At 41.1% G+C, this 144,179-nt stretch overlaps 2 protein-coding genes and 1 pseudogene across 3 annotated transcripts in view; 2 read left to right on the top strand and 1 right to left on the bottom strand.

Moving 5' to 3' along the window:
* YAE1 (YAE1 maturation factor of ABCE1) overlaps positions 1–2,512 on the top strand; it is a 4,502-nt gene extending 1,990 nt beyond the window's left edge. The window contains exons 2-3 of the mRNA XM_014856821.3: positions 1–24; positions 1,636–2,512. The exon at positions 1–24 is cut by the window's left edge and continues 98 nt beyond it. Coding sequence (XP_014712307.3) covers positions 1–24; positions 1,636–2,065 — 454 coding nt within the window. The 3' untranslated portion in view covers positions 2,066–2,512. The remainder of the gene's footprint in view (positions 25–1,635) is intronic.
* A 43,221-nt stretch (positions 2,513–45,733) lies between these two features.
* Positions 45,734–118,326, top strand: RALA (RAS like proto-oncogene A). Of its 2 annotated transcripts, XM_044770718.2 has the most exons (6): positions 46,525–46,769; positions 80,684–80,764; positions 100,331–100,483; positions 102,658–102,866; positions 108,398–108,572; positions 116,365–118,326. In XM_044770718.2, exons 3-6 carry the CDS (start codon positions 100,370–100,372, stop codon positions 116,485–116,487), a joined length of 621 nt encoding a protein of 206 aa, XP_044626653.1. In that variant the 5' UTR covers positions 46,525–46,769; positions 80,684–80,764; positions 100,331–100,369; the 3' UTR covers positions 116,488–118,326. The 2 variants fall into 2 exon arrangements, with proteins under 2 accessions (XP_044626649.1, XP_044626653.1); XM_044770714.2 differs by lacking the exon at positions 80,684–80,764 and having other exon boundaries at positions 45,734–46,769.
* Positions 78,160–80,714, bottom strand: LOC106841051 (cell division control protein 42 homolog; annotated as a pseudogene).
* Positions 118,327–144,179: the final 25,853 nt, after the last annotated feature.

Here is a 144,179-nt window from a genome sequence, read left to right as displayed (position 1 = left end):
TGGACAACTCAGAGGAACATTGAGGTAATTTTTGAAACTTAAATGCTGAATCGTTTTCACCTCAATACTACTGAAGGATTTTTATAAAAGTAACATGTAAAAATAAAGTGTTTAAACTGAAGTGCTTTTCCTAGTGTTAAATCCACAAAAGAGTGCCACAGAGTATAGAATAATATTGCCTTCAAAAAGTCAAAGTCATCAGGTCATCACTTTACCATGTGTGGCAGGTGTTGTCCTTAATTGCAAAGAAATGAGGAGGGTGTATATTTTTTGCTTCCTGCACTACCACCAACCTGTATCTCAAAGTAACTGAGATCTTCAGGGTTTGAACAAAACTTTTAGTCTAGCACATGTGGCAGATAGAATATGACAGACTTCCAGACTAGCAGTACGTGGTGAAAGTTACAGCTGATAATAGAAAAAGGATTCCATTTACCTTAGTCTTGAACGTGCAATACCCATCAAGATTCCATAGTGACAATAGCATGTATCAGAGCCACGTTGTAAATGACACATGGAGCAAGGAGCCCAACAGGCTTGTCCTCTTTGATGCTTTAATACCTTTTTTAAACTGCCCTCTATGGAGAAAAACATAAAATGCTTCAAAAAAATCACTGATTTTAAAAAGGTAGAAAATATGTTATCAAAACAAAAGAAAGTTTTACTGGTTTTAGAAAGTTCACCTGTCAAGCATCAGAATTTGTAGTCTGCCACAGTAGGAAAATGATCGTGTCCATCTTCACATCAAATTCAATTAAATCTTTTATAAACTTAGAAACCTTATTGCTTAATCTTTTATATCAGTTGATTCCACTTTTAAAACATCATTATTTTTCACAACAACCATTGTCTTACGAAACGATAATCTGAAATGTCAAAAAACAGAAGTACTGTCTATACTGGAAAAGTAAAGAAAAATATTTATTAGGACTGGAAGAATTCTTACCTTCAGGAAAATTGTTAGTTAGCTTAGCAAACGGTGTCTACTGTAGAACAAAGCTGGAAAAGTGAAGTTGCCTCAAAACTTTTTTTCTCTAACTTTCAGTTTTGATGGCAAGCAGCCATGTGGTTAGGAAGATGGTTTTCAACCTTGGCAGTACCTTGATGTCAGCTGGGAAGCTTTAAAAGATAAGACTTTCAGAGATTCCGAGTTCGTTGGTCTGGGATGTGACCTGGCCTTGTTAGTTTTCAACGCTCCCCGGGGGATTCTAATGTCCATCCGAGATTGAGCATGACTAGTTTAGAAGCTGTTTGATGTCTTTAAAAGAGAGACTAATTTTTCTGATCTCTCTTTCTTTGAGTTATATCCCTCTTCAGCAGAAGCTACGCGGTCATAAGGGGACAATCTAAAATCAGGAAAAGTGGATGTGGAGCTGTGAAGAAGGAGTTATGAATTATAAATAGTTTATATGATTAAATCCAGTTGTTTAATTCCTGTTGAAAGATAGTATCCGTCTATATTTTTAAATCCTATTTACCATCATTACTTTCCTGATTTTGACTTGCATTATTATTATTAATCCAGTTTTGCATGGTGTTACCTGGAAGAGAAATATGTAGGACTTAGCATCAAAAATTCTAAAAGCGTTTGATGAAGTTTTTTCCTCTTTGACTCTTGTTTGTATTTTTATTTAGTGCTTTGCTCTCCTGGTGTCACCTTCATGATAATAGTTCGGCTTTGATCAGTAAAATAAATAATCTTCTGGATGCAGTTGGCCAGTGTGAAGAGTATGTGCTCAAACATCTGAAATCAATCACTCCGCAGCCCCACGTTGTAGATTTATTGGACTCCCTTCAGGATATGGACCTTTGTCATGTAGTTCCAGCGGAGAAAAAGACTGATGAAGCTACAGATGAAAGACTCTGTGAAAATAATGCTGAGTTTAACAAAAACTGTGGCAGGAGTGTTAATGGGGTAGATGGTTCGTCTTTAGAATGTTGTAGAACACAGGAGCATGCACATTCTGAACAGCCAAGCCTCACTTGGATTCTAGAACAGACAGCCAGTTTAGTAGAGCAGCTGGGAGTGTCCATAGATGTATTACAGCACCTCAAACAGCTATAGAAATTAGCTTCACTTTTCTAATGAAAATAATGTTCAGGGCATTTCTTAGAGCGTTTCGTTTCTGAACAAGCTCACCAAAATCTCTACTGGTTTCGACATTGCACACTTCACTTGGAGGGTTATCCTTCATGAAAGTTTGAAAGGCCTTCAAAAGTAACACTATTAAATGTAATGTAAGCCTTTTTCCTTTGTCACTTGTAATTTTTATGTAGTTTAATATATGCTCAGAAATTCCAGTTGTCATTGTCATTTTCAAATTTCTCATCAGAATCAAGCATTTTCAGACTCATTAGCAAAAGTGAACAAGAATCAAACATATTTTGTAAGGACCTAACCCTGCTTTCTGTTCTTGTCACCATCAGGTAATTAGGACCTCGTCACCAGCTAATCAGACCAAAGTTACCAGAAATAACCTAATGACTAACACTGTAAATAGATAGGCACACATACATATAGACATGTAGATAAACGTATTGCAATTAAAAGGCTGTAATGTAAGAAACTGAAGAAATGTTTGTACTACTGATGATTAAAAACAAAATGCTAAAATCCATTTTAGTTTCATGTTAATTAAAAATACATACGATTCCGTGAAGAATACAGAAAATATATTTCATGCTCAAGTGCCTACTCAGTTTTTCCAAGAGTTAGTAGTGTTGCCTAACAAGGTGCCAGATTTTTTCTAAACTGCAGTTTTGTTTCATATTCACATAGAAATAAAACACTGAAACCCCTGACTTCTATCTTGCCTTGTAACAATATTCTTAGTCTAGCATAGACCAAATTAGATTCAAACTTTTGCTCCAGGACATAAGATCAGGAAAGGATTTTTCATCACTTTTTGCCGGAAACGCAGTGCCTGACTTTAGAGATGGCCAAATAATTGCCCCATATCGACAGCCTTAATTGCTTTGTCATTAGTATTTATATTTACTATCTATTCTAAAAGACAGATATACTGAGATTCTAAGAGAATCTGATAAAATGGCTCTTTCAGGAGATTAAGAAAATGTACTACTGTGATCTTAGAACCTCCTCAAAGTTTACAGAACATTAAGAAATTGAAGCCACAGATTTGAAATCAGAAGACCATATAGGGTTTCAGCATTTACTAAAACATGCTAAAAATATCAAGTTAAATTTGACAGCTGGTTAAAAAAAGTACTTGCTTCTATGTCTGTAGATGTAAACACTATTTCAGAGATTTACTAATTTGTGTGTGTGTGTATATATATATAGTCCATATTTATGGATGCAGCAAAATTCTCAAATCCACATGGCATATTATAAGCAATCTCTAAAATCTTCGTGTTGCTCTGCCTTGCATATTAGATATCAAATACCTGTCTCTAATGATGCATCTCAAGAAAGTCACCCTGAGTAAAAACTTCATAAGTGCAGCAAATCTTAAGATTTTATCTAGACACCCTGATAAGATTCCCTGAAGGTAGCACCCTTGCCACCCTTGATAATTGGGTGGTTTTGTGCAGGTGTTCATAGAAAAGGAAGTCAAGAGAATTAGCTGAGTCGATGAGACTGCTGGGTTGAAAACAACACTTAAACTTATCTTGCCTTTTAAAAAATACAGATAGAAGTTTCTGGACTGCAGAGGAATATTAATGGTATAAGCTCATTGTACCTGTGTTCCATGAACATGAGCTTCTGTACTAGAACCAGCAGAAGTAAAGGGAAGAAACCTTGCTCACCTGTGTCTTTTACCTCGCCTCCTATGTTGTAGGCCTGCCAAGTCTAGCCATGCACACACCCTAGGGGAACACAGACATAAGGCGGGATTGCCCCAGAGCAGGCACAGCCAGAGCTTCAAGGCCCGGCACCCAGACATTAGGCCGGGGTGATGTGGCTTCCTTAAAAACAGAATTTTCACCTTAAATAAGTTATTTCTAGATGCTGACATACCTGGAGGTTTCTTTTTTTAAGGGAGAGGGTGAAGCCCACAATACTATGCTTTTGTGACATTTTGGTTGCTAGAGCTACTAAGCCTACTAAGTTTTTGTGATACACAAACAAACAGGAAATGGACAGCTGAATTCACCTACTTGCATTCTTATCTCGTTTATATCCTTAGTGCTGCTTATTAACTGCTTTCGTGGTAAACCACAATAAAAGCCTTGAGCCAAGTCCAAGTTGTGATTCTTACCCGTCTTCAAACTAAAGTTCAAGCTTTGTGTTCCAGTTTAAGATACAGAAAAAAAAAAGAGAGAGAGAGAGAGGTATATAGATATATATAGGAGTCATCTTTAGCTTATTTTTAAAATCTGATTCTAATTTCAGACCAATGGATGAAGTAAATACCAGATGCTAAGTTAATAAACTACCAGTGAGACTTCTTGCTCTACAGAAATTCTCAAATCTCCATCGTGAAGATACTTCAGCACCGTAGTTGCCTTTCTTGCTTCTGCCCTCCCTTACCACCTTTTCCCAACAAACGTACTGGAAGAGGAATCTGCTGTCACTTTCTCAGATGACTCGCTCCCCATTCATTCCTCAGCTTCAAACTGCTTTTTGCCAAGGTCACTGATGGCTGAAGTCACACAGCTGCCCCTAACTGACTTATTTTCAGTCCTGTCACTTGTCTCCTCCACCACTGGACATGATGAACCATCCTCCACGTTTTCAGTCCCTCTGCTTGCCTTTGGAAGCAGCACTTTTTCTTCTTGTCCTGCTTATTACTGTTTTCTCACTATGTCCCATCTTTTTGCTAACTCTCCCCTCCTCTGCCTACTCCTTAAATATGGGGATTCCCAAGAGTTTTCCTTCTTGGACCTCTTTTTGTTTTTATACCCTAACCAGATAATCTCACTTACTCCTGTGGTTTCAGTTATCCTGAATATCCTAAAGCTAATGTGCTGACCCCCAGCCCTCTCCCCAGCTCTAGACCTTTATTTTCAACTGCAGTTTCTCATGCCTGCGTCAGTGGCTTAGACATGAGGCATACACCACAGCATGTCTAAAGCTTACCTCATATTTCATCTTCTCCCCTCTTCTTCCTATCCCAAACTGCTTTGCCTTTTGTATTTTCAATCCCTTAATGTCATCTCTGTTCAGTCAAAACTAGAAACCTTTAAGGTTTCCTTTGCCATCATACCCTACTTCCAATTGAGTACTTTTACATCTTACTTTAAAATATATCTTGAATCTGACTCCCTTTGGTTCTAATCATCAGATTTTAATTAACTTTTGCCCCAGCCTCATAACTAATGTCATTACCTCCAATCTAGAATTCTTCTTGTCCATGCTCTGCTGCCACCATTAGCTGCTTCTATAGTTTAAAACCTGTATTTATTCCCTGTTTTCTACTGGATAAATTATAGTCTTGGATTTCATTTCTGGGCCCAAGCAGCATCATCAGTCTGATTTCCCCTCCTGCCTCCTGCTCCACCATGCACCCTGCACATTATGGACAATACTACAGTGCTTTCTGGACAATTCCCAAGTTCTAATTTTACTCATCGCTGACTCCTGCCCAGAATACTTTATTCTACATCCTTCCTTCCCAGGAAATTCCTGTTTATCTTTCAATACCAACTCAAATTTCAGCTTTCTCAGGCAGAGTTAGCTACTCTTCCCAATGCTCCCTCTGCATCATTTTGAGTATCTCAAACATCAGGTATATTCAGGAAAGAACCTCGTTCATTGTTACACCCCCAGCACTTAGCATCATACCCAGTACATAAATGCATAGGTGCTGCTTGATGAAAGAAAAAATAAGTAAATGAATCTAGTGGCCAAAATGAAAATAAAACGAGAAATTTAGGATTCCAAAATACGTCATGTTATATTCTTTTGTTTTCAGAGGGGAAAACAAACCTTTATGTTTGTCTTTTTAAAAAATGTTGTTCCTCTTCATTTTCCATGTTAATAAAAATCCACATATCCAAATCATGTCATCATCTTATACCAGGCTAAACAGTAACATTAAGACAATAGGGACCAGCCCTGATGGTCTAGTGCTTAAAGTTCAGCACTCACCATTTTGGTGGCCTAGGTTTGTTTCCCAGTCACAGAGCCACACCTCCCATCTGTCAGTTGCCATGCTTTGGTGGCGGTCCACAGAGAAGAACTGGAAGGACTTACAACTAAGATATACAACCATGCGCTCAGGGGCTTTGAGGAGGAAAAAAAAGAAGAGGAAGATGAGCAACAGATGTTAGCTCAGGGTGAATCCTTCCTTGCCAAAAAAAAAAGACAATACTATTTACCAATCATTAAAAATATTAAAAATGGCACTAATGAATAAATGATATAATATTGTATAAAGATACAAAATTATATTTGTAGTACAGTTTCAGCTATTAAGAAAGGACAGAAAGAAACTACAAAAGAAAAAACTGGAAGGAAACAAAAGAATATGAGTTTCTAGCAGGACACCTGGTGCATAGTATCTAACAAATACTAAGGAGCTGGAGGAAAGAGAGGAGTGGGGAAGCAGTAGCTAATACATGCAATGTTTACAATATACATACAGGCACTATTCTGAGAACTTTACATAGATTAATTTGTTTAATCCTCATAACAAGCCCATGTAACACAACTGTTAATTACCCCCATCCTAGAGATGAGGAAATCGGGGCACCAAGAAGATGAGTAACTTGTCCAATTCACAGCTGCCAGACGGCCCCTTTGAGATTTAAAGCAAGGCAAATGTAGCTGCAGAGTTTGTGCTGAGGGAAGAAGTGTACTGAGTAACACAGTAGGAATGATTGTGTTTAAGAGAGCGACTGTGACCATATTTTCCCCTTGCTGTTAATTTCTACTTTTCTGCATTCTTCAAATCTTCCCCAGTCAGTATTATTTTTATTTTAAAATGTGTATAATAATCAGCAGCTACAAGGGAAGAAAAATTTACCAGAAATTTGCTATGCATCTGGAAAAAGAGCAATACCATTCCCACTAGGAGGAGAGAATCTTCATCATCTAAGTCGTGTAGAAAGGTGTGTTTAGAATTTACATAGAAACTAAATTAAAATTTTGTTTACATAGAAACTAAATTCTGCTTGGACTCCTTAAACTTTCTACACTCCTCATGGAGAGGATAATTTGTGTCACCCATTTTGTGATAGTTTCTTTAGCTTTCATAAATTCATCCTTAACTTTCAAAAATAGAGTGTTAGCTCACTGCTAGCAAATATACGTATTGCTACAGATCTGCCAAAAAGAGCTGAGTCCTCAACGTACGCCAAACTATTTTCTTGCCCTATAAATAGTCTGATCTCTTTAGAAAGAAGGTTAACAAAGTACAATCAGAACTACCTACAACCGATTCAATTCTGCGAAATTGAATCCTGGTGCTTTCGTGCATGCGTATGCAATTCACGGTGGAGAGTCAGGCCCTGTACTGCTGGCTCCTGTCTATTTCCAAGGAGCTGTTGAATTAGTTCAAGGCCACTGGGTGGCGCTGGTGCATCCTGACAGGTAATGTGCTCTCTGCTTCGTCTTCCTGGTCACAGGGACAAGAAACCAATGATTATTCCTAAAGCTATGCCAAACAGATTGAGTCATTTGTAAGACTGAGTGGGTGGGGAAAGTTTTCTGGGGTATGTCAAAAAGGTCAAGAAGTTAGAGTGCCCCTCCCCTTTTTTCTAGGGACGCTTAAAAATAAACACCGAGAACCCAAAGCATACAGCCTTCAATCAAAAGTGATACAAAATTATAATTTCACATCTCTACTTTGTCAGGCAGGACTGTGCCTGAACTGTTTCAAACACCAGTCTTAACCTCTCTCTTGCTCTCTCTATTCTGTCCCTCTTGCACACACACACAAACACAACTTTTCAAGATTTAAAAATAGAGAAAGACACAACTTCTCAATATCTAAAGATAGGGAGAGACAACAGCTTACTTTGTTAACCTATCAAATATGTCACAATCCTTTTATTTTTAGTCAAATCTACAACCAAATAGGTCTTCCTCACATCAAATAGTATTCATTCCAGCTAATATTTAAGCCTGTTTCCTTGTGAATTGCATAGTCACCATTATGTAATATTGCTTTGTTTTTATAAAATAAATATATGGTTTTGATGCGGGGTCGGTGAGCCAAGGAGTCGAAAGAAAGATTTCTTGGACTCTCAAGGTCTGGCACTAGTGCTCTTTTATTTAGAGAATAGCGTGGAATAGCATGGGGACAGGACCCATGGGCAGGCAGAGCTGCTGCCGGCATGTTGCTGCTGCTGCTTCTGCTGCGCACATGGGTGGAGAGTAAGGCTAAATTTAAGGCATAGGTATGTGTTATCTCTTTACAAGATAAAAAAAGTTAAAATGGTACCAGTGCCGGTGGGGTCTGGTCATTGGGCGGTCCCACAACTTTTAGATAAGAATCAAACCGGATTGAGTAAAGGGCAGAAGCCACCGCTTAAATATTATCCTCAGCCAAAGACAAAGGAGGATTTGGGGGGGGCGGGGCGGGGGAGGTCAGTTACATGAGGTTGCCAGACAGTAAACAACTTAAGTTCTTGCCTTCCCCATTAAGAGTTTCCAGAGATAAGGCCATCCCCCCTTCCGTCACAAATGCAAATATCCCTCATCAAAGAGCAAGCAAATTCCAGTCCTCGGAGCCTGCTTGTCCTCTGCAGTTTTAAAATTAACTAGCCTAAAATCCTCATCAGTTTATTAAAGAATTTTTACCATAAAATATAAGTGATTTATCAAATCCTTTATAATAATAAAATAAGAGTGATTTGACAATAGTACCCACAAGCTTAGCCAATAAAGCGAAACTGGACTGAAATGAGGGTAGAATGTAAGCAATCTGAAAATAAAATGTCTTTCTTTTCCTTATTTGGGTACATTGCAAAGTACCTTTCTTCCAAAATCAGATCCTAAAATAACCAGGGACTCTAATTTATGAAACATCAAATCATACTTTGGGAACCTTCAATGATGAAGTCATTTGCTTGTTAAAAACTAACGATAAATTTTTAATCTGTCGGCTGCACTAGAAATTGCTGCCATGGAGTTGACTATGAAAAGAAAACTCATTTAATGTATTTCGATATTTAAATCCCAGAGGAGAGCCAATTAAACTATTTTCAAATGAAATCGCTTTGTTTTGCTATTTAAGATGCCAAATAATATATTATTAGTGTATGTTTTAATCTTCTTATGGGCCCGTATGAGGTTCATGCGATGTCTGGAATCTGGCAGTGTTTGTCATGACCCCATGTGTCAGCTCAGAGACCATTTTTATTTCTGTCAGTGTTCCAAAACAAAGGACTCCTTCATGAAGGTGGCAGCAGTGCTGGGATCAGAGATATGACCCACGTTCACATGCCTGCTCACGGGCTCCGCCTCTTTATTGTAAACATGAGACTTCTGACCTCATCACAGTTTACTGTTGTCTCCAAGGAAGTAACCAAAGGACATCTTGAAAAAGTCAGGCAGAGTAAGTGGCCGTTGACAGTTGTTGTTTAGTCAATGGAAAGAATGAGTGGAGAGGCTGACCGAGTAGCATGCTGAAGATCAGTATAGCTTTTGGTTTGATATAGGGGAGTATGTAGCAAATCAAAGATGCCCCACTCCTGGGAATTTGATCTAAGGAAAGAATTAGGCAGGTGATTAAAACTTTCAGCACAAAGTTATTTGTTGTCACATTCCATCTAGAGTAGAGAATGATTAGAAACCACCTAAATGGCCAAGAATAAAAGAATAGCTAGGTAAGTTACGATACATCTACTCAAAGAAATATTACACACCCATCACAGATTATCATTATGAGAACTACAGAAACAGGGAAAATAATTATGATATATTTTTAAATAAAAGTCACTGTAAAATGCTATGTACATATGTGGACAAATTGTATAAAAAAATGTGTATTTTGCAGATAGAACCTGAAAGACTATTCTCAGACACAGTAATGCATTAACTTGGTAGGATTAGAAGGGGTTTTTCTTTTCAGAATTTTCTTTTATGTGGTGCTGTTTTACAATAAGAAAAGAAAAATATTTGGAAAAGTATTAGTTTTTAGGAAAAGGAGCTATGTCTGCTTTATCCTGAAAATCAAAATCTGGAAAAAAATCAAATACACTTAATTCCAATCTGGAAAAAAATCAAATACACTTAATTCCAAACAGTGGCTCAGAAGAAGATCCCCAGACTACTGTCAATGAAAATAATCCATGACCAATCTACAAATGAAAATTTGGGTGAGTTTATTCTGAGCCAAAATGTGAGGACCATGGCCTGGAGCCTATCTTCAGGAAGGAGGAAAGGGCACCAAAGAAGTGTGGTGTACAGAGTGGTTGCATATCCCCAAAGAAGATGTTTCACATATGATTGAAATGTCCCTTTTACAATAGTCTCGAGACTGCTCTGTGGGCACAGCGATTGATGGACACAGCAGGCAGGTCTGCTGTCTCAGTGGACTCAGCAGGGTGGCAGGTCTGTTTTCTCAAGCTCGGTGGTCACAGGTGAGCACAGGAATCAGTACCTAGCCTAAGGAAAGATGTTTATCCTTGAGGAAATGCCAATATGGGGGGAAGTTGTACCTTTATCTTAAGGGTCTTTGTTGTTGTCTTTGGGACATAGCAAATGTTTAAAGCGGATATACAGTGCATGCTCCATGGCCCTGTCAGGCCCTTTTGGAAAAACGAAGTCAGGCCGAATTAGGTTTACACCAAATGGCTTCCTCATATACTCCAATATATCCCATTGCTTGCCATTTCTATTTGTCCTACTATCTGGTGAGGGAGAATGCAACAAGAAATCAGAAAAAGTTTAAGTTTATAATTTTTTGCAATTCTGTCAATAAAGCCATTCCTATTTGCCTTTAGTGCATTTTCTGACGGGCTTTGTAAAGTTTGGCTTCAGCTGACACTAACAATCACACCAGCTGGCTGGTGCCCCAAGAATGCACGGACGGTTCCTGTAGCATGAAGAAACCGGCTTTCTTAAAAATCTCTGGGACTGCCTTCTTTTAACAAAATCAAAACAAATGAACGATAAATAAATCAATAAAAATAAAGCCCTTTATTGGATTTGTCACAATATTGCCTCTGTTTTAAAAGAGAAAGATCAGTTCACAAAATTGGGACTACTATGAGCCTAACTGAGTTATTTTTCATTAACTCCTGGGGAAAACCGATATCATGCATATAAATCACTTCTACACAGTACATCTTATCCAGTAAGATACTCAGAAAATCAGAAAATTCAATGAAAGTTGACTGAGAGCTAACTTAAGCAGATTTAGAAGAGAGTGCATATTCATATAATTTCTTTGGTTCTTCACGTTGAATTTGATTGTGGCAATAACTTTGGTTAAGTTGGCCATTATTTTTGGTGTTAATAAACTACATGCGTATAAGCTCTCTAGTTCCCAAAAGAGATTTGGGCCTTTTAGTTTCCAAAGCAGTAAAATGGGGGTACTGGTAACAGTGGCATTGTCTCTGTGAGGATCACGTGCCACACGGTATGTCAGTGAAGTGCTTACTCAGGGTGGGGACCCAGTAAACACTCAGTAAGGGAGAGCTAGTTGCCTGTCGTATAAGCTTGGCAGCCCGGAAGCCAGATTGTCTGCTTTGAAGTGCAGGGCTCCCACTTGCAAGTCATTTTCACCTTCCTGTGCCTGCTGCTTCATCTACCAACTAGTAGGGCCTACCTCCTTAGGGTTGCTGAAAACAGTAAATGACATTTGTGTATGTGGAGCACTTCCGACAGTGCCTGGCACATCTTCAGAGCTCACCACACATTAGCTGTTACATTTTCTCTTGAGCTGTTCTTCCTGCAATTGGATAAATTGCAGCAAAAGATTTAACTGTCTTTGGATAACTCTAGCTATCAAGATAAAGATAATTAGCATAATTTCTTCCTCTGTTATTTTAAAAGAAAAGGGAGGATGGAGAGAAAAGAAGAAATTGCTTTAAACACTTGCAAATATTTGCATAAAATTATTCTTTAAAGTGATGATGATCAAAGGGGGAGTTTTTGGAAATTGGGGGGGCTTTTTGTGGTTGCCAGAGTGATGGAGGAGGTGTGCCTCTGGCAATAGTTGTGAGGAGGGGATCCTGTACATCTTGCAATGCGCAGGTTGATCCTTCACAACAAAGACTTGTCCTGCATTCCTGAGGCCCTTCAAATGCCCCAGGAGACATTTACATAAATGAAAAATCTGTGTATAATTATCTAAGCCTAGAATATAGCTATATTTTATTTATTTTTGTTTTTTCTTTTTGCTGAGGAAGATTCACCCTGAGCTAACATGTGTGCCAGTCTCCCTCTCTTTTGTGTGTGGGGCATTACCACAGCATGGTTGCCACCAAGTGGTGTAGGTCTGAGCCCAGGAACCAAACCTGCCACCCAAGTGGAGCACACCAAACTTAACCACTAGGCCACGGGTCTGGCCCCTAACTATATTTTAAATATAAACACAAAGTATTTTTTTGTTTTGTTCTAACATTATTGCTTTTCCAAATTATAAAATAATTAGGCTCCTTGTAAAATACTTAAACATTACAGAAACATTGTAGAAACACTATTTAAGAAAAGTAAGTCTTACATATTGCCACCCGTTATGGATTCAGTTGTGTCCCCCCAAAATTCATATTGAAACCTTAGCCCCCCAGTATCTCAGAATGTGACTGTTTTTGGAGACAGGACCTTTAAAGAGGTGATTAAGTTAAAATGAGGCTGTTGGGGTGGGCCCTGATCCAGTCTGACCAGTATCCTCATAAGGAGAGGAAATTTGAACACACAAGGACACACCAGGCAGGTGCGTGCGCAGAGGAAAGACTGCGTAAGGACGCAGAGAGAAGGCAAGGCAAGGCAAGGAGAGAGGCCTCGGAAAGAACCAAGCCTGCTGACATCTTGACCTTGAGCCGGAACTACGAGAAAGTAGATTTCTGCTGTTTAAGCCATGCAGTGTATGGTATCTCGTCATGGCAGCCCTAGCAAACTGATAAACCACCCCTCCAGATTCTTCCAGAACCTTTCTATGTTCTTAGTAGCAAAGGGCACAATTTTATTTTATGGGAATTTATTACACCAACAGATATTTATCGGATGCTTACTATATTCAGAGAGTTGTGCAAAACAAAATCCTTACTGAAGTGAGATCATCCCAAATATACAAAAAGCAGCTTTATCTTCTCACTTAAAAATCTATCCTAGGGATGGTTTTATGTCAGTAACGATAACTGTCATTTACTGAGGGCTTTGTATGTTCCAGGCACTGGACAAACACTTTGCTTACAGTGTCTTAGAGTATCTCCTGTGCCTCCAAACCAGATGAAGTGATGGACTTGAAAGCCTTGTAGAAACTAAAGCTCAAGCTACACGTAAAGGATGCTCCCCCAACGGCAGCCTTCATAGATTCACTGACTATTGGCCATCCAGCCTGGAAGGAGACTTTGTTCATCATGCATGTGAGGAAACTGAGGCCCAGAGAAAATGGGACCTGTCAGAGTTCTTGGCTGTGATCAATAAATTGAGTCTGGTGAACGGAAGCTTAAAAAGTAATTTCTTGGGGGGTCTTGGGGGATGAAAGGAGAATCAAGCTCAGAAAGTCAGGGAGGGGGAAGCAGCTCACCAGGCCCCTGCCAGTCCCCGGAGCAACCTGACTCTCACATCTGCCATTTGACTCTCAGCAACACCCCTGCAGCCACAGGTAAAAGACAACTACTCCAGGGGGGTTTGTCTACTCCCTTCACATTCTAAGTCCCAACGAGAGTGGCCAGTTAATGGTCCTGCCAGGGATAGGGAGAGCGAAAATCTGGTACCCGACATGGGGAAGAAGTGCCAAGTCTCCAGCAAGCCTCACACTAGGGGGGAACCCCAAATCAAGGAGGAAGGCTCAGATGCTGGGCAACCAAAAGGGCCAATATCCACTACAAGGGGGACAATTCAGGACTCAGTCAGCTGTCCTGACTTTCTGTTCAGTCTTTCTTCTACAACCCCTTTCTTTACCATCCTGGTACCCTGGTTTCTTTAAAAACAGGAAATATCTGGTTTTTGTGGGAGGTTTTTGGTACAGTTTAATACACACTGAATTTTCTGGGGAAACAACTACTAACTGAAGAGAGGGATCATTGTTCTATGTCATGCTAGGAACTTTGCTGACTGACAACAAACCGCCCCGGGACTGGGTCACCTATTGGACTGCCCTTCCCTGCATCAGACGCCTCTGTGATGCTTGGCAGAGTTGTGCCCAAGCATTTACATATCGCCGTACAGATTCTTTTTTTTTTTCTTTTTTGAGGAAGATCAGCCCTGAGCTAACATCTGCTGCCAATCCTCCTCTTCTTGCTGAGGAAGTCTGGCCCTGAGGTAACATCCCTGCCCATCTTCCTCTACTTTATATGTGGGACGCCTACCACAGCGTGGCTTGACAAGTGGTGGCATGTCCTCACCTGGGATCTGAACCAGGGAACCCCGGGCTGCCGAAGCAGAACATGCACACTTGATGGCTGCGCCATTGAGCCAGTCCCCGTACAGACTCTTTAGCTGTTAATTTTCTTCCTTTTATTTCTCCTTTATATCATAATTAGGGCCCTATCATAATTTTTTAAATTGTGTGTGTCAGTAAGTTATATGATCTACGAATTTTATTTAAGGTAGTAAAGAGAGCACTGCAACATATTAGTTACGGAAAAGGGTATTGGGTCTAAAAACCACTGCTTTAAAGAGAACAACTTAGAAAATAATTTAGAAAACAAACACTTTCGTATGTGTCTTGCTCACTATTTTTTCAATCACTAGTTAGTTTCATTATTTCGTTTTCTTGGCTAACTGGCTCCAATTTATTCATAGTCTTTGCTGGTTTCCAGGACTTTTAAAAGCTCCAAACTGCTATACTGGTCTCTCAGAGATGTTAAAATTTCTCCAATCTTTCTTTTGCTCCAGCCTAGATTTAATTAACGTGTTACTGTGGACTTTTTGGTTTTGAAAAGCTAGCGTTACTTAGTCCTTTATACGTGTAGGGAGCTTGTAAGCTCGGCAACGCTTGGAAGAAGGAAAAATTATAGCTACCACACATACTGTACAGCAGCAGCAAGATTTCCAGTGTTTCTTTTCTAATAATAACACCCTCCTCTCAAAGAAGAAGGCTTTCCCACTTCTATCAAGTATGTGGCGATTGCGTAGAAGCGGTTCACTGATTACATCCACTTACTTGGTCTTATTAACAGATTAAACAAGGCTTCCTGTTTATGCCCTTGCCTGCTTCTGATTTTTAAAGACATCACACTCTGCTTTTAGAATTTACTTTGAAAATGTAACAATTATACATTTTTGGTTTTAGTTTAATTTAGTTTAAAATAAAAGACTTTTATTATGAAATAAGTAAGTAATTTTAGAAGCAATAGAAACTAACTTATAAATCGATGAATTTTGAAAAGTGATAGCAGTAGATAAAAATTCCTATCATGTAGCTTCCTATACAGCTAGTTCAGTGGCCTCGAGAGCACATATATTTTAGCATCTGAAATCTAAAATAAAGCTATTTGTTGACTGTTTAGGAAGAACATTCTTAAACATGTACAAAGGAATGCTGCTGTTCCAGCTCTGACATGTGTCCTCCTGGTGGGACATCACTTTTGCAGTTTCTGGGTTGCTTAATTAGAATCAGCCATGTTCAAATTTGTTGATGTGTGTAAAAATACTTACAGATAAATTATCTTTCTTATATAATCGGGGACCCATTTCCTCTGGAGTCTTCATAAAAATCCCCACCCACCCCCCATTTTTTTTTTTTTTTGGTGAGGAACATTGTCCCTGAGCTAACATCTGTTGCCAATCCTCCTCTTTTTGCTTGAGGAACATTGTCCCTGAGCTAGCATCTGTTGCCAATCCTCCTCTTTTTACTTGAGGGAGATTGTCACTGAGCTAACATCTGTGCCAGTCTTCTTCTATTTTATGTGGGACGCCCCCACAGTGTGGCTTGACAAGTGGTGCTAGGTCGGCACCCAGGATCCGAACCTGCAAACCCCAAGCTGCCAAAGCAGAGCACGCAAACCCAATCACTACGCCACCGGGCTGGCCCCAAAATTCCCATATTTTTTTTGACAAAGGGTGTATAGCTCAAACCCGGCTCTTAGCTGTGCAAGAAACCCTGTTTTCTTTTCTATAGCATTTAACCAGAGTGATCAAAATCCCCCTCCCCTCCCCAAGGTAGCAATCCCCTAGGACTCCCAAACTGAGGGATCCTGGTGTAACAAAGGCCTTCCCGTCCAGTAAGGCAGGTTAGACTTCAATACCTGATAGGTAGGATTAGTATTGCTGCAGCCGACTCACTCTTAAATCTTCTCCGTGGTTTAGGTTATCTCCTGAACTCCATGGGGAGACAGAAATCTAATGTCTAACAGGAGATAAACATGTTGAGTTAATTGTTTGCTGATAGTTTGGATAGATTTGAGAAAATGGAAATCAGTACAGCTACATTTGTTGGTTTGGATCCAACACCGTCCTAGAAAAAAATTCTTTAGCTGAGCACTCAATCATGCCCAGGGATGGCTGGAAAGTCCATTCTACCGCCTTACCATTTTTGCCTGGGCTATTGGAATACCCTCTTTACTTGTCTCCTTACTTCCTGGAGCCCCCCTGTCCTCCACAACATTGCCAGAAGGATCTTTCTAAAACACAAGCTTGGGGCCACCCTGTGGCCTAGTGGTTAATTTCAGTGACCTCTGCTCCACTTCAGCAGCCCAGGTTTGGTTCTCAGGCTCAGCCCTACACCACTTGTCTGCGGCCATGCTGTGGTGGTGACCCATATACAAAATAGAGGAAGACTGGCACAGATGTTAGCTCAGGGCCAATCTTCCTCAGCAAAAATAAATCAATAAGTATAACAATAAAATAAAAGTTTGATCAGATTCTCTTCCAAGTCTCTTCCTGACTGATCAACTGGTCCCAGTCTTCCTTTCCAATGTGTCTCCCGTCAGTACAACCAAAGAGCCTCACATGTCAGCGATGGTAAGATGTGCTGTTTCCTAAATTTGCCGTGTCCTTGGAAGTATTTGTTGCTGTGCCTAGAATGAATTTCTTCTGCTATCTTCCCCTTTAAATTCAACTAAAGTATCACCTCATCTAGAAAGCCATTACTCATTCTCCGAGGGCTAAAGCAATAACTTTCTGCTCTGTAATTCCCAATATATCCCACACATCACACAGTGTTACAGTCATTCCTCAGCGTCGCCCCATTAGATTGTTGGCTGTTTGAGGATTGGGTGGATTTTATTAAAATCTGGATCCTCAGCATTTGGTACAGTGCCAGACACATAATAAATGCTCAACATGCTTGCACGGAATGAACAGCATTCCACAGGATAGTTCTTTGAGCTCTCTCACAGTCTGGAGGAGACTTCCTCAAATTCATCCAGGTTCCTTTTTTAGGAGGGAGGGTGTCTTGAATGTCTAGGAGGATTTCTGTCCACTGTAAAGGTATTAACAAATAAAGGGACATAATCAGTCTGGCTTGTTTAGGTCTCCTGAACTTAGTTTATCCTACTCAACTTGGCAGAACTTGATTGCTCTGGTTTAACAGAAGAAATAGAATTCCTGAACACAGTCAGCTGTCAGGCATCCAAAGGAACCCACCAAGACGCAGACCTGTGGGAACACAGATGACTGTTACCTTCTTTCTCATCTTAACTTTTATTTTAAACTGTCCTTGGAATCTTATCTCATTGGATCTGATGGATTTATAGATCCATTTGGGACTGCTTGTTGGTGCATGGGTGTGAAAGTTTTTAAATGGCTATTCTTTGATATTCTGTTCAGTTACTGCCTTAGCCATTTTCATGGTTTTCTTAGTTATATGTAATGTGTGATTGTTTCTATTTTTATCTTTGGTTTGATTATGGTAAAGCACATTCCAAATTGGAAATAATTTGGCTATCCCTGACTTATCACCTGGGGTTTAAATGACTATTTCTTTGACATTTGCTGAACATAAGGAATTGGTTTTGGTTATTAGTCTTTCATAATTTTTTCTGGATATTTTGTTTATTGAAATATTTTAAATGTGAGAGTATTATTATTATTTTTTTTTAGTGTATTTTATTCCCACCTGTGAGTATAGCATCTGGACTAGTGCTTGGTAATACTTGGTGCTTAATAAATAACTGTTAAATGAATGACTGACCTTTTTTTTTTTTTTGAGGAAGATTAGCCCTGAGCTAACATCTGCCGCCAATCCTCCTCATTTTGCTGAGGAAGACTGGCCCTAAGGTAACATCCCTGCCCATCTTCCTCTACTTTATATGTGGGACGCCTGCCCCAGCGTGGCTTGCCAAGCGGTGCCATGTCCGCACCCGTGATCCGAACTGTCGAACACTGGGCTGCCGAAGCGGAACATACGCGCTTAACCGCTGTGCCACCGGGCCAGCCCCATGACTGAACATTTTAAATCAAATCTTTTTTTTTTAATCTCCCAATTCCTAGTACTGGTTATAATACACAAATTGATTTTTCTCTTCTATTGAAATCAATAAAGTGCTAATCATGCTTTTAATAGAAATAAAACTATTAAAATGTGTTTTCAACATTCTCTTAAAGAATAAACTTTTTAAAAAGTAAATTGGCTCTTTCAGTTATATGATTGGAAAATTTTTTTAATGTGAAGACAGAGCTTCTGTATTGAAATTTTTCTTCCTCTTCACTACTGCTAATAAAGGACACAGTATTCCATTTGGATCAGTAATTCTGTTATGAGTCTCTGTGTTTTCCATAATTAAAGGTAGCTTACTTCAGTTCCTGACGTCTCTGCTGTTTGCCAGGAGGCCCCGTGAGGCCCATCAAGGGCAATTCCAGGAAGGCGGCTGCAGCATCTACGGCAGGAACACAGCCACTGCAGCCAGCCAGCATTCAGGGAACTGCAGCCTTATTTCAGAAAGCCATTCAGGCGCGGAGGCAGTAGGCAGACGATAAGGTCACGCGTCACCACAAGACACCAAGATGTTGACTCACCAAAAGTCCCTCTCTGAACCTTGGGACTTAGAGGAACAAGACACCTGACATGTGCCACTAATAGAATATGTATGTATTATGCTTTGCAGTATGTGATCATGGGAGCAGGAAATTCAGAACACGATTATAATTTCAGTACAGCCCAGCCCCATCAACATGAAGATCATACATGTATATAGGTGAATTATTATTGAATATATACTATATATTTAAGTATTTAGTATATTACATGTTTACTAAGACAGTAAACTGAACACTACAAACCACAATAATACCTTTATGATTCCCAACATAACTTAAATTTTAATCATTTTAATTACTGGAGACTTTTTTTTTTTTTGAGGAAGATTAACCCTGAGCTAACTACTGCCAATCCTCCTCTTTTTGCTGAGGAAGACTGGCCCTGAGTTAACATCCGTGCCCATCTTCCTCTACTTTACACGTGAGACGCCTACCACAGCATGGCTTTTGTCAAGCGGTGCCACGTCCGCACCCGGGATCTGAAACAGCAAACCCCGGGCCACCGAGAAGCGGAACGTGCGAACTTAACTGCTGCGCCACCGGGCTGGCCCAGAGATTTTAAAAGAAGTGATCATGGGGCTGGCCCCGTGGCGGAGTGGTTAAGTTCGCGCGCTCCGCTGCAGGCAGCCCAGAGTTTCGTCAGTTCGGATCCTGGGCGCGGACATGGCACTGCTCATCAAGCCACGCTGAGGCAGCGTCCCACATGCCACAACTAGAAGGACACACAATTAAGAATATATAACTGTGTACCGGGGGGCGTTGGGGAGAAAAAGGAAAAATAAAATCTTTAAAAAAATAAAAATAAATTTTAAAAAAAGTGATCATTATTGCCACTAATGTCACAGAGTTGTCATGAAATTAAATGATAAAATAATGATGCTTATTGAGCACTTAAAATATGCCAAATACTGGCCAAGGGTTTTACATGGACCGTGTTATTTTATTCTCGTTAAGTGGGTAATATTTATCCTTGTTTTACAGAAAGATAAAGCACTAGTAAGATTGAACCCATATCTGGCGGACTCCAAAGCTTGTCCTCTTAATTACTATGATCTTTAGCAACATCCCCTCAGGCCTTTACACTGGAATGCCCACATTGGTTGTTGGCCACAGAACTTAATGACCCACCTTTTATTGACTGCTTTTCTTTGCGTTTCTTCCTTCCCCGCTTCTCTACCATGTTTCCTGGGATCACCGAATGGATTAGCTTGCTAGAGCTGCCATAATGAAATACAGCAGTCTGGATGGCTCAAACAACAGAAATTTATTTTCTCACCGTTCTGGAGACTAGAAATCTGAGATCAAGGCGTCAACAGGTTAGGTTCCTCCTGAGGCCTCTCCTTGGGCACAGATGGCCACCTTCTCAATGTATCCTCACCTGGTCATCTCTCTGTGCACACACATTCCTAGTGTCTCTCTGTGTATCCGAATTTCCTCTCTTGGAAGGCTATCAGTCATACTGGAATAGAGCCCACTGGAAAGACCTCATTTTAATTTAATCACCTCTTTAAAGACCTTATCTCCAAATGTGGTTACATTCAGAGGCACTGGGTTATAGAACTTCAGTATATAAATTTGCGAGGAGACACAATTCAACTCGTAACATCTATTAAATAAACTACTTCAACTGAGACTTTGTTCCAGGCCTGGCTTCTCGGGAAACAGACTACTACGTAAATGCTGAGGGTACTGTTTGGCACACAGTGTTAAATATTTCTTTAGCACTTTTTGTAGTGCTGGTCTACTGGCAATAAATTCTCTTAATTTTCATTTATATTAAAATTTTCACTTTCATTCTTGAAGAATTTTTTTTCATCTTCTTTTTTTTTTGAGGAAGATTAGCCCTGGGCTAATGTCTGCCGCCAATCCTCCTCTTTTTGCTGAGGAAGACTGGCCCTGAGCTAACATCCGTGCCCATCTTCCTCTACTTTATATGTGGGACACCTGCCACAGCATGGCCTGACAAGCAGTGTGTTGGTCGACACCCGGGATCTGAACCAGCGAACCCCGGGCTGCCGAAGCAGAATGTGTGAACTTACCCACTATGCCACCAGGCCGGCCCCTGAAGAATATTTTTGCTTGATGTAAAAATCTAGATACTTTTACTAGACATAAACTAGACATAAGATTCTAGGATTTTTTTCTTTCAGCACTTTATATATACCATACAATTGCCTTCTGGCTTCTGATAAGAACTCAGCTGTCATTAAGTATCATTGTGGCCCTGTCTGCAATGTGCTGTTTTTCTCTGGCTGCTTTAAAGATTTGTCTTTGATTTCAGATTTCAGTTGTTTGATTACAATGTGCCTAGGTGTGGTCCTCTTTGTACTTATCCAGCTTGGGGTTTGCCAGGTATCTGGGATATTTCACAAAATTTGGAAACGCTTTGGCGTTTAATTGATCTTTTACATTTTTGGTCATTCTCTCTATTTATAGGACAATTACACATAACGGTAGACCTCTTGATATTGTTCAACAAGTCACTGGAGCTCTGCTCATTTTTTCCCAGGCTTTCTTCTGTTTTTTCGGACTACATAATTTCTACTGACCTATCTTTAAGGGTACTAATTCTTTCTCGTTATCTTCAGTCTGCAGTTAAGCCTATCCATTCTATTTTTGTGTCATTTTAACATCTAGTACTAAAATTTTCACTTGGTTCTTTCTTTCCACTTTCTTTTTCTCTGCTGAGATTTTCTACATTCACTCATTAAAATTAAGTTTTCTCTTACATCCTTAAGTATAGTCGTAATAACTGTCTTCAAATCCTTGTCTGCTAATTATAACAGATGAAGCACCCTGGGTTGGGTCTTTTGATTATTTTTTCACATGAGTATTGGTCACATTTTCCCATTTCTTCTTCTGTCTAGTAATTTTGGATTGTATCCTGGACATGGTGAATAATACGTTGTAGAGACTCTAAACTCCATCATGTTCTCCTCAAGAATATTGATTTTTATTTTAGTAGACAATTAACTTGGCAGGACTCAAACTCCAAACTCTGTCTCCTCTATGTTGGGCAGTAGCTGACATCTCTGTTGAGTTCTCTACCCTTATATAGGCTGCTTGGATTCCGCCCTGCACACACATAGCACAGGAGTAAGCCAGATTTTCAGGCAGAGTTTATATTCATAAGTTGGGGGCCCCTCTGTGGCTCTCTCTTGTCTGGAATATTCTCCTTCATGTTTCGGCTGTGGTTGCTGCAAGCATTGACTCTGAACACTTAACCTATAAGATTACAAGTTTCTGAGCCTTAGCTACCCTGTTTAATGCTCACTGGAGCCTCCCCTCAGGTAGAGTCATTTGAAAAATGGAAAACTCCCCAACTCTCCTCTCTTCCTTTCAAGTGTTGACTCCCCTCTATCTTCTGCCTGCTTTTGTCACTTTTCAAGGCTTTCATATAGTTGTTTCCTTATATTTTTCCCAGAGTTTATAAGTGTTGCTTACGGAATGGTTGGTCTGATACAAGCTACCCAACCATTAATGGGAGTGGAACGTCATTTTTTCTTTAACTAAGAAAAATCTGCTCCATATTTATACATCTGTATTGTATTTATACTAACCCTGTTGTTTACCATCAAAACATGGGGAAGGAAAGGAGACATGAGATACAGTAGGAAGAAATGATGGTAGAAGAACCAAGTGGACTTGTGAATGTTGGCAGGTGAAAAAGAAGGCAACAAAGAGAAAGACAAGAAATTAGAACTCTACCCTGGGATTGACCATGGGTATTGCTTTACACCACTGTTCAAACTAGAGGAAACACATTGTTTCAACTCTTCCCACCATTAGAAGACATACAAGGTAAGGATTATATAGCAGGGTTATCCAGCTCAGGTGCCAGAGCATCTTAGGTTTAAATCCTCACTCTGCCATTTGCTTTGCTTCTCAGAGTTTTGGTTTCCTCATCTGTAAATAGAGACAATAATAGTTCCTACCTTGTAGTATTGTTTTAAGGATTGAATGAGATAATTTACATGATGACATTGCATAGTGTTCAACAAATGTTGACCATTATTATTGTTTTTAACTCTCCTGCCACATGGTCTTTAATCATTCATGGTCCCTTTTTATTTCATTTCCTTGAAAGTGAAACGGCTATAGATGAAGAGGCATGAATCCATGGACTGAAGTTTCTTGAGTGTAAAGACTGTACCTTATTTACTATTGTATTCCCAGTACCTACCATAGTGTTTGGTACATAGACCACAAATATTTGTTGAAGGAATAGAAGAATAATTTTTCTTTTTTTTTAAGATTAGCCCTGAGCTAACATCTGTTCCCAATCTTCGTCTTTATTTTTTTTCTTCTTCTCCCCAAAGCCCCCCAGTACATAGCTGTATATTCTAGTTGTAGGCCCTTCTAGTTCTGCTGTGTGGGACACCACCTCAGCATGGCTTGATGAGCGGTGCTAGGTTTGTGCCCAGGATCCAAATGGGCAAAACCCTGGGCCGCCGAAGCAAAGTGCGTGAACTTAACCACTTGGCCAAAGGAATGGCCCCAGAATAATTATTTAAAACATCATTTTAATTACAAGTGTTACAGGTTGAATTGTGTCCCACGCAATTTCATATGTCGAAGTCCTAACACCCAGTACCTCAGAACGTGAGCTTCTTGGAAACAGGGGGGTGCAGATATAACTAAGATGAGGTCATACGGGAGAAGCATAGGCCCCTAATCCAGTATTACCGGTGTCCTCATTTAAAGGAGAAATCTGAAGACAGATATACACCAGGGAGAACACCATGTGAAGATGAAGGCAGATATTGGGGCGATGCATCTACAAGCCAAGGAGCACCAAAGATTGCCAGGAAACCCCCAGAAGCCAGGGGAGAGGCGTGGAACAGACCAACCCTGCCCACACCTTGATCTTGGATTTCTAGCCTCCAGAACTGTGAAACAACAAATTTCCATTGTTTAAGCCGCCTAGATTGCGGTATTTTGTTACCGCCGCGTCGGGAAACTAATTCAGTAAGCTAGTTGCATCATCATCTTTAAAATAGCTTTAAAGCTAATATGTAAGTATAGTTTTTGGTGGTTTGATTCTATCCTGAAAGAGAAGCTTTAGTTAGTATTACTTTGTATAAGCAAGCATTATTCAAACCAAACATAAAGTGCAAAATGAAATCGCTTTTTGGGTAGCCACGATTCTAAAATGTTATCTAAATAAGTTTTTTGGAATTGTCATCATATTCCTAAGTTTTATGCCAGGAGCATACTTAATTTCTGCATGACATCTGATTAAGTTGGTAGATACAGTAAGCAGGCTGAAATCAGCAACAGAATAATTCTCATTGTTTAATTTTACTCACTTGAAGTTCTGTAATCACCTTTAATACTTTTACAAAAACACTCTCAAAGGTTTACAGGGCCAAGTGACACTAGTAAACAAATCTTCTGCTTTTGGGAGTAGTTATTCTGAATTCTCAAAGATGACTGACAATAAGCATAATCATAAACTATAAAGTACAATCCATCTTCCTTGACTTCACTGGTCTTTGCTGCGTTGAATCCAATTTAAATTAAGCAGACACTTAGGGGGAGCATTGTATAGATTTGACATTGATAGGAAATGAGAAGAGTTTGAAGTATTTTCATAAATATTTTAACTTTAAGGAGAATAATGATGAAGAGTACCCAGTAAGTAGCTGCATATAGAGGACACTCAATAAATATTAAATGAAAGGATTTAGAGAGTAAATTACTTTTGAAAACCCACCCACAGAGGACTACAGTCAGGTGCTGCTCAATGATGGGGGTACGTTCTGAAAATGTCATTAGGTGGTCCCTTCGTTGTGCGAACATCATAGAGTGTCCTGAAAGGGAACAAAATTTGTCACCCCAAAATGTGTCTCCTTAACATGAGGATTATTTTAGGCTAATTATTTTTAAGAAACGAAAGACTCAGAAAGTTTTTGTTGTTACCTCCCCCTTCACTGCCTAAAAGAATTCAGACTAAAAAGAAAATCCTGTCTCAGGAAGTGAGCTAACACCTTAGCGTAACATGAACGAGGTGGTAGACAGGGAGGAACCTAGAAAAGCCTGTTTTTTGGTCTTCCCTCTGTGTTCTTCTGTTTCTGCGGCCAAACTTGTTTTCCAAGTGTTTACTCCTTTCACCTACCTGTGAATTGCCTTCCTTCTCTTTGAGGTCCCTGATTCTCCCCCCTAAACATCTTCTTTTGTCTTCAGCTGAGGATGGTATTTAAAGTGAGAGCTTAGACCATTTTGGCAAGTTACTTGATTTTCCTGGGTTTCTCCCATATATACATGTTATTAAACTTTTGTTTGTTTTTCTCCTATTAATCTATCTCATGTCTATATAATTCTTATAACAGCCAAAAGAACCTTGAAGGGTGGAGGAAAATTTCTACCTCCCCTAAAGTATCTACACACCTAGATGGTATAGCCTACTACACACCCAGGCTATAGAGTACTCATTTTATGGGACCATCATTGTATGTGTGGTCCATTGTTGACTGAAAGGTCATTAGCTGGCACATGACTGTAATTAACAGGAATTTTTGTGGAGTAGAAATTGTCCTGGGATCATGTTTGCCACCTCCATCTTTTTTAGAAGCAGCCTAGAGGGTCTCAAAGAGAGAGCCAGTCAGAAATGATGTAAGAGGACTAAGATACTATCTGGTTAGAGATGCACGATTAAATTTAGCACTGATGAGACTATACAGCCTCTCCCTGAAAATTCACCAATCTGCTAATGCCAGAAAGGCATCACATTCCAGCTCAACCCAGGCAACAGACCACTGAAGCAAAAATAGTGACATAGCTTGGCTCCCTCGATACTTAAGAGATTTGCAGAGCTGGTTAGACAATACATTTCCAAGATTTTTTTAAAGGAGAATTTGATTTTATTGAAAGTCTTACAGGAATAGAAACTGGTGATGAAATGAGGAATTTCCATGTTGCAGAGCTCTTTAGCAGCACAAAAAGATTTAGAGTTTCTGAAATGATTCACTTTGCAAATATTCCAGCACAATTACTCATTATATTAGCATTCTTGTGTATCACAGGAAAAAAGCTGTTATTCAAAACTCAGAGTGACGATATCTGCTTTTATCTTCTAAGGTGGAGTGGCAGAATTTATATCAGTGGGAAACTTACTCTCTATGTTGCTTCCTTCCTTTTGCAGAGGCTGGTCGAGAGAAAAGGAGAGACTGTAACTCCAAAGTATCTGCCAATTTTTCTATGCCCCCCAAAAATAAGACCCAAAGTAGATGGTTCTTAATTTAGCAGAGCATGTAATGAGTTTTGATATGCAAAAGTAAACCAGACTCCCTAAGTAGGTGGAAAACTAAGTGGATTTGAAAACAAGTTCTGAGAATTGTGATGAAGTGCTCCTTCCTGAAGAGATTAGTCTGAAGAATGAAATTAGAGACTACTAACTGTGGAAGAATTCCGATAGAATTGCTGAGGATGTTTAAAAACAAGGCTATCTAATAACTCATTTTAAGATGTTTTACTGAAATAATGTAAACTCTATTCCCTTACCCTAAACTTTCAATAAAGTTTGGCACATTTGCACACATGCACACACACGCACACACACACACACACAGAGCTTTGTGCATCTGATGTGAATGGATTTTTTTTATATTGCAGAAAAGAAGTCATCACCTATGGCTAGGATCAACACAGTGTATAAGTAAATGCTTTGCCAAAGGAGATGAGATGAGAGATCGAGAGTTCAATGGAATCAAAAAGCTGGACTCAAGAGAATATCAGCCTGAGGAAATTCAAAGGCATAATAGAAGGATATTAGATTTCCCAGCAACTGTAAGAGGAAGGTTAATTCAGTTTTTGAAATGTTCAAGGGCAGAATTTATCAATTAAAATGACTTTGGCTGCAAGTAACAGAAAACCCTACTTCAATTTGATTTAAACAATAAGGGAGTTCATTATCTCATATAACAGTGATACCGGCCCTGATTATCTGTTCACCTACATTAAACCCAGCACATACAGGGACATATGGGGTTAAAACTAAAAGCACTCATCTGCTTTCCCTGCTTCTCTATTTACATTCATATGTAAATATTGGTTCCTTTAACCTTTGTATCCCACCCCAGCCCCACTGCCCCCAACACAACACAAATAGAAGTTACAAATTGTTAAAAGCCCAGGTGGCCTCCCTCTGGGGTCACACTGAAGTTTTGTCTAATTACGGGTTCTCAAGGTTTGTTACAGGGAAACTGATATCCAGAGGATATTAAGAAGCTGAAGCTTCCTAGACCCCCAACTCCTCAGCTTCCTGGCACCAGAAGCCATCATCCATCACGGAGGCCAACAACCAAGGATATCTGCCTGCAGATTCCTTTATCTCACCATCTCCCACTCTGCAAGCAGCCTCGTAAGGCCAAACACAGGTTGAAGATGAAAACTAACCATGAAAGTCCAGACAGTCAAGGGAAAAGAAATTCAGTCTTCAGGACCAAACACAGGCTCGTGGGAAGATGTCAACCAGCACAGCCACATGCTCCCCCTCCCCTACCTAAAACCCCAGATAAAAAACCACTACCTTTTCCCCTTCGATGGGGTAGATTTGAGTTCTACCTCCCATTTCCTCTTCTGGCTGCCTTTGGAGGAAACTCTTCTCTTGCCATAAGCCTGGCATTCCAGTTTTTATTTTGGTCTCTCTCTTGTGTGGCAGGTGAAGAATCTGTGTTTGTGGTCAGTAACAATAGGAAGTATAGAGGAAGGGCAAAAAATATGGAGGAGGGGTTGATTGACATCACGGACTTGGGTTCTTTCAACATCTTCATTCTGACATTTCCAGCTGATAGCAAAATGGCTATAGCGGTTCCTGTCAATACATCCATATTTAATATGGATATACATCCATATTTAATATGGATATATATCCATATTCCAGAGAGAGGAAAGAGGCCATTTCTTGAGATGTCTTTTTTATGAATGAGGACGTTTTTACAAGAAGCAACTCCAGCAGACTTTCCTACCTGTCTAATAGGCCAGAGCTGTATCACGTGCCTGCTGTTAAACCAACCTCCTGGCAAGGGGGATTGCTCCCATTTGGGAATACCCTAACTGGCTTAGACCAATAAGGATTGACCCCTGGGCTGGGGAGGAGTCACCTTCACCAGAGTCACCAGGGGATGGGTGATACCTAAGAAAATCCGGATTGTTAGGTATACAGTGTAACCTCCACAGACATTCGAATCTCAAGGAAAATGATACATTGCAGGATGTGTGATGTATATATATAGTTTGGGGGATCATTAATGTAAAGTACTTGGACAACTTATATTAAGGTTAATTTGATTATTAGTACAGTCATGAGCCACATAACAACCTTTCAGTCAACAACAAACCACATGTATGACAGTGGTCCCATAAGGTTAGCACCATATAGACTAGGTGTGTAGTAGGCTATACCATCCAGGTTTGTGCAAATATACTCTGTGATGTTCACACAATGATGAAATCACCTAACGATGCATTTCTCAGAACATAGCCCTGTCATTAAGTGACACATGATCGTATTATAGTTATAAATTATGGTTTCAGTGGTTCTCTCAACAAAAAGTTCCTTTTGTTTTATGGGAAGAACACAAATGGAGACTCAAAGTTTTGGGTTTTTTTTTTCAGTATAAAGGAGTTAGAACACATTTGGAATAATGTATTCAGTTTAAGGGATTACATTTTATGAAAACTGACAAAATTAGAGTGCATCAAAGCAATCGTATACTATAAGGATTAGAAAAAGAAGCTGGGGATATTTAACTTAGAAAAAAACACTTGGGAGGATATAAGAGGAGTCAATTTATTTGAAAAGCTAGTATGTAGAATATAGACTTATTTTAAGAAGTTTCATAGAAGTAGGACAAATGGCTAGAATTACAGCAAGACGCCCTTCAGGTGTCACTATAACATGGCCATCCAGCAGCGATGATACTGACAGATTCTTGGGAAACCAGAGCAAGTCAAAGTGACTTGGTAAAATGGTGTGCAACCTACTGTGCGCTGTCTCCCTACCTCATGGGTTGTGATGGTCAATATTGGGTGTTAACTGGACCACAGGGTGTCCAGATTTTTGGTCAAACATTCTGAGTGTGTCTGTAAGAGTGTTTTTAGATGACATTAACCTTTCCATCAGTAGACCAAGTAAAGCAGATTGCTCTCCCTAATGTGGGTGGGCCTCATCCAATCAGTTGAAGACCTAAATAGAACAAAAAGGCTGACCCTCCTGCAAGTAAGATGGTACTCCTCCTGTCTGACTGACTTCGAACTGGGACATCAGCTTTTTTTCTGCCTTCAGGATCAAACTGAAACATTAGCTCTTCTTGAGGCTCCAGCCTGCTGGCTTTCTAACTGGAACTTCCATCACAGCTCTCCTGGTTCTCAGGCCTTTGAACTTGGACTGGAACTATATCATTGGCTCTCCTGGGTCCCCAGCTTGCTGACTACAGATCTTGGGACTGCTAAGCCTCCATATTGCATGAGCCAATTTCTGAAATAGATAGATTGATATATATATTTAAATATCCTATTGGTTCTGTGTCTCTGGAGAACCCTGACATACATGAGCTGAGAACTTTTCCCAAAGCAAGTCCATTCTTCAGTTCTTACAGGGGAGCAATTCATGTTCTATAAACTATTCTTTTTACTTATTTCTGGTTTGAGGATGACTACAATTCTGGTTCTACTCCAATTTTTGTTGATCCATTCACCATCACTTAGCTCTTTTCATGAGAAAATGGAAACAGGTGGGCTACAAGATCTTTTGCCCTTCCTTCAGGGGTCACAGTAAAACAACTTTTGAGAAATTGGTCTCTGAAGAGAGAAATTCTCTCTCACTTCAAAAGTCTCCTACAACATTAAAATTCCATTACTATATTAATTTATTGCTTCCATAATTTTTGGGCAAGACTTTTAGCTTTCCTTTTTTGTCCTCAGAAAAGAGAAAATTTAAGCACAATGAATCAGAAGTAGAAAAGAGAGAAGAGAGCTATAGATTGTATTTCAAGACAGCAGTTTCAAAAATATAGAGACATTTGGAATTTAAACTTCGTATTTCTTTTAGTAAATTTTTAGCAACTAAAAGAATGCTAGTGCATTAAATATCCACATTTAATTAAATTTTTATATTAACGTTAAGAAACCTCAGGCAAATTCAACAGGAACAGAGATTTTTAATCTCACTCTCTTTGACAATGATTAGTTTGTGGCTCCGAGCAAGAATAAAAGAAAAGTGAAGCTGATATAACAGCATAAATATATATATATACATATGTATGCATAGCAGCATAAATATATATATATGCATAGCAGCATGAATGTACTCCACCCTGGTGACTTTTTCTGAGCACGGAGGTAGACCCGGGTGAATGGTGGGATACAGATAAAACCCCAGTTGCTATATTTGTGCATACACAAGGGTGTGCCCAGTATTTTCTTTCTAGGTGTAGAGACAACGTAGAAAATCCCAGACATAATACCACAATAGCACTAAAAAAATTAAAATCCAAGAGAGCATTGCACTGTAGTTATGAGAAGCCATATAAAACTGTTTAGCAATTTACAATCCCAAGTTCATCAAATTGTACAGTTGTGAAATTTAATCCTTTTGCAACTTTTATTGAACTTAAGAGAAATCTAGTTTGTCCCAGGGTGATTTGCATAAAGTTGCCTACTGTCATTATTTTAAGTTTGAGTCTTTCAAGAGATGCAGTATACTTTTTTATTCTTTTCCGAAATTTTAATATTTTTACCAATACAAATTGACTTTGGTGCTTGTCTTCAGCGCTGCTTCGTTTCCGTCCACTCCTGCAAATTATGGTGTTTACTTAATGCCACAATTTTTCCCTTTTTTAGGACTACCTGGATCCTCTCCTCTGTTGACTATGGCAGAGAGAATAATACCCATCCCCTCAAAGATGTCTATGTCCTGATCCCTGGAACCTCTGAATATCTTAGGTTACACAGCAAGGGGCATTAAGGTTGCAAATGGAATTCATCAGCTAATCAGCTGATTTTAAGATAGGGAAGCTATCCTCCATTATCCGGATTGGCTCAATGTATCACAAGAGTCCTTAAAAGTGGAAGAAGGAATTGGAAGTGAGAAACAGAGAGATGGCAATATGGTGGAGCTGATTTTGAAGGTGGAGGAAGGAGGGCATGAGCCAAGGAAATCAGGCAGCCTCTAGAATGATCCTGCTGACGCCTTGATCTTAGCCTAGTGAAATCCGTGTAGGACTTCTGAACTGTAAGATAATAAATTTGTGTTGTTTTAAGCCATTAAGTTTGTGAGAACTTCTCATAGCAGCAATGGAAAACTAATACCTTTGTGTTGTCTTGTTTTTGGCCTTTCCTCTGCACGGATTCCGTTCCCATTGAAATCCTGAATAACCTTCAGGCCAAATCCAAAGATCATAGTACCTATTCACCCTTCCTGACCTTCTTTCTTTCTGTCAGAAAAATTAGTTTAGTTAATGAAACTACTGAATAATCCTGAAGTCAACAAAGATGCCTGCTGTTATAAAGGTATAAAGGTATGCAGTTTTTAAAAATGACCTTAGAAGCAAGCATATAAGTGAAATACCATTTGCCGATAGTTCTAAAATCTTTCAGTAGCCAGTAATTTCTTGAATGCCTATAAAATATTCAGCACGGCATTGTAGATAAGATAAAAATTGAGATTATACATATGGCAAAGTCCTTGGGAATACGTGGAAGACACCTATGTTGGGCAAATGTCAGCCGAGAGGAGAAGAGGCAGAGATGGAGAGACAGGAAATGAGAAATAGACGGATGATTTTTTAAATGGATAAAAAGTGAAAGACAGAAGACAAAGACAGGAGGAGCATGTGGCAAAAATAAGGACTCCTGGGAGTCTTGGTGTCTTGACCATGAATAATACCCAACAAATATTTACCGAAGAACTGACTTGTATACTGTGATTCCTTCTCAGTGAAAAGCCAAGAAGAGGTTAACGCTATTTAACATACATCTTAGACGTGATTAAAGTCTAATTAAAATTTAACGTTTTCTAGAATTTCATTTCATATTACAGGACTTTAATAATTTTTTACTAATTCTCAGTATCTACTGGTAAGGAATCTACCCAATCTTCAGAAAGCGATCAGATCCAGAATGTAAACAAATACTTCTAACAATTCTTTCATTCATTATATAAGACTTAGGGACTTGTAACTGGAGAAAAAACAGAACTACCATATGATCCAGCATTCCACTTCCGAGTCTATATCTTAAGGAAATGGAATCACTATCTTGAAGAGCTAATTGCACCCCCATGTTCACTGCAGCATTATATTTATGATAGCCAAGACATGGGAGCAACCTAAGAGTCCACTGAAGGATGAATGGATAAAGAAAATGTGGTATAAATATGTACAATGGAATATTATTCAGCCTACAAAAAAGAAGGAAATCCTGTTGTTTGTGACAACATGGATGCAGCTTTAGGACATTACGCTAAGTGAAATAAGTCAGACAGAGAAAGATAAATACTGTATGATCTCACATATGTAGAATCTGAAAACCTGAACTCATAGAAACAGAGGGCAGATTGGTGGTTGTGGGCAGGGGTCTGGGGGTTAAATGGGAATAAAGGAAGGCAGTCAAAGGGTACAAACTTCCAGTTATACAATGAATAAGTCCTGAGGATGTAATGTACAGAATGGCAACTAAAGTTAACAATACCGTGGGGCTGGGCCCACTATGTGTGGCATAGTGGTTAAGTTCAGCATGCTCCACTTTGGTGGCCCAGGTTGGCAGGTTTGGATCCCAGGTTCAGACCTATATCACTTGTCAGCTATGCTGTGGCAGCGCCCCACATGCAAAATAGAGGAAGATTGGCACAGTTGTTAGCTCAGGGCTAATCTTTCTCAAGCAAAAAGAAGAGGAAAGATTGGCAATGTATGTTAGCTCAAGGCAAATCTTCCTCAGCAAAATAAAATAAAATAAAGTTAACAACACTGTATTGTATATTTGAAAGTTGCTAAGAGAGTAGAACTTAAAAGTTCTCACCACACACACAAAAATTATAACTATGTGAGCTGATGGATGTGTTAACTGATGTGTTATTGTGGTAATCATTTTGCAATGTATACATATATTAAATCATTATGTAATCACCTTAAACTTATACAACGTTTTAAGTCAATTATATTTCAATAAAGCTGGGGAAAAAAAAAACGCAACCAATACTCATTCTGAACATTACTTGGTTGTCAGAAATACTGAGTCAGGGGGCCGGCCCCGTGGCTGAGTGGTTAAGTTCACGTGCTCTGCTTCAGTACTCCAGGGTTTCACCGGTTCAGATCCTGGGTGCAGCCCTAGCACCGCTCATCAGGCCATGCTGAGGCAGCATCCCACACAGCAGAACCGGAAGGACCTACAACTGGAATATACAGCTATGTACCGGGGGGCTTTGGGGAGAAGAAGAAGAAAAACAAAGATTGGCCACAGATGTTAGCTCAGGGCCAATCTTTAAAAAAAAAAAAAGAAATACTGAATCAGGATTTATTTTATATGAAATTCAACCCTGATTTATGATTTATGATTAAGTCAGATTTTAAAGTCCTTCTCATCACTGTAGAAGATATAGACAATAGTCAGTCCAACATGTCAGAAATCTAACTTTCAGAAAAGTTGTCACCTTTTCTACTCACTCTCTGCCTTTTTTCAATGCAAATTACCAAGGAAGCGAAGAAGAGTAATCACAGGATGAGAGCTCTGCCACAGACCTGAGAGTAACCTGAGTAACCTGAGAGATCAAGAGGATTGAAGGCCCCAGGAGGAAGGGCTCCAGGAAAAAGGAGATCTGATAGATAATATGATGAACATTTTGAAAGCATTAAGAACACTTGGACATCAAATTACACAGGTGAAACGACAAGGCAAATATCCAAAGACAAACAAGCGTTTAGAAAAGAAAATGCCACCATACTTCTCTATTTGATTCTATGGTAAATGATATTTACATCATCAACATGATATAAACATTCACTATTGGTTTATCAAAAATGATGATGTTACCCAATTGGGAGGATGGAGAAAGTTGGCAGGCGGGTGTTTTATAGAGCCATATCTTTATCTATCAAATTGTAAGTCAGCAGATAATGTCTGTAGTTTAAAAAACAAGAAACGACAGTGTAGGCCCATTATTGAGAAAAATGAAGATAAATACTAAAAGAAACGATACAAAAGCTAAAAACACTAGCCTTGGAGAGAGGGAGTTTCAGTATTATTTGATTTTTATTTGTCTGTGTCAGTTTGGTAATTATTTATTGTGGTAGGCTGAATAATGCTCCCACTCAAACATGCTCGTGTCCTAAATCCTGGGAACCTGTGAATATGCTACTTCACATGGCAAAAAAAGTTGGCAGATGTGATTAATTTAAGGATCTTGTTTTGGGTTTTTTGTGTGTGTGTGAGGAAGATTGGCCCTGAGCTAACAGCTGTGCCAACCTCCCTCTATTTTATGTGGGACACTGCCACAGCATGGCTTGATGAGTGGTGCTAGGTCCACACCCAGGATCCAAACCCACAAACCCTGGGCTGCCAAAGTGGAGGGCGCAAATTTAACAACTACACCACCAGACCAGCCCCTAAAGATCTTGAGATTAGGAAATTATCCCGGATTTCCTGGTAAACCCAATGTAATCATAAAAGTCCTTGTAAGAGGGAAGCAGGAGGGGCAGAGCCAGAAAGATGTGATGATAGCAGTAGAGGCTGGAGTGATGTGATGGCTTGCTTTGAAGATGGAAGTAGGCCAGGAGCCAAGGAATGTGAGGAACCTCCAGAAGCTGGAAAAGGCAAAGAATAGGATTCTCCCCTGAAGCCTCCAGCAGGAACACAGCCCCGCCAACCCCTGTTAGATTTCCAACCTCCAGAACCGTAAAATAATAAATTTGTTTTTGTTTTAAGCCACTAAATGTATGGTAATCTGCTTCAGCAGCAATAGGAAATTAGTACATTTATTTAGAAAAAAAGATGTAAGGTAAAACATGCTCAGACATGAATTATAGAGAACTTGCCATCTACTGACAAAGGTAGTTCAAAATGAAAGAATAAATTAATCGGAATTAAAAAAGAGTTGATAATTTTAATATACGATTATGTGATTACTTTTTTTTTAAAGATTGGCACCTGGGCTAACAACTGTTGCCAATCCTTTTTTTTTCTTTTTTTCCTGCTTTATCTCCCCAAACCCCCCTGTACACGGTTGTATATCTTAGTTGCAGGTCCTTCCAGTTGTGGGATGTGGGACGCCACCTCAACGTGGCCTGACGAGCAGTGCTATGTCCGCGCCCAGGATCCGAACCCTGGGCCGCCGCGGCGGAGCGCACAAACTTAACCACTCGGCCACGGAGCCAGCCCTGTGATTACTTCTTATGCATTAGGATGAGGTTAGGTAACTTAAGGCTAGTCATACGTGAGCCAATGCTTAGCCACATTCTAATATTCTCTACCATGTGTACTTTTCGTTATCCCTCCCACTTTTTCCTTCCCATTCCTCTGCTATCTTCTTTCTTCCTGTCACTGATACACCGTTGGGATAGCTACCTGGCTCCCAGTCCAGTGATTCTATCATATCCTGGAATGCTCCCTGTATCAGTCAGGGTTCTCCAGAGAAACAGAGCCAATTAAGTACAGAGAGACTTATTTAAATGAATTGGCCTACATGACTGTGGGGGCTGCACGTCCAAAATCCATAGATTCCTCAGGCAGCCTGGAAACTCAGGCAGGAGTTGATGCCATAGTCTTGAGTTTGAAATCTGCAGGGCAGGCCAGCAGGCTGGAAACTTAGGAGTTGACATTGCAGACTTGAGACAGAATTTCCTCTTTTCTAGGAAACCTCAGTTTTTGCTCTTCAGGCCTTTAACTGATTGGATGAAGCCCACCCACATTATTGAGAGTCATCTCTTTTACTTAAAATGAACTCATTGAAGATGTTAACCACATCTACAAAATGCCTTCATAGGCTTTAATTAAATAACTGGTTACTGTAACCTAGCCAAGTCGACGCATAAAATTAACCATCACAGCCCCCAATTCCTGAGCGGTAGGTGGCAGGCACCATGTTTGTGCTCTGTGACTTCTGCTCACAGACGCCTGGTTCAAGAGTGGACCCATGACTCCCACCAGACCATTCAGAGGCCTTACCCAGGACTTCCTAAGGAAACTGGAAAAACAACTTTTGCCCTCTCTGGCTTGGTGAGAGCCATGAGGTGTGAGGATCGGAAGATATCAGTGGCCTTATGAACAGTCAGTCTTTTGGTGCTGGAAGAGACTGAAGTCAACCAATGGAAAGAAATAGACAAGATCTGGACAAAGAGTTCCAATTGTCAATTTTTAGTGGTTGAATTTTTTTCAACTGTATGATCTACTCTCTTAGCATTCCCTTTTTTCCTGAGCTGGAGTGAGCTAGATTTATGTCACGTGCAACCAAGAGTCTTGATTAAGACAGAGGGTATGATGTCATTGGGCTGTACGCAAATGCTCATGTTTCCCTCTTCTCTGGGTGTATGGTGGGATTAACTGCTCTGAATAGGTGTGACTATGTGACTTCGTTTGTCAATGAATTATCAGCGGAAATATGTCATTTTCAGAGCCAGTGCAAGATTTGCCAGCTTCTCTGTGCCTGCAGTGACTGTGGAAACACATGTCACCAGCTGTATCCAACAGCTGAGTTCCTGAGTGACAGTGAGGAGCAGAGACTCCCAGCAAACTGGCACTGCACGTGGAGCATGAACAAGCAATAAGCCTTTGTGATGTTGTGCCACCGAGATTTTGAAGTTTTCTGTTACTGCAGTATAACCTAGCTTATCTTGATTAACACAGAAGGCACTCATCTTCATAATTTTTTCCGTGATTCATTCATTTAAAAAATTGCTATTGATCTAATATAGGGATATAACAGTACACGAAATAGATAGAATTCCTGTCTTATCTAGTGAATAAGAAAGACAAACAAGCAATTCCAATATTGTGTGGTATGTGCCAACTAACATGCAGGACACAAAGGGAGCACACGCCTGTGTAGTCAGGGAAGATGTGGAAAGGCTTCCTGGATGAGTGACACCTAGGGTGTGATGTCAAAGATTAGAAGCGAGTAGTGATGAGTGGTTGATGTGGAAGTTGTGATGCGACGTGAAAGATGTGTGAAGGGGAAGTAGGAGGTCGGAGGGGGAGGGGTGGAGAGATTTTCTCCAGGCACAGAAACAGCAGGGGTAAGAACACAGAGAGAGGCGGTATCCCACTTTAACACATTAACCCCCTCCACCCCACCCTCTACTCTTTCTAGGCTGAAGTGGGATCGCAACATACCCACTGATAAAAATGGGAAGCTGTTATGTAGTGGTGTTAATTGCTAACTCACTGCTTACCTTCAGAGTAATGCCATCTTTGTACAGCAGTGTTTGTGCAATTATTTGAATATTTTACCGCATTTGAACTTGATATTTTATAAAAATCAAGGAAAAAATGAAAGTGCGGCTGTTAACAACAGAATAATTGAGACAAAGGCCAAAACAATCATTAGATTTGCCTACAGTTGTGAATCTTTAGCCTAAATCAGATGCTCACTGGACTTGAAGTGGATTGTCTGTGAGTTCAAATGTGAAAGAAAAGAACTATATTATAGCACATTTAGGAAATACTGGAAATTTATCCTTGACAATTGTGTCTAAAACACAATTCAGTGACAAAGGAAATGGAGAGGCTGTTAATATTATGGATTGATAATTACCACCCATAAATATTCTAATGATTCAAAGAAAGAAAGAACATGGTATCAATGGGAATAGGGATGCAACTTGCTAAAGAATCTGTTATTAAGAGAAAGCTGGAATTCAAATTTCTCTCAGTAATTTTTCAAAGTTCATAAGACATTAACAAAAATGGCATCAATACTTCGCAAAATCTACATCATCAACTTCTTTCCAACATGAAAATAAATTTTGTCTACTAAATATCGCCACAAATGAGTGAGAGAATGAGAATGTGAGTTAAGAAATTAATTTATCATATTTAATGTTTAATCTATGTTTTAAATATATGTGTATACGTACGGCAGGGGTTTAAAATGAAAACCTTTATACAATAATTGGGAATTTTATAATACTTATAATATTAAAAAACTGGTACATCCCATATCTTTTGCTCATTTACCTTTCATACTTTTTTTTGAACTGCAGTATGTACAAAACCAAGCAACTACTTATAATCTGGGAGCTAGATCTGTGTTTGTGTATCTGTACCGAGGGAAACGGTAAGTAACTAGAGATGAGACTAGAGAGTTAAGCAGACATTAGATAGTGCAAGCCTGCATAAGATCCACAAAGGAGTTCAGACAATCCTGAGATTAATGGCAGTACCAAGGAGTTTAGGCAGAGGAGCTACAGTAGCCCCCTTATCTGTGGTTTAGCTTTCCATGATTGCCATTACCCGTGGTCAACTGCAGTCCAAAAACACAGTATAATTAGATATTTTGAGGGACCACATTCACATAACTTTTATTATAGTATATTGTCATAATTGTCCTATTTTATTATTGTTGTTAATCTCTTATTGTGCCTAATTTATAAATTGGACTTTATCATAAGTATGTATGTATAGGAAATAACATAGTATATAGAGGGTTCCATTCAGGCATCCACTGGGAGTTTTGGAGCATATCCCCCAAGATTAAAGGGGAGGGGCTACTGTACATGATCCTATTTGCCTTCAGAAGATCATGATGGTTGCAGTGTGAAGAGTGGATTTAGGGGAGGAAACAAGTAAACCTATTGAATTTATATTGTAGTAATAGTAAGCAGGTGATAAAGGCTTGGATTAGGGAGGTGGCAGTAGAAATGGAGTGGGATGGGTGATTTTTGAAACATAGGAAGAAGGAAGGTTTAACAGAGCCTGGTGATAGAGTAGAAAATTCAAAGTAGACATTTAGATTTCTGGCTTTGGGCATTTCAGTGGCTGATGGCATCCATTCAGTTTGGACAGGCTGTGTGTGAGTCGGGCTCCTATAAAACACCTGCAAGATATCAAATAGGGAATTGAATATATGGGTTTCAAGCTTAGGAGTGAGCTCACGTCTAGAAGTCATCAACATATAGGAAGTAAAACCACGCACATGGATGAGATCATCCAACAAGAATGTGTAGACTAGACTAGAGTGATCAAAACTTAGAATTCCTTGGAACGGCAATATTTAAGCAAAGACAGAAGTGTCCAAAGGACAATGATGAGTGTCCAGAAAGGAAACAAACAATGAAGTGTGGTATTAGAGAAGCTAAGAGATTGTTTCAAAAAGGAAGGAATGGTCAAGAACTTCAAATGCTGTTGAAACATTAAGAACTAAGAGATTTCATGTAATAGGGATGATATTGGTGACTTTATTTTAATTTTATTTTAATCAAGAGTATTTTCAGAGCAGCATTGGGAATGAAAGCCTGATTACAAATGATTGAGGAATAACTTGGAGGTGAGGAAGTGGAGACAGCAAGCACACAAAATTTTCTCAAAAATTTCCTTTAGTGAAAGGAAGGAGAATTTGGGTAGAAGCTAGAGGAAGACAGGATATGTATGAGGGAGACACTTTAAACAAATGAGAACGCTAATGGCAAGAAACCAGCAGAGTGAGAGGTTGAAGATACAACAAAAAGAGAATTGACAGAGAAGGGTCCTCAAGTAGACAGGAGGAGCTGAAATCCAGAATAGACAGAATGATGGCCCTGTATTGGGAAAAGAATAAAGAAAAGGATGGGTATAGTTCAGTTGCAGAAGTTGCAGGTTTGATTATAAGAACTAACATGGACTATCTCAGGAAATTTTTTAACTTTTTTCTTTTTCTTTCTTTCTTTCTTTTGAGGAAGATGAGCCCTGAGCTAACAACTGCCGCCAATCTTCCTCTTTTTGCTTAGGAAGACTGGCCCTAACATCTGTACCCATTTTCCTCTACTTTATATGTGGGATGTCTGCCACAACATGGCTTGACAAGTGGGGTGTAAGTCAGCACCCAGGATCCGAACTGGCAAACGCTTGGCTGCCAAAGCAGAACATGGAACTTAACTGCTGTACCACTGGGCCGGCTCCACATGTAATTTTTAATTCTTATAATAAACAGTAAAAGCATTAAAAAAGAGAGTAATAGAACTTGTTCAAATGTCCTGCTTATTAATACTATTTTCTCTGACCCCCAAGTCTTAAACCACTTAGATATATAGGACCAAACCAGACATTCCTTCTTTTGTAAGGTGCCTGACAGAATCTCTGGAATATAGTAAATATTCAATAAATGCTAATTTAATTCCCTTTCCTTGGCAGACTCTGGACTCAAATAGGCAGCTGGTTCACGACTGAGGGCATCTAATTCTTCCTTCTGGCTTCTCAGATCTGTACCTTCTGGTGTAATCCTCTTTACCTACCAGATCCCTGCTGACTACAAATACCTTCTGTTCTGGTTTATCTGTACCTCTACCCTTTTCCAGGACAAATCAATTAGTTTATGATAGCATAATTCATTTTAATGAAGTATATTAAAGACTAAATTCCTATTTTGCATGAAGATATGAAGGTATTCTGTATATGGGCACACACACACACACAAGAATATAGGAGCTACTAGAAACTGATGCTAGGTATGTGGTAATTCCTCTGAAAAATAATACAATTTACAAAACCGAACAAAAACTAAAATGGGTATCAATTTTCATAGTGACGGATGCCGAACAGAGGCATATTTTCAGACTTTGTCAAAATGTATCAAAGAGCCCTTAAAAATATCACATTGGGGTCTTCATTTACTAGTGATGAAAATGCACAATTTCATTTATATTAACAAGTATTTATTTATTTATTAGTAACAAGTATAAACACTTGCTCAAGGTTGAAACACTATGAAGAAACCTTTAGAGAAGTAGGGAAATTAAATGGAACCAAGCATATCTCTTATCTCGTTCCAGGGAAATATTTCTTTTAGAAAATCAATCCAGGCAGACAATGGCTTCTGAAACATGAATACTTGATTACCTAACAGGAAGAACCAACTTTGGAATTAGTTCAGTGATAGGAGGACAATGTAAAATATCTCATCCCATGTACCTTAACTATATCTTAAATAAAAGAATATAAAAAGACTACACAGTTGCAAATCCAAAACTTTATCTAATAAGTGTATTATTAACATTTCTCTTAATATATCAGAAAAGATGAAAAGAAACAATATAAAAGTATTTTGAGCTATACAATTTCAGGGATTCCATGACAAAAAGGATTTTTGCTGAAGATTCCATTGTTTACATACATTTTTTTCTATATAGAAAATGTTTATATCTACTACAATTTTACCTAATTTAACCCTGGGGTAAGTGAATCATGTAATTAGACAACAGACTTCTTCATTTAAGACTTACATGTACTTGCCACATGCCAGATACTGTTCTAGGCATGCTGCAGATATTAACTCATTTAATCTTAAAACTATGTAATAGAATATGGTAAAAGAATAATTAAAAAATTAAAATTGTTACTTTTCATCTTTCCATCCTACCCCATCATATGTAGTCAGTAAAAGAACAGTAAAGTCCAGTGAAAAGATATTTAACTTGGACTCCTAAGATCTGAGTTGGTTTCAGACTCTATTTAGGGTTCTGTGTGACCTTGGTTAAGTTACCGAAACCAGAACTTCCCAAACCTGCCTGATGATCCGAATTCGAAGGAGGGTGTTATAATTACAAATACAACTACTTATAGTTGTTCTATTTTTATATAACTATATATATAACTTTATATTTTTACATGACAATATATATAAGGCTTCACCCAAGACTTTCTAATTGACTTTGTTTAGAGTGGGTCTTGAGAATCTGAATTTCCTTTAAAGATATACAGGTGACAGGGCTGGCCCTGTGGCCGAGTGGTTAAGTTCGCGCACTCTGCTTCGGCAGCCTGGGGTTTCACCAGTTCGGGTCCTGGGCGCAGACCTGGCACCACTCATCAAGCCATGCTGAGGTGGCATCCTACATGACAGAACCACAAGGACCTACAACTAGAATATACAACTATTTACTCGGAGGGCTTTGGGGAGAAAAAAAAAAGAAAAAGAAGATTGGCAACAGATGTTAGCTCAGGTGCCCATCTTTAAATAAAAAAGAGAGATACAGGCGCTTCGGATGAGCAGTGACACTTGGGACCCATTGATCTAACAGTCTCATCCTCCAATTGCCTGACAGAAAAAGCATGCAAATACGTGGTCCACAAGGATGGACATGAAGGGGAGAATTATAAAGGCCTAAACTGTCAGACCTCCATTCTTTGTGCATTCTCACAATAGGGGCCACAGCCAAAATGACATCTAGAAGATCTAAGTCCAAACAGAACCATTAGGAAAGTTATCACACAAGTGACTGTCATCTACAGACCTACCCCTCCAAGGCCTGAGATGAATAAAAGTGAAGCAGGAAACTGAGGCAATGGTCTAATTCAGATTATAAAACAAATGATCTTTACCTGAATTTGCAGAAAATGCGCACACACACCTAAAAGTTTCCGAGGTGATTATTTGGATTTTTTGCCTTAAAGGCATCAACTAGTCATCGTAATATACTTCTTATTTTCATCCCTAAAATATTTTGAGTACTCACGCCTGACACCATGAAGGATACAAAGATGAATAAAACAAAGTGCCTGTCTTCAAGGCGGTAAAGACATAGCCATAAACACAATTGCAGTTCAAGTTTGAAAAACTTAAGTTTGGCTGAATTTTAGAGATTCTGCAGGCAATCAATGATAAGCCAGAAATGTCCATATTATAAATATGTTCTGGCGTAAGTATCATATCAAGCTCGTAACCACGGGATAAAGTCTTACAAGGAACAGAGCATTTGAGAGTCTCAACATAAAGCTTGAGTTCAAGTTTGCCTGTGCTCCCTGACGATTCGTAGCAAGTCTTGAAGCTCTCTGAGCTTATATTTTTGAACATCTCAAGTCTCACAAAGTTGTTGTGAAAACAAAGTGAAATAATACAAATGTTAAAGTGTCATGAGTATTACAGACAATGTTTCTAACTGTACTAATAACATGTACTTTGAGTTGTTTTTCCACCAATAGTGATAAATCGCTAATAACCAACTACTTTCTAATCTGACCCCCAATACACCTGAGACTTTTGTTGTTACCAGTCGTTACTATATGTAGTTAATGTACATTCATATTTTTATGAATTGGTGTATAATAAGCATGTGTATAAAATAAATATGCATATTATATAGCCATGAATATAGTTAAATGTATGTGTTTATATGTGCATACACCTTTCAAAAAAGAAACATTGAAGCCACCAATCTAACGGGCAAAATTTCATCTACTTTAGGAATAGACATTGGATAAAAACTCACAGGATTACATATTTTATTCTGTTTCTGATTAAACAATGATGGGAATGACAGAACATTCACAGGAATGCTCACTTTCATGTTTCAGACAAACATGTAATTGCAGGTAAAATTATTATTCTACAGACACATGTGTAATGCTTTAATAGAAAATTCCAGTTAAATGACTGCAGGAGACTAATCATTAATTCTAAAACATGATTTTGACAAAAGCATACCTACCTCATACTTCCCCTAAAAGCATCTATTAGCTTAAGTAGCAGCAAAGGTAAGAATTGTAGTTACTAAAACCTCTCTCCTTTTACTTTTTGCTCATACTATATTTGTTGATACATACAGTTGGATCATAAATAATAAAAATTAAACTCACAAGTCAAGAAACCTAAGTGTATTTTAAAACAGAATCCTTCACGTTCCTCGAGTTCCCCAGGCAGCAAATTTACGAATGCTTACGAGTTCTACTAGATCTTAGTGCTAATTATTAATAATACGTACTTACAATTATGCCCTTTCATCCAAGTACCTCAAAGAGCTTTTAAAAGATTAATTTGTTATTTCTTAGAACATCTCTGAGGGGCGGCCTGGTAGAAAGTTATTATTATCTCTATTTTACAGGCAAAGAAACTAGGGCACGGAGAGGTTAAGTGACTTTGCCAGGGTCATACAGTGAATAAAGAACAAAACAGCGACTCAAGATCATTGTTCTCATTTCTAGTTCAGTATATTATTTATTATATGGTTGTTTAATACACTTAAATGTATTTCAATTCTAGGAAAATTGAGAATAATGTATTTGAATAATCTAAGAACTAAAGGCAAGTGGGAGTCCCTCATGTTTTGTGTTCAAAAACGCTGCTATACAGGAAGATAGAATAAAAACTAATAACTAGTCTTTGGTTGGCAGCTGTAGCTATTATTTATAGGGCTTTTGCTATTTGTGGCTTTCTGAAGCCTCTGCTCAAAATGATCCACTCTCTCTGACTGCTTTAAGCTAAGTTAGCATAGCTGTGAACCACCAAGCAGCAGACGAGACAGGCGGACTAAGGAGCTGAGGTTGTCTTTCATTGTGCTGGCATTGCTCACTTTTCTTGAAGTCATCCTCCTTCTAGTTCTCATTCAACAGATATTCGTGCAACTTATCATCCTCAATCCTTCGTCTGTGGCCAGTTTAAACGAAGCTGTCTACTGTCAATGATTAAATTTTTAAATTAAAATAATTTAATATTTCATTTTACAAGTTTATGATGCTCTACTAGTTACCACTGTCACATTCAGTTTCTTGTAAGCCTGACCTTTACAGCCCTTAGGCGGCCACTAGCATTTGAGTATTAGCCTGTAGATGGGCATATATCACCACATGGGAATTTTTAAAATTTAATATTTCGGCAATTTTCCCAAGAAAAGGGAGGGAGAAAGGAGAAGTGGTTTTGAAAATGTGCTCAATGAAGTGAGACTACCGTTGGCTTAGAGGCGGTAATACAAGCCCGCGGTGTTTCCAACTTCAGCCCAGATCCTCCCCAGAGCTCTAGACCCACCTAGCAACTGCCATTAGACAACACCACTGGTACTCCAAACTCACCAGGTCCAAAATTTTCTGCATCCCCTCCCCCATGCCATCCCAACCCTTCCTTCTCTCATTTGGTAAAATATACCTTTATCCTCCTCAAAAAGCAAAACAGAGCATCATTATTGCCATTTCCATTCTCCCCAGTACCTGTTCCCAGTAATCAATTCTCACAATCAGTTGATTTGGCATCCTGAATACTTTAGGATTCTAGCTTCTTCGGATGCCCACTGCCAATCACATAAAGGTCCTTATCCTTTTCCTTCTGGCTTTCTGTAACGGCGGCCCGTTGTCTACAAGCTGAGGCCCTGCTACTCCCCTTAACTAATCTGTCCTCCACCAACAGCTTAAATTGCAAACCCGCCCAGGGTCATTCCTCTAGTCACCGCCTCACCGGCGCAGGAAAGATAGTTCATGACCTGGCTCCTGTCTGCTTCTCCAGATTCATCTTTTTCAGCAACCCAGGCTTGAAATTTTAAACCCTGTAATTACTATTCACAACTCCCAACACCCATTTTTCGTCCCTGTGCTGCATGTCCTTTTTGTTAGGGTCTGGATTTGCCATCCCACCTATTTTTCTGCCGAAAAAAATCCTTAATTTATCTTTAAAATCTAACGCAGAGTTTATAAGGTCATCCGCTCTTTCCTCTGTATACCTTAATATACCATACTTCCAATCACTAGTATTTGCTTTCATGTCTGCCCATTAGGCTGTGCATTTCTTGAATGGGTTGTGTCAAGCACGGAGCTGGTATTCGACGAGGGGCGGTGGGGGGCGGGGGAGGATAGGGAATTAATAAATGTCAAGAGATAAAACTCTGTAGCTGCTATCGGACGGCAGGCAAACGATCTATTTCGAACCTGTGGATTCAATAAAGCAACCGATTTGTGGAACTACTTGTAATTTAAGCTATCAAATCAGAGGATGGGGCCGCAGGATGAGTTCAGCGCCACACGAGGCACCAGACCTGCCGTGTCGTAGGGCGCTGATCCCCCTCGGAAAAGGACCCTACACCATCACGGAGGCCAGCCCTCCAGGGACCAGCAGTTAGAAACGAGGCCCAGGGCAGCCACCGAGACCCTCCAGCCAGGGCGGACGACTGACCCATCTCCGCGGATTCGGCCCGCGATCAGCCACGTCGCCGGCGCCACTCTGGAGAACCCCAGCCACAGGACGGAGCGGCCTCCATCCTAGGACGCCTGGGACAAGGGGCTGCCCCCTGGAAGCAAGATGGCGGCCTCCGCCCTCCCCTCCTTCCCCCAAGAACCCCCTCCCGGTCCCCAGAAGGGAGACAAGGACGTCGCGGCGCCGACGCCGAGATCCGGGATCCTCCGCGAAGCCCGCGGCCACTCCCGAGCCCCCGGGAGGTGACTTCACCTCGCCAGGCGCAGAGGGCCAGGGGTGGGGCCAGCCGCAAGGCAGCGCGGCCCGCCCTCGGCACGCAGAGGGCGGACGCCGGGAGCCCGCGCCCTCCCGGCCATTGTTCTCCAGCCCCGGCCCCCGCTGCCCGGCGCCCTCCTCTCCGCCGCGGACAGGAAGTTGCTCCCCAGCCGGCCCCGCCCCGCTCGCAGCGCCCCGGAAGTGATCTGCGGCGGCTGCTGCAGAGCGGCCAGGAGGAGGGTGTATCTCCGGAGAGCCGAGCGTCCCTGGTCCTCCTCCTGCTGCCGCCCAGGCTCCGCCGCCGCCCGTCGGACTCCTCCTCCTGCCGCTCCGGCGCGGAGCCGCCCAGACAAGGGCCGAGCGCTCGCCGGCGGGAACCAGCTCAGCCGCGGCTTCCGGAGCCCGCGGGCGGCGGACCGGCTTGCGGTGCAGGTGAGCGATGCCCGGCCGGGCCGCCCCGCGGGGGGGGTTGGGGCCGCCCGGGCGGCGGCGGGGGTGTGTCCGGGCGGCGGCGGGCCGAGGCCCAGGCGCAGGGCCCGGACGCCGAGATTGCACATCCCGCGTTCGGCCCGGGAACGAGCCCGGGCTGGCATCCGGGGCGCCGTGCTCGCCGCTGTGCGGGCGAGTGCACCGCCGAGAGAGCGGGCGGCAGCGGCGAGGTCCCCCGCGCCGGGCACCCCCTCGAGTTGGCCTCGTCGGAAGGTCACCTCGCATCTCTGGCCCGCCGCGCCGAGGTCCCCGCCTGGGCGGTGCCCGCGACCTGGGGGGACCCGTCGCCGCAGTCCCCGCGCCTCACTGCGCCCCTCTCCCCTTCTTCCCTTTCCTCCAGTCCTTGCCTGTACTAGAGCAGTTGCTTTTTAAGCATCTCCTCCAGGGTGTTGTGCCAGTTAAAGGAATTGTTTTTTCGGACTCAAGTCATTTAGATGCTCCGCGCTGAATAGCTCGTCCTATGCTGTAGCACAGGTTTAGCCCATATTCGGGTAATCCAGCCACTAAAAGGAGGAAGAGAGTATATAGATATTTTGAGTGAGGGGGTTTTTCCTCCGTGGTTCGTTCCTAAAGGTTTTCCAGGTGTGGAAGATGTGATTGGTATGCTTTAGCCTGGGTATATGTAAGTGGTCAGGGGTGACGGCGCAGAGAGGTGGCAGTGTTGTTTCAAGGTTTGGGGAGAATTAGGGAGTTGACTGGCCTTTCCTGGAAACCTGAATGTCCAGACTTGTAAGAGCTCATCCAAGTGTCATTGAGATTGTGTGAGAACTCCCTTGCCACGCCCTAAGTGTCAAGCTGAAGAGCGCCTAATTTACAAATTGTGATGGTGTGTGTGTGGGAAACCTTTGTAAAACGTGTGTCATAAGTTAATTCTTGTCTTGAAAGTAAATTACAACTTTAATCATGTTCCAAAAATCGGATAATCAATGTCATTAGTAAACTCACAGCCGAAGACATTCTTTTTAGCTGATGTTTATTAATATATTTAAATATATCTTACTGGTTTGCGTTTTTCTGTCTCCATTAATAAAATATTACTATAAAATTACTCTTGTGACTCTGAAAACATTATTTTTAGACTTTGAATTTCTTCAAGGCAGGAGCCATGTCTTACTCATGTCTGTGTTTCCATGTGGTGTGCCCAGAACATAGAAGTCATTCCTGCATTTCTTCTCTGATGAGTGAATGTGTAGGTGATCTCACCGTTCCCTTCCAGGAGTCATTTATTTTGTTGGGCTAGGGTTTTTTGCTTGTGTTTTTGTTCCAGTTTCTTGGCACATACATGCTGTGTCTTTCTGTTCTTTAGTGTGGTCAAAGGACAATTCAAGAAGAGTTCTTTGCCCTCCTTCCAAAATTCTGTACTCCTCTGAAAAGGTTAAAATCATGTCTGGGGTATTGTGATTGGGCGTTATATTTGTATTCCAGTGTTAGATGTTTTGCTGCCTGAACATGTTTGTCCAGGTTATCAAGAAGCGATTTCCTGGTGATGGTGAGTTTATGTTTGCAGTTGATAACCATAACCTATCTTAATCAAAAAGAGGAAATTGGGAGTTCCCATTGTTTGGAAGACATGGTACCTCACAGAATTGCATATAGTTGGCTCATTTTTCCCAGGAGTGCATGAAGTGCTCTGACATCCTTAGATGACCTTGGCATCGTTTACCAGTGGCCACTTTCACATTTCTTTTCGGAGATCCAGATGCTGTTCTGTAGTGTGTCTGTTGAGTGTGCTGTTATCTGTATCATTTATTTTGAAGTAGTTCTTCATACAGCAGTTTCTTCACAGGGCTTTCAGGAAGAAAGGGGCTAATTATAGGAAAGAATCTCATCTACCATTTGTGTGGGGGGATAATTTTTGTCTATAGATTGTTGGGTTATCTTCACTTTAGGGAGGTCCACATAAAAAGCTGATATATTCTTTCCTCTCCAACTGTCTGGTGGTGGCCCTGCACTGCTTTTCCAAGCTCAGAACATAGATACATGTGCCAGTATCTCTTGTATATGTGTGGATCAGTGTAATGGTGCACCTGTAATCCTTAGTAGATGGGTGTCAAGGACAGTCACTTTTCAAATACCAGGAGCAGAGGCTGTGAATATTAATGAGGAAAAAGATTAGGATTTTTGAAGAAGTAGGGAGACAGTTTATGATTTTCATTGTTTTATAAAATATTTTAATTCTTAGACACTGAGGAAAGGGAAACCCGCAATTTCTTATTTTAGTGAAATTACCTCCGTACAGAGTTCTCTTTTTTAATTTAACAACTCTCTTGGTAATAACAGCCCTCATACATTGATTGCCTGCCAAGCACTGTGATAAGAGCTTTACGTATGTTATTTCTAACTCCCCGATATCTCTGCAAGACAGGTAGGTTTTCCATACATTAGTAAGCTTAAGTGAAGTGTAGTAGAGTCTGGATTTGAAAGTAATGATTTCTGAGAGCATTGGGTATTGCAGTTAATCCTAAAAGGCCGAAGAAAGTTGAGCTGAGCTTCGGGAAAATTAAGATACTGATCTCCTAGCACTCCTGGCCATCAAGTGGGGCGTGAAGTTACCAGCAACCCTGGCCAGATGGCCTTGGGCAATAGGCACTCTTCTGTTTATCACCTACAAATACAGCGTTATCACCTCCTCTGTATGCCATGATGAGAAGATGGTTGGACATGTACCTGTGAGTGTCCTGGAAGAGTAGAGCGTTAGGAACTCAACTCTGGTGTTTGATTACTGCTTTTTTACCTCTGAAGTAATTGCGTTTTGAGAGGACTATCGGAAACCTGTTTGTAGTGACCTTTCCTTGAAATCATATTGTTTTTTAGTTCTTTGTTTTACTAAGGAGATGGGGGAGAGGTTTTGGGGGAATGGGAAGAATGGTAAAAGAAGCAAAGGTGTTCTGGGTCTGTTTTTAACCATTTTGGACCATATATCTTTTTCTCTTTTAGTTTAGTATGAAGGCTGAAAGGTGACAGAACTCTCATGAGGGTCTGATTGCTGTTCAGTGCTAGTAGAATGCTCTTCACTGTTTCCGAGCCTGTGAAGTCTTTAAAAAAAAAAAGCACTTTTCAATGTGCTTACTTTGAAGGGTGTGTTGATCTCTTGGTTTAAAAAAAAAGTGTGTAGCTCTAAGTGAAAAACAGCTCATTCTCTAGCCCCCATTAGTAAGAAGTATTCTTTGTTTTTTGTTTAGCTCTAAGACACCTTCCTTTATGACCTTATTGCACTCATAAGCATTTGGTACAATATAGAAAAATATTAAATTGAAGCCCTGTGGGTTTTTAAAAGACATGTAAGTAAATTTTAGAAGAAAATTTGCATCTTAGATTTAACTATACCTGAAGGCAAAGGCTTAATTCCTCAACGTCAAGAATGTACAAGCGAAACAGCAGGCTTCCCTAAGATAGTATGATACTGTGCTTGAAGGCCTTCCCAGCCAGAGGTGTGTATTAGATGCAGTAGCCATGACGCTCAATACAATCTCCTTGAGGTCGGGGATCCAATTTCATTGCTGAATTCACTTGTTGAAACTAAATGTCAGGGTTTGACAATGTCATCTTGGAGACTAAAACACAGCAAGATTATGAAATGACTTCTACTCCCAGATGCTCTGTGAAGGTGGAGTGAAGTTCCCCACTTTCTACAGAGATCGTGACTGTGGTCATCTAAGCTACAGGATCTCTCCTTTCTTATGCAGTTGAGTAGCTACATAGTAATCCATTGAAAATGGAGGTGCCACGCTACAGAGTGATTGCAGATGCTCAGTTCAGCTGCTCTGTCTGGGTCCGTTCTGGATGACTGCAGCAGCCTTTTACCTGTGGTTGGCCCCCCCCTCTAATCTTGTCTCCACACTTGATTAGGGCAGTCATGATGCTCCCCTCATTAAAACCCTTTCTCTGCTCCTTCTTGCCCATTGATAAAATCCAAGCTCCTTTTATCCTTAATCTCATATACAGAACCTCAAGATCTACTCCTTACCTAACTCTCTAGCCTCATCTCTTTTCTTCCATGGTACTCAGTCCCAGCAGTACCAAACTTCTGGAGTCCTAGCGTCTTCTCAGTCCCCCACTCCTTGTGGAATTCTAGCTGCCACTCCTTCCCCCAATCTAGTATACTCCGACTGGGGTCCTTCAGAACTCAGCTTAGGTCATACCTCTCCAAAAATTGTGTCTTGATTAGATTCTTTCTCTGGACCCCATCCCTCAAAAAAAAACCCAGAAAACTTTCAAGGCTGGGCTAGTTGCCTCTCTTCTATGCTGCCATAAAATCTGTCACAGCACTTACTACGCTATGGGCAGTGCCTTCCTTAGCCTTTTGTAAGTTTTGTTGACTGCAGTCCACAGTAACCTCATAACTACATGTACACATACACTCTTTTTTTTTTTGAGGAAGATCAGCCCTAAGCTAACATCTGCCAATCCTCCTCTTTTTGCTGAGGAAGACTAGCCCTGAGCTGACATCCGTGCCCATCTTCCTTTACTTTATATGTGGGACGCCTGCCACAGCATGGCTTGATGAGCGGTGCCATGTCTGCACCCGGGATCCGAACTGGCGGAGCCCACGCTGCCCAAGCAGAACGTGTGGACTTAACCGCTGTGCCACCAGGCCGGCCCCCCACATACACTCTTAAAAGCCTTCACCGGCCTTAATCAAAAGTTCCCGAACTTTGTCGGTTAAAGGCAGCAGAGTACAGTGATAAGCATGGTGAAGACTGCTCTGTGGTTTCCCACTTCATACAGCCCATCCTGAGTTTTTTTCCTGCTTCTCCACGTAATTCTTCCCAACGTCACTGTGGTCTTCACTCAGCCAGTCATGGATGCCACAGGGTGGCGTCTAGGCTAGAGCTGCCATACGTCTATGAAAATCCATGGCTTTCACAGTCTTAGTGATTTCTGTGTGCGTGCGGTTCTAGACAAGTTTGTAAGGCCTGGATCATCTGCCTTTGAGGCAATTCTTTCTCCAGAATTCATTTATAAAGACCTAGTTATAGTCCTTTTTTAAAAAAAAATTATTATAGCCATTCTAGTGGGTATAAAATGGTATCTCATTGTGGTTTTAATTTGCATTTCCCTAATGGCTAGTGATGTTGAGCATCTTTTCATGTGCTTATTAGCCATTGATATATTTTCTTTGTTGAAATGCCTACTGAAATCTTTTGCTCTTTTTTTTTAATTGGGTTGTTTATCTTCTCATTATTGAGTTGTAAGAGTTCTTTGTGTGTTCCAGATATAAGTCCTTTATCGGATATGTGATTTGCAAAGATTTTCTCCCAGAGAGTGCTGGTTTTTGTAATGATGTTAACCATGAGCCTTAATTTCCTAATTTGCTGTGAGACTCTTTTTGGAGGGTTGGAATAAAAGCTGCATCTTCTGTTCTTAGTTCTTCCACATGGCTAGTACTGAAGCAGAGTCGGTAATTAAAGACGGTGGTAGTCACCTTCATCTTCATGAGAAACTTCCTTCGGAACCACTAGAAGCAGATAGAGGTACTGTAGGTAAGAGAGCTCTTTGAGTTGCAAGAGCCAGAAAGCCAGTTTAGGCTACCTTAAGCAAAATAGAGTTTTGTGTTTTTCTCTCCCTTCCTCGGTTCTGCTTCTTGTTTCATTCTACTAGCAGACTCTTCACGTGGTGGCCACCTTCACCTCTAGATTCACTTCCCAGCTCAGCCAAAAGAGCCAGTCTTCCTCACTAGCCCTACCAGAAAAGTCCAAGGACTGTCATTCTCTGACTGGTCTGGTCTCTTGTCCCGCGTGTGAGGGAGGTGGAGCGTCCTCATTTACAGCCCTGTTGTAATGCGTTAAGGAGAGGGGGGCTCCCGCTAGAGGAAGAGGTGCTGGCCAGACAGGTCATGTATCTGCCTCTTTAGGGGCTTCATGTCTTTTTTTGTCCACTTTTATAAAATTAAATCAAAAGTAATGAATAGAAGGTTAATATCTAGAGTATTGGCAAAAATTACGCTTGTCACCTGATTAATTTTAGCTCTAAATTAGCCTTTACTGGTAGCACTTTTTCTTGTTTAAACCAACATGATATTTGGTTTCAGCCGAAGCATTCCTCATACCTCTTCCCACCTCCCATGGAGGTGAGGAGACAACCTACCTTTAACAATGATGACAACTTGATAATTGTGGCTGACGTTTTTGCGCTTCTCTTGAGCGTTCTTTTATGTAGTTTTCTTTAGCTCCCTGAGTGTGGGTTATATCCAACTGTCTTGGAGTTCCTACATTCCTACAGATTGCTGAAATCAATTTTTTATAATTAGTTTCCTTCGTCTCCTCTTTCATTTACTTGGATTCTCAAGCTCTGTCAGTGTGCATATGTTACATGATTCATCTTTGAAGTGATTTTTTTTAAAAAGTAAGGTTAGTTCCCAGTTCTTTTTCATGACATCGGGTGTATGATGTGTGTGGTGATGGTGACGATGCTGTTGATGCAATTGTGATTTTTCTCCCCCAAAAAGGGAATCATTTTTATCACTTGAAGTGTTGATCATCTACACTCTTAATAGACAGAAATAACTGATATGTAAATATTATCATGAAGTTGAACAAATAACTTTGGATGCTGTGTGGCCCTTGTGTTGCTTCTCTACTTTTCCATTAGTCCTCAGGGTTTATTTTCAGTGTGAAAATTAAATGCAGAAATGAGAATTTATGGTTTCGGACATAAAATGTTAGAATGGGCCTTCAAAGGTCATCTAGTATATTCTTCCACCCTTTGTGAAAATGCCCTCAAAACTACCTACCCTCTAGCCTTTGCTTAAACAGTTGTGGTGATATTGTGGAAATCTCCATCATTTTTGGGTGATTTAATTTAAAAGTCCGTTGTTGTTTTGAACTGAATTCGGTTATCCTGTGACTTGTCTTTGTTCCTGGTTTGCTCTCTGGAGAAGCAGTTAGTACACAAATATATTTTTGAGCCCTTGTTAAACAGTGTGTCCGTTGACAGAACTGAGAATAGTCATTTTACATATATCTTTCTTCAGTAATTGAAGATGGCAGTCATACAGCTCCCTTGCCAGCTGCCCAGGTCTCTGCCCGTTCAGGCCGTACATCCCTCATTTCTTGAGTTAGTTTCCAACCATCCTGAGCACAAGCTTCTAAAAATAATACAGTAACCTTCACTTATTTGGAGGCCAAATTTTTCAACTTAAAATAAGAAACACACTTAAAGAGGGAGGAGAATCTGTAGATTTCATTCTGTGGCCAGGCCCTGACCTAGGCAATTTCAGATTCATTATCTCTGTTTAATCACCCACATACAACCTTATGAGGTAGTTGAGGAAACGTAAGGCTGCACCATTAAGAATTAGGAAGTAAAGTTTAAAAACAAACAAGAAAAAACAACATACCTTTGAGCGTCCAGAGTAGAAATGCAAGATCCTAGCGCTATTTTGCATCTGATGCTCAAGAGAATAATTAGGCCACGCTGCAGAACCTACTTACTCCTTATTTCTAATTACAATAAGCCTGGTAATTTGCTCCCGGACAGTTTTTTAGGGGTAAAGGGATGCTGCTGAGGGCCACACGTAGGCAGTGGTCATCAGTGAGGGACAACTGTGAAAGCAAGGCAAGAGACAGAAAGACTGTAAAAGGACAATAGAAGAATTCAGAGCTCCACATTCTAGGGCTGTTGAATCCAGGGGAAAGGGCCCTGACTTCATGATAGCCTCTGAGAATAGGATAATAGTTGATCCTCATGAGTCTGGATTATCAAGAAATTTTTAGAAAAATTATTCAGTTAAGTTGAGGAATTTGTGAGACCCTTAAAACTCTGAACTCAAAATCTTTGTTGAATACAACTTGAAAATTAAAATACTGTCCTACCTGGATACTGCATCTGGTGGCTTGTTTCTCATTGATTATCGTCTTGTTGGAAGATTTCCATGATTATTTATTTTTTAATGTGTCTGTGTTACGCATTAAGTGTAATAAGGTACTCAGTAAATAATAGGTATTCACTCACTCATGATTGATTTTGGGAGGTCTATGCAGTTAGAATTTATCATTTCTTCTAACCTTGGCTCAATCACCATGGTTTTCCCGTCTTGTATTTGTTAAGGTTTATCACAACTTGACTTCCCTTTGTCTTGTAGCACATTCTGCTCCGTGTCCGCTGCTATCAGTTGTTAAATATTTAGAGAATGCTGTTATTAGGCTAAGTGAAACATAGTTTAAATTTTCATATAACAAGGTATGTGAATACTTTTTAAATTATCTAGTTAACAGTTGCTTTCTTTTAGATTAGGAAATAAAAGAAGATTGTGTTATTCCAGAAATACTTTAGGTTTCATCCTTCATCTTATTTTCCTCCAAACCCCAGCCGTTCATTTGGTTGCTGTTCTGCTGTAAGTAGTCAAAGAGCAACTGCCCTTTATTCTTATGAGTTTAAATTGCATCTAATTTTATTACATCTTTAAATCTTTGATACAAATATTGACAATTTGTTTTTCAACCAAAAACGATTAGTTAAAATGTAGTGCCAGAATATTTATGTAGTCTTTTTTTGGTTGTTTGAAACCTAGCAGTAGTCCTTGTCAGAGCATTATTGCCATTGAGAACTGTGAAATAGTAAGCTTATCTATATTTTCAGTGAAATTTTAGTAACTTCATATTAAGAACAGCTTTGTCATGCAGTGTAGAATGCATGTTATCACCTAAGAGATTTGTGCAAAATACAGGAAACCCATTTTCTACTTATAAATTACTTTTTTGCTGTTTCCTTACATAGATAGATTAAGAAGTATTATACACCAGACTTTTTGATGACTTTCCTAAACCTTAAAAATGTTGAGTGCTCTTTGGTTTAAAATATTGAGATTATAGTTGTAACATCATTTGAGTTCAGAACTCAGGGCTCTTTTTTTCAACTTTTAATGTCGGTGTAAAATATTATCACATACATCAAAATGCTTGGACCAAGGGTAAACAGCAGCAGATTTTCTTTTTGTAGCTTATTTTTGTTATATTAGCCAATAAACCTGTGTTTTAAATCTGTGTCGCAGTGTGGTGGTGGGGCGGAAGGGGTCAGAAAGAGGCATTCCCTTTTAAGGGTGTCATATGAAAGCAATTTTGAGATCAAAGTTGTTACTAATGTGTGTTTTCTTCATTCCAAAACTGAGACATGTTGGCAGTAACAATCTTGTAAATGAAATGAGAAAGGGAAGAATGATAGTAATTGATTGTTTTTTTTTTATCTTTAGAAATTATAGCTTGTTTTTTCTTTAATATTTGAAGCTGATAGACATCCATTTGTTGTCAGTAGGGTGTACAGCTTGGAATAAAAGTGTAGAACATTGTGGGAGACAGTCTGGGGCGGTGAGATGAGCATAGATTCTGTTGGTAAAATGTTTGTTGGGTGAATAAGCACCTGTTGTGTGCCAGGCACTGTGCTAGACACGTACAAGGGACAGGCATGTAACCTAGGCTAAAGGATCGGGAAGAGCTTTCCAGAAGTGCCGCAAGGTGGATAAGTAGGAGTTTGGTGAAGGAGATGCATCAGGTTGAGTTGTTCGTTGAGTGTTCAGGACCAGGGAACAAAGTTCATGCCCTGAATTCAGAGTGAATGTGGTGTATTCCTGAGGGAAGGGGGCGGAAGGCGAGGAGAGCCTGAGAGGAGGGGGGGTGGGGGGGTGGCCGGCACATCCTGAAGCCCGTCATCTCAGGCCTTGGGGAGCCATCCAAAAAATTTAGGAGGCCTTCTGATCTGGTTGGCCTTTGACCCTTCTCTACCGCAGTGCTTCTGAAAGAATCTCTGGTGAAGGACTGTTTTTTAAATTTTCAGTACTTAGCAGACTGATGCTTTTGTAAAATACAATAAAATTGAATTACTAGAAAAAGGAAATTTTAAAAAGACAGAAAATAAGCCCACTTAAAAAATTAGATTGGACAGACTAAAGTGACACTGTCAGATTCCTCTATAAGTTTCTCAACGTCTACTCTCAGATTTGCTCCTTCCCGGTCATGACCTGGCTAATGCTTTGAGTCCCTCAGCTGCAGGGGTGTCTTTTTGATCATGTTCCCCTCAGTACAGAATTCCAGAAACTCTCCTGTGTATATTTACTTTTCAGTCATGCACATGTACTGCTGTGCGGGTAAACAGTGTCTGTTATAAATGATAAAATATAAATTAGAAAATAATGAGAGGTTATATAAGCTATTTTGAATTTTTAAATTTTATTTTTAATAGTATAAAAATACTTTGCACTAGGACATTGTTTAATGAGAGCAGTGTAGTTAAATGCACTTTATTATAACTTTTGAAAGTCTTGGTTCATTCATACAACAAATAATTAGTATGTTAAATCATCACATTGTACACCTTAAATATATACAATTTCTGTTTGTCAGTTATATCCCAATAAAGCTGGAAAAAATAAATAACAGTTATCTAGGCCCTCTTCCAAGTGCTGGGGATACAGTAGACCAAAAAATACACAAAAATTCCTGTTCACACGGAGTCGTCATTCTGGGGGATGTTAGTAACATTTTGTGATATGGTGATTTGAAGGCCTGCTTTTAGGTTCAGTCTGTGTTATATTTGTTTTAATGGCTGTCATATTTGAATTATGTGCCTCATAAAGATATATAGATCAAAATGGGAGAGTTACGTTGTTCGTTGTATTTCCTTAATAATAGTGCTCAGTTTTTCCATTTTATCCACCAATTAAGGGCAGATTTTTAATGAAATTTGTCTTGCTAATTTTCGTTTTCCCTGATGTCAGTCATTTCTTGCAAACTCATCAAAATGTATTCCCTTTTTTGTGTTTTTAAGAAATGTTTTCAAAATCCAGTGAAACTGTAGATTTAAACAGATTAGAAATTAATTTTCAAGTTGGTATTCCAGTGAGATTATCTTTTAAAGTGAGCACATTTTACACATTTACATTTATAACAGTGAAAGCTTGCCATCTCCTGATCAATTCATTTGCTAATAGCACACCATCTTAGTTACTGTAGCTTTATAAGAAGTCTTGATAGTCAATAGAATGGGAGTCAGCAAACATTTTCTTAAAGGGACAAATATTAAATGTTGTTTTGCAGGCTTGGCAGGCCATATGGTCTCTGTTACTATTTCTTATCTCGGCTGTTCTAAGTAGAAAGCAGCCATAGGTAATATGTAAACAAATGGGAGTGGCTGTGTCCCAATAAAACTTTATTTACAAAAAGAGACATTTTGCTGTAAACCTAAAACTGCTTTACATAAAGTCTCTAGCATGTCTTTTGTGCTGTTCATGCCAAAGATGCGTAATTTGAATCTAATCATCAGACAAAACCCAATTAAGAGACTGTCTACAAAATAATTGCCAATAATCTTCAAAATTGTCAACTTCATGAAAGTCAAAGAAAGTGTGAGGACTTGTTTCAGACTGAAGGAGACCAAAGAGATGGGACAACAAAATGCAACACATGATTCTCACTCAGTGCAGACTCTTGGAAAGGGTTTGAGGATTCCGTGGTAGGAATGTGTTAATGTTTATTTCTTGTTGGTGATAGCTGTATTATGGTCTGTAGGAGATTGTCTGTATTTGTTGAAAATAAACACAAAGGTATTCAGGTGAAGTGGAGCGTCATGTCAGTAACTTACTCTCAATGGCTCAGGGAAAAAGCTTTTTTGTATTGTACTTGCAACTTTTCTATAAATTTGAGATTGTTTCAACATTAAAAATAATGTATCGTTAAAAGTAGATAAAATCAATTTATTACAGTAAAAAAATCTAGGCAGCCTAGTTTTCCCAACCCCTGCCCTCTGATGCTGTGTTTCAAAATTGTCTTGAATGTTCTTGGCATTAGCATTTCCATACAAATTTTAAAATCAGTTTATCAATTTCCTCAAAAAGTCCTGCTGGGATTTTTATTGGGATTGCATTGAGTCTATAGATAAATTTGGGGAGGATTGACATTTTTCCAGTAATGACTGTTCCACTCCGTAAACATGACCTAAAACATTATTTAGATCGTCCTTAAATTTTCTCAGCAGTTTTACAGTTTTCTGTGTAAGCTTCTCTGTGGTCACCATGCTCCAAAATGCCCACCAAAGGTCTTTGCTTCCTGGTCTTCAGACACTTGTATATGGTTCGGTTCCCTTACACATTGAATAGGGCTGATCTGGTGGCATTGTGTGACTTCCAAGACTGGGTCATAAAAGACAGTGCAGCTTCTGCCTTGCTCTCTTGGATCACTCATCTGGAGGAAGCCTGCTGTCATGTTATGAGGACATTCCAGCTGCCCGCTGGAGAGGCCCATGCGGTGAGGAACTCTGAGGCTTCCTGCCACAGCAGCCATGTGAGGGAGCCATCTTGGAAGCAGATCCTCCAGTTCTGTTTAAGCCTTCAGATGACTGCAGTCTGCCAGCATCTAGACTGCACCCTCAGGGGAGTCCCCGAGCTGGAGCCACCTTGCTGAGCTGCTCAAACTGAGATCGTGTTTGTTATTTTAAGCCGATAAGTTTTAGGGTAATTTGTTATGTGGCAGTTAATGGCTAATACAGTCGTATGTATATTTCATTAAGTTTTTATTTTCTAATTCTACATAATTACTTTTTTTGTTTGTTTCTGCCTTTTTGGTAACATTTACCATTTTAACCATTTTTAAGTGTACAGTTTAGTAATATTAAATACATTTATGTTGTTGTGCAACCATCACCACCATCTTTCCCCGTAACTCTTTTCATCTTGTAAAACTGAAACACTGTACTCATTAAACAATAATTCCCCATTCTCCCCGCCCCTTACCCCCTTGGTAACCACCATTATATTTTCTGTCTTTATGATTTATTCTGTCTTTATGATTGACTAAGTACCTCAAATAAGTGGAATCTTATAGTATTTATCTCTTTGTGACTGGCTTATTTCACTTAGCATAGTGTGCTCAAGGTTCATCCCTGTTGTAGCACATTGCAGAATTTCCTTGCTTTTTAAGGCTAAATAATATTCTATTGTATGTATATTCCACATTTTGCTTACCCATTCATCCATCCACAGACGCTTTGGCCCCTTCCGTGCTATAACTATTGTGAACAATGCTGCTCGGAACGTGAGTGCACAAATCTTTCTTCCGGACCCTGCTTTCAGTTCTTTTGGGTGTGTACCTAGAAGTGGAATTGTTGGATCTTACGGTAATTCTATTTTTAATTTTTTGAGGAACGGTCATACTGTTTTCCGCGGTAGTTGTACCATTTTACATTCCTTCCAAGTGTCACAAGGGTACCAATCTCTCCGCATCCTTGCCAACACTTATTTTCTGTTTTTTTGATAGTAGCTATCCTAATGGGTGTGATGTGGTACCTCATTGTAGTTTTGGTTTGCATTTCCCTAATGGTTAGTGATGTTGAGCGGTTTTTCATGTGCTTGTCGGCCATTCAGTTATTTTCTTTGTAGAAGTGTCTATTCAAGTCCTTTGCCTATTTTTAAACTTGGTGGTTTTTTTGTTGTTGAGTTTTAGTAGTTCTATATATATTCTGGATATTAATCCCTTATCAGATACATTATTTGAAAATATTTTCTTCCATTCTGTGGATTTCCTTTTTACTCTGTTGATAGTGTCTTTTGATACATGGAATTTTCTAATTTTCGTGAAGTCCAATTTCTCCATTTTTTTCTTTTATTACCTGGGCCTTGGGCGTCAGATCCAAGAGATTATTGCTAAATCCAGTGTCGTGAACTTCTGTCCTATGTTTTTTTCTAAGAGTTTTGTTGTTTTAGGTCTTACATTTAGGTTCTTGATTCAGTGATTCCTTTTTATATGTAGAAATATAATGTTTTCAATTAGGACCTTATTTCTAGTAATTTTGCTAAATTCGCTTGTTATTATTGATAATTTGATTCTTTTGGGATGTTGCCTGTGAGTAATCTCAGTTTTGCTGTTTCCTATCCGATATTTTACCTTTTATTTCTTGCTCTTGCTTTGTTGCACTGACTAGAACCTCTAGGACATTATTGACTGGAAGTGATGATAGTGAACATTCTTGTCTTAGCCCTTATCTTATGGGGAAAAATTTTACTATTTCATCAGTAAAGTTTTTGTAAATATTATTTAGCAATTTAAAAATAAATTGCAATAGAAGTTTCCTTCTATTTCTAGTTCCTGAGAATTTTCTCGTGAGTTAGTGTTAAATTTTATCAGATGCATTTTTTTTACATCTCTTGAAATGATCGTATGATTTCTCCCTTTTTGTGAATTACATTGACTTGTGAATGTGCAAACCAACCTCTATTCTTCAAATAAATCCAGTTGGATCACGATCTATTAACTTTTTTTAATAGATTATTGGGTGTGGTCTGCCGATATTTTAATGTTTTTACATCTATGTTCATTTGAGATTGGCCTGTAATTTTATTTCTTGGTGGTTTTCAGGTTTTCATATCAAGATTATGTTCTGTCACAAAATGAGTGGGGATGTGGTCCTTCTTTTGCTTCACTTCTGTATTTTAAAGGTCTTATTTTTATAGATTGAACCATAATGACATCATAGTATTTTGTGTATTTCCGGTTTCAGTTTTGTCATGATAGCTGGGAATTATGCAGAGAATAAATTTCAAATGTGGTATGTCTCTGTGTGCTTACCCTAGAGTCCTTCTTTTCTTCATTCAGATAGCTCCATCATTGATATATTTATGTAGTTTTTCCATGTAGCACATTGTTTTTATGAAAGAAGTAATTTACTTTGAAGAGTATCTTCTCTGGTACCTCTTTCTTTTCAGTGAATAAAAAGCAATTCTTGTACATTATATTATTCTAGAATCCAGAGAATATTTTAGCTGACACATGTTAGAAACATCTGTACTTTCATCTACCTGTATAAGAATCTTGTTCTTGTTGCTTAAAACCTATATGTACTGCATTTTAATTTTGCCTTTATTTTCTGCATGTTATTTTAGCCATTTTTACCATGGCAGGAAGAGCAAATGTTAATGGAGTGTAATGTGCATTTTATTATTAAGTAAGAAGCCTCGGTAGGTGCTCCTGAACACTTAGTAAGTTCAGAGAAATTGTATGAGGTTTTGATTCAGTATTCCATTAGTACTTTAAAGGTGACTAAAAACTGTCGACGTTTTCTTGTTCCGAATACTTAGTGTTTAAATACCTTAATAATTCTGATTGTTTTATACTGCAGTTCCATAATCCTTTATGTAAAGCCTCCTGGGCCTGATATATTTTAGGATTCAGAATTCTTAGAATTTAAGAAAGGTAATTTCATGCATACACTAAATATTACATAATTTATTGCAGTACTCTTTAAGCAAATAATAGTATTTCTGCAGCAAAATATGTAACTGTTCATACTAAGTGGGATAAATAAATAATGCAAATAGTCTCCTGTCTACTCAGGTCAGGTTTTGCCTCAAATGTGTTTGCACCAAATTTACGTGGGAAAAACTTCAATTTGTAGCTTTTTGTATATTTTGATATTGTGATTCGCTATGGAGTAACAGTGTAAGGAACAGCAGTGAGATTTATTGTTTACGACATATGTTGGGGATGGCTGGTCCCAGTGTTCCCCTTCTTTTGTAAAAGGAGCTCCCAGCTATTGGCAGGGCGTCCGAGTGCTTAGGATAGAGACCGCGTATCCCACTCTCCCTCACAGTTAACTGTGGCCAGGTGACTCGCTTCTGGCCAGTGAGATCAAGTAGAAATGATTTGTGGAGCTTCCAGAAAGGGCTCTTCAAGTAGAGGAGGGTTGCATACCTTGCACATACTACCCCCTAAAGAACTGGAAGCATGCCGGGCGCTTGATAATTTTGGAGCCACAGTATCAGCCCTGGATTGCCTGTCTCCATATACTTGTATCATTGGGGAAATTCACTTCTGGTTTTTTTTTTTTTTTAAGATTTTATTTTTGTTCCTTTTTCTCCCCAAAGCCCACCAGTACATAGTTGTATATTCTTCGTTGTGGGTCCTTCTAGTTGTGGCATGTGGGACGCTGCTTTAGCGTGGTTTGATGAGCAGTGCCATGTCCGTGCCCAGGATTTGAACCAACGAAACACTGGGCCGCCTACAGTGGAGCGCGCGAACTTAACCACTCGGCCACGGGGCCAGCCCCCTCACTTCTATTTTTTAACTGTTGTTTTGGGTTTTCTGTCATTAGCAGCCAGACCTAAACCTAACTAATACAGGATGAGATATGTAAATGCATATTACGCACAGTCTTCCTTTTCAGTGTGGCCTGCTTCTCAGATCTGATTACTTTGTTATTGTTGAACTTAGTGAAAATAAGTTAAAGCTCTGCTGTTGCCTTGTTGCTCACCTGTGCTTTCATGAATCTCTTCAATTCATGATTTCTTTTCAGGAATCTTACTAAATTGTCTACTTTGTAGGATATTTTAGGTAAAACTTAGATAATATTTATAAATCTACCTACCTGGATAATGTAAACTAAAATACGCTGTCTGTGCTGTGTGGGACACTGCCTCAGCATGACCCGATGAGCAGTGCCATGTCCACGCCCAAGAACCGAACTGGCGAAACCCCAGGCTGCCAAAGTGAAGCGTGTGAACTTAACCGCTCGGCCACGGAGCCGGCCCCCAAGAGCAGGTTGTTTTAATCATTTTGAGTTTGAGTTGTCTGAATATCCAGGTAGATATGAGCTGTGGCGGTTGGAAACAGATGGACTCTGTTCACATCTCCACTCAGCTGATTATTAATATTGAAGATGCATAATCCCTTGCACAGACCTATGGGTCTTTGTTTTTTCCATCTCTCTGATACTTGCCTTGTAGGGTCATTTTGATAAATAAATACTGTAAAAGATTAGAACACAGTAGGCATTCATCCACGAATTTCAGCTTCTTTTCTTTTAAAAATAAGCAGGACTATCTATTAGTTTGTATTAAGAAATATAACTGAGCTTATGAGCAGATTCTTTCTCGTAGGAAATCTACATAGCCTCTGTCCTTATGGGACTTACTCTGTGAATTCTGGAACTATCCTTCATAATGACCTGTGAGTCAGCTATGAAGATGATTTTTGTAAATATACTAGACATAGAGTCTAGCTAGTTGTTTCTCTGATCAAAAGATTCCTTCTGTATCTGTGGCTGTCTCATATATGTTGTGTCCTTGTAACTAAAACTTCTGGCATAGAATACATTGGAAATAATGTAGGTTTGGAGTTTCATTGACCTGTATTTGTATTCCTGCTCAGCCTTTTATTAGCTGTATGACCTTGGACATGTTATATAACTTTTGCGAGCTCATTTACATGGTCTCTTAGAAAAATCTTGTTTGAAACAAAGACTGAAAACTCCTACCTACCTTCCAGTGATTTTGTTGAAGACCAGAAGATAGCTTTTTCAATATCTAACATAAAGCTTTGGACATTCTAAGCCTTTAAATAAGTATCTGTTTCACTTCTGTGTCACCAGTTTATCAGCTGGTATGACACTTCTCCTATACAGCATGATATTTTTTTCCAGGAAGTCAGACTTGTACTTCCCTATCAACACACCTTTATAAGGGCTGTGGTCAGATCCTTGTGGGTTTTGGGAGCATCTGTCATTGAGTAAGCCTCTGAAGCCATATGCAAAATTTTGGAAATTTGTAGATTTTAAAAGGGTCCAAGGCTGCTGGTTCAGTCCTCATTTTACAGATATGAAAACCATGGTCATTAGAGGTTGGTAAGTGTCAGAAAAACTAAAGTCCTTAGAGGCTAGTATGTGGCAGAAATTAGGTCCATTGACTCATACTCTAGTCTTCTGTCAGCTATAAATTATCAGGGGCTTTGATTATGTTTAAAAAACACTATGAAAATGGGAAATGAAGAAAGTTAATATACACAATTTGTTTTGCCAATAAATTTTCCATCAACTTAGTATTTTTTGTCTCTTTTCACAGTTAACTCGTTCATTCAACAAATATTTCTTAAGGACCTACTATGTGTCATGCACTATCTAAGATAATGGAGATATAACAGTAAACAAAGAAAAATTCCCTGCCCTCACGGATCTTATATTCTGTAGAGGGAAGTCCTAAAGGATGTGAGAGAGTGAGCCGTGTGTTAATCTTCCAGTAGAAGGAATGGCAAGATAATTTCGGACCTTATAGATCATTGTAAGGGTTTTATTCCAAGTAACATGAGAAATCTTCTTAGGAGTGGGTATATTTTTAAAGTAGAGCTTACAAATTTGCTAGCAAATCAGAGGTGGGCTGTGAAAGAAGAATCAAGAACGACTGCAAGGGTTTTGGCCTGAGTGACTTGAGGGATGGGGTTGCCATTTACTGGTGAAGGGAAGGCTGAGAGAGAGGCAGGTTGAGATGGGTGAAAGTAGGAGTTGCGATCTGGACATTTTGGAGTTTGGAAAGTTAAGTTTGGAGTACCTACTAGATACCCAGTTGAAGATGTTGAGTAGGCCATTGGAATGTGAGTCTGGTGTTCAGGGGAGAGGTGAAATCTGGAGGTGTAAATTTTGGTGTCATCCCATATGGAAGTGTACTGAGTGAGATCATGAAGGGAATGAGTCTAGACAGAAAAAAAGAGGTCCAAGCTGAAGCCTGAGATCCACCAACACTTAAAATGAGACGGATGGAAAAGGAGCAGCCATAAAGATTTGAAGAAGACAAAGTGATTGTGGTATCCTGGAAATCAAGCAAAGAATGTACTTTAAGAAGCATGGAGTGATCTGGGTCAGCTGCTGCTGCTAAGTGAAGTAGAATGAAGACTCAGAATTGGTGATTGGATTTAGAGTCCAATTGAGGAATTGATGACTTGTGAAGATCTTTCACGACCTTAACAAAAGCCTGATAAGAGTGGATTCAGGAGAGGAGGAGAGGAGCAGAATTAGACAGTGAGTTCAAGAAATGGAAACAGGGCTGAGAGTTTTTGTCTTGTTTTTTAAGATAGAAGAAATAACATGTTTGCTTCCAGTAGAGAGGGACAAGTTGATGCAGCTGGGGGCGGGGCATCTCCAGAGCAGGATCTGTTGAGTTGGCGAGAGGGAACGGGATGTAGTGCTGAGTGGAAGCATTGGTCTTCCTAGGAGCTTGATCAGTCATTCATAGCAGGGGTTAGCAAGCCACAGTTCGGGGGCCAAATGCAGCCTGCCTCCTGTCTTTGAAATAAAGTTTTACTGGAATACAGCCACACCCATTTATTTAGATATCCTCTATGGCTGCTTTCAAACTGCAGCAGCAGACTTGAGTAGTTGCTACAGAGAAGCCTAAAATATTTACTGTCTGGCTCTTTACAGAAGGAGTTTGCCGACCCTACATTTGAAATATGAGTGGGAGAAGGCAAGAAGTAGAAGGCAAGTCTAGGAAACTGAACATTTTGGAAAGGTATTCAAATATCTTTTCTGGTTTGGGTCAGACCGGATAGGAAATCAGAACCTTGAATTTAGAGCAAATGATTCACAGCCTAAGTGATTTTTCCTAAGGTGACTTCTTGGAAGAGCCCTAGTCTGCAAAGCCGTGAGTAAACTATCGTCAGCTGTTGCTGCATTACAGATTAGCCCCATCTTAGCGGTTTAAAATAACAGACGTTTATTGTCAGTTTCTGTGCATCAGGAATCGGAAGCAGCTTAGCCGTAGGGTTTTGGTGCAGTCTCTCGTGAGGCTGCCTCAGGGTGTCAGCCAGGACTGCCGTCGTCTGGGTCCAGAGGGTCCGCTTCCTATCGCTCACGTGGGTGTTGGCAGGAGGCTTCGGTTCCTTGCTGTGTGGGCTTCTCATGTAGGACTCCTCACAGCATGGTTTCCCCTGGAGAGAGTGATGAGAGCGAGTGCCCAGCCCTTTATACCCTAATCCTGGAAGTGACATGCCTTCACTTCTGCTATGTTGCGTTGGTCCCACAGGTCGAGGCTGGCACGGACAGGAAGAGACTGCCTAAGGCTCCGAACAGCAGGAGGTGGGCTGTTGGGAGCCATCTCGGAGGCTGGCTACCACAGGCCTGCTTGACTGTCTACGAAATTCGGTGCATTACTTTTGTTGTGTACTTCCAGCTTTGCCCTGTGACCAGTGTTTTCATAATTGCTCCACAGCAACTACTTGTGACAGTTTGGTTATATTAAAGCCCAGCCACAAACACTGTTTTAAGTATTTTTTCCTTTTTCTAAGCTTTTTCTTCTGATTACAGAAGTGACATTCATGGTAGAAAACTGGAGTACAGATAGGCAAAAAACCCTGGCAACTGAACATTTTTCATGTTCCTCTTTTTAGGTTATTCTTACTGAAATATTTTTTTGCTATCTAATGTTTTTCCTGTTTATTAACGTATAGCTGTGTAAAAAGTTCATACATAAATACTATTTGTAAGCTGCTTTCACATATTTTGTGAATATTTTTTACTGTCATTCAGTACTTGGTCTCGTTTTTTTAATGATTGTATTATAATTCCATGATATGGCTATCCATAATTTAATCCTTATTTTTTTATTATTATGAATAATGTTACAGTACATATCCTTGTCGTTAATTCTCTGATCACAACTATGATTATGGTAGTCTTTTTTTTTTTACTAATATCAATTCTTACTAATAATTCACATGCAGTTCAAGAAAAGCAATAACTATAAGTATAAATTTTGTAACATTTATGTTAGTTTTTAACTAGGACCATGGTGGGGCTTCTATGTTGAGGGTCCATAGACTTTATTGGGTTCTCAAAGGCGACTGGGATATTCATGTTCTCAGTTAATTGGCAAAAATATTTCAGTCACTATAAACATATCTTAAATAAAGCTCTTGGGTTGGATATAAGAAGATAGCACATCTAATGTCCCTCAATCTCCTAAACCTTATAATACATACATAAGGCAAGAAGAAGTTTGGCAGAGATTTGCCACTTGCTATAATGATTTTAGTAAATGACTTATTATCAGAAGATTGGATTTCTTTCTAGTCAAATGTCATATAACAGTGACATGGTTGTATTAATTTATTAAGAAAATTGCGTGAAGTCATCAGCTCAGCTTAGCACAATTATCTCTGACAATTCCATTTTATTTTTTTCAGGGGGTTCTTTTGAACATTAGGCTTGTAAAAGCTAACTTAGCTTCTGAGACGAGTGTTCAATTTGTCCATAATGCCTAATGCATGGTAATTCCAGGCAATCATACAACATAGCGTTGTCAGACGTGGGAGCAGTGCCCCTGTCTCCTGTGCTGGCTCTCCATTCCCTGCCCATCCCTTCGATCAGCAGTTCTTATCTGGGGTTCCTATGCTTCCTGGGGGACTGTCTCGGAATTTTACCAGTACTGATTACCTGTTCTCCAAAGTCATTTTGTGGAGTTTAATTTCTTTTTCAAATGTGTTTGTATGTACTAGTTATTTGCTAGATATTATACTAGATGCTGGGATTACGGAACTAAAAAAAGCTTGCTGTGTGTCAACCTACAAAAACAGAAACCAGTTTAAGAGGCAAAGTATTTATTTGGGATCAAAGAATTGCAGTTTGGGAAGCACAGATTCAGGTAGAAATCCGAATAGTGTCCCACTAGGGAGTAAAAGTCAGGGGCTTTTAAAGGCAAAGAGGGGAGGTTTATTACAAAGAATTTTCATTGCAGTTGGAGGCAGAGCTAGACTTGGCTAAACATTGATTGACTGTTGATTCTATCTTCAGAGAGTTCATAATCCTCAATGTTTGTGATCAGGATGTCAGTTCTCCTGCTGACCTCTCAAACAGTTGCTTATGAAACAGTTGCCATTTTGGCCCAGTTAAGCTTCAAGACAGCAAGGCAGTTTCTCTGGAAAGGTAGCTCTGACTCTATTTCAAAATGGCTCCACTATAGTCAATTTTGACATTTCTCCATTTTGATCGAGATTGTACTTCAAAAGCATCACTGATCAACCATTTGAAAGCATTGCTAGTTGACTATTGGAAAGCATTGCTGATCAGCCATCAAAGCATTCTTGGTCCCTGGTGGCTAGGAAGGCTCATTCCCAGTGTATCGTGTCCCATGTAGGAGGGAAAGTGGCTTTCTTAGGAGCCGTAGGCCACATTTGAGCAACAAGAGTGCCAGAGCAGAGCAAAGCCTGTCAGATTCCTTTAAGGACAGACATTTTCTGTAGTACCTGGAAATTTCTCAGGTGAAGGCTCATAAGCCTTAGCAATCATTTAAAGCTCTGAGCGACCATTATCCAAGTGGTGTTTTTAGAACATTGAGCCATGCAGAAGAGACAAAGTTTTACAACAGCAAGAATTCCTATAATAATGAACAAAACGCTAAGTCCAAATTGGACAATAGATCTGAACCAGGAGGCCATTCCTGAGGGTAGCCAGCTAAAGAGATGGAAGAATCATGGGCTGTCAGTGGGCACAGCAGTTGACCATTTGGCCTGTGCTCAGATTTTGTCTAGTTCCGTTTTTACTTTGCCAGCGGTGTTTACCCAAGTACAACAAGAGATGCTTATCACAGAACAAGCCCCACCTTGTTCAGCCAGGAGGTAATCAAGAGCAGTTCTGTTATCTAATATGACTCATGCAAGGGAATCCAAAGATTGATCTTGGGCAGCTATTGTTTCAGCGGCAGATTTAGCAATATTCCCCAGGGTTTTAGATAAATTTTTGATCATATATTCATTCCTGGCAGTGCCTACCCAAGGGAAAAGTTTTTTTCCAAAACTGGTAGCTTCGCTGGGGTTCATGCTGCCACCCTTTGAACACTCTTGACTATGTGTGCAACTAGTTTCACATTTTAGTCTGTGAGGTAGATTCAAAGGTGATGCCCAGTGCTGAGTTTCTTATTGATCATGTCACAAATAGGTGCAACCAATAATCCAATTGCATAGTGACCTCTAGTTTGATAGGGATTTAAATAGCGTGTTCCCCATAGGTCTTTGTCCCAAGTATAAGTGACAGTATACCCTAAGGGAGCACAAATCACGGAGTCATTATAATGAAATCAACTAAAGCAAGGATTTGATGGGTTAGCCAAGGAATTCTAGACACATAGCACAAGGATTTAAGGGAGAAATGGCAGAGAGATTAGTAATTAAATGTACTAAATGATCTCTAGATTCATGTATAGAACAAGGCTTCTGATGACAAACCCAACAGTCAGAAAGATTTCCCCCTTTTGTAATAGATTGGGGGAAGTGGATAAGATTATTGTCTTTCCAAGGAAGAGGGGGAGAAAATAAGATGTAAGCAGCAGCAGCAAGTAAAAGGTATACAGGCCTGGTCTGGCCATCTGGGAGAAGCTGGCTGTCTCCGGTGTTGGTTGCTTCTCGTCCTAGTTAATTTGTTTTGGAGGCCTCCAGCGTGTGTACAGGACCAGATGTCAGGTGGAGCCTTCTTTAGCTGTGAGATAGGTGTCCAAGATGAATTGCCTTCTAGTTGTGCAGCTGTGTCAATGGTAAGATCCTTTCTGGTGGGGCTCAAGGGCTGTCTTCCTCTGATGATGCTTCCAGAATGCTCAGTCATCAGGCTCTAGACTGTGACCAGGAGGATCCTTTAAATTGGAAGCCAAGAACCCTTCCTTAGCCTGTTGATGATGGGCTTGAGTGTAAGACGTTAGAGACTCACAGTAGCCGGTCGTCAGCATAAGACTGGAATCCAATGTCTGCAAAGGTGCAAACGTGATTTTTCTCTCCACAATTACCCTCAATGTTCTTTTCTTACCTAAGATAATCACAGGAAAACTAATTTGTTTATATTCAAAAACTTGGCCTGGTTAAATGAAAATTATGCTTAACGTTTCTGAATTCTACCTGAATTCTAGATCAGGTAGGGAGGAAAAAGTAAATCTTTCATCTTTGTTCACAAAGATATATCTTAGCAAATTGTTGCTAGCTTAAGAGAAAAGATTTCTTTAAATCTGGAAAAACAGCACATTAGAGCCTTCTCCTCGGTTCATGTCGTCCCACGTAATTAGTATTTGTTCCTGATCTTTTGTTAGCAGTTTTATGAAGCCATCAGCCTCCCTGTGAGAACTCTTTAATTTCTTACCCAGTTCATATTATGATCTGAAAGTTTATCAGAAGCCTGTATTCTAGGGTGTCAGAGTCCTTTCCATGAAACTCTCTGAGTATGAAGCATATTTGCGAAAGCATCAGAGTAGAACAATAACTGTCTGTAAATGACAAAAGACTTAAAGTTACGTGGGTACACATTTGATTACAATGCAGTTGACAAGGAAATTTGGTTATTTCTGTGACATATAACATTTTTTTTTTTTTTAAAGATTTTATTATTTCCTTTTTCTCCCCAAAGCCCCCCGGTACACAGTTGTATATTCTTCGTTGTGGGTCCTTCTAGTTGTAGCATGTGGGACGCTGCCTCAGCGTGGTTTGATGAGCAGTGCCATGTCCGCGCCCAGGATTCGAACCAACGAAACACTGGGCCGCCTGCTGCGGAGCGCGCGAACTTAACCACTCGGCCACGGGGCCAGCCCCTGTGACATATAACATTTTAAGGTAACTAGAACTATGACAAATAACATTACACAAGGACATATCAGATTTTTAGGAATTTCATATAATTTTTATAATATTAATATTAATAACATATATGCATACAAGGATATCCATAAAGGAGTCTTCACATCACTTATTTGATAATGCTTCTCATACAGTTTAACATCCCAAATAAGCCTAATTATTTTAATATTTCCCTTTTCGTAGGAGGAGAGAACAAATTCTCTGGAAATTCTCAGTTACTTTCAGGTAAAAAAAATACTTTAGAATTTGAATTTTGGGAAGTTTGTTACAGATATCAAAAGGTTTTAAAATTGGTCAAATAGGATCATAGGTCACTGTGAAACAATACTTAGTTATCCATTTAACCAAAGTGACAACGGAAGATGTTAATGGCAAACACAGGAGTTAAACAGTTTAAAAGAAACAAACCCTTAGCTCTCTTAATAGAGAGACCTCAGCTTTTCGAACATAGGAAATTATTTTGACAACATGCGGAATCCCTGCCGTTTAGGTAGACTTACTGAAAAGTAAAGAAAAATCTTTCATAATCTCTTTACCAAGAGCAGACTAAGAGTCCAAGAAAACTGTCCTTTCAGGAGAAAGAAAACCGAATTCTAACCTTCACCAGCTTACTTTTTGATGTTAAAACTCATTCACTTAGTTAAATTCATTTCAATTTTAGCCAACTTGCCCACGCACAAAACTCTTCTCAGGGTTCCTCTTGCACAAACCTTCTGTAATTTTCTTTTTTACATTCAAAATTTGTCCCATGCCTTCCCTCCTTCTTAGCCTCTTCTTAGAGCAAAAATTACTTTCCTCTTTCCCATAACCACTTATTCCTTAGGACAAATTTACTTTTTTAACAAAAGAAACAAAAATATCTCCATTCCTTGTACCTTCTTCACTGAACACATACATTTTCTTGTAGCATAAAATTTTTTTTTTAATGTGGCACAAGGCATGTCCATTAATAGACTTAAACATCTTTTAGTTTCTCTGTAATAAGCCCAAGGTAGATGAATCTAAATGAACCTATGTTTAGTAAATAATGTCTAATATTTTATCCTACTTGGAAATGATCCAGATACTCAATAAATTTTTATCATTTTACTTATTTGCAAAACTCTAAGGTTTCAAGTTGCCAAAAGGTCTTGGAGTTATTTTTTTAAAATACATTACCATAACACATAATTACTGTTAAAAAGTTCACCCAAAGACTTCTTGTCTTACTTGCATCTATTTAGTTTACTCATTCCCAGTAATTATATTTAGATTACCTACAGAAACTTCATGAGACATTAGACAAAGTAAGCCATCATTTTTTTTGCTGCCAACTTTTATAACAGAGATAACATGAAACTGTTTAAGTTTTGGTAAACCTAGGTAGAACTAAAGTTTTATATTTAATTATGGTAACTCTAAAGACATGCCCATTTTAATTAACCCAACAAACTTAAAATAGCTTTTATTTTCCAAAGATTATTGTCTATCACGTTAACTTGAAAAGCATTTGGGTTACTTTCAGTCGTATTTCTTTTGAGAGTATGCCAATTTATATAGCGCTTGTTTGTTTTTAAGCCAATTAAATAGAGCTCTCTTATAAACTAGTCTGTAATACCATCCAGAGGTAGAAAAAGATTACATATTTATAACATGCATATATAGGCACACGCATGCAGACAAATGTCTTATAACCTCTGTTTTTAGATTTTCCAGCAAGGGTGCCTCCATAGCAGTCTGCTATGTCCACAAAAGCTTCTTTACCCCCTTTTTTTTCCTTCAGTCTTAGTGATGCAGGGTCGGTGAGCCAAGGAGTCAAAAGAAAGATTTCTTGGACTCTCAAGATCTGGTAGTAGTGCTCTTTTATTTAGAGAATAGTGTGGAAAAGCACGTGGACAGGACCCATGGGCAGGAGGAGGTGCTGCTGCTGGCATGGGAATAGGACCCACGGGCAGTCAGAGCTGTTGCTGGCATGGGGAGGTGCTGCTGCTGCTGCTGCCGCTGCCGCCGCTACTGCTGCCAACATGGGTGGAGAGTAAGGCTAAATTTAAGGCATAGGTATGTGAGCCATCTCTTTAGAAGACAAAGGAAAGAACATGTAAAAAAGTTAAAATGGTATCAGTGCAGATGGGGTCTGGCCATTGGGTGGTCCCACAACTTTTAGATAAGAATCAAATCGGATTAAGTAAAGGCCAGAAGCCACCACCCTAAATCAGTTACATGAGGTTGCCAGACAGTAACCAATTTAAGTTCTTGCCTTTGGCATTGATTAAGAGTTTCTAGAGATAAGGCCATCCCCCTTCTTTCTGGTACAGAGAGGAGGCATCTTTACAGATAGAGGTTTCCCTTACAAATGTAAATGTTTCCCAACAAAGGGCAAGCAAACTCTGCTCCTCGGAGCCTGCTTCTCATCTGCAGTTTTAAAATTAACCAGCCTAAAATCCTCATCACTAGGAGTTGACAATGGTCTAGATAACAGCTCCCAGAGAGGTTACAAGCTTTTGGGCATAAACGGGAAGTTAGTTGCTTATCAAGGCCTGACATACCTGTCCAATTACATTATCCTTCATTTATTTCTTTCCCTCAAAGTACAAAATTTTATTTTAGCTTAGTGGTGGGGAAAGCCTGTCAGGCTCTCACTGTCAGCTTCCAATTTGGCTAAATTTCTGATTGTAAGTTACTAAATCCTTTCAGATATCTTGTCAGGTTTCAGCCGAGATGAACAGTAAATATTTCTAGCAGTATTAAACAACTCCATTAATTCTTCGTTTTAGTTTCCTCTTGGCTGTTTAAGGGAATAATGTAGCAATTTACCAGAAAATCTCTCATTGTCTTGTTAACTCTGGGAGGGACCCGTACAAGCCCTTCCTTTGAAGGTAGATATAAGGCTGTAAAGCCATTAACTGAGTGAACTTTTGTATAGTCTTTTAAGGTACCTCGCATATCTTCTTTTCATGAGAGTTTTTGCAATGAAACTTTCACTAAGGCTGTTTGGGAATTTGGAAGCCTTTGCTTTTAAGTGTCCTTCCTAAATGATCTTATCTAATTGGAACATTCCTTCTAATAACCGTTGTTATTTCCCTGAGGGTTGGTAGCAGTTTGGTAGCACCCTAGCCACGAATGTACCCTAACCCCCATTTCTGCCCAGCCGTATTTGGCCGCAAATGGGGTGCAACCCACATTTCTGTCTGTCCGTATTTTGGGCTCCCAACCTGACAGTTACCAAGCCAAGCTCTTAGGACAGGAAACAATCTCAGTAAGATTTTGCTGTTCTTCATAAATATTTGTAGCTTCTGGGGCCATAGTTTTTAAGCAGGTATGCCAGAAGGGGGTGCATTTCATTCCTCAGGAATTAAAGATTGAATTCAATTTGTCTGGTCCTCAGTTCTCAAATCTAGTGTCCAAAAAGACCAGTTTTGTAAAGTGAGAAGAGCCCCAAAGTGCCCACTGTAATTTTAAGTCATCTTTGGCCTTATGGGTCCACTGAGATAGACATTTCCTTCCAAGAGGGAGGGCCATAATTCTTAAACGTAAAACCTGCTGGAGTTCCTGAGGGAGGAAGTTCTCGGGGAAACATTAGAAAATGAAAGTCCCATGGTAAAGAAAATCACCCATGGGGCCAGCCCCGTGGTGCAGCGGCTAAGTGCGCACGTTCTGCTTCAGCAGTCCGGGATTGCCAGTTTGGATTCTGGGTGCGGACATGGCACTGCTTGGCCAGCCATGCTGTGGCAGGCATCCCACATATAAAGTAGAGGAAGATGGGCATGGATGTTAGCTCAGGGCCAGTCTTCCTTAAAGAAAGAAAGAAAGAAAGAAAATCACCCACCTAGCATGACAATAGGATTTTTTTTGTATGCACATTAACAGGGTTAGCTAAGCCCTGGTCTCTTCAAACCAAACTAATACCTAAGAGGGATGTGCCTGCGGTTGGGGACTGTGTGATGGTTTTACAGTGTATCTCCTTGCATAGCAGTTTTCTTGAGGTTGACAAGCGATCTAGTGTCAATGGAACCCATTCTCGTCTAAGCTTTTCCATGACCAACTCATCCTATCACAGGAGACTTCTTGAGGTCTTGAGCACCCTAATGGCTCTTAAATGCCCCACCCATGCCCATCAGTTTTATGGCCTTGGCTTCACAGATGTCCCTTAGCAGTAGCTTTTACCTCATGTGCGTATTAACCCACAGCAGAGTTTGTCTAAGCAGAAATTTCTACCAAGAGATTCCCCTCAGCAACAGCCCTGTAGGTCGAGTAACCAGGGAATCCCCTGCCTGCTTGAGAGAAACCTCACCTGCGAGCATGAAAGCCACCGCACCGATCCAAAGGAGGGCACTGGCTTCAACCAGAGGGAGGGACGTCTGAGCCGAAGAGGCCCCCCCCCCGCCGCCCCCTGATCAGAGGAGTCAGCTGTCCGCGCAAGCGGCTGAGCACACAAAGGGTTCATGTTGGATATGATCCTATTTCCAGGGGACACTGGTCCTCAAAGGTGAGATCGCTTCAGGTCCTGCTTTCTGACCCCATATGTCAACCTACAAAAACAGAAACCAGTGTAAGAGGCAAAATGTTTATTTGGAATCAAAGAATTGCAATTCAAGGAGCACAGATTCAGGTACAAATGCATATAATGTCCCACTAGGAAGTAAAAGTCAGGGGCTTTTAAAGGCAAAGAGGGGAAGTTTATTACAAAGACTTTTCATTGCAGCTGGAGGCAGAGAGCTAGACTTGCTAAACATTGACTGTTGATTCGACCTTCAGAGAGTCCGTAATCCTCAGTCTTTGTGACCAGGATGTCCGTTCTCCTGCTGACTTCTCGAACAGTTGCTTATAAAACAGTTGCCGTTTTGGCTCAGTCCAAGGTTCGAGATAGCAAGGCAGTTTCTCTGGAAAGGCAGCTCTGACTCCATTTTAAAATGGCACCGCTATAGTCAGTTTTGACACTGTTGAAAAGCTCCTAATAATTAATATGGTGAGAGGCACTGGGAGAAGTATGTCTAGAATGCTCTGGAACCACCAAGGAATTAGACACTCAGGCCTGGAGAGCATTCCGAAGGCTGGGAATGCTTCACAGAAGAGGTTCTGTTTAAACAGCTTTCTCTACCTTTCCGTACACATTCGCATCACCCTATTAGGCAAAAATGTTTTAATTGAAAATGTTTTGATCAAGTTATATGGATCAGTAACTTCTTCCACCATTGATTTAATATGATATCAAATATGCCTTGAATTGTTCATCTTAGAAATAGCTAAAATGTGTATTTATAGAGTAAGAAGGAATTTAAATTTAATCAGCTCAGTCTCCACCACCTCCTTTTCGTTCTGTTTGAATTCTTTTTTTTTTTTTTTTGAGGAAGATTAGCCCTGAGCTAACTGCTGCCAATCCTCCTCTTTTTGCTGAGGAAGACTGGCCCTGAGCTAACATCCATGCCCATCTTCTTCCACTTTATATGTGGGACGCCTGCCACAGCATGGCTTCCAAGCAGTGCCATGTCTGCACCCGGGATCCAAACTGGTGAACCCGGGGCCACCGAAGCAGAAAGTGGGAACTTAACCACTACGCCACCGTGCCAGCCCCCTGTTTGAATTCTTTGATGGGAGCTTACAGATAGTCCATTCCATTTTTTACTATAATAACAGAAAGATCCTGCCGGTGAGCCAAAATCTGACTTTCTTTCTCTTTTTCTCAGTAATTTTAGTTTTAAATTCCAAAAATTTTGTCCCAGTCTGTGGCTTATCCTTTCATTTTCCTTTTGACAGGGAATTTGTTTTTTATTATTAACTCAATCCATTTGATGTATTTCACAAGGTGCAATTCTTTTTTTCATTCAGGAGTGAAAGAAGTTAGAAATTTAAACTTTAAAAAAGTCAGCAAATGGCAAACAAATTTCCTTGAAAGTCACAGTCACATATAGAGTGCACCCTAGAATGGAGGAGGGACAAGTCAGGTTCCACCCACTTTCATCAAATAACGGACCTACTCAATGGTGCAGAGAAAAGGCAGCCTTCAAAAGGATTGCGATGCTAGATGAGGCATTTACTGTACTCCTTGAAGAGCACCGGCTAGGAACCTGTTTTCTAAACTCCATCTAGGAAGTGGAATATGGAATCAGTCTGTCCTCTTCCTCTTAAGGACTGTCTCCTGGCTAATGAACTGTTACAAAGACTAAATAAAAACAACCCCCCCCAAAAGAAACAAAAACCCACTAAGATGTCTCAGATTACTCATGAGCGTGGAAGAGCTTCAGCAATCTGAATTAATCTGTTACAGTCGTCACAAGCATGCTTTGCTTTTAAACAAACAGAAAAAATTTCTTGAAATGGAACAAAAGCTAGTACTAATCACTTTTCTGACAAACACAGTTACTCAAAATTAACTCGTATTGGGAGAGGGAAGGGGGCCCGTACCTGTGGACCTTGTCTCACACGAGTGCGAGTGGTAGGTGCAGGGCGTTTGTCATTGCAGTAGTCCCCACTTACTTGTGGTTTCGCTTTCCACCGTTTCGTTACCCATTGCCAACCACGGTCTGAAACTGTTAAATGGAAAATTCTGGAAATAAACAATTCATAAGTTTTAAATTGCGCACCATTCTGAGTAGCGTGACGAAATGTGGAGCCACCTGCCCGTTGTTAGTCCTTTAGTAGCCGTCTTGGTTATCAGATCAACCGTCGTGGTATCGCAGTGCTTGTGTTCAAGTAGCCCTTTATTTTACTTAATAATGGCCCCAAAGCCAGGAGTTGTGATGCTGACAATTCGGATATGCCAGAGAGAAACCGTAAAGTGCTTCCTTTAAGTGAAAAGGTGCAAGTTCTCTACTTAATAAGGAAAGAAAAACATCATATGCTGAGGTTGCTAAGATGTATGGTAACTTTTTTTACAGTATATTTTATAATTGTTCTATTTTATTATTAGTTATTGTTGTTAATCTCTTAGTGTGCCTAGTTTATAAATTAAACGATCTTGGGTGTGTTTGTATAGGAAAAACCATAGTATATAGAGGGTTTGGTACTATCCACAGTTGCAGGCATCCACTGGGGGTCTTGCAAAGTATTCCCTGTGGATAAGGGGGGTGCTACTTTATTGCAAAAACAAATTTTAATTTTTAATCTTTAGTTTGATTTAGACATTGCTTGTAGTCTGATGCCGACACCAGCCGTGCAGAAAGGGCTCTGGAGAGACGTCCACCGGGCGCACACCTGTGCTCCTCCTCCGCTCTGGAGGCCGCAGAGCAGCCGATACCGCTTCATCAGACACACGTTTTAGTCCCTCTGTGAGTGCAGAGCACTCCACATGCTCGACAGCCTCCAGGCAGTCTGGTGGCTTCTCTTCATTCTTGGCAAGTTTCTCAGTAGTAGAGGAGTCATCTTTGGGACCAATTTGGGTCCCACAAGCGAGAAAGGCATCTTGGCACAGTGGTGAGTTATCTCTGGTGGCTGCTTTTCTTTCGTGTTTTTGAATGAGGACAGACTGAACACTGACAAACAGTGGAAATACTTCTGTCTTTGGAAAACTCAGTGGTCATAATCTTCTTGCCCTGCAGTATCAAGAAGCCCAAGAGTCTGGCTCTCCACCGATCATAACTATGACTGCATAGTTGTTGAAGACAGTCGGTACGTCTTTGCGTGGAAATTTGTTGTGTAGGATATCAGGAGGCAGGTTTACCAACAGCACCATCTCCCACAGCAACATTATTACTTGTCTGTGTTACTGAGACAGTTTTGTATCCACCTTAAATATTTCAGGTTCGATGTTGACCTCAGCTCCTCCACCGGGGCATTTCTCTCCTTTCATTTTCTTAACTGTCTTTTAAAGAACAGAAAATTTTAATTTTGATGTAGTCCAATATATCAATTTGTTCTTTTATGGATTATGCTTTTGGTATTATGTCTAAGAAATCATTGCCTGACCCTCTGCTTTCTCCTAGAAGTTTTGTTGTTTTAGGTTTTACATTTAGGAATGGTCCATTTTGACTTAATTTTTGTCCATGGTGCAAGATATGAATCAAGTTCATTTTTTTGCAAGTGGATATCTAATTGTTCCAGTATCATTGTTGAAAATACTCTCCTTTCTTTACTGCATTGCCTTTTGCACCTTTGTCAACAGGTGTCAAAAACTGTAAACAACCTACATGTCCATCAGGAAGTGAATGGGTAAATGAATTGTATATCCATGCCATGGAATACCGTGCAGCAATAAAAAGAAATGAGCTATTGATACAAGCAGCAAGCTGGATGCATCTCAGAATTATGCTGAGCAAAAGAAGTCAGAGTACATAGTGCATAATTTTAGAAACTCTGGAAAATGCAAACTGATCTATAGTTACAGAAAGCAGATCAGTGTGTGGAAGGGGGGGGATTACAATGGGGCAAACTTATAAATATATGCAGTTTATTATATTTCATATCTCAATAAAGCTGTTACAAATTAAATTCTAAAAAATTACATAGAATAACTCAGTGAACTTTTGATAGCCAGAAACTTTTTTCTTTTCCCACTCATTAATCTTTTCTTCATACTGTAACTCCATTTATTATTCCTATTAAAAAATGGTGTGTGGATCTGAACGTAGCATTCGGAAAATGTGATCATAGTAACTCACTTCAAGTGTACCTTCTGTTTCTTTATTCAGGTCGTTCTGGCCTGCCAGTTCCTACACGGCCTCTTAACCTTCCTTGGTATCATTGTTCAGCTACCTGCAGATCTACTTGTAATCATTTAACCCAAACTTCCCTAAATTGTCTACCAATATTTCATTAGTGGAAGTTGAAAAATGCGTCTGGATCAAGGTTATAGGGATCAAGGATATAAGGTTTAAAGGGAGAAGAGTGAAAAAGGAAATGAGCAGGGGCAGATAACATAGGGAGACAGTATTAAGGAATTTAGATTTTAACCTAAGAGCAATACAGCGTCTTTGAAGAATTTTCTGTAAGCCATGTCAAAGTGATTTCACTTTTTATGGTGATAGGTTGCACTTACGTAAAAGGGCAGGCAATAATAAGGGGCTTTCTATCAGACCCTTCAGTATTTTAGTTAATGTATAGTTTTTGGGGTGGCAGAGTCAAAAGCCCTATTCTGCTATCTTAAATTTGTTCACGTGCTTTGTACATTATAGTTGCATCTTGTCAGCTGAAATAAAACCAGCAATTCAAAATTGAGACCTACCTGAATTTACTTGCTTCTAACTGTTTCTTGGGTTTATGAGAATGACAGCTTTATTTAGGCCTAAGAATTTAGCCTTCTGGAATTAAATGCAGGCCTCATCTATTCATGCTTGCTGTTTCTCAATATGAAATCTTGTAAAATAGCTTGTAAGAGCTTTGATATTTTTTCTTCCTTTCAAACCCGTAGTCAAGGTTCACTAAATTGGGATTAGTTATGATTCTCTGTGAAGGCACTGCTGATGCTTGATGACAGCAAGAACCCAGAAAGGAAAAGAGGTGGTTTATGAGCGGCAGCCAATTATCTGGCAACCAGAATGTTTTGTTGTTACAAAGAGTCTATTGTAACAAGTCTCTGTCTTCATACAGCACCTGGCACTGTGTAACTGAGACCGAACATGGCGCATAACATGAAACTGGTGGATTACGTTGAGGCCAGTCCCTCAGGAGGTTAGTTAAACTCAGTCCTCCAGTATGATGGATTGGTGAATGTAGAAGCCTGTAAGTGGGTACCAGTTACTGAGGAAAACAAACGTACTCAGCCCGTCCCTTGAACTGAACCCTGGGTTTGGGGATAGAGCAAAAGAAGGATAAGGAATATTGGCTTCAAAAAGTCACTTGTGAATACACAGTGATTTCACATCTGATCTAACCACACTGGCACAGATACATAGAATCCGCTGGATCATAGCATCCTGGGTCAGATCCAGTTTTAACTCTACCACAACTTTATCTGGAATTTCTTGCAAGTGACTTAACTATTCTCAGGCTCTTATTTGCTTATATGAAAAAATGAGAGGATTAGACTGTTTTAAGACTTCTTTCTGTGATTCTTCAGTTGCATTATATTTGCTGAAAAAACATCTTGCAGTGAAACGTCTAGGTAAAAATGAAAGTAACTTGTTAAAATCATATCACATGTAAAACTGGAAGAAATAGACTAGTATACTGAAGGATATTGTATTGGGTGCGGTCCCCAGGAAAAATCTCGCTTTCCGTGAGGCCTGGACCTTCCCAGTGTTACCTCTTTGATCATCAGATTGTCCTCTACATTAGTTGAAGCCTGTAGGCCTTAAATGGTAATGAGGTGCTACACTTTGCTTCTGACCACTAGTTTGAATTTAGCTGACCATGTTTAATGTTTTAATTTTAAATGTATGATTGACTTTTAGTGATACGGTTGGAACAGATTGGAGGTTGACTTGTACGTGGCCCTGCTGCCCAGCCTCTGATTCCCCACCATTCCTGAGGAGCCATGGCTGTGCCCAGGAGGCCCCTTAGAGCACTCTCTTGATTGCTCCCCGCTCCTCATCACACACATCCTCCTCCTCCTTTCTCTCCCTTAGAGTATAGGACATGCATTCTAGGCCATGTTCTTGCTGTTACACATGTTGAAAATGACTGAGGAGGGTTGTCCCTTCCTTGAGCACATAGACAGTTGCTAAGTGTGGGATTTGTTTTAAATTAACGTTCTGCGGTCTGTTCTTCTGCCACCGTCAATCCGTCTGTGACCCCAGTGGTCTTTATCCCAAACATCGCAATGATCTGCCCGTGGTATCGGCCCTGACCCAGGTCCTCTTTCTCAGCTGCCTCTCTGATCCTCTTATCTCCCCATAGAAAGTCTAGGTATACCTTTGCCCACCTCTTGCCTAATGTTATCAGACTTTTAACAATGAGTGTAAAGAACTTAGTGCCTGGTACAAAGTAGTATGTTTGGTAAATGTTAGCAGTTTTTAATCTTTGGCTGCTTTTTATTAGATGAATCATATGAAATTGCTGTTCTTATATGTAAAAAAAACTCATGTTGGCAATTCCATATGGTTCAACCTTAGAGATGTATGGAGTGATGGCTCTTAACCAGAATGCAAATTAGAATTATCTAGGCAGCTTTTTATAAAAGATATATACACTGTCCCCGTCCTAGACCAGTGAATCAGGATCTTCATGCATGAGTCCTCGGTAAATGCACTTTGAAAAAGCTCCCCAGGTGGTTCTAATTCATACTCCTGCTTAAAAACACCTGAGAGGGGCCGGCCCCGTGGCTGAGTGGTTAAGTTTCACCAGTTCAAATCCTGGGTGCGGACATGGCACCACTCATCGGGCCATGCTGAGGCAGCGTCCCACATGCCACAAGTAGAAGGACCCACAATTAAAAATATACAACTATGTACTAGAGGGCTTTGGGAGAGAAAGGAAAAATAAACTCTTAAAAAAAACACCTGTGAAAGAATCTGCCCTTCAGGGTATTTTTCTTTTAATGTAAAAGTTCTTTTAGACCTGTATTTTTTTTTTTTTTGATGAAGATTAGCCGTGAGCCAACATCTGCTGCCAATCCTCCTCTTTTTGCCGAGGAAGACTGGCCCTGAGCTAACATCCGTGCCCATCTTCCTCTACTTTATATGTGGGACAACTACCACAGCATGGCTGGACAAGCGGTACCATGTCCACACCCAGGATCCGAACTGGTGAACCCCGGGCCGCCAAAGCCGAACATGCGCACCTAACCGCTGCGCCACCGGGCTGGCCCCCCTGTATGTTTTTTTTTTTTTTTTTTTTAAAGATTTTATTTTTTCCTTTTTCTCCCCAAAGCCCCCCGGCACGTAGTTGTGTATTCTTCGTTGTGGGTTCTTCTAGTTGTGGCATGTGGGACGCTGCCTCAGCGTGGTCTGATGAGCAGTGCCATGTCCGCGCCCAGGACTCGAACCAACGAAACACTGGGTCGCCTGCTGCGGAGCGCGCGAACTTAACCACTCGGCCACGGGGCCAGCCCCTCCCCCTGTATGTTTTTTAAATAGTCAGCTGTCTGGTCATGAACTGAAACTTTAGTTTTGTGACTCCACAAATTACTGTCATTTTCAACTTTAAGATGTGATCAAATCTCAAACTAAGATTTATCAGTAGCCAATGTTGGAAAGGAAAATCTAGGTTCTACAAGATGTTTTCATTATTTTCAAGGAATTTCCGAGTCTTTCTTTTCCCTATTTTGTAATTTCACGTTCTCTCTCACATAACTTAAACTTAGGATTTTGCGCTTTTCGAATACACCTTTGCCTTTTCGTGAAAAAGAGAGTGAACAGTACTAAGCAGGCCACGGTTCACTATTAGTTCGCCATGGCTCACAGTGCAGTTTGCCTTCATGAGTCATAATTTCAATGTAGCCAAGGGAAAGTGGAGGGAGTTTCTTTGAACAGTGGCTGTCTCCCTTCACTGGGGCTAATTTGTGTGTTGTGCTCTTATTATTAACCAATGTTTTTAAATCTCTGGGTAACTGGGCTCTAGATAAGCACACAATTATGAGCGAAGTTTTCTCTTGGTTCGTTGGCAACTGTAGAGAAGAACATTAAAACTCAGAAAAGAGTTTTCTGAACTTTTTTCCTGACTCTCATTATCACGTTCTCTAATTTGCATTCCTTCAGAATGAAATGTGCTTGCTTTAGTGTCATATATACTTTTTTTAAAATAGAGAGTTTAGTGTGTCTCCCGTACAAAAGTGACTCAAATATGTGAAGCATTTCTTTAGAAATACATATACGCACTAACAATGGGCAGCTTTTGGTGTTTAATGCAGAAAAATTTTTATCAGGAAGGAATACTGAATTTCATCCAATGCCTTTTTTCTTTTCTCTTGTGTCAAATATGTGGCTTTTCTCATTGGGCTGATTTATGTGATTATATTATATTATAGCTTTCTTAACATTAAGCTATTATTGTATTTTATGAAATTTCTGTTTTAATAAATGAAATTGTAATACGGCTTTTCTTTTTTGCTATGACTATTGCTATTTTGGTACCACTGACTTTATTACCCAAATGAAGTGATTTGGGTAGCTTTTCTGTGCTACCCATGAGAATTATCTTTTTATGTTTATAAGAAATTGCCTCTAAAACTGTCTGGGCCTCAAGCCTTGTAGAAAGATCATTCTTACCAGTTTCTCTCATAGTGGTAGTAAAGTTTAGGTGGTAACCACTTGGGATCTGGATTTTTTTTTTAATCCTGGCTCCACACCAACAGTGATTTGGGGCATTTTTGTTAAATTTTTATTTATTTATTTTTATTTTTTTATTATGTTTTATTGAAGTTATGATAGTTTACAACATTGTGAAATTTCAGTTGTACATTATTATTTCAGTCGTTTGTTTTTTTAAGATTTTATTTTTTCTTTTTCTCCCCAAAGCCCCCCGGTACATGGTTGTATATTCATAGTTGTGGGTCCTTCTAGTTGTGGCATGTGGGATGACGCCTCAGCATGGCCTGACAAGCGGTGCCATGTCCGCGCCCAGGATTCGAACCGGTGAAACCCTGGGCCGCTGAAGTGGAGCATGCAAACTCAACCACTCGGCCGCGGGACCGGCCCCTGTCAGTCATCTTATAGGTGCATCCCTTCACCCTTTCTGCCCACCCTCCCCCCTCTTCCCCTTGGTAACCACTAACCTGCTATCTTTGTCCATGTGTTTGTTTATCTTCCACATAATGAGTGGAATAATACAGAGTTTGTCTTCTTCTATCTGGCTTATTTCGCTTAACATAATACCCTCTAGGTCTATCCGTGCGTTGTGAGTGGGACGATTTTGTCATTTTTTTATGGCTGAGTAGTATTCCATTGTATATATACCACATCTTCTTTATCAGTCATCAGTCAGTGGACACTTAGGTTGCTTCCATGTCTTGGCTATTGTGAATAATGCTGCAATAACACATGGGTGCATAAGTCTCTTTGAATTGCTGATTTCACGTTCTTTGGATAGATACCCAGTAGTGGGATGGCTGGGTCATGTGGTATTTCTATTTTTAATTTTTTGAGAAATCTCCATACTGTTGTCCATAGTGGCTGCACCAGTTTGCATTCCCACCAGCAGTGTATGAGGGTTCCTTTTTCTCCACAACTTCCGCAACATTTGTTATTTTTTGTCTTGGTTATTATAGCCATTCTAACAGGTGTAAGGTGATATCTTAGTGTAGTTTTGATTTGCATTTCCCTGATGATCAGTAATGTTGAGCATCTTTTCATATGCGTATTGGCCGTTTGTATGTCTTTGGAGAAATGTCTGTTCATATCCCCTGACCATTTTTTGATCAGGTTGTTTGATTTTTTGTCGTTGAGTTGTATGAGTTCTTTATACATTATGGAGAGTAACCCTTTGTCAGATATATGATTTGCAAATATTTTTTCCCAGTTGGTGGATTGTCTTTTCATTTCAATCCTGTTTTCCATTGCCTTGTAGAAGCTCCTTAGTCTGATGAAGTCCCACTTGTTTATTCTTTCTATTGTTTCCCTTGTCCGAGAAGACATGGTCTTGGAAAAGATCCTTTTAAGACTGATGTCAAAGAGTGTACTACCTGTATTTTCTTCTAGAAATCTTATGGTTTCAGGTCTTAACCTTTAAGTCTTTGGTCCATTTTGAGTTTATTTTTGTGAATGGCACAAGAGAATGGTCTACTTTCATTCTTTTGCATGTGACTGTTCAGTTTTCCCAACACCATTTGTTGAAGAGACTTTCTTTTCTCCATTGTATGTTCTCGGCTCCTTTGTCGAAGATTAGCTTTCTGTAGTTGTGTGGTTTTATTTCTGGGCTTTCAATTCTGTTCCATTGATCTCTGTGCCTGTTTTTGTACCAGTACCGTGCTGTTTTGATTTCTATGGCTTTGTATAGTATATTTTGAAGTCAGAGATTGTGATGCCTCCAGCTTTGTTCTTTTTTCTCAAGATTGCTCAATTCGGGCTCTTTTGTTGCCCCATATGAATTTTAGGATTCTTTGTTCTATTTCCATGAAGAATGTCATTGGGATTCTGACTGGGATTGCATTGAATCTGTAGATTGCTTTAGGTGGTATGGACATTTTGACTATGTTATTCTTCCAATCCATGTGCATAGAATGTCTTTCTCTTTACGTCATCATCAGTTTCTTTCAGGAAAATCTTATAGTCTTCATTGTTTAGGTCTTTGACTTCCTTGGTTAAATTTATTCCAAGATATTTTATTGTTTTTGTTGTGATTGTGGATGGGATTGTGTTCCTGAGTTCTCTGTCTGTTAGAGTATAGAAATGCAGCTGATTTTTGTAAGTTGATTTTGTACCCTGCAACTTTGCTGTAATTGTTGATTATTTCTAGTAGCTTTCTGATGGATTTTTTAGGGTTCTCTGTGTATAAAATCATGTCATCTGCAAACAGCCAAAGGTTCACTTCTTCATTGCCTATTTGGATTCCTTTTATTTCTTTTTCTTGCTTAATTTTTCTGGCCAAAACCTCCAGTACTGTGTTGAATAAGAGTGGCGAGAGTGGGCACCGTTGTCTTGTTCCTGTTCTCAGAGGGATTGCTTTCAGTTTTTCCCCGTTGAGTATAACGTTGGCTGTGGGTTTGTCATATATGGCCTTTATCATGTTAAGGTACTTTCCTTCTATGCCCATTTTATTGTGGAGCATTTTTTAAAAGCTGTGTATGGCTCAATTTCCTTACCTGTAAAATGTGGATAATAGTTAAAATGTCTTTTGAGAGTTTCATGAGATTATCAAGTACTAGTTGAGAAAATGTCTGACATACAGTAAATACTGAATGAGACACTAAATGAAAATAATATTTATTTTCCTCCAATATTATTGTCCTATCTCCAAGTATTATGATTTTCATAATCACCTGCTTTTTTTTTGCTTTCCTTGGAATTCCTCTTCCAGCTTCTTGAGCCATATGATTGGTTGAATGCTTTGTATAAGACAGTTCTGGAAGAATACAGAAATTCAAAAATATTCACACTGGCTGATAGGACCACACAGGTCACTTTTCCCATCTGCCGTTTACTCTCCGAGTTATATATGATGAGCACACGTTACTTTTATAATCATGAAAATTGTGGAGGGAAGAAGGAGCTCAAGTCCTGTACGCACATGTGTGCGTGTGTGTGTAGGGAGGGGCGTGATTAACATTGACGATAAATTAAGAGTAATCAACGGCATTCAAGATAGCCCTTGGAAATGAGTCTGACGAACAAATTTGCAGTGGAGAATTTCATTAATAATACTCAAGTTGTCATTAAACGTAAGTTCAGATCCTACATTTATTGTGTCAGAAGAAGTTTTTAATTAAAAACTGGTATTTCCAGGGTCAGCCCAGTGGCATAGTAAAGTTCGTGCACTCTGCTTCAGTGGCCCAGGGTTCAGGGGTGAGATCCTGGGCGTGGACCTGTGCACTGCTAATCAAGCCATCCTGAGGCAGCGTCCCACATACAAAATAGAGGAAGATTGGCATAGATGTTAGCTCAGGGACAGTCTTACTCAAGCAAAAAGAAGAAGATTGACAATAGATGTTGACTCAGGGCTAATCTTCCTCACCAAGGAAAAAAACAAAAGCAATATTTCCTGTACATTTGCTATGTCCTATGTTGACTAAAATAATCCATAAGCAATCTATAAATGAAAATTTGGGAGAGTTTATTCTGAGCTAAAATGTGAGGACCATGGCCCAGGGCCTTTCTTCCCGAAGGAAGAAAGGGCACCAAAGAAGTGGGGTGTACAGAGTGGTTATATACCCCCAAAGAGGATGTTTCATATATGATTGAAATGTCCCTTTTACGATAGTCTCGAGACTGCTCTGTTGGCACAGTGATTGATGGACACAGCAGGTAGGTCTGCTGTCTTGGTGGACACAGCAGGGTGGCAGGTCTGTTGTCTTGAGCTGGGTGGTCACAGGTGAGCACAGCAATCAGTTCCTAGCCTGAGGAAAGATTCTTATCCTTAAGGAAATGCCGCTGTCTGGGGGAAGTTGCGCCTTTATCTTAAGGCCATTTGTTCTTGCCATCCTAAATGGTTAAAGCAGATATACAGTGCATCCTAGATGGCCATGTCAGGCCCTTTTGGAAAAACAAAGTCAGGCCGAATTAGGTTTACACCAAATGGCTTCCTCATATACTCCAGTATATCCCATTGCTTGCCATTTCTATTTGTCACATACTAGACAGTAAGCATCTTATAGTACATAACAAGAGGTTAACCTGACTGGATGGATGCGTGATACCATGCATAGCAAGTCAGAATTTCAGAGGTTACTAGTTTATATTTTCTTTTTTTCTGTTTTCTGAGCAGCTTCCTGTATTTCCTTAAAAAGAATTGTCTATTCAACCACAGTTCCACTAAGTAGACACCCAGCAGGTGGTCTGTAAAAGAGCTGTTAGTTGGCAAAAGGAATTTTCCTTTCTTGCTGTAGAGTTAATTTTTAGCTTTAAATTCCTGGTTTGTAAAAATATTTTCAGCACTTAATTTGCAGGGCTATGACTGATCAATATCTGGCCTTATAAATTTTTAATTTTACCTTACCTGTCCCAGTGCTGTAAAGAAAACATTAAAAAAAAACATTTCAACCCTTCTCTGTAGCGGTGAACACCACTGGCTCTCCTGTCTCCTCTCTCCCCTTTGTGCCCTGCCGTCTCCTTTTTATGCCAGATATTGCCTAATAGTTTTTTTCTTTATGATTCTTTGGTCACCCATATCAGAAAACTGATTTATTCTTAAAACTGATACTGAATAATTGTATTCTTTAAAAAACTCAGACTAGTATTAATTAGATGTCTTTAACTAAGATTTTCATAGTTTCTAAATTTGAAACATTTGGGGATTCCAAATCAAGTCAGCTCAGAATTTAAACTTATTTACAGTGAAAGCCAATAGACTAAATTCACGTGTCCTACTCCTCTGTAGCCCCAACTCCCTGTAAAATGACAGACAAAAAAAAATTTACAGACAGAAATTGTAAATCCATAACAGCACTAGGAGTGGGAACAGATGGAGTGACCATCAGCAAAGCAGAGGCTTTCCAGGTTCCAGAAGACAGAAAACAGATGGCGTTGATGGATGAATTAGGGTGGAGGAAGCACGAACCCAGCATACCCCTGAGGGAAGCTGTAAGTAGAGTGTGTTCTTCCCTCCCAGAGTGCTGAAGACACTTCAGGCTCGAGTCCGTAGGAACAGAGAGCAGAAGAGGTAATAGGACGTGGTACTAATTAAAGGAAGATTTATTAAGAGCTAACTGGAAGCCCACCCACACACCTGATGCGGGGTTGGTGAGCCGAGAAGTCGAAAGAAAGATTTCTTGGACTCTCAAGCTCTGGCAATAGTGCTCTTTTATTTAGAGAATAGTGTGGAATAGCATGGGACAGGACCCATGGGCAGGCAGAGCTGGTGCTGCCGCTGCCGCTGCTGCTGCTGCGCACATGGGTGGAGAGTAAGGCTAAATTTAAGGCATAGGTATGTGAGTTATCTCTTTACAAGACAAAGGAAAGAATATGTAAAAAGAGTTGTTAAAATGGTATCAGTGCCGGTAGGGTCTGGTTATTGGGTAGTCCTATAACTTTAGATAAGAATCAAACCAGATTAAGTAAATGGCAGAAGCCACCACCTTAAATATTATCTTCTGCTAAAGACAAAGGAAGATGTTGGGGGGTCAGTTACATGAGGTTGCCGGACAGTAAACAACTTAAGTTCTTGCCTTCCCCCTTAAGAGTTTCCAGAGATAAGGCCATCCCCCCTTCTTCCTGGTGCAGAGAGAAACAACCCCCACAGATGGAGACTTCCTTCTCAAATGCAAATGTCTCTCATCAAAGGGCAAGCAAATTCCACTCCTGGGAGCCTCCTTCTCATCTGCAGCCTAAAATCCTCACCAACACCCACCCCATACAGAGTTTGCACCAGCCTTGGTTCCCATGCTAGTTTTAGAAATCTACTTTCAAAAGAATTTTCTTTTTAAACTCTCAGCCTAAGGAGGACCAGGAGTTCTAATGAAAGGGTGACCCAGGGTAAACTCTCCTTGTTTTGATATTTGGAGAAAGATCCAACCTGTCAACCTATTTTTTGGCCTTGAACCCTGACGTGAAGCATGTCCGTGAAAATGCCAATGACCAGAGAGTCTGCTGCCTCTCCTGATCTGTTAGGGGAGGCAGGGCCACCCAGCAACAGGGCAAACCTGCTACAGTGGATGGGGGATGTAAGAGGAAAGGAAGCCTTGCCATGGTGACATGCAATTATGTAAAATGTAATACAAGATACTATTGCCAGATTAATAAAGGCTATGAATTAATTCACAAAATAAATTAATACATGGGAAAAATGTTCACCCTCTTCATGTAATAAAGATGTAATTAGAAATAATGAGATCTTTTCCCCCAGTATATAATTAGCAGATTTTTTGAAAGAATACCCATTGCTAAGAGGAATGCTGCAAATAGCTGTGTGGCACTTTTGAAAATCACTTGGACAATATGCCTAATGAACCTTAAACAATCCTTTCATTCATTTCCATTTCTCAGAACCTACCTCATGAAAAGCATTTTAAATGTAGAAATAGATGGTCATCCATTATAATAGTGAATAATTCTAAATAGCTGTAATGTGTTGTAGTATTTGGTAAGTAAACTGCTCTACATCTACAGGAAGAAATAGCAGATAGCCGTTAAAAATTGCAGCTGTGAAGTCAACAGCATAGAAAAGCAGGTGTGACTTAAGTGGAAATGGATGTGGAAGACAAACTTGAGTATTACAAGTTAATAACCCTCTCGCCCCACATCTCTGTACTTGACTGGAAGATCCTTGAAATCAGGGACTCTGGCTTGCTCATCTGTGTTCCCACCCACCACCCCCTCCCAATGCCTAGCACAGTATCTGACTCTCAGTAAATATATGTTGACTCAAATATATGGGCATAGGAAAAGGAAACAAAGGAAATCCAAAAAGCAAGTCCAAAGCTCAGAGAAGCCACTGTGCATAGAAAGAGCTAATTTAATAACAAAACATATATTGAAAAGTGGGATTTAACAGATGTCTCCGTGTAAACGAGAGACTATACTTAGATTCTTTTAAAATATTTCGTTTGCTAATGACTGTTTCCTGTTAAACTTTTTGTCAATATTTCTTCTAATAGGTGGTTTGATCTAAGTCGTACTCAGTTAACCAAATGCCCTATTCATTTTAGCTTGGATCACTAAGGCATGGTTAATTCAACTATTTTTTCTGGTTGCATTTTTTAAATTATCAAAGCTTTCGTAGACAATATCAAGTTCATAAATACATCAATAAGAGAAACTCTCTCACCATTACCCCAGGTTCGCTTGGGAGAGGACTTTATGCCTTTGTGCCGCTGCTAATAGTTTTACTCTGACTGGGGGCTGAATATATGCTACATATAGAGGTAGGGACTTCTAGAAAGATGCCTGAAATGTTTGCATGACCATTCTTACTATGTGTATTAGCCATTTTACGTATCCTGTTTTATTCAGGATATTTATTCAGGATACTGTTAGATGGAATACTATCTAACAGTAAAAAAGGTGCATGCATGGATGTATCTCAAAAGGCTTAGTTAAGTGAAAGAAACCAGGCACAGAAGGCTGCATACATTATGATCCATTTAGATAACATTCTGGAAAAGGCAAAACAATAGGAATTAAAATCAGCTCGGTGGCTTCGAGGGAGTGGAGTGGTGGAAAGAGGCTGACCACAGAGGGGCAAGAGGAAACCTTGAGGGGCGATGGAAATCGTTCTGTATCTTGATTATGTGCTTACATGACTGTGTACATTTATCAAAACTCATTAAAAGGAGGATTTTATTGTATATAAATCCGCCTACCTTTAAAGAAAAGGTTAAAGCCAATTTTCAGCACCAGAAATTATTTCACAAATTTAAGGGTAAATAAAACTCGGAGAGAGAGATCAGATGACCCCTAAGTCAGGTCCTTTGTCTTTTAACTCCATGGCATTTTTTTTTATCATAAAGAAATTTTATATATTAAAAATTTATAATCTTTTTATTATTAGGGTTTTGTGCCTTTACCAGTATACAATCTTATCGTCCCAAGAACAAGATCTGTCTTCATTTATTCAAGTCACCCTTTATGTTACCTGAGTATCGTTATTAAATTGTCTTCATGTATATTTTATACAGTTTGTATTAATTTTATTCTTAGTTGTGTGGTCTTTGTGAGTGCTGTTGTAAATTGTGTCTTTTCTTCCATTGTATATTCCAACTGATTGTTTTAAAAAGAAATTTATTTTTTATCTAATACATTGATCATATAACAATTTACCTTTGAAATCTCTTGTTTATGGCAATTTTTCAGTTGATTCCTTTGGCCGAAGTATGCAGTCATATTATCAGTTAATAATGATCATTTGCCTTCTTATCTCTCTTTCTCATGTCCTCAGATACTACTTCCAGAACATGTAAGAGTGATGATAGTGGGCATTCTTATCTTATTCCTGACATTAATGGAAATGCTTTTATTTTATCCTTAAGCATGATGATATTTTTATGGTTTTGGCTTTAAGATAGCCAGTTTCTGTATAAAGGGAACACCAGTAAATTTCTACTTTATTAAGGGTTTGTGTAAGCAGTGAACTTCAAATTTTATCAAATATCGTTCCAGGTCCTGTAGAGATAATCATATGATTTTTCTCATCTGTTAATATGGAATTATATTTACGTCCTAAAATATAAAGCTATTCTTGCATATCTGGTTGAATTCCACCTGGTCATTCTGGTTTATTCTTTTACGGTGCTGGATTCTATCTGGTAATATTTTCTATTTAGAATTTTTACACCATATTCACACAATAGGTCAGTCCGTCTACCTTTCCTTTAGTCTCTTTCTTGGGACTTTGCATCAATGTTAGACCAGCTCTCTAAAAAGAATTAGGAAGCTTTGTCTATGCTCTAGAACATGAAATAGTATTGATAATATCTGTTCTTTAAATAGTTGGAAAAATACACCAGTGATATTATCTGTGCCTGGTAATAAACCTAAATGGTTTTAAATCCCTTTCAAAATAAAATTGTATATCTTGTTTGCTTGGTTGAGTATCTTCTAACTCTTCTAAAATTGTTCATTTTATCCTGAATTCCTGGGTTTTTGCATTGAGCACATGTTCTTAAGTGCACAGGGAGTGTCATGTGTGAGTTGTTTGTGTGAAATACTTGCATTTTGCGAGGGAGTCACTGATTTGGCCTCTGCCTACTTGTGATGAGTAATGGTTTGTGCTGACTGGATAGGAACTCAGCTTTAGTAATGGTAAGACTCTAACGCACTCTTCAGATTAGTGAGGAGGGAAATACTTCCTTTGATCTCTTTATTAACAAGAATCTCTCAGCAAGGACTTTTACCAGCTAATATTTTTGTTAGACTAAAGCCTAATAATAAGCATCTTTATTGTGAAAATCTAAAAAGAGAAAATGAACACTGGAAATATAAAAATCATTGTTTTTTTTATTTTGGTGGGCAAGGAGTGTTTGAAATCTTACTTAGTAAAGTATTCCTTATTGGGTATTGAGAACTAGATTGATTGTTAGAAAACTTATTAAAGTTTGAAATGGAGAGCTTATTTAGAATTTGGATTGGAGATTTGTGTTCTGAAGTGCCTTTACCCACTTCCCGTGTGTGGTACTCTGAACGAGATGTCTCTGACCAGATCCTCTTGTCCTGATCCCCAGAATCTGTGACTGTTGCCTTCTGTGGAAAGGGACTTTGCAGGTGCGGCAAAGTTAAGTATCTTGAGTTGGGAAGATTATTCTGGACTATCCTGGTGGGCCTTGAATATAATCACAAGTGTCCTCATAAGAGAGAGGTAGAGGGAGCTTTTTTTTTTTTTTTTTCCTGCTTTATGTCCCCAAACCCCCCAGTAAATAGTTGTGTATCTTAGTTACAGGTCCTTCTAGTTGTGGCGCATGGGACACCGCCTGAACGTGGCCTGACGAGCAGTGCCATGTCCACGCCCAGGATCTGAACCCTGGGCCGCCACAGCGGAGCACGCCAACTTAACCACTCGGCCACGGAGCCTGCCCCTATCTTTTTTTTTTTTTTTTTTTTTCCTGATAGAGGGAGCTTTGACTACAGCAGAGAAAGCAATAGACTGCAGAAGCACAGATTGTAAGGATGCAGCCAGAGGCCAAGGAAAGCCAGTCTGTAGAGTGGAAGAGGCAAGGCACAGATTCTCCCCCAGAGCCTCCAGAGGGAACCCACCCTGCCGACACCTTGATTTTAGCCCCTTAAGGCTCATTTTGGACTTCTGGCAACCAGAACTAGAAGATGATAAATTTGTGGTGTTTTAAGCCACTATAAATTTGTGATAATTTCTTACAGAGGCAACGTGAAACTAATACAGTATGGGTACCCATTAACTAAACATGAGGGCAGGGACCTAGGCCTCTGGAGTTCAGCGCCGTGTCCGCAGCACCTAGAACAGGGCCTTTCATAACAAGGTAGGCACTCAATGTGCTTTTTGAAGGTGGGAGAGAAAGAAGAGGAAGGGAGGGAGAAAAAAATCAGGTGGTTCCTAATTTAAATGAACATTGCCAGCATGGTGTAGGTGTCTAGTCTCTGGATGAAGCAGAGAAAAACAGTAAGGTTGAAAACTTGAAGCCCACCCATAACCAGATCGATTCTGTAGTATTATTGTAGGACATCACTTTAAAAAATTGAACCATAAAAGTTAGAAAATAATGAAGGAACCAAATAAACCAAACAATTTGAAATTCAAGGATCCCTATCACATTACTTGACGGGGGAAAACATGAATTTGTGCACACACATGGAGAAGTTATATTTTAATTAAAGGTCAGATTCATTCCTCCAAATCCTAGTTTGTAGAAAGTGCCAAGAAGGTAGTTAATTTCACATTTTGCCAAGTGAGTACAAGAAATAAACAATTTAGGGGCCGGCCAGGTGGCACAGTTGTTAAGTGCGCACATTCTGCTTCGGCGGCCCGGGGTTCTCTGGTGCATATGCTTCTTGGTTTTGTTTGCAACCCTTAAGAGACCGAAGACCATTCTTAGCTCACAGGCCACACATAAAGCAGACCAGGGGCTGTAGTTTGCTGACCATCGCAAACATAGTGTTATCAATCTGATGGGTACCACAGTGGTGTCCCAATATAATATTTTTTGTATTTCTCTTATCAGCAAGGTTGAGCATATTAGAACTATTTATATTTCCTTTTCTGTGACTATTCATATTTTTTGCCCATTTTCTTATGGTTGTTGATCTTGTTTATAGTAACTTTTTATAGAGAGAAATTATCTCTTATCTTTGACATGAATTGCAAATATTTTCCTCAGTTTTGTCTTTATCTTTTTACTTTGCTTATAGGTGATTGTGTCCTGTAGAAAGTGTTTTGAGCAGTAAAATTTATCAGAGTTATTTTATGGCTTCAATTTTATTTAATACTTTATGCCTTTTTTTATTCTAAAATTATAAAACAATTTTTTGTGAGTTTTTTTTTCCTAGTGCTTTCATGATTTCATTTTATCATTTAAATGTTTGACCCACTTAAAATTTATATTGGTGTGAGGAGAATGGAGCCAACTTAATTTTTTCCCAGATGGCCAGTTGTCCCAATAGCATTTATTAAATTACCCTCCATGGCCCCCCATTTAAAATGCCACCTTTATTACACACTAAACTATAGTATGTATTTGGATCTGTTTCTGTTCTCTATGTTCCCGTATGTTCTGTATATTCTGTCCCGTTGATCTATCTAGACAGGCTTGCTTCTGAATTCCAGCTCCCTCACTGAATTGCTGAGTGATGGTACTTCATTGAGGAAATAGAGATTCAGTTAAATAAGCAATAGCCCATCTGTCTGCAGCCTGCACCTGTACCCCTGTTCTTTGCGTTACCTTACGTCCTATTACGAAGAAAGAGATGTCCTCACTCCTGTGTGCCCTGCTCTCAACTCCTCTGCTCTACTCCTGGAGGCGCCCTCTCTTTATCGTTAATTTCTGCTGTTAGACGATTATTGTATAAACACCCCTTCATAATAACTAAAAAGCAACCAAACAAAAAGCCTTGTCTATCTGTGGCCCCATTTCTCCACTGGACTTCAGAGTAAAAGTCCTTTTCTGTACCTCCTGTGTTCTCCTTGACCCACCCATCCAGGCTGTGGTTCCTACCTCTCTGGTGAGATGTCTTCCCAAGATCGCTAGCAGCCTCCGTCTTGCCAAATCTAGCAATCAGTTCTCTCTTGGTCTCTTAGCATGTCTCATCTCGGTCTTTCAGCAGGATTTGACAGTTAACTAGCTTCTGTGGCTGTACAGTCACTGGATTTCCTCCTAAGTGGCCACGCCTCCTCCTTAACTAGACTGTTGAGTTGTCTGGGGATCTGTCCTCTGCTGCCTTCTCTTGTCCATCCCCATCTTATCTCCAAGTGAGCCCCTCCAGTTTTGTGACTTTAAATACGTCTGTAAACTGACATTCAAATTTTTGTCTCCATCTCTCCCCTCACCCCAGAGCTCTAGACGAGAACATCCACTTTCCTCTTCCGCAACTCCCATTGCTCAGTTACCCAACACCCAGGCAGCGCTTAGGGGTTCTTTCCCAGACCCCTGCCTCCTCGTCGCTCTCCATTGTAGGTATTGGGACCACCACACATTCAGATATTTTTTAAAAGTTACCCTGGTTTTCTCCCATCCAGTCGATCAGAGAGTCCTGTCAGCTGTTTGTCCAAAAGTATCCCAAGTAGCATGTAGTTGGTTAGGAGAGCTGGGCTGCCTCAGTTTGAGTCCTGGCTCAGCCTTGAGCAAGTCAATTTCTGTGACCCAGATTTCTCATTGTTTAAATGAAGTTAGGATAGTACATACCTCATAGGATTGTTCGAACATGAAATGTGGATCCCAACTAAGTTAATATGCATAGGTGCTCCGTGAGTGCTCAGTAAAGCTTTGTTGTTGTTGTCCCTGGGATGGGTGGTATTAGTAGTGACACCAGTACTGGTTATAGTGGGCGATCTGGTATTCTTGCCATGTGTGCTGCTGCTCTGTAGCCCAAGCCTCTGTCCTCCCTTCATAGACTGTGGAATAGACTCCTTTCAACCGTTGCACCTCTAACTGTCCATTCTTCACACACCAGCCAGGGGAATCTTTTCAAACACATAAATGGCATTATGTCACCATGCTGCTTAAAAACTCTCCAGAGGCTTCCCATTACAGTTATACTAAAATTCAGACCCCTTTCCTGGCCTTCCATACTTTTTGTGCTTTGGCCTCTCCTGCCTCAGTCTCACCTTCTGTACGCTCCCTGTTCCTCGCTAGGCTCTACCCACTCGGGCCTTCTTTGGTCCCTAGAAGGTGCCAGACCCTCTCCCATCTTAGGTCTCTGTACTTGTTGCCTGTGTGTGGAATGCTCTTCCCTCAGAGCTGTCTGGTTCCTTCATAAAATCCCAGTCTCAGCCCTAATGCTGCCTCCCCAAAGGAGTCATCCTCAGCCGTCCTGCTAAAGGAGCCCCTCCCCCCACTGTCTATCTCAGTGCCCCTTATTGTCTTCATTGTCCTGAGTGCTGACGGAATTTTCTTTACGTATGTGTGTGTCTGAAGGTCCAACGTCTAGACCAGGAATTGGGAGCTAAGTTGTGGAATGCCCAATTTTTTAAATGGGGGCAGAAGAGTGTCTCCTTGGTGGGAGCCTCTTTTCCTGGATAGCCCCCTCGAAGTATGGATGTGCAGCCCATGTTTCCAGTTTGGAAAAATGTCTTTGGGAATCTCTGCCTTTTCCATTTCTAAGTCACTGACTACATTTCAAGCTGTTCTGGAGGGAAGAGTGTTTTAACCCAGTCGGTGTAACTGCTAAATGTCTTGCTTTAAAAACACACGCACACAGCTCTTAGGGTATTAATTGATCTGGTAACACCCTGAGTTCATGTGGTGCTGACTGTTTTAAAAATAAAACAGTAGTTATGTAGCCGTGAAATGATTACAATTGCCGGCAAGTAAGGATCACAATAGTGAGAAAGAAGCCATTTCCTGATTTATTTATGAACACCAGCAACAGCATGCTTCATAAACTTGCTTAGACTTGGTATCTTTCAGACTTTTAGTTACTTATCTGAAGTATACTATTAATTTTCGCTCTTGCTGAGCAGTGATAGTCATTCAGAATCTAACGATCATCTCCTTGGTACCCAGGAAAAAGAAGGACTCAATCCTTGATATTAAGTTGAATTGAACTTCCAGCCTCCAAGTGTGGATTCTTTACCATACGCTTCACAGTCCAAGCTGCTTCTGCGAAAATGTTTATGATATCAAATAAGAACAGGATCAGAAATCGCATGTAGGGTCTGACCTCAGTTACACTCCATGTTGACTGCAAGCAGTCTTAAAGGAAGTTTAACGTGTTCGTGCTGTTAAATGGATAGCGAGAGTATTGGATTTTACTTTCTGAAGACTTTTCCGTATTAGGCAAACAGGCATATGGGCATGATTTCTGGGTGTGGCCTGGGCAGTGCCCAGCTCTTGGGTGGCCTGTACAGCCAGTGTGTGAGGCACAGACCCACGGCAGACTGTCCTTCCCAGACTTGTGATCGAATCTCTAATAGCAACAGCTACTTTATGTCAGTACAGCCTAAGGCACCCCCCAAGGTTAAGTCAGACTGCAAACATTTGTTTCTTTGTGCATTCAACACATAGGTACCTAATGGCTGATTTTACCAAGCCAGGTTAGTGACATGAAGTGTAAAGTAAACCAGATAGACATGGCCCCTGCACTCGAGTTGCTTCTGGTGTAATAGGGAAGAAGACCCATATTAAATAATTAACACACTCAGGCAACTTCAACTGTGATAATGGTTATGAAGGAAAAGAATCAGATCCTATGTGAGAGCACAAAGCAGGGGAGAGCCTTAGTTTAGGTTGAGAGTTTCAGGTAAGGCTGAGACCCAAAAACTGAGAGGATTTAGCCAGATAGGAGAAGAAGATGCCAAATGGAGGAAACTGCACGGCCAAGGCCAAGGCAGAGAAGAGCGTGGGAAGCGCGCTGAAGGAGACCAGTGCGGGTCTGATGCAGCTGCGCTGTGGGAGGTTTGCACAAGACTGACAGGTGGGCAGGATGGCATGTGGTCCTGTGCACCTTGGGGAAGCCTTACTATGACTGGAATGAGTCAGAGATGCTGAGAAGGAGGGATGCAACCCCTTCGAGCCTCTAGTGACACAGTCTCCTTGCTGGGGCTTCCACACAGACTCCTTGTTTGTTGTGACCTCACCACCTCTTTTTCTAAGGCCTGGGACCAGGGCCAAAGGTAACTGGTGCCATTAGTGGACATCACCAGTACAGCTTCTGGAGGAATCTGGTGTTTCCACGCTGAGCACGTAAATGTAGTAAACAAAGGCACGTTCTGAAGAAGGTCAGGGCACGCTAGATCCAGGTGTTGAAGTTAGAATGGCCATCCACCCCAGGATCCACACACAGTCGGGTAACATGCTGTTTGGAAGCTGGGGTATACAGTATTGGATTCTGTTTACAATTCTGCTCCCAGATTGTTGGGATCAGGTTTCTTTTGTAAACCGGCAGTAAGTACACCTTTTAATTGGCAGTGTTTCTTTTGGTCAGTTGTTTATTACTAGAATTAGAAAAAACATCTCTTTGATTATTGCTAATATAAGTTAATATGAAAACAAAGTGATGATTTAGCCTGTTTTCATAATCTGCGTGATTGTATTCTGATACAGCTAATACTCCATTATTGTCAGCATGTGGTTGCACTGGGAAATTTTCACTTGTAGTCACAGCTCATTACTGAAAACTAACTTTTATAAGAGAAAATGTCCTCAGCCCTTTGCTCAAACTTCCAGTTATAAAATAAATAAGTCATGGGAATGTAGTGAACAGCATGAGAAATACAGTCAATAACATTGTAATAACTTTGTATGGTGACACACGGTCACCAAACTTACCATGGTGATCATTTTGTGATGTATACAAATATCAAATCACTATGATATACACCTGACACTCTAGGAAATTGTATGTCAATTATACTTCAATTAAAAAGAGAGAAAAAAGAGGTATGCCCTTGAGTCATATACTTGTTTTATTGCCATGATGTTCTCTGATAAGTGGTTCTTCCTCGAAAGGAGCACACTCATTTGCCATCTGTTTAAAATCACCAAAGAATGAAAACTAGTATCTTGAAGCCTAAGGACATCGTATCTCTTTCCTACACTGGAATTCTGAAGAAGAACGTACTGAACATCACTTATGTTTTCATTCTTCTCAGATTCTTCTTAATCCTTTGGTGAAAACTCTGTGACACAAGATGGCCGCAAATAAGCCCAAGGGTCAGAATTCTTTGGCCTTACACAAAGTCATCATGGTGGGCAGTGGTGGTGTGGGCAAGTCGGCCCTGACTCTTCAGTTCATGTATGATGAGGTAAGTGCTGATTTTGGATATGGCTATCCATTTTGATGATGGATATCAAAGTTTGGGCTTTCAGAGAGTATTTCTCTAGCTTAGTTTTGGTGCTATTTTGGATGGATTCCTTGAAAGCTAATAATATTTTTTTTTCCATTTTTAAATTTAGAGCCAACATTTGTACATAATTCAATTTAACAAGGAAGAACTCAAGGTTCTTAAAAACCTTATGCTTTAAAAAACAGAGCAAGACTGGAAACAGTACCTATTTTTGAGCAATCTAACTTTGGCTTTTTTATTTTTAGTGTTTAGTAGAGATTCCCACCTTAAATTAATAGAACCTAATTGGTGGATATATTACCTATTTGAGACCTGAGGTTAACATACATAAGATGTCCTTTAATAACTTCAGTGAAAAAGTCAGTTATTGTGTGCTTGGCGTGTCGCCACAGTCCCCATTAAATAAGGAAAGACTGTGTCCCTAAATATAATTACTAGACAGGATACAGATTTGTGTGCACATAATTATATTAGACTTGACTGCCCAGAGTTAAGGTCTCAGGCTATTTACAGCAATATGTTCTTTCCCTGGAGGACTATTAGCAAGTCTAAGTGATTTAAGAGTTGGTAATCCAGTTTAAGCATTTCTCCTCAATTCTTCTTCCTCCCAATAGGAGCATGGTTTTATGGTTACTCTTTCTTTTAATCCTCAGTAACAGTCCTGCATGGTAGGTGATGATATCCCCATTTTACACAGGAGAAAACAAACAGAACCTCAGAGAGGTTAACCAACCCGCCCAAGAGGAGTGATCTCTGTTGAGCAACCAAGTGTTAAGCCTGGTCTCTGACAAAAAATACTGCAGATTTTTACCACTCCATGTCTCTTTCTGTTGCCTGCTCATCAGCATTTCTTTCACACACACAAAACTCTTAAATCCATCAGTTGTCCTGTTGATGAGTGTGATAAAAAATTTGTAGCAAGAGGAGATGAAATGGTGCTTTAAATGATATTACTCATTTATCTATTCAATTCTGTTTTCCATACTCATTTCCATATTGATTTTACTGGCTAGTCTTCTTCCAAACTAATCCTTAAATCAGTCCCTTTCTTGACAATAAGGAGGTCAAAAGTAAGAATATTCACATGCCTGACATTTGATGAATTGTTAAGCTTTCATTTAATATTCATAAATATGCACTATTCATTTAATATTCATATTATCTGATATATCTGAATATTTATATTTATCATAAATATTCATAAATATTTATAAAATATTAGCATGTAAATATCATAGAATGTTCTGTAGCTTTTACAGTTCCAGATACACCATGTTTATTTTTAAAAATAATTATTTATTGAGCATCTACCATGTACCCAGCGCTGTCCTGCACTTTGGAGATACAGTAATGAGTAGGAGAGTCAGGGTCCCAGCTCCCAGGAGTTAAATTCTAGGAGGGGGATATAGACATTGAGCACATATATAAGAAAATATCAGATAATGAAAATAGTTTTAGAAACTAATTTAAAAAAGACACAAAATGTATGTGTTATACATACACACATGCTAACAATGACACACTGAGCAAAAATATCAAGGTCAGAGTTATGGTATTCAAGATAGAAGTGGCAATGTAAAGTTATTTAATTGTACTATTTAAAAAAAGTCAGAAGTTTGGGGAGAAATCTCAAAGTTCAAGATTTAACATTTACTGAGTAGTATAAGCCACTGCATTGACTTGGTTCATTTTGGAGAAAGAAAAAATTGAACAGCACTTTCAATGCTTACCTAAACATTGACTGACTTTCAAGTTTTTTCCACAATTCTGACGTGAAAATTTATGCTTAGAGTCATGTAGAAAGGAGTTCTTGTACGTTCAATAAAATGTATGTGTAACAGTTTTTGCAGGTATACTGTTTTAAGGAAGCAAAAAGGCACAGTTTTCAAGTCGTAGACACCCCAGAGCTAATAATTCAACCCTCGCTTTTGGCCAATGAGGAAGCTGCTAAATTTCCCAAAATGAAAGTTTAAATTAATGTAGTTTCTACCACTGGGGAGGACTGCCTGAAGAGTAGTACAGGGGACTTCTCTGTACGCTTTTGGTGACTTTATTTGAATCTGTATTTCGAAGTAGGAACTTTTGAAAAGTACAGATGATTTAAAAATGGCCGTGTTCTTGCTCTCTCCCAGTTTGTGGAAGACTACGAGCCCACCAAGGCGGACAGCTATCGGAAGAAGGTGGTGCTGGACGGCGAGGAGGTGCAGATTGACATCTTGGACACCGCCGGGCAGGAGGACTACGCGGCCATCAGAGACAACTACTTCCGGAGCGGGGAGGGCTTCCTCTGCGTCTTCTCCATCACAGAAATGGAATCCTTCGCAGCCACGGCTGACTTCAGGTGCGTCAGGGAGTCGTGCTGCTGCTTCGACATGCTGCATAACCCTTTATTCCCCAGAGACCAGGGGACCACTAGAGGTTCTTCTGTGCTGGTCTTTCACTCTGTCTAATTGTGTGGATTCCCTCTTGGATGGCAGTAGATAGCTCTGTCCCCTGTGTGCTGACACTCAGATACTCAGCACACCTTGCATCATCTTAGCCATCCCAGTGCCAGCTGGATCGGAGCCTCAGTACCCAGAGTCTGTGCATTACTGAAGCATTTCTATTTGGAGTACTGTACTACTGCTGCCACGATAGTTGACACTTGATCACAACCTGTGGCTCTGACCCAGATTTTAAGTCTTTCTCTGTTCGTCACTGGTTTCTCAGCACCTCTGTGATGCTCAGCAGGTGCATTGGCATCCTCCTCACATTATAGATGCCCTGACAGCATGGACTGAAGTTTTTTAATAGAAATAATACCACACATTGGCACACTACGTTGTGTTACACAGTATTTTTACATCTTATTTACTGTTTGCTTAATCAAAAAGTTTTTGCAAAATCAAAACCATTGTGTTTGAGCAGGGAGGTTGTGGTGAGGAGGAGAGGGATTCTCTCCATTTGTCAGAGAAATATGGCTCACGTAAGTTCTTGAGTCGTTCTTAAATACTACACGCATAATCAAAAATATTCTTGATATGTTCTTTTATTTCTCTGTTATTTGCTTTGGTATCGGGGACATGAAAGAGGCACGTAATGTGTACCCTGTATTTTCAAGATTCACACAGCCTGGTTGAATAAGGCTTGAAACTAAGAGCAAGCCAGTGACAAAGTAGGAGACATGGACAGTGACCATTACAGGGGATCCAGGAGGGGAGAAAAGCTGGGAGGTCTTCAGGAAACGGATGAGCCGGAAGGATTTCCACAAGTGAGGAAAGAAGTCATTCCAGGTGGTTAAGCGAAAAACTCAAGCTTATATACAAAGCATTCTTTTTTATATACACTTGAAAGTCTCAAGAACTTAAAGGATTCTAAGAGAACATTCTTTGCAGAAAAGCATGTCATTGAGAAACTGTTAAAATATAGATTTATTTGTAAAATTAGGTTTGTTGGTTTCTTTAAGGAAGGAGATTTGTATGTGCTAAAGTGCAAAGGGCGGCAGATGCTGGTGGTTTGTAATCCTGGGAGACATGTTGAAGTTACGTAAACGTCAGTGCTTATTCATTCATTCAGCAAATCTTTGAGTGCTTATTAGGTAGCAGGACCTGTTCTGGGTGATGGAATAAATTTTGTCACCATAGTCACCAAAGCCAAAGTGGTATCTCGAGGGAATAAGGTATTTTATGCCAAGAGAAAGAATCTGGGGCTCGTGCTGTTACAGAAAATAAGTGAATCATTCATTACTCGTCTGTTTTACATCCAATGTGTTGCCTCTCCCATCAATAAAAATGGTTCTTGTGCCTGACCAGCAGTAGGAAAGGCATTTTGAGAAAGTCTGAATGGTTACAGTAGGCACTCCCTGTTAGACCATGTGGTCTAACCTGCAAAGTGTAGCACGAATGTCAGCTCCTCTTCAGTCTTCCTGGTCCACCCCTCACCGAGGCAGACTCCGTGCTTTCCTCCTCTGTGTGTGCAATGTACTTGCGCCAGCTCCAGTAGCACACTTACCACACTTTTACACTGAGCGTGATTTATATGTGCTTTTCCTGATAAGGTAGAAATTCCTGAGAGCAAGTCCCACTTCTTATCCACCTCAGTATCCATAGTGCTCCTACTTGTCACAGTTGCTACCGTATAATATATAGGACATGCTTATTAGTAAATGTTTGATAGAAGTGTTAGAAAACTCTTTTAGCTTTTTTGGTTGTCACTTTCCTTATGTCAAAAATGAAGAAGTTGGACCAGTTTCCTATTCTAAAATTCTATAATAGCCTCTAAAACTCTGTTTAAAGGGAAATATTTTATTTAGCAAAGCGTATCTGAAGGCTATAGACAGCATTCTCTTTCTCTGACATCCAGGAAAGTAGCTAATAAAACCAACTTATTAACTCTAAAGAACATCTTCTTCTCACTTCTGAACCCAATAGGTCCAAGTTTCCATGGTCGTGTTTCTGATAGCATTAATCACACTGCAATTTCAGTACTGGTCTTCCTGAAGCATGTGACTCAGAGTGGCTGAATAGGTGTTTATCAAGAAGTAAATTAATGACTATACGTACGTATGACCAGAAGTTCTGAGGTCACAAACATCTGAGTCAGTCTGGCATTCCTGGTGGTTAGTGAGACTGAGTGGTAAGTTAGTTGTTATTAACATCTTAGTTCAGGCTATTGATCACAAAGGAAGTAGGCTAAGAAAGTAACAGCAAATTTGTTGTTATCAGCACTGGGAAAAGATTGCAATGGGCCAAAATCCTATTCACAAATACATCATAAATTTAATAGCAATAACGGTGAGTGTTGGCAAGCTTTTTGCGAGATCGTGTGAGTGGTAGGAAACACGTGGGCACTCGGCAGTGCTGTACAGCTCAGCACGTGTCACCCAGGTCCGGGCTCGAGGAACACTTCTGCTTTCCAAGAGGATGTTTAAGGCCAGTACAAATCAGTGAAGGGTGGAAGTGACTGTAGAGTGGGCCATAGCTTATTCATGTTAGAAAAATGAACAATTCAGGTCTAGAGAACTTCCTGCAAGCACTGAGTCTGTTGGACTGTTGGCTGCTGGGCTGCTGCATCAGTAATCAGGGGAATGAAGTAATAGGACAAATACCACCACCACCTAATGCTCACGCAATACTTAACACATACCACACACTGTTCTAAGCATTAACACAGACGAGGTAGATGCTACCGTATTTCATAGATTCGAAGACAAATTGTTTTACATTTTGTCATCTCTTAAAATCAGAGCTGTGTCTTACAGTATGACATCTTACAGTTAAAATTGGCAGCACTTTTTCTTAGTGATGCATAAAATAATGCTCACAGTTAGTGACTTCTTCCTAAATGTGATTTTTTTTAAAAAAGTACCAAATTGATAAATGACGAAGCTGAAGCACGGGGGGGTTCCGTGACCTGCCCCTGGCCATGCAGTTGGGGATGGCAGAGAGTGGGAATCCAGGAGCTCTGCCTCCATCTTCTTCCTTCAACAGCCCTGCTGCACTGGCTCTCGTTAAACGAGTCATGGCTCTTTTATAACAACATATGGCCACCACGTTTCATGTTGTTAAACGAAATTCATGTTAAATATGGTAAATTTCCTTTTTAATATAGCCCTTTTCCCTACCGTATATTTGTTTTAATGTATTAAGCATGTTTACTTAGGGCATTGTTTTAAAATTATGTAATTATTCTGTGACATCACATTATAATATCACTGTTACTTTTTTTTTTTTTTCTTTATTCTTTTTCTTTCTCTCCCCAAAGCCCCCCGGTACATAGTTGTATATTTTAGTTGTGGGTCCTTCTAGTTGTGACATGTGGGACACCAACTCAGCGTGGCCTGGTGAGTGGTGCCATGTCCGCGCCCAGGATCAGAACCGGTGAAACCCCGGGCCACCAAAGCGGAGTGCGCAAACTTAACCACTCGGCCACAGGGCTGGCCCCCACTAGTTACTTTGTTAGTATCAATTTTAACCCTCAAATGAAACAACTAATTGAATACATTTTTCCAGAAAAGTAAAATTGTTTTTATATGATCCACTCCTTCCTTCCACCTTTCTTGTACCCCATCTTCTCCCACGGGTTTGATCCGATCGCTAGACATAAGAACAAAGTTTCCCTCTGTCAGTCTGTAACTTTGCCATGCAGGGGAAACGTCATGTAACGTGGAGAACCTCACCCTGTCGCCCGGTGGACACCTTGTGTTCACTGCATTCGGAGGTAGGGGTCTCTCGTGATGAAGAAGTTGGGGGAACGAAACCTTCTTGGACAGTTTGTTCCCTTAGATATTCCGTTATGGGGAGTCCCCATGCTAGTTAGTGTCGAGGTTGTTCTGTGCTCTCGAGTTAGATTTCTCACATTCACATCTCAGTTCTACTTAACTATGACTCGGAATGAGTTATGTCAGTTCTCTGTGCCTCAGTTTCCTTATCTGTAGTAAGGAATGAGGGTTAAAATAACATATGTAAAACACTTAAAACAGTGCCTGGCACGTTGTGAGCACTCAGTAAGGTGTTAGCAGGAATGAAGGTGAGGTGGTATTCTGGAGACGTTGTCTAAGAAGCACAAAATAGACTCATCTGAAAATAAGCCATCGCAGAGATTTACACGCAGTCTCAAACCTCCCTCTGAGAACCCTGCAAATCAGTGTGCTTTGCTCATCTATCATTCTAATAGTCCCTTCGATTTTCTCATTTTCTCATAGTCTAAAATATTTATGTTCCTCTAGTTTCAACATCTCTTAATAATTTCAGAGCTGAGGCATCTGTAAGATAGCAAGATAGTAAACCTTAGTCTTACAGATTTCTTTTGTCTGTTGATTTTACAAGAGAACTTCTTTCTCCAGTAGATTAATAATAGTCGTGAAGAACAGCTAACATTTAGTGCATATTTACTATGTGCACAATTCTAAACACTTTATCCTTAATCCTCATCGCAGCCATATAAGAAGGCTATTATTGTTCGCTCCATTTTACAGATGAGGAAACTGAGGCAAAGAAGTACTTTGCTCAGTCACTGGAGGAGGAGGGGCAGAGTCAAGATGCCTTTACTACTGGTGACACTTTCACATTGTATGACTTTTCTCTAAATGCAAAATCTCTACTCAAGAGCTGACTTCAGATATTTCTGGCATGTGTGGGGCTGTAACATTTAGTGGGACTCTTGATATAATATGATAAAAATGGCACTCTCTCCTTCTGTGAGCCTCCTCCCAAAACCCATGACCCCAATTTAATTGTGAGAAGAACATCAGACAAATCCCAATTGAGGGATGTCCTACAGATTACCTGACCAGCGCTCTTGAAACTGTCAAGGTCATCAGAAACAAGGAAGGTCTGAGAACTGTCACAGCCACGTGGACTCTCAGGAGATATGATGACGAAATGTCACGTGGTGTCCTGGATGGGACCCTGGAACAGAAAAAGGAAGAACATCTGAATAAAGTTTGGACTTTAGCTAACAATGATGTGTCAGTATTCATTCGTTCGTTGTGATAAACATCCCACACTAACGAAAGATGTTAACAGTGGGGGAAGCTGGGTGCAGGGTATACGGGAACTCAGTACTATCTACAGCTTTTATACAAACCTAAAACCCTTCTAATGTAAAAAATTTAAGAAAACTGCTTAGGGGGAAGTTGCATTTGGCACTGATTTCGTGCCTGTACAGCCGTGTTTATACTCTGCGTCGGGGTATTTTTCCTTCGTCAGTGAAGTGGACGTGTAGCTCGAATGATGTGAAACAGGGAGGAAGCTGCTTCTTTCCAACCGTGTAAGGACTCAGCTCATTGTCACTGTGTAGAAACCTATAAATAAGTGCTGATGTCAGGTGGTATTTGTTATTTTAGCATCTAGAGGTAATGTTAGTGTTTCTTTCTCATTTTCTGTTATGCAGGGAGCAGATTTTAAGAGTAAAAGAAGATGAGAATGTTCCGTTTCTGCTGGTTGGTAACAAATCAGACTTAGAAGATAAAAGGCAGGTTTCTGTGGAAGAGGCAAAGGCCAGAGCCGATCAGTGGAACGTCAACTACGTGGAGACATCGGCTAAGACGCGAGCCAACGTGGACAAGGTGAGGAGGCCGGCGGCACTCGGCTCTCCTTCGGCCATCTTGTCGAAATCCTGAGACTCTCAGATAGAGATTCATGCGTGTTGATCCCACCAGCCCCGCGTGCTCTAGTACAGGGTGTTGGGAATTTCTCATTTGACTGTGTCCCTAGGTTCCTGAGTGAGACGGTGACACAGGAGATGCCGTCGCTCAATGCACTTTTTTTTTTGTTAGCACTGACAGGACTCTTGACCTGAATCCTGCCTCTTTTTTTTCCATATCCTGATTGGCTGGATAATTTAGGAGGAATTTAAGTCCTCCAACCTGACACCTGCCCAGCCCATTTAAGTTCTCAAAAGTGAAAGTGCTTCCCACAATGAAGGAGCCCGCACATAAGAGGATTTTAAAACCTCCATTCCCACAACCACACTCCCCCCAGCCTCTGCTTTTCCCTCGGTGGAAAGGGAATCCTCTGCCCTCTTCCCGTCTTCCCACTGTTTTCAGATCAGCGCTTCGGAGACCAGGCGAGGAGCACCTTACCTGGTTTGGAGGAGCCTTCCCCCGGCGTTTTGTCTCCCACCCGCCCGAGGGTTTGGGAAGGCTGCCTGGGGCTCAGGCCAAGTCTTCGAGCCTCCAGGTGGGCCCTTTTTCAGCCCCAAGTATCGGCTCTAGGAAGTGCCTCTCAGAGTCTGACCTGCAGAAGACTTGCCTGTGGAGTCTGATAAACACAGATTCCTGGATCTTACGCCCAGAGTTTTTGATTCATTTGGTCTAGGGTGGGACCTGAAAATTTGCGTTTGTAGCAAGCTCCCAGGGGGCGCAGACGGTGGATGGGTGGAATGCACTTTGAGCAACACTGCTCCAGGCGGCCTCAAGTTTCAGTGACCTGGTCTGCTTGTGCCTGTAGATTTATAACTCTGATCCAGAAATCATTAGGTTAAAAAAAAAATTAGAGATTTTTTCTATTCATTCACTGTAGGTCTTAAGACAGTGTCATTACTATCTTAAGCTGATTAATTTTTTTTTTAGTCACATGGCCAGATTCCTCTAAGTCCAAGATACCTGAACGATATGAATGCTACAAGATTTGTACTCAGTATAGCAGTTTCCTCTAAAGTTATGGCAAACGTTTTTTAAAGTACTAATGAAAATGTTTGAAGGTTCGTTGTGTTGGAAAGTTTTGAAAGGCAACATTGAACTTTGTCACAGCATATATATCCTTTGTTTCTTCCTGTTTGATGTCTTGAGCAGCTTGTGGAACACACACTAAACTCTGCTCCAGCTTAGGGGGGTGGGGAGGAGAGGCGGACAGGAACCGTCCAAGCTATGAAGCTGTTGTTGTGACAGTCCTGTGGTGTCTTCTGCTGGCGTCAGAGGCCCTGGGACAGTGGTAGTCTGCGTTATCAGAGCTGTCACAGGACAGTGAGAGGCAGACCAACAACCCAGGGAAAAAGGTGAAAAACCACAAAAGGCGTGTCACAGAAAAGAAATGCAAATCGCTTTTAAACTTGAAAAGAGGGTTAGTCACACTTATAAAAAGGGAAGTGCAATTGAAAAATATAATGACATAGATTTTTTTACCTGTCACATTGGAAAAAAGCAACAAGGTTGATACTATACTGTTGACAGGAGTGTAGAAAAACAGGAACACTCGTATGTTCTTGCAAGGGCAGTTTGACAGTTTTCTATCAAAATTGTGACCCCAACAATTCAAGTTTTAAAAATATGTTATACAGATAAGAATCATGCATCCTCGCATAAATGTCTCTTCAGTGGTAGTCACTGAAGCATGGTTTGTAGAATCAAAAGTCTGCAAGTGGCCGAGTGTCCAGTAACGGACTCGGGTAGATTATGGTGCGTCCCGTAACCGAGGGCTCTGCGACCTTAGCCAGAAAGGAAGATGGAGCTCAGTGTGCTGATGTGGAAGGATCTTCTACATAAAGTCAGTGAAAACACAGTGCAGAACCGTGTCTCCAGTTTGCTGCCATCTGTGTGTTAAATACTCGCTCATACACACACGTGTGTGCGCTTCAGAGGGTGTGTGGAATCTAGTACCCGTGGTGCCACCAGAGAGCTCAGTCACGGGTATGTGCTTTTTTCACTGTAAATACCTGTTAGGACTTCTGTTTGAATTTTTTGCCATGGGCATGTATTACTTTTCAAAAGAGAAAAGTAAAAGATATAGAGCTATTTTGGTTTCTGCGGCTGTATATCAAACGCTCCAGAAGTTTAAAGGGTGAAACAGTTCTTTATTGCGCTCATGGAGTCTGTGGGCCGAGAACTGGACAGCGCACAGGGGACGCGGCTTGTCTCTGCTCCAGTGTCTGGTGTCTCGGCTGAAAAGCTTGAAGTCTGGGCACTGGCAGCATCTGAACTTAAGGTCTAAAGGCTCGTCCCCACAGGGCTGCGTCAGCCAGGTGACGATGGCTCTTGTCCAGGAATGCCTCCGTCCCTCTCCACAGGACCTTTTCCGTGTGCGCTGGTTTAGACTTTCTCACAGCAGAGTGGCAGAGTTCCAAGGGCAAGTGTCACAAGAGAACAAGAACCCGGCAGATGCCATATTGCCTTTTATGACACCCAGCCTGGGAAGTTACCCAGCATTATTTCCACCTCGTTTTATCGGTCAAGGTAGTCACAAAGTCCCCCCAGGTTCAGGAGGGAGGGGAGTAGACTCCACCTCTTGATGGACAGTGGAAGATTCTGGAAAAGCACGGAGGAAGTACTGCTGTGGTCACTTTTGGAAAATACAGTCTGCAGTCACTGGTCTCATCTCCAAAGCAGAATTACATTAAGTGCCACTGCTGTAAACTGAGGTACAAGCTCATACTGAAAACTATAATTTCACGCACCGCTGCGTCCTGAAGACCGGCAATGAGATAAAGTACCTCAGGGGCTGAATAAAAGTAACTTGCAGCAACTATTCAGTTTCTAGAATTAGGTTATATTTGTTTTTTTGCTGAGGAAATAATGTAATGGTTACAAGAGCTCATACTCATTTGTGCTTAGGCGAACCGGGCACTGTGGCGGGCACTAACCATGTCATCAGGCTCGCTTTTTTAGATGAGGACACTGAGGTATGGGGAGATTCCAGGCCTGACTCAAGTTCACAGGGTTGGTGGTGGCGTCTGCTGCCTCTGGGTGTGGCCAACTGCTACCCTGGTCTTTCCTCACTGTTTTTCTCAAAACAATGGTTGGAATACGTGTGGTATCTCCCATCTTGTATGTCATCCGCTACTAGAAGCGTGATACAGATTTTCTGGGGTAGCAAGTGTTCATTTGTCTCCTTCTGTTAAATTGGAAAGTACCGTGAGTTCTCACAGAAAACAAATACCAGGTCCCTACAAGATCTTACGGGCTCATCCTCCTCTGGATTCCAAATAGATCATTGGGTAGAAGTTCCAAAGAGGCAGACTTTAAGTCTACCCGTGAAGAAGCTTCCTGGCCGTCAGAATGTGGAACTGGGGCCTAGCCTGTCTCAGGAGGCCAGGCCTGCCGCACAGGCATTGCCCAGAGGCTGGAGGACCATCAGGCACGCCTGCGCGTGTGCTCACTGGGGGCCCGGTGCATCTGCCCTGTTAGGACCCTTCTAGCTGAGTGCTCTGGCCCTTTAAATCGTTAGCTCCGAGCTTCCTCTTAATTTTAAGGAACGTCTTGGAGGAATGGGAAGCAGTTGAACAAGTAGATATCAAAAAGGGGAGTTTGATTTCTTATGTCAAGAGAGCCACTGTTTTGTTGGGGAAAGAATTTTAGTAGAAACGTACTGCATTTACTTGTTATTTGGGTTTTTTTTTTTTTTTTTTGTATAGCTAATCCATGAACACTTGCATGTTGTGTAAAAAAAATTTCATGATACAAAGGAAAAACTATAAGGAGGAAAGATTGAGTCCCCTCACCCAAATCCCACTCCCCTGCCTGTAGGTAACGTGCTGACTCGAGGGGTCTTTCCAGACGTTCACCTCCGTTTACGGGCGGGGGAAGGTTGTGTCTGCTTGCTGTTCCCGTGCAAATAGGACTTTATAGTGTATATACATGTCCTATATATGTAGTGTTTCTGTGTAGATAGATAGATAGACAATTTCTGTGGTTTGCTTTTTAAATTTTATAACAAATAGATCTTGTAGTTCTTTCCATGTCATTGCATAGAGATATGCCACGTTCTTTTTAAAATTTACAAAGTGTTCCATAGTCAGGCTTTTTCATAATTCAGCCACTTTCCTAGTATTGGCATTTAGATTGTCTGCAGTTTTGTCTATTACGCACAACACTGCGGAGAACTTTCTGTCTGTGTGCCCGTGCAAGGGTAAAGCAGGGGCGTGTTTACATTGTGGTGACAAGTGTCCTGCGGAGGACTGTCCTGGGTCCCTCCAGCAGCATGAGGGCCCTCTCCACTGCCTGCCAGCGCTACTTAAAGCAGCCTTTGGAAGTCGCCAGCAAGATGGGTACATCACTGTTCTAATTTGTGTTTCCTGACACTAATGAGGCCGGGCATCTTGCAGGTGACTCATGGGCCAGTTGTCTATCTTCTGTGAACTCTGAGATTATTTTTCTTCTGCTCATTGATCTAATGGGTTGTTTCTCTTTGTAATTCGTCAGCCCACTTTATATTAAGGACACTGGCCGTTTGTCCATTGATAGCTGTTGTGAGTGTTGTCTCCTAATCTGTACCATGTCTTTAATTTTGCTTCTTTTTGTCTTTTGCTGTGGAAAGACATTCGAGATGATGCTGCCAGATTTGTCAGTGTTTTCCTTTGGGGCTTCTGGGTTTTGTGGCTTCCTTTGAAAAGCTCTCTCCCATCCTAAAATTAAAAAAACTTTTCTATAATTTTGTGCTTTCTTTTTGTGTTGGCTTTCATAGTAGATCCCTAATCCATTTGAAATTTTGATATTGTCTGTGATGTGAGCTAGGGGCTGCTAAGTACTTAAAATGAAGAAACTGGTGAAGGCAAAGGTTTAGATTTAAGCCAGTGGCCCCGTGATGCTTTTAAGAGAGATGTTGGTCATGTCTAAGAATTGTTATATGTTTTTAACTGTAAATGTTCTAAGCTAAGCATTCTGAGGCTGTGTGTGTGTTTGTCTAGTTTTGTCTTATCTCGATTTTTGTGAGAAGAAGAGGGATTTACCGTGATCTCTAGTCTGAAATTAGAAGAGCCAAATTTTGTATATACCGGGTTATCCTCAAATGGGAAAAAAGAAAGAGGGAGACAGGAGGAGAAGAAGAAGGTGGGAGGAAATGAGGGAGAAAAGTCATTTTGAAAGTGTCTGTATTAAAAGAGGTTTGAAGAAGCCCTGTGCTTTGGGCATTATCGTTTGTCTGCGTTCATCAAAACCGGTTCTTTATTTGTATCCCTGCTTGCTCATTTCCTTCCACTTGGCACTTGAAACAGGGCTTCCTTCAGTGTTAATTCATTACATTAGCTGATGCAGACTTTAAAAGTTTGCCACTGCGTTTGCTAGTTAAGATGACCTTGGCGGTTTCTAATAGGGATTTATTTGAAGTTTATTGCAGGTACTCATCTAAAATTAGACATTAAGCCTTCTGGTGTCCATTCTGTAGTGGTGCATCTGCGTCAGAAGGCAGTGCTGGGGTACCCTAATAATCCCACGTGGGCAGCTCGAAGCTTCCTGCCCGGCTGGTCAGCTGTGGACTTGAGGCAGAGGCGTTCCGGGATCTCCACTCTCTGGGGAGTCAGACTGCAGCAGGAGGGCAGGAATTCGGGGCTTTATGAGCCGTGTGTTCCCGTCTGTTGAATTCTCTGCGGGGTTTCTCTGCTCAGTTTTTTCCTTCTTTAACCAGTCATACCCCTTTGTGTTGGCCCTCTGTCCACTTGACTCAGCCCATTAAGCTTTGATCACTTCCTTGCTTTCTGCCTTACTATTTCTTGCTCCAGACCAGGAATCAGCCATTCTTCTAAGGATCCCTGGTTCCACTGGGAGCAATGGTATTTAGCAGCCACAACCTGGGGACTAATTTGCTCGTTGCTAGTGAGTTGTCATTGTTTCATGGCCTTTCATGCCAGGAAATATGTATTAATAAAAGAAAAAAAATCATGAGATTGTACTGTTCTTTCCAGTTTAGTTTTAGCATTCAGAACTTTTATCTCTTTGGTTCTGTATTTATATCTTCTCTCTTACACTGAAAGTCTTGGTTCCTAACCTACTTGAACATAATTACTTACTTGCATTACCCTGCTATATATATATATATAAGTCATTCCAAAAGCGCATACCACTGTTACCACTAACACCTAAACTACAGAGTGAAGTTTAAGATTTGTTGTGTTTTGTTTTTAATTTGTTGAGGTTTTGTTTTTATTTTTATTCTTAGCATCTATTGTAAGATATACCATATCTGTGTTTTAAAGTCTCTTGAAATAATTCTTTTCTCTGTATGATTATGTTATCAACTTGACATATAGTTAGTCATACTTGTTTTAATTTGCTTTCCAGTTTTTAGCAACTGCTTTTGTGTAATTTTTTCATTTCCTTTTTGAATATGTAAAACATTTACATTTCCAAAGTAGAAATTATATAGCAAGGTATATTCAGAGATGCCTCACTATTCCCTCTACCCTTTTCCCTTCCTCCTGAAAAGAAAATTGTTTATTAGTGTTTGGTTTATCATTGCATTGTTTCTGTTTCAAATGCAAGCAAATACCTGTAACTCCCGTCCTGCGCACACGCAGGGGCTCTGCCTGCGTCATGCATGTCATGTCATTACATGGCATACGTTTATTTACTTACAGCGTTCTTTAGCTCTTTTATATTTGTTTTTAATCTTAGTGAGTTTTTTTATTACAAAAATAATAACTGAAATTTTCTTTAATCCCAAATGCAAGAGTGTGAGCCATAACAGTGATTCCTCTCTTTATCATATACTCACCCATAACTGTTTGTGTACAGGGCGGGTCCCCTCCTTCACGCCCTTCTCTGCGTGCACCCACGCATTTATTACTGATATTTAACTTTGGAATTGTTACGCAAGTAGTTTTTAAATTATTGTGCTAATATTTCTCATTACTTGCCACTTTCTAGACATCAGACAAAAATTGATAAATTCTCAAATATGGTGCAAGAAACAAAATTGTTTTTTAATGCCTGGTATGAAAACGGTAAAGGAAGTACTCATTTTCCTCAGCTCTCTTTCTGAAATGGAGCTGAAGAAAAATGAGTTATTAAATATAAATTTTATTAAGCATTAACTACTTTAAAGTATGAATTGACAAAATACATTTACTAATAATAAATTACTCAAATGTAATCCATTGTTTTATCTTTGGAGCTGTCATCACTTGTGCTTTTTTCATTTTTATCTTGAAAATTGGGACAGAAAGATCAGGTTTATTATGTGAACATCTTTACCAAAAAGTCAAATCAGAAAATTTCCCCATTTTCCCACTTTCTCAGTATACTTGGAGAAGCAGACTTTAGTTTTGAGCTTTCCTCCCCTTATAATCCCCAAATAAGAGCTCTTTTTTTTTTTAAAGATTTTATTTTTTTCCTTTTTCTCCCCAAAGCCCCCCAGTACATAGTTGTATATTCTTCATTGTGGGTCCTTCTGGTTGTGGCATGTGGGGTGCCGCCTCAGCGTGGTTTGATGAGCAGTGCCATGTCCGCGCCCAGGATTCGAACCAACGAAACACTGGGCCGCCTGCAGCAGAGCGTGCGAACTTAACCACTCGGCCACGGGGCCAGCCCCCCAAATAAGAGCTCTTAAATGTTTATTACTACCTGATTCCCAAGATTTATGCTGTGATTCAGAGAAGTACCAAGCTCATATTATGTATTTGTTTTATTTACCCTATTTTCTTTTTTCTAGGTATTTTTTGATTTAATGAGGGAAATTCGAGCCAGAAAGATGGAAGACAGCAAAGAAAAGAATGGAAAAAAGAAGAGGAAAAGTTTAGCCAAGAGAATCAGAGAAAGATGTTGCATTTTATAATCAAAGCCCAAACTCCTTTCTTATCTTGACCATACTAATAAATATAATTTATAAGCATTGCCACTGAAGGCTCAATTGACTGAAATTACTTTAACATTTTGGAAATTGTTATGTATCTCTAAAAGCATGAATTGGAACTGCGCTGAAAGTCAAATTCACTTAAAAAAGAAATTAATGTGGCTTCATCGAGAAGCAAAGTTCACCTTATTTCATAATTGCCTACATTTATTCCGGTCCTGGATGTCGTGTGTGAGCTCGTGTGTCGTGGGCGGTCCTTCTTGAACTGATGAAGAGGCGAGATGGTGGGGGGGGAGGGGGGGAGGCTGCTTCCTCCAGTTGATTATAAAGCTTAAATTTCTATCATTTTGAAATGTCGGGGTCTTCTCTTGCCTTGGAAAATGACAATTGTGAACATGATAGTTAAACTGTACCACTTTTTTTAACCATTGTTATGCAAAATGTAGAAGAAAAGTTATTGGCATGATTGTTGCATATAGTTAAATTGAGAGTGATTCATCTGTGAACCTGCATTAATTACCTGGTGATTAATTAGAAAAGTGGTGTAACTTGTACATGGAAACTTTTGACTATGCCTTAATTTAGAAACTGAAAAATACCCGGTTACATCATTCTGGGTGTGTCCTCACTGGCGCTGTGGGCCCCTTGTCCCATGTGTCCTGGTGAGACAATATATGCCTAGTATGGAGTACAACTTTTGTATAGAAGGTTCTTGAGAAATAACTGTCTGCTGGGAGTGTATCAAATTTAAAATGTGTGCCATACTCTGGTTCTTGCAAGTAAGGTTCCAGAGCTCCGTGATTGCTTCTAGTTAACTGTACGGTAGTTTAAAGCAAGGGGCCAGCATCTCTCTGTAAGCTAATTCTCGACTGTGAGCATTCAGCACCAGTTATGTTTCAGGAACCCTCTGTTTCTTTAAGATGCTGGTCCCTGGAAATCCTTTCTGCAAGTGGTGAGCCTGTGTTAAGTTTTTGATCTCTTCGGAGCAGGGCCCAGGAAAGATGTCAACAGTGCTAATGCATTTTGCACTAGAACACTTCAGGAAAATATCCATGCTTAACCTGTTCATTTCTAAATCTGTATTCGTGAGTCGGCTCTATGGGAGGTCTTAGGAGTATCTGTAGTCTGTCTGTGTTCACAGTAAAGAACACTGCAGCTACATTTTCCTAAAGTCAGCATCAAGCAATCAAACCCAAGTAGAGTCAGGAAGCGTGTTTGGCGTGCACAGACCGAAGATTAGGCCTGTGGTGCCGCTGTGTGGTGTGCACGCTATTTGGAACATAATTTCAATGGGAAATATACCACTGTCAGATTTTTCTTTTCTCCTTTGGAATGGGGCTGGGGCAGTTGATTCAACAAAGTTTTCCTTTCTTTTCACCCAGTCCTAATTTCAACAAGTCAAAGATGTGTTCAGGCTTTCCAGGTAACAGATGTGTATGTAAAGTTGACAAAAATAGGCTTTTTAGGAACTCAACTCTTTAGATATTACATCTGGCTTGTCACGTTAAATATTTGTCCTTAAAGGGTTTGAGGTGTACATCTTTCATTCTGTATTTTCATAGGCTACGCCATGTGCGGAATTAAAGTTCCTGATGTCCCGCGGGCCCGCGCCCTCCGTGTGCGCTCGCTGCAGTCTTACTGAACCAGGGGGCCTAACCACTGACATTGTGACTTTGCTGTAGACCTTTCCTCTCCTGGGTACTGAGGTGCTATGAAGCCAGCTGACAACGATGCATCACATGTCTTTGGCTGATGCCACTACCCGATTGGTTTATTTGCAATTTGAGCCATTTAAAGACCAATAAACTTCCTTTTTTAAAATGTTTGTGGTGTTACTTGATGTTTACAATAGAACATGTAAAATTCAGATTTATCAACCTGGCATCTTAACCAGAGATTTAAAAACAGCTGACACTTGGGGACTTCTTTTGCGTAATGCCAGATTTCCTAAGTAACAGTATTGTCAGGCCCAGGTTTAATCAAGGCTCAGAAATGGAAGAGTGCTGTATGCACGGTTACATAAAAGATACTCTTAAGCTGTCATGACAGTCACAAATGTGTACTCTACTTTTAGAATACTACTAAACTCTAGAATGAATAGGTGACAGCTTTATATTCATCTAACCAGAATGATCCCCAGAGACGATTTAATTTCCAAATTGTGGCAGGAGTAACCACCCAGATAGCATTTCACCAAGCTGCAGGCCATTCTCTTTCACCTTTGGTGTCTGGTGGGAAAGAATGGCCTATTAAACTGTCAGACAGCCTGGGGGGCAGGAACAGTCTGGCCCAACATTGAGCATAACCTTTCAAAATCGAGTGTATTTTAATTTTTTACTCAGCGGTGCCCAAATTCACACGTTTAGGTTATAATTGGCAAAATTTTAACCTCAATGTATGGACCATTTTTAACACCAATGGAGTATGAGGTGAAAAATTATGTACCAAGTGGAAGTTAGGTGAAGTTCTAGTTTTCCAGTGGAGCAGAATGTCATGTCTCAAAACCGTGACAAGGATGTAGAACTTAAAATTTGGCAACCTTATATTCCTACCTTCAGAGTAAAACTAGCCAAGCATTTACCAAAAGTTCCCATCAAGTTTTCAAAGGAGTACATTTTATTTAATCCAGTGTTAGAAGTCTCCCTTCAGCAAATTACTTTGGAAGTCGAGAGTGGCAGGTCCATAGAGGTCTTCATTCACGCCTTTGGCTTCAGATGTTTCCGGACTGCCCACCGCGGGCCCTGCTGGGAATGTCCCAGGGGAAGGACCTGTGTGAGTGAGGGCGGTTCCGGAGATGCGCCCTGAGGCAAGGATGTCTGTGTTCCACGCGAAAGGAGGAAAGGCAGTTTTAAAAAGAGTCGAGGTTATGTCCAGGTCTCCTTACTCTGGGTAGGGCCCCTATTTCTTTTTCTTTTCTTTTCTTTTTTGAGGAAGATTATCCCTGAGCTAACTGCTGCCAATCCTCCTCTTTTGGCTGAGGAAGACTGGCCCTGAGCTGACATCCGTGCGCATCTTCCTCTACTTTATACGTGGGACGCCTACCACAGCATGGCTCGTCAAGCGGTGCCATGTCCGCACCCGGGATCCAAACTGGCAGAGCCCAGGCTGCCAAAGCAGAACGTGTGCATTTAACCGCTGCGCCACCAGGCCGGCCCAGGCCCCCCTATTATGCTTGTCAATTTTTATAACAATCCTTATAATAACAATAATAGCAGCAAACACATAGTGTATCCTGTATGCAAGATACTCTATCCATATATGTATTTCAATTAATATTAACCCTATGAGGTAGGTGCACTCATTAACCCCTGTTTTGCAGATGGAGAAACAGGCACAGAGCAGTTGAATAACTTGCCCAGGGCCACCAAGCTATTAATTATTGACTTGGATTGGAAGCACAGTAGTCTGGCTCCCAAGGCCACGCTCTTGGTCATTGCGCAGTGAAGGAGAAGCGGAGTGGAGACTCGAATTAATCATGCAGTAGCCTGGACTAAGGTGGGGAGCTTCCCCACAGTTGCACCACCTAGTCGATGTTTGTCCTGAGATGGCTCCCAGGGGTGCTGTGGACGGAGATGAGGCCTCGTGCTTACAGCGTGGTTGCCAAGAGGAAGTGCAAGTGCCGAGAGGGAAAACTGCAGAGCTCAACTGTGGGCTCCGGCCTCAGTGCTTTCTCCATCACACCGGTGAAGAGGCAGCATTCCTCTGGCAGGCCAGAAGCCCTCTTCCCTATTTTTTTAACTGGACTGATTCCCCAGCCCTTTGCTCTAGCAGCCCTGCGGGACGACTGCCTAGAGAGGCCTGGAGAGGGCAAGGCGGAAGGTTTGGCCTTCTGTGTTCTCAGTCCTTACAGAAGCACCATTTCTGGGGATAGAGAGGGGGTGGGGCCATTTAACATCTGTTCCCAAGGGCTCTGAGAGCTTTGAAAACCCGCAGGGCTAATCTGAAAGGACAAGATTGCTTTCATCAAAAGCCTGAGGAAAACAAACAGCCAGAGTGTGGAGGTGCCTGCAGGCGCCTAGCAGTGAGAAGATGCTCCTCAGGGCAGAGTGTTTCAAACAGCCAAAAAATCGGAGTCAAGCCTGGTTGAATCAGGAGAGAAAGGAGCAGGTCTGAGAGCCAGCTTCTCCTGGGCCTCAGCGGAATGGGACTCACGTGGAGGAAGTGCAAGGAATTCCAGGCTGCAGCCCCTGGAGTTGCTTCATTACTTGCCAACTGTTTGCCTGTTTATGGACTTGTCTTTGTAAGGGATGACAGATTTGGTAGAAAGATATTAGATGGCTTTCCTAGAATCCTGGATGTTGCCTTAGAAGGGACCTTAGAAGTTGTTCCCTTAGTTTTCAGGCCAGAAGAGAGAAATAGCTTGCACGAGACACACGAGTAATGAAAGAACCAGAATTAGAATGCAGGTCTTCCGTCTTCTAATTCCAGCTCTTCCCATTCACCCTTCCGAGTTCCGGGGCGGGGCTGGGGGCTGGGGGGCGGGGCTTTGAATGGAGACGGCACAATAGAGACAGGATTCCCAGAGCCTGAATCAAATTCGGCCTCCATCCCTTCTCACTGGCCTTGGGGATCTTCCCCAAACCTCAGGTTCTTGATTGAAAAGCACGCATTCCTGTCTACCTCCCAGGATTATTGTGAGGCTCGCACAGAGATTAAGCTAGTTTATTCCAGGGCGTATATTTTCTAAATGCAGAGAAAAGTTTTAACCACGCCTGGCCCCCTGTTCTCAATAAAAAGTTTCTGTGTGACATTCTGTTTGGCATTGAGCAAACCATGCAGATACCTCCTGAGTCCATATATTTTATGTCAGCATGTGAGGAAAAGGAACCAGGAGACTCTGGTTAAAGGAGCTCGAGATACAGGTCCCCTCACCTCTGTACGCACTGAAGCTTAGCACTGAAAGGACCCTCAGATGACAAGTCACAGGGACAGGAAGTGACGTCTGCAGAGATCAGGTGGCCTGTGCAAGGTCACAGCTGGAGGGGCAGCATCAGGACTTAATCCGGCACTGCTGGCTGAGTCCCGCTTCATGTGCTTTCTATCTCACTGTAGCAGCTCATGAAAATCAGAAATTCCTGCCAGTGAGGAAAGGGGGACCCTTCAAAGGTGGAGGACCCTGGAGGGAAGGCCAGGTCAGAGGCACAGCTACAGGGTCCTCCCAGCCTCCCTGGAGGCCTGCAGCACACGGGGAGGGGCCAACCCGGGGATCCTTAATGTGGGCATGAAGACTCTCTGGTTCCTGATAGGAATGCTTCATCCTCTAGGAGGCCTTCCGTACACTGTCCTCATTGACTGGGAGACAGGGGTGATCCAGTCACTCAGTGCTTTGACTCGTGGTTTGCAGGGAGCACATGGTTGAGCAGTGCCGAAGAATTTCATTCCCAAACAATATTTTTAGAGCAACCCAAGGTACCAGCTCTAAGAGCTTGTGGGGCTTGACTAACCTACCCCATCACACAGGACGTGAGTGAAGTCGCATTTGGGGAGCTATGGGGTATTTTGCTGACTGAAACCACAAAAGTAGACCAGCCTGCCTTCTTCATTTTGGGGGTTGACTTGCATCAAAAAGGCAACCTTCTTGAGTGGCCAATAGGACGAGTGCAGTGTGGGGGTGGAATGGCGCGTACGCCTACGTACACGCATCATATCTTGCCTCTTATCCTGCATCCAGCATATAATGCTCCTGAAATCCCACCAGGAAAATATGATAAGTCTCAGAAAAGGGATAGTAAATGAAAATGATACATGATGAAATCATCTAATTGTGAGACCTCAATGGCAGTTGTATTTATTCTGAGACAGAGTAACATTCATGAGCTTGTATCAACACAGGATTAAAAAAAAAAAAAAAGAAAAACAGGAAAATGATGTGCTGGCCTTTGTGGAAAGGCCTGCCCCAGCCAGCAGCACATCTAGGTTCTCTCCCTGACCCCCTGCCCCACCGTGTACCTGCCAGGTAGAGATGGAAACATTCAGTTCAAGACAATCAGCAATTGCTTTGTGAGTTTGCTCCTCTGCTGGGAAAGGCTTCAGCTGTGTCACTGTCCTGATGTCCAAGACAACCATGTCCTAGGAGAGAAGGCAGGGACCTTCTGAGAGGTCGCCATACCAAGTGGGCCCTGGGAGCCCAGCCTGTGATGGTCAGGGTCTGAGCTCCTCAGCAGGGCGGTGGCGCACATGCTTCTAGAGTGGAAATGTCTAAGCTGGGGAGCAAGTTCCTTCACTCATTCATTCATCAAACTTAATTCTTAATTTTTCTCCATCTTTACTGCCTCCGTTCTGATCCAAGCTGACTGACCTCACCTGAGCGGCTCCCGTGGCCTCCTGGCTTCTCACACCACACCCATGCTTGCGCCTGTCCTTCTCCACACCCAATCCATCCTGATACAGCAGCCAGAGCAAACTGCAGACCTGATCATGTCCTCCTTTTGCTTAAACCATCTCAATAACTTCCCATGCTTTTTAGGATAAACACAGGACTCCAAAAAATGCTGTGGTAGGCTGGAAAATGCCCCTTCAAAGATGTCTATGTCCTAACCCCAGAACCTGTGAATGCATTATTACCTGACATGGCAAAAGAGACTTTGCAGATGTGATAAAATTGGGGATCATCCCAGCTTATCTTAGTGGACCCAATGTAATCACAACAGCCCTGAAAAAGGGAAGCAGAAAGGTGAGATTAGAGCCAGAGGAGGAGACAGGACAACAGAAACAGAGGGCTAAGTGATGCAGTGCCACGCCCCCAGGAATGCAGGCAGCCTCTAGACGTGGGAAAACGCAAAGAGCGGATTCTCTCCTAGGGCCCAAAGGAACCCAGCTCTGCTGACACCTTGATTTTAGCCCCAAAAAACCCATTTGGACTCTGACCTCCAGAACTGTAATATAATAAATTTGTATTAAGAGACTAAATCTGTGGTAATATGTTAGAGCAGCAAAAGGGAACGAATGCACCAAGCTTACTAAGTCCCACGGGGTCCAGTCCCGACAAGTCTCCCCATCGTACGCCGTGCTCCTTCCCCCGGCACTCCACGTTTCAGCCACACTGGTGTCTTTTAGCCTTTCCTACTTCAGGGCCTTTGCACGTGCTTGTCCCACTGCCATGAGAGCTCCTCCTCTTTGCTCTTTGGCTACACAGCAAACACCATTGGTTTCCTATCCCAGTCCAACCCTCCACCACCCCTCTTTCTTTCTGGCAGAGCCCAGTTTGGTTCAGGAATCCACTCTCTTGTCCCAATCCTAGCTCCAGGGAGTGAATCTTTTGATTGGCCCTAGCAAACAGTATGTATGGTTCCATTCCCCTTGTCATTGACTGGATTAGGCACCGTGCGATTCTAGCCACTGAGGCTTGAAGAGATGCCCACTTCAAGACTTCAGGGAAAGGTTTTCTGCCAAAAATAGATGCACAGGGAGTAATGGCTCCTTTCTGTTGGCCGTGTTTGTATCTGCACATAACATCTGGAACTGTGACAGCCATCTCACAATGAGGGGAGACAAGCTGACACGCCGATGACAGCAAGGAGGAAAACGAAGGGAACCTGGGCTCTTGACGGCATTGTTGAGATGCTGAGTCGATCAATATGGAAGTTTCCTTATTTCTGGGCATGTTACATGGCATGATACATTTTCCTTATATTGAGTCCCTTGAATTCGGGTTTCCGTTATTTGTAGCCAAAAGCATCCTAACTGATACACATGGTTAATTCCCTCTCATCCTTCAGACTGAAGCTTAAATGCTACTTTCTTGGGGAGGCCTGCCTGAGCTTCCCCACAGATCAAATCCCTGTCTATTATCTGCGTGTATCTCTCCTACATAACACTGAGTAGCACCTGTACTGCCACAGTTACTTAATATTTTTGGCCCCCTGGACTATAAGTTCAATGAGTTAGCAACCATGTCTGCTTTTACTCATCATCATGTCCCCCCAGCAGCACAGGGCCTGATACAAATTGTTGCTCAACAAATATTTGTTGGAGTGAATAGGGTTGATACAGAGATAAAACAGCCGCAAGGAGCCTTCAGACCAGAAAGAAGAGAGAAAAGTTCTGTGAGCAGTGTCAAATAAGCTAGGAAGTGCTATCAAGGTGTGAAAAAGTCCTGTGAGAAGAAAGAAGTGGAATGTAGATTAGTGGTTGCCTAGGGCTAGGGTTTGGGAGAAATAGGGAGTGACTGGCTGCTAACAGGTATAAGGTTTCTTCCTGGTTTTTTTTTTTTTTTTTTTTTGGTGAGGAAGACTAGCCCTGAGCTAAAATCTGTTGCCAATCTTCCTCTTTTTGCTTGAGGAAGATTGTCCTTGAGCTAACATCTGTGCCAATCTTCCTCTATTTTGTATGCAGGACACCGCCACAGCATGGCTTGATGAGCAGTGTATATGTCCATGCCCGGGATCCAAACCTGTGAACCCCAGGCCACCAAAGCGGAGTGTGCGAACTTAATCACTATGACACCGGGCCGGCCCCATGAGGTTTCTTTTCGGAGTGATGAAATGGTTCTAAAATTGACTACGGTAATAGCTGCACAACTCTTTTAATATATTAAAAACCAGTGAACTGTACACTTTAAATGGCTGGGTTGTATGGTAAATGAATTATATATGAATCAAGCTATTATATTTAAAATGAAGATTCCCTACTATATGATTCCATTTATACAACATTCTATAAGTAGAGATGAAGAACAGATTAGTGGTTTCCAGAGAGGGGAGGGGTACGAAGAGGTGGGTGTGAATACAAAGAGAGAACAGAAGAGCTCTTTTTCAGTGATGAAGCAGTCCTGTGTCTTAATTGAAGTGGTGGTTACAGGAATTTCTACAGGGGATCACGTTTCACAGAATATACAGACACACAAATGAAGGCAGGTTTTTTTAAAAAGGGGTGAAAACTGAATGAGGCCTGTATGTCTGGAACATGAACATGCCAAGGTCAGTTCCCTGGTTTGGATATTGTACTGCACCCATACAAGATGTCACTATTGCGGGAAGGTAGGCAAAGGTTATACGCGACTTCTTGCATTAATTTTGTAGTTTCCTGTGAGCCTGTGATTATTTCAAAAGAAAACTTTTCGGGTAAAATAAGATTGGAATTGCGCAAAATTAGAACGCCCTCTCCCATGAAATGATGGTTTCTCCACTGTTGGAGTTTAAAATAAAGGCTGGGTGACTATATCTGGGATGCTGAAAAACAAATGTGGTTAGAGGGCTGGTCCCTGGAAAGGCTTTTCTGGGGCAAAATCTGGACTTGCTGCTGTACAAGCCGGAGGACCCCTCCTGTATCTCCTAGACCTGAGAGTGTGGTCTGGAACGTGGGGTCTCCCAGAGGTGCCTGGAAGGGCCAGCCTGCCCTCAGGGCTCCAGGTGACTCAAAGCTCTTTATCTTCTAAGGCTGACTCGATAAACTCAGTTCACCTCTCTCTGGGCAAACCTAGCCCCAGCCCCCGCAGGTGCACAATGAAGCTGGGGTGGGAGCCGGGGAAGAAAGAGGTTCTTTCGGGACAAATCTTTGATAAGAAATAGAGCAACTTCCAGCTGCAGGAGCCATCTGAAGAGAGAGACTGAGTCTTACTCACTTTTGAATTTCCCGCCTAGCGCCTTGCCCAACATAAGGGAAAGGGCTCTTGAAGGAGGACCTCCTGGAGATCCCTCTCAATCCCAGTGGGTTTCAACTCTGGTTGCACATCAGAGCTTTAAAAAATTTGGTCGATCCAGTTCCACACCAAAGCAGTCAAATCAGTTTTTTGTTTTTGTCTTCGTTGCTTCCCTATTTATGGCATCCTCAATGTCATTCTTACATCAGGCGCAATGTAGAGTTTCTGAGGGATATTTCCTATGATAACCCTCAGTAGAGGGTGGCAGCTAACATTCCTAAATAGGCTTCAGTTAAAAGTGATGTCAACCGGATATCCAGCTTTGGGCTCACTCAGGCTTCCACCAATTTATTGCATCTATTTTAAGACATGCACATAGTAAACAAAAGCCCAAAATACCAAAAGTTGTACAGTGAAAAGGAAATCTACGTCCCACCCGCCTCCCCAGACGCCACCATTTGTGCCAGTTCATGCTTCCTCCTGGACGCCATCTCTGCAACAACACATACGTGTATACTCATGCAGAGGCATTTTAGAACACAGAACCCTCATGTGCTTTGGTTTGTAAATGGTTCTTGGGAGAAAAATTAATTTAGGATATACTGCACTCTATCTACTCACAGTGCACATTAGCATAGTCAAAGCCCTGAATGCTGCTCAAACTTGCTTGAACAGAGAACACTTCTTTGGGGGAGATTCTTAAAGACTTCTTCTAATACCGGCACTTTCTGACACTACATCTAGGTGAATGCTCACGTGGCAGGGTCGTACCTGACAAATTAGCCAACACGTCTTCATTCCTGATCATTCCTGGTCCCTTGTGACCTTTCCCTTATTCAGGCGTCGGCCATGGTATTCTGGGCTCACAGCCCCAGAGAACAGGGAGCACAGAAAGACGAAAGTGTCCGTTCTGGATTTCTGACTCTCAAACTCCATCTCTGAGACAACAGAATGAGAGATCAAGGTTTTGAGTTTCAAAACTCAAAGCCCCAAGGAACTCAGGGCAGGTGGGTTATGGCAGAAATCACAGATTTGGATGAAGGTAAGAGACTAATTTTTTTCATGCCTTAGGAGAGATTGAGACCTTCTGAATTGAGGAAGGGAGAAAAAAGTCAGAGGAGAAGAGAGAGATTAGGCCCTGGTGAGTGTCCCTGAGAAAGAGAGTCAATGACAGAATCCCCAAATTAGTGTGAAGATCTAAAAGCACGAGGACACCTGCTCGCTTCCCCTTGATGACTCCAAGGAGAAACGGAACCTCGTGGAGAAGCCTCAAGTCGAGGACGGCACAAAATGCACTGGTTACAACTGCAAGTGATAGAAACTCCACAATAAGCAATTGATACACTTAGAAATGCATTTCTCTTTAAAGTAAAAGTCCAGCTTGGCCATCCAGGGCTGGAAATGTTCTCCACACTGTGAAAAACCCAGGCTCCTCTATATCGTTTCGTTACCTCGTGTGGCCTCAACCTCAGAGTCCCAGTTCTGGGCAGCAGGATGGAGGAAAGGACAGAGAAAGAGCAAAGCAAACCCACATGTGGTTCCCTGAGAAAGGTCTATGGAAGCCCCCGCATATTTCCATCACATTCGTTTACCCAGAAGTTGGTCATCTGGTATCAGGGGTTCCATTGTGTCTCTCAATAAGACATGTTGGAGTCCTAATCCCCATCCATGTGAATGTGACCTGATTGGGAAATAAGATCTTTGCAGATGTAATCAGGTTAAGGTGAGGTCATTAAGGGTGGGCCCCAATCCAATATGACAAGTGCCCTTGTAAGAAGAGAAGAGACACAGGCACTGAGACCCAGGGAGAAGACAGCCATGTGGCAGGGGAGGCAGAGACTGGAGCGATGCCCCTCCAAGCCAAGGGACTCAAGGATTGTCTGCAAACATCAGAAGCCAGAAGATGCAAGACAGGATTCCTCCCCTCGAGCCTTAAGAGAGAATAGTCCTGAGACCCCTTGATCTCAGACTTCTAACCTCCAGAACTGCAAGACAACAAATTCCTGTTGTATTCAGCTCCCCAGTTTGTGGGACAAAGTGAACCACAGGGAGCCATTAAGGTTTTCAAGTGGGATAACGACATAAGGAAAGTTGTCCTCTAAGGAGACTGTCCACCCATTACGCCATTACAACACTGAGCACGGGGACAGGAGCCAGCAGGGGCCAGATCCTGAAGGACACTGAATGGCAGGCTTAGGGGTCCTCTGAGGGTGGAAATGACCCGTAATGAGATGCCCTCGGAGAGGACCCTGGGTCGAGTTCACGCCTGGAGAGAAGGCCAGCAGCAGAACTTTCTATCCTCCTTCAGTTCACATGTTACATAAATGAGCCAAAATAGCCTCTCTGTATTGGTCCCTCAGTTATTTCTTTCTTCACTGTGGGCTGAGACCCATTAGTGCAAAAGCCCACCAGCAAGAAACTCAAATTTTTACACTTCCAATTATTTTACAGATAGTCCAAATGAGCAGATGTTTGGCCATTTAGAGCCTGTCTGCTCTCCAGACCCTGTGAGAAGTGGCTCACCTCCCATCTGCCAGCCACCAGTGAGGCAGAACCTGGTAGTTACAAGACCCCAAGCTGCCCTTTAACCCAGACACCCCCCCCCCCCCCCCCCCCCCCCCCCGCTCTGCTGAGCACCACCACCTAGAGTGTGGGAGCCGCCTCTCAGAGTCCCACATCCCCCAGGATTTCCCTTGCCCTCCTCCCCTTCTAGAGGGTGGCCAACTCTCTGATGGTCTTCTGCTATAAGGGACTTCCTCTCCCGTGCAATCTTGTTCAAGCACAACCTTGCTAGGTTTTTGTGTTACCAGCTCTTGTGGTTATATCTTTTTCCTTGACCAGCCCTCAAATCCTGGGAACCTGGACACCACGTCCCTGTCCCACGCCCCACTTACTCCTGCCTGGGGCCCAAGCTGAGGAACCCCCTTGAACCCAGCCCTGCTGTTCCTGGGCGAAACCTCTGATGGAGAGCGAAGGAGAGAGAACCCTCTGAGAGAAGGGGTGGGACAGGCACCACCAGGGACCTGGCGAGGCAGCCCTGGGGCTCAGCCCTCACACTGAGGAAGGGCAGTGTTCAGGATACGGTCAGGTGGCATCAAGAAAGGATACCCTCTTAGTGAAATAAGCCAGATGGAGAAAGAAAACTACTGCATTGTATCACTTATATGTAGAAGCTTTTAAAAAAAAAAGTCAAACTCATAGAAGCAGAGAGTAGAAAAGTGGTTGCCAGGGCCTGGGGAGTGGAGGAATAGGGAGAGGTTGGTAAAAAGGTACAAACGTTCAGCTATCAGATGAATAATGTCTGAGTTTCTAATGTAAAACATGGTGACTAGAGCTGATCATACTGTATCGTATAAGTGAAATTTGCTGAGAGAGTAGAACTTGTCCTTACCAAAAAAAAATAAATAGATAAATAGGTGAGGTGATGGATGTGTTACCCCGACAGGGGGAATCCTTTCACATGTATACATATATCAAATCATCACGATAGACGCTTTAAATATAATACAATTTTATATGTCGATTACGCCTCAATAAAGCTGAATTTTTTTTTAAGAAAAGGATAACCTTCTTTTAGGGCCATGTCTGGTCGTGATCTGTTCAGTGCGATCAGCAGAACTCAGCACTTGCAGAGCAGAGGCTGGGGTGCAGAGTCTAGAATTCGGGTTTGACTCCTTCCTAGACCACAATCGCCTTGAGGGCTGGAAGCTTGTCGTCTTATTCCGTACCGTATCCCCAGCGCTTCCAACAGGGCCTGGCTCAGAGTCAGCCCTTAACACATACTGGGAAAGGAAAGGAAAGGAAATGAAGGGAAGGAGGAATGACTTCCTCCCAGGGAGCCTCCCCAAGCGGAGCTGAGAGCCTGAGCCAGGTTCTATCGCTGTCCGAGCAAAAACACTTGGGCCATCTGGGCCCAAAGAATCCTTGACAAAGACACTCCCCATCCACAAACGCCAGCGAGCAGATGCCTGCCAGCTAGGAACGTCCAGCCTGGCCTCTGTTGCTGGCCATCTCCAGCAGGAGGAAGTGGAGTCGGGCTGGAGTCAGGCTCCCTAAGCCTGGGCTCTAACCAGCCTGCCCTCCCCGACGCACACCTCAGTGGAGTACACTCCAGGGTGTCATTTCTCTCCCCCTCCCCGCTCCATCAGGAAAAGTCCTCTCGCCCTTACCTCCCATCGCTGCCCGAACCCCTCAGCCTCTCCAAGCAGAATCAAAAGTCAGCGCCAGGCTCCTGGCGAGGCCTCCCTGACAGCCCGCTCCCCTTCCGCCCTCCCCCACCCAGCGGGCCCACTCCCGGAGCAGACGCTGCTGCTGGCGTTGAATCCGAATTCAGGAGAAGTAGGTGGGGGTCGGGGGAGAGGTGAATTTGGGGAGAACATGAGACGGAGTGCCTGTGGGGTACCCAGGAGGGGAGGAAGCTGTGTCTCCGGTCCCCAGCTTGCTCCCCACCCGGCACCCTGCTTCCCAGCCCAGGCCGGGAGGCTCCAGGCGTGGCTCTCCGCTCTCTGCCAAGTCCTCGAGCCCCGCCCAGATACTGTCGACGTCACGGGATTCCCGCTATCTCATTGGTGGGCATTTGCTCCCGCCCTTGCGTAGGAAGAAGGGAGAGCTGCGGTCCCTGGAGACCAGGGAGGCGGTTTCCTTGGCGACTGCAAGCTGGCTGATGTGTGGGCGCCCGTGGGCCTCCTCCGGCCTGCTCTAGGAGAGGGGATCCCCCAGGGCACAGGGGGCTGCATCCGTTGTGCCTGGAAACCGGAAACCGGGTTGTCTCTGCTCCCGACTCGCCCCGCAGCAGCGGCCAGAGGGAAGGCCGGCGCTCAGCCTCCATCAGAACTGCGAATCTGGTGGCATCTAGCTTTGTTTTTTACATCACGGACTTGGATTAGTCTCTGCATGTTTTTTTGTTTTTTTTTCATTTTGTTTTTAATGTAGAACTGGAGAGAAAGCGCTGTCCGCGATACTCCGCAAGCAGCTTAGCTTCAGAATGAGACGTTTGAAACTGGCAGTTAGCCGGTGATGATTAAGTAGTTAGGAACTAAAGGTTTTTCCTTTTTGCAGTTACTGATTATAGCTTTTAGCTGTTTACCCACCCATTGTTAACTGTGCTGTTTAGCCCACTGGCTCCTGTAGATAACTTCTCCCTGGAGCCTGGGTCATCATGGTAATGGGTGTGTGAGCTGTTCTTCAGGAGTTAGAACCCCTTGTGCACTTTAGGCCGGTGGAGACCACCGGCCCATCAACTGGGCCCACGCAGATGTCGGATAAGTGACCTTTTGATGTCAAGAAGCTAAAAACTCCACCCTCAGATCATGCTAACACGCCATCTTGTGAACGTGCATCCTTTGAAGAGGCGTGGACTCTGACTAGGCTTGGGCAGATCAGTTACCTCACCTCCAATCATCTATCTCCGCATTTCAGACCGTCTTGCCCCTCTACCCCATAAATATCCCTGAGTCCCTGTTTTCGGGGAAGTGGATTTGAGACACTCTCTCACTTCCTCGCTTGGCTGCCTTGTGATTAAACCCTCTCTCTGCTGCAGTCTCACCGTCTTGCTGTTTGGCTTTCGCCGTCTTTCTGTTCAGTGGGCAAAAATGAACCTAGGGTTCGGTAACAGGTTCTTAACCAGGATCCTGGATTCTAGATCTGGCCTTGCCTCTGGCCTCAGTTTCCTGAACTGTAAAATATGGATGTTGAGACTTGGAACGCGGGAGCAGGATTCCAGGGGCATTAGAGCCCCTTTGGGCCTGTGGTTCCAAGCCTAGGGTCTCTCAACTGCCAGGTGTCTTTGAGGGACTCAAGATGAAGGGAGCTGCCCCAGGTCCCACAGTTAGGAAGTGGCCAAGTCAGAACATAGATCATTTCCAGCGCGTCTAACCAGCAAGACATCAAGTGCTCTTTCAGAGCCTCAATTTCCTCATTTGTAGATGGAACACTCTGGACCCCTCTTCAGTGGGGTGTCCCTAGGTGAAAAAACATAGCAAGGGTTCCAACTGCCTAGCACTTAATAAAAGATCATTATAATGTCTTTAATTAATTTTTGATAAAGAAAATGAATTCTTATTAAATGTGTGTTCTGTGTTGGGTCCCCATGCTTGTTCTGTTTACCCCTTTGGCCTGTCTGGCTTCCTCTGCACTTCTCCCCTTCCCTTCCCCCTTTCTGTAATTCCCAGGGACTCACCTAGCTTCTCTCTCATCGTTGTCACTTCACTATCCCCTCCTTGAGCTCTGTACCCCAACCTGCTCTAGAATGGGACCTTCTCTCCTAGTTTCCTCCTGTCCTCACTATCCGCCAAGACAAGGGCACAAAACTTTGCCAGAATTAAGAGTTTAGTAGTTTTTACTATAGGAACACAGTTTAGTGCAAAAAAAACTAATAAGGACCCAGGGGCAATTATGGAGCTTAGGGAAATAATATCAAGATGCAACATGACTCCTCTGCCAGGCACTTAAATCTTGGCATCCCTTTGGGTACTGGCTCACTTCTCACCTCAAGTGCCATCTCTGCAGATCGTTCCCAAATCTCTGTTGCCAGCTCAGATCTCTCCTGACCTGTGCACTCAGCTGTGTATTGTGTAATGTCTTCATCTTTCATTCAAGAATGTGGATCTCTCCACTTCTCTGAGTAGGTCTCAGAAGGAATAAACCAGTGAAAGACAAGCTCCTGCTTCTGATCTAACAGCCTGGGGGTAGAGGGGCTGGACCAGGCAGGAACCAGCCTACCCCTGCCAGCAGGAATGGAGGATGCTCTGCGAGAGAACCCAGCCCCTGAAATATACATTTCGCTTGTTCTGATGAGACCTTGAGACCCACTAGACTCTATGTTCCACCTCAGGGAAGAACTGAAAGTGAACCCCAGAGCAGTGAAGGCTTGGTCCAAGAGGAGTCCACATGGGTGGGCTAGAGAAAGTTTTTGATATGCTGTTTTCTCCTTTCTCACTTCTCTAGTTAATTTAGGTCTTCTGGAACCCCAGGCTCACAAAAGCGTTTATGAAAGGGCCACAGGTTGTGTCTTCCCACTCCTCTCTCATGGATCCCTTTCTCCTCAAAATGTACCTTGAAGCCTTTGCACATGCTCTTCCCTCTGTCTAGAACATGCCCTGCTCCTGTTCCAACCCTGCTGCTGATGTTTTCACCAGGTTATTTGCTGTCCGTCCTTCTGATCTCAGCTTAGACGTCGCTTCCTCTAGGAAACCTTCCTGAACCTCAAGAACTGGTTAAGTGTTATTTACAGATGCATATCAAAGGATGTAGGAGTGAAGCAACACAATGTCTAAGATTTGTTTTAAAATACTTGAAAGAGGGACCGGCCCGGTGATGCAGCAGTTCAGTGCGCACATTCTGCTTTGGTGGCCCAGGGTTCACCGGTTCAGATCCTCGGTGTGGACATGGCACTGCTTGGCAAACCATGCTGTGGTAGGCGTCCCACAAATAAAGTAGAGGAGGATGGGCACAGATGTTAGCTCAGGGCCAGTCTTCCTCAGCAAAAAGAGGAGGATTGGCAGCAGACATTAGCTCAGGGCTAATCTTCCTCAAAAAAATAAAATAAAAATAAAAAATAAAACAAAATACTTGAAAGAAAAAGAGAAAAGAAGGATAGGGACTGGCCCCGTGGCCGAGCGGTTAAGTTCGCATGCTCTGCTGCAGGCAGCCCAGTGTTTCGTTGGTTCAGTTCCTGGGTGCAGACATGGCACTGCTCATCAAACCACACTGAGGCAGTGTCCCACATGCCACAACTAGAAGGACCCACAACGAAGAATATACAACTATGTACCAGGGGGGTTTGGGGAGAAAAAGGAAAAAATAAAATCTTTAAAAAAAAAAAAAAGAAAAGAAAAGAAGGGTAAATTGTCAAGTGGCCAAATTTTGATGCTATTTAAATTGGAGGATTGTTGTATGAGGATTCATTATACTATTCTCTCTACTTTTGCATATATTTGAAATTTTACCCATTTATTTTTTATTTCATTTTATTATTATTATTATTTTTGGTGAAAAAGATTGGCCCTGAGCTAACATCTGTTGTCAATCTTCCTCTTTTTGCTCGAGGAAGATTGTCCCTGAGCTAATATTTGTGCCAATCTTCCTCTATTTTGTATGTGGGATGCCAACATAGCATGGCTTTATGGTGAGTAGTGTGTAGGTCCACACCCAGGATCTAAACCTTCGAACCCCAGGCTGCTGAATTAGAGCGTGTGAACTTAATCAACATGGTGGGCCCCCAAATTTTAGAAATTTAAAAAAGAAAGGGAAAGCACTTGTACATATACACAAAATCTTGCTGAGGAGTGACAAGCCAGACACAGACCCTTCCACTCTGGCTAAAGCCCTGTTCTTTGTCTCATGAGTGATTAGCTAAGATTAGGACTGTTCATACCCTTGAAACTACCTAGACACAGAGATGAACATTTCCTGTTCAGCTGACTGACTGAGACTTTTCTGGTTGAAAAACAATCCCAAATGTAGATCTCCCACACCTGTAGCCTATCTACTCCTCCCTATAAATGTCTAAGGCATAACTGCCATGCCCAGACAGTCCAATCTTCAGATCTGAGAGGCTTTCCCTAGTGCAATAGACTGAATAAAATTAGTCTCCTTACTTGTCCAGATTTTGTCTTTGGCAAGAATTGCTTCTATGGTTTCCACAGAATTCCTCTCCATCATAGAAATCATGCTGAACTATAACTGTCTGTCTGTCTGTCTTCCCCAGTATCAAGTATAGAATAGATGCTCAATAAATATTTGTTAAATAAAAAAATAATCAATCTGTGACTGCTTTTTCTGGTAATGACTACCTAGCAGACAGCATTATCTTTTATTCAGGCCCTCCTAGTTTGAAGGAATAACGCAAACCATATGTTTATTACAGAATGCTTATCTTTCTGTTCTCTGTAACAGGAAAATAGAATCCAGTCCATTTAGAAGTTTTAGACTTTTAATTAACAAACTGAAAAGAAATAAGGCCAGATCATAGCCTGGTGTTGGGTTTGCTAACTGTTCAGTTTGAAGAGTGTTTCCATGAAGACCCCATTTCCAATGACAGACAGCTAAGAGTGGTTCTCAATCTTACCTCGGCTGGGAGTTTTAAAAATACTGATGCCTGGGCCCCACCCCCAGAGATTCTGATACAATTGGTCCAGGGTGTAGCCTGGGCAACGGAGTCTTATAAGTTCCCCACGTGAGAGTGACATCAGCATCGTGGTGGACTGAATCATTCCCTCTGTCTCTCCCCTTTAAGTTATAACTAAATGGACATTCATTAACCAGCAGAGGATTCCCTGCACAGTGTAACAGGACTTCTGAGAGATCCACACAGCTATACATCAAAAGGCGGGTGGACCGGATCCCCAGGAGGCAGTGGAACTAAGCAAGCACACCCTTCTCTCTCCCTGGCAGTAGTGAGCCAGTTCAGGGATCCTCACACAGCAGCCATGCATGACTGTAAGAGGAGGTGGGGACAGCCTGGCCTGCGTGAATGCTTTTGGAGTTGCAGTCTGGCCTACAGAAGCACCCAAATTGCCACCAAGGCCCCACCTATGGAAATGCACTACACCAAATGACAGTGGCTCAGCCCCTGTCTGGGCACCCCCACCTTAGCACAGCACAGTTGAGAAGGGACCTCACCCACTTAGAAGGTGCCCCCGCCACAGAGCACAGCAGCCCACAGGACCCACCAAGTAGCGGTTGGGTCAGCCTTTGCATAGGCACCCCTCCCACCTAGCACACAGCAGCTAAGCAGGTCCCCTGCTGAACACAGAGACCCAACCTCTGGTGCCCAAGCCACCTGCCCACTCAGCACAGAGGCCCTGCACATGTGAGTGCAGAGTGCAGAGTGGCTGTGGCTAGCCTGGGCAAATTCAGAGCAGCCCCACCTGCACAACTTCCAGCAGATGGGGTGGGATCAGAAAACACAGCTCCTGCCCCCTCCCCCCCCCCAGTGCTGGCAGGTGGGCTCTGTGACCTGATACTCCCACAAATGTGCCAGCAAAGGATGGATTCATCAAACACCATGAAGAACTACATTAACACTTCAGAGAAGAAGGAGAATGACAAGTCTCCGAAACCAATCCTGAAGTCACAGAAATTTGCAATCTAAATGACAGAGAATTCAAAATAGTTGTCATAAAGAAACTCAACAAATTACAAGGAAACTCAGAAAGACAGTTCAATGAGCTCAGGAATAAAGTCAATGGACAGAAGGAATACTTCACCAAAGAGATTGAAATTCTGAAAAGAAAAACCAAACAGAAATCTGGATATGAAGAACACAATTAATGAGATAAAAGGATAATGTAGAATCCATAAAAAATAGAGCTGACATTATAGAGGACAGAATTAGTGATTTAGAGGATAGAAATATAGACATGCTTAAGATGGAGGAGGACAGAGAACTAAAATTTTTTAAAAGATGAAGAAATTCTTCAAGAAATATCTGACTCAATTAGGAAAAGCAACGTAAGGATTATAGGTACTCAAGAGGGAGAAGAGAAGGAGAAAGGAGCAGAGAGCTTGTTCAAAGAAATAATAACTGACAACTTCCCAAACCTCAGGCAAGAACTGGATTTACAAGTACATGAAGCCAATAGAACTAATTATATCAACACAAAAAGACCCTCTCCAAGGCATATACTACTAAAACTGGCAAAAGTCAATGACAAAGAAAATTAAATAGTATCCACTGAGCAAGGCAGAAGAAAATAATCTACAAAGGAGGTCCTACAAAGCTTTCAGTGGATTTCTCAGCACAAACCTTACAGACTAGGAGATAATAGAATGATATACTCAAAATACTGAAAGACAAAAAATTCCAGCCAAGAATACTCTAACTGGCAAAGCTATCCTTCAGATACAATGGAGAAATAAAAGCTTTCCCAGATAAACAAAAGCTGAGGGAGTTTGTCACCACTAGACTGACCCTACAAGAAACATTGAAAGGAGCCCTCCCATCTGAAATGAAAATGCAAAGGTTCACAAAACCTTGAGCAAGGACATAAACAGACAGACAGAATCAGAAAATTGCAGCTCTTTATCAGAATAGGTCAGTAAATGCTTAATTATGAGATAAAAGACAAAGGAAAGGAAAGCATCAAAAATAACTACAAACACTTCAATTTAGTCACAACACAGAAAAGAACAATTTGTGACAACAATAACTCAGAAGGGGAAAAAGAAAGACATAGAACCTACTTATGCTAATGGAAATAAGAGGCTATCAGAAAATGGACTATATTATCTATGAGACCTTTTATACAAACCTTATGGTAACCACTAAACAAAAAATCAGAGCAGATGATTAAAACAAGAGATAAAATGGCAGCATTAAGCCCTCATATATCAAAAATCACTCTAAATGTAAATGGATTGAATTCTCCAATCAAAAGACACAGAGTGTCTGGCAGGATTTAAAAATGAGACCCCACAATATGCTGCCTCCAGGAAACACATCTCAGCTCTAAAGACAAACACAGGCTGAGAGTGAAAGGATGGAAGACGATACTCCACACAAATGGCAAGCAAAAGAAAGCAGGTGTTGCCTTACTTATATCAGACAAAGTAGACTTCAAGATAAAAAAAGCAATGAGAGACAAATAGGGTCAGTATATAATGATAAAAAGGATATTCCACCAAGAGGATACAACACTTATAAATATATATGCACCAAACACAGGAGCACCAAAGTACATAAAGCAACTATTAACAGACCTAAACGGAGAAATTGACAGCAACACAATAATAGTAGATGACCTCAACACCACACTCACATCAATGGATAGATCATCCAGAGAGAAAGTCAAAAGGAAATAGTGGAATTAAGTGAAAAACTAGGCCAGATGAACTTAATAGATATATGTAGAACACTCCATCCCAAAACAGCAGAATACACATTCTTCTCAAATACACATGGAACATTCTCAAAGACAGAGCATATGTTGGGAAACAATGCAAGCCTGGATAAGTTTAGGAAGATTGAAATCGTATTAAGCATCTTTTCTGACCATAACACCATGAAACTAGAAACCAACTCCAAGAAAATAGCTGGAAGACTAAACAATATGCTACTGAACAACCATTGAATCAATGAAGAAATTAAAGGAGAAACCAATAAATATCTGGAGACAAATGAAAATGAAAATACATCGTACCAACTCCCATGGGATGCAGCAAAAGCAATCCTAAGAGGGAAATTCATAGCAATACAGGACCACCTTAACAAACGAGAAAAATCTCAAAGAGCAATCTTAAACTACACCTAACAGGACTAGAAAAAGAAGAACAAACAAAGCCCAAAGTCAGCAGAAGGAGGGAAATAATAAAAATTAGAGCAGAAATAAATGAAATAGAAAACAAACAAACCAAAAAACAGTAGAAATGATCAATGAAACTAAGAGCTGGTTCTTTGAGAAGATAAACAAATTGACAAATCCTTAGCCAGACCCACTACAAAAAAAGAGAGAGGAGCCTCAAATAAATAAAATTAAAAATGAAAGAGGAGCGATTACAATGAATACCACAGAAATACAAAGAATTATAAGAGAATACTATGAAAAACCATACGCCAACAAATTGGATAACCTGGAAGGAATGGATAAATCCTTAGACTCATATAACCTCCCAAAACTGAATCAAGAAGCAGCAGAGAATCTGAATAGACCAATTACAAGTAAAGAGATTGAAACAGTAATCAAAACCTCCTAAAAATCAAAAGTCTGGGACCAGATGACTTTTTTGGAGAATTCTACCAAACATTCAATGAAGATTTAATACCTATCCTTCTCACAGTATTCAACATGACAAGTGCTAGTTTAAACTGCCATGTCTTGCCGACGTTCCAAAGGAGGAAAATGCCAGAAGTTTGCCAGAACATGAGCACGTTAGTACATGAGAACTACATAACTTACAAAACAGAAGTTCATTTGTCTTGTGACAGTGTAAACATTGCAATTTTTTAAATTAAGATAGGAACTAAAAACAAAGTAAACCATGAACACTTTCATATGAAGAGGCCACACTGGCAGGAGAAGATGTGTATGCAAACTCTTGCTATTTTATCCACTGAAACAGCCACCCCATTTCCTCTCCTCTCCAAGCAACAACAGTAACTGCTAACATATACCAGTTAGTAACCCTTCATATACAGTAACTCCCATCACTCCTTATGAGGCTGGTAGTATTTTTATCACTGATTTTCAGGTAAGGAAACTGAGGTTGCAAGGCAAAGTAAATCATAAACAAAACAAAAAGACAACTCACCAACTGGGAGAAAACATTTACATATCATATATCCAACAAGGGGTTAATCTCCAAAATATATAGAGAACTTATACAACTCAACAACAAAATGACAAACAGCCCGATCAAAACATGGGCAGAGGATATGAACAGACTTTTTTCCAAAGAAGATATACAGATGGCCAACAGGCACAAGAGAAAATGTTCAGCGTCAGTAATAACAGTGAAATGCACATCAAGACTACAATGAGGTGTCACCTCACACTCCTCAGAATGGCTTTAATTAACAAGATGAGAGATAATAAGTGTTGGAGAAGATGTGGAGAAAAGGGAATGTTCATACACTGTTGATGAGAATGCTGACTGGTGCAGCCACTGTGGAGAGCAGTATGGAGATTTCTCAAAAAATTAAAAATAGAAATACCATATACTCCAGCTATTCCACTACTAGATATTTATCCAAAGAACATGAAATCAACAATACAAAGAGATCTACATACCCGTATGTTCACTGCAGCATTATTCACAATAGCCAAGACATGGAAGCAACCCAAGTGCCCATCAACAGAGGAATGGATAAAGAAGATGTGATATATACACACAACGGAATACTACTCAGCCATAAAAAAGATAAAATTGTCCCATTTGCAACATGGATGGACCTTGAGGGTATTGTGTTAAGCAAAATAAGCCAGAGAGAGAAAGACAAATGCTGTATGATTTCACTCATATGACTATTGGTGGTGAGCATGAGGAAATCCATAAGACATTTATATTAATGTACACCTGAAATTACACAATGTCATAAACCGATACGACATCAATAAAATAAATAACATAAAATAAAGTTCCCCAAGGATTCCAACTGCAGCCAAAGTTGAGAATCATTGTTAGATCTGAAGTCGAGCATCATCAGTGTCGCCTCCTAGCAGGCTGGCAGGAGTAGCCTCAGGGCACAATGAAGTGAGTCTCCACCTGGGTCGCGCATCACCTGGATTGGCAATCTGACTGGCAGTGTTGACAGCAATCTCAGTGACAGCAGCCCTAGACAACTACGGATACCCCAGCACCACCAATCTTGACTGGTGGCAGGAAGCCGTCTCTGGGGTGGATAAAAGTCTGGCAGCCCTGATCTCATCACCAAGAGGCCTGCACAGGGGAGACTGGTCCTTCAGCAGACCACAAAAGCCACTGAAAGAGCCGGATGATGACGAAGAGGAGCAGCAAGGCTTGCGCTGCCCAGTCTGATTGGTTGGCAACCTCAGTTTCCTCATCTGAAAATTGGTGATAAAAATGCTACCAGCCCCATGAGGAGTGCTGGGAGTTACTGTATGCGAAGGGTGACTAAGTGCTATGTCTTAGCAGTTACTGCTGTTGCTTGGAGAGGAGAGGAAGTGGGGTGGCTGTTTCAGTGGATAAAATAGCAAGAGTTTTCACACACATCTCCCGCCAGTGTGGTCTCTTCATATGAAGGTGTTCACAGTTTACTTTGTTTTTAGTTCCTATCTTAATTTAAAAAATTGCAATGTTTACACTGTCACAGGACAAGTGAACTTCTGTTTCGTAACTTATGTAGTTCTCATGTGCTAACGTGCTCACGTTCTGGCAAACTTCTGATCATTGCATTTTCCTCCTTTGGAACGTCAGCAAGACATGGTGGTTTGAACTAGCACTTGTCATGTTGGGGAAGGCACGTCTTAACATGTTGGGGCATAGAGTGACGTTTGGGGGGACCCCAGGTCTCTCTGTACCAACCAAATGCTGTGCTTATACTTATGGCCCATCCACCTGGTTTAGCTTATTGGAAAAAGGACACTTCGGAGGCTGAAACTTAGGGCCAGGGACAGTTGGGCATGGCCTGCCCTGTCTGTGTGAGGTTATCTATCCTGAATAGAAGACAGCAAAGGCGCCCACCTGCTGCTCTCCAGGGATTCTGGAGTCAGGGCTGCTGTATCACCAGAGCGTCTCCTTAGCCCCTTGGAGTGTGGACCCTTCAGATGTCAAACTCGGAGCACAAGTGCACCTGCTCCGCCTGCTGACAGGGTTAGAGAATCTTCTGCTCTCCCCCAGCAATGCCATTTCTTTTGTCCCCCGGAAGGAAAAAGGCCCAGGAACTATCAAGAATTTTGGTCAAAAGCAACTGACACAAGGAAAAACAAATGTTTCATGAGAACAAGAGAGACTGTAGGCTATTTTCTAATCCTCTGGAACACTGGGCATCTTTTGCAAGGATTTGTCATATCTGAAATCCAAATTCTGAAATTAAGTTCCCTGAATATATCAAAAGCTGAGCAGTGATATTTATTGGTGTTTTTTGTGTGTTAGTCAATGATCAATGCTTTACATATGTTGAATCATTTAAATTCTCTAAATGTTAATTATCTTCATTTTTATTGGTCTGGAAAGGAAGCTCTTAAATTGAGGTTACACCTCCAGAGTAACATGGCTGCTGTGTCGTGGGGGCTGGAACAGCATTCTGGGTCTGTCCACAGAGTATAAGTTCTTAGGGGAGGCAATTCTTCTGTTTCCCAATAGCTGGGCTGTCTTAATGGGAATAAAATGACTAAATGTATGGAAAGATATGGGTTTTATAGACAAGTTGGAAAATATATAGAAGCAAAGAGAAAAACAATCGTATGGAATCTCCCATCCAAAGTTACTATACAAAACATGTTGGTGTTATATTTGAAAACATCAATGTATTTAACCTTCTTTTGTCCTCTGAGCCTTCTAGGTCCGTAAATCTAGATGGATTTATGATCGAGATCATCCACAGTTGGCTGGATGGTGTCTCAGTGTATGTTCGTCTCCTAAGTTATCCATCTGTTCCCCTATCATTAGACACTTAGGTTATTTCTTTTTTTTTTAATATTGAGTTATTGATAGGTTACAATCTTGTGAAATTTCAATTGTACATTAATGTTTGTCAGTCATGTTGTAGGTGCACCACTTCACCCTTTGTACCCACCCCCCACCCCACCTTTCCCCTGATATCCACTAAACTGTTCTTAGTCCATAATTTTAAATTCATCATATGAGTGGAGTCATACACAGATTATCCTTCTCTCGCTGGCTTATTTCACTTAACATAATTCTCTCAAGGTCCATCCATGTTATTGCAAATGGAATGATTTTGTTCTGTTTTGCAGCTGAGTAGTATTCCATTGTATATATATACCACATCTTCTTTATCCATTCGTCTGTTGCTGGACACTTAGGTTGCTTCCACGTCTTGGCTATTGTAAACAGTGCTGCAATAAACATTGGGGTGCATAGGACTTTTGGGATTGCTGACTTCAAGCTCTTTGGATAAATACCCAGTAGTAGGATGGCTGGATCGTATGGTAGTTCTATTTTTAATCTTTTGAGGAATCTCCATACTGTTTTCCATAGTGGCTGCACCAGTTTGCATTCCCACCAGCAGTGTATGAGGGTTCCTTTTTCTCCGCAACCTCTCCATAGACACTTAGCTTATTTCTAATTTTTATTTATTATAAACAGCGCTTCAGTACGTCGTTGGGTGCTTTTATTATTGTTTCCTTAGAAAAAAAAAATCCTAAAAGTGAAACTACAAAGTTAAAGGGAATGCATGTATCTTTTTAAAGAACAGACTTTTAGATTAAAGTACATCTTATACACAGAAAGTGCGCAAATTATGAGTGGACAGTTTGACCAACTATCACAAAGGGAGCCCACTTGTGTAAATACCACGCGGATCACAAAATAGAAAAATAGGAACACCCAGAACCGCTCTCATGCCTCCTCCCAACCTCACTGCTGTCACCTTTCCTGACATGGCCACTCTTCTGACGTTTGACCTCATCGGTTGATTTTGACTGCCTCTTAGCATTACATAAAAGGAATCAGTCATACAGCGGGCACTCATTTGTGTTTGATTTCTTTCACTCAGTACTGTCTTTGTGAACTTATTCATGCTGCTGAGTATAGCGGTAGCTCATGCATTTTCATTGGTGCATTTTTGGTCAATTCTAATAGGTATTGAATTTTTAAAAAGTGAACATTCACGTGTAACCAACACACCAGAAGCCTCTTGTGTGTGCCCACCAGTCATTACTTCACCCAAAGGTAGCCTCTCTTCCGGTTTCCATCTTCCTTGATTTTTTTTGCCTGTTTTTGAACTTTGTATGTAAATAGGTCATATAGTATGCACTCTTTGATGACTGGCTTATTTCACTCATTGTTTTATCTATTGGAGTTCATTCTTTATTGCTGTATAGATCATTTTATGAATATACAACAATTTATTTATCCATTCTATAGTTGATGGGCATTTAGATTTTACCTAATTTTTGGCTATAATCAACAATCCTACAATGACCATTCTTGTGCATGTCTTTTAATGTTTGGAGGGGGCATGTCCCCCTTTTATTATTTCTCCTTTTCAGAATCTTTGGGCTATCTTTACATGTTATTCTTATGTAGAGATGTACTTCAGTATCATTTGGTAAACATCTCAGAAAAGTTAGTGTTAGTGTTTTGATTAGTATAGCGCAAAACATGTAGGTTAATTTAATATCTTAATTTTGAGAATTCTCATTCAGTATTTATTACAATCTTTATGTTTCTTGGCAAAGTTTTATAGTTTTCTTCATATCATTTTTGCACATTTATTTTTAAGTTTCTTCCTCGGTAGTTTAGATCTTCAGTTCCTTTTGTGAATAGGATCTTCTCCCAGGAAGTCTTTAAATGACACTGTGCAAAAGAAATAAATGAGCTGTTTGGAAAGTCAGTATCTTGCAGAAATTATACTTGTCTCTTTTGTTTGTAAACAATTGTTTGGAATGTTCTTCGTTGCTTAGTAACGTGTACCCTTGGCTTTTGATTTCATGGTGGTACAAAGATGACA

The sequence above is a fragment of the Equus asinus genome, chromosome 1 (genome assembly GCF_041296235.1).
Source record: "Equus asinus isolate D_3611 breed Donkey chromosome 1, EquAss-T2T_v2, whole genome shotgun sequence".
NCBI classification, from domain to species: Eukaryota; Metazoa; Chordata; class Mammalia; order Perissodactyla; family Equidae; genus Equus; species Equus asinus.
Note: the sequence above shows the minus strand (reverse complement) of the source record. Positions and strands in the feature narration are given on the sequence as shown.

Excerpts from the sequence above, each read along its gene's own strand:
- RALA (XM_044770714.2), top strand. The coding sequence starts at position 100,370 with ATGGCCGCAAATAAGCCCAAGGGTCAGAATTCTTTGGCCTTACACAAA. Across the intron at positions 100,484-102,657 it reads TTCAGTTCATGTATGATGAG|TTTGTGGAAGACTACGAGCC; the intron begins GTAAGTGCTGAT and ends GCTCTCTCCCAG. Across the intron at positions 108,573-116,364 it reads CGCGAGCCAACGTGGACAAG|GTATTTTTTGATTTAATGAG; the intron begins GTGAGGAGGCCG and ends TCTTTTTTCTAG.